The sequence below is a fragment of the Piliocolobus tephrosceles genome, chromosome 8, assembly GCF_002776525.5.
Source record: "Piliocolobus tephrosceles isolate RC106 chromosome 8, ASM277652v3, whole genome shotgun sequence".
Lineage (NCBI taxonomy): Eukaryota > Metazoa > Chordata > Mammalia > Primates > Cercopithecidae > Piliocolobus > Piliocolobus tephrosceles.
The window spans coordinates 125,716,821-125,860,999 of record NC_045441.1 but is presented as its reverse complement, the minus strand read 5'-3'; the positions used below and the strand labels follow the sequence as shown (position 1 = coordinate 125,860,999).

Genomic DNA, 144,179 nt, shown 5'->3' with positions numbered 1-144,179 from the left:
GATTGTTGCTGGTACATAGAAATGCTACCAAGTTTTATATGCTGATTTTGTATTCTGAAACCTTACTGAAGTCATTGATCAAATGTAAGGGTTTTTTTGAGGAGTAAAATTTTCTAAGTATAAGATCATATATTCACTAAACAGAGATAATTTGACTTTCTGTTTTCCAATTTGGATGTCTTTTATTTCTTTATCTTAATCTAGATAGGACTTTCAGTACTATGTTAAATATGAGCGGTGAAAGTAGGCATCCTTTTCTTGTTCCAATTAATACAGGGAATGCTGTCAACTTTTTCCTGTTCAGTATGATGTTGGCTGTGGGTTGTCATATATGGTTTTTATTATTTTGAGGTATATTTCTTCTATGCCTAATTTGTAAGGATTTTTTTTTCATGAAGTGATTCTGAATTTTATCTAACACTTTTTTTTTTTTTTGCATCTATTGAGGTGACTTTTTTTGTTTTTATCTTGTTTATATGGTGGATTATATTGGTTGATTTGCATATGTTGAACCATCCTTGCATCTCAGGAGTAAAACTCACTTGAATGTGGTGTATTAACTTTTTGACATGCTGTTGGATTTGGTTTGCTAGTATTTTTTTTTTCACCAGAATCACATAGTATTTATTTATTAATTTTTTTCCACATTAAATACTTCATTTTTATTATTACTATTATACTTTAAGTTCTAGGGTACATGTGCACAACATGCAGGTTTGTTACATATGTATACATGTGCTATGTTGGTGTGCTGCACCCATTAACTCATCATTTACATTAGGTATATCTCCTAATGCTGTCGCTCCCCCCTGCCCCCACCCCATGACAGGCCCCAGTGTGTGATGTTCCCCTTCCTGTGTTCAAGTGTTCTCATTGTTCAATTCCCACTTATGAGTGAGAACATGTGGTGTTTGGTTTTCTGTCCTTGTGATAGTTTACTGAGAATGATGGTTTCCAGCTTCATCCATGTCCCTACAAAGGACATCAACACATCCTTTTTTATGGCTGCACAGTATTCCATGGTATATATGTGTCACATTTTCTTAATCCAGTCTATCATTGATGGGCATTTGGGTTGGTTTCAAGTCTTCGCCATAGTTGAGCATTTTTGCATCTATGTTTATCAGGGATATTGGCCTGCAGTTTTAAAGTGAATGTAGTCCTACCACTAATTTCCCTTTTCTTTTTTACCTGAAGTATTTTGTTTGTTCTTTGTCCTTGCTAGCTGCAAAAGCTTATGATGAATGTTCAGGAGATCACTCATGAGATTTGCTATTTTGTTGTTGTTGTTTTGTACAATTGTTTAGAAAATTCTTTACATTCATCTTCTATTGATGACCAGGAATATTTTTGGGTAGTTTCATTTGTTCTTACTATTGTTCTGTATTGTTTGGGATGTATACAAAAAGGGCAGAATTAAGGACCTACCATTATATTTTCCCACATGGAAGTCCAAATCATAAAATTTAACAACATATATATTATGCTGTGCATTGCAAAGTACTATAAATTTGTAAGAGAAATGAGAGACTGAGAGAAAATGTTTGTAAGTTATAACAACAATACATATAGCACAGGCTTAGTAGCCACGCATTCAAATATTATTACAAATCAATAGAAAAAATGCTAACTACAAAATTAAATGTCAAATGATATGAAATGTATTTCACAAATGGAGAAAAACAAATAGCTGAAAAATATCAGAAAACCATTCAACTTCGTAATTGATCAGGGAAAAGTAAATTAAAATAATGAGATACCTGTGTTCAAACTCCCTACAAAATATCAATAATTTTGGTCATGTCTGTTGCTGACCTGTGTGGAGAAAAAGAGCCTTTATGGGTATAACTTTTACAGTTGACATTTGACATATCTATCAAAATCAAGTAGTGTGTACCTTTTTACCATTTAACCTAGGGATTCCATTTTTAGGAATATATCCTACAGAATTATCAACCCAAGTATTAAGAGGCATATGTTCAGAGATGTTTGCTGCAGTATTATCATTATTATTCCAAGACAAATAAATGGAGCAAATTTTAGTACATTTTTTATTTTTGTAAGTAAATGAAAATATGCATATGTCCATGCTATTGCTCATACATATACAGAGAATGCTCTAGAGTTTAAAATAACAAATTATCAGGAGTTTTTACTTCTTTAGTGACTGGGATTACATGTGTTAGGAGAGGGAAAGAAATGAGGATTTTCCATTTTTATTCTACAGATTTCTGACTGTATTTTTTATTTACACCTAGTAATGCTTACCACTGTGGTTTTATTAAGTTTTATATTGCTTTTACAATGACAAATTAAAGTTTTGGTTTATTATTTTTTTCTAATTATTTTTTCCCTTATTTTTGCTTATGACAACGCTTCAGGTTTTTTTCAAATACTCTCTCACTCCTTGCATATTTACAGAAGTACAAGTTTTAGTTGTTGGCATAGATGATCAGAAATAAAGGTTACTTGCAGCCTTTTGTGGTTATGCATCTAAGCGAATGGTTACAAACAGAAAGGAGGCATATAAATTTTATGTCTGAGTACATAGTAGTTGGACATCACACCTCTTCCCTCTTCTTCTTTTTCTTTCCCATTGGTTAGAATGTGGTAATAACCTTAGACCAAGCAAATAAGCGAAACACCCTAGTATGGTTGGAAAATGAGACAGAAAAAGAATGGGCTCCTGATCTTTAATAGCAGAGCCACCATACTTTCTCAAACATGCGTATATATGCATAAAACTGCATAGTTATTTACATAAATACACTTATAGTTACAAAATATAACAATTATATTAGGCAATACTGAAGGTAAAATGACTTAAGAAAGACTCCTCTGTTTTGATGTTTTCTCTGTACTTCATTGTAAGATTTGTTTCTTGATGTGTATTCTATGTTGATAAAGATTGTTTAGGATTTTAACCCAGATGTTTTAAATAATAAAGATATAAAGATGAATGTTTCAAGGACTTCTAGATGTCCTAATATCTCAAAAAAGATACATAATATCTTTTGTATATATGCATTGTACAAACTTGAAATGTAAATTTATTATTCTGTGGAGATACATTATTTTTAACTGTATTATTAAAGGTTGTCCTTTTTTTTTTTTTTTTTAGAAAGACAGCTTTCATTCTCAATTTTTCTGGTTTATTTTCACTAAATTATGGTCCTGTCACTTGCATGCTAATTTTTACGTGTGTTGAACGTTACATTTTGCTCTTACTTTCATGCTGCTTCAGATATCCAATTCACAGAAATGTACTAGTGTCTCAGAAATGGTTCAGTAAAACATAAAGTTAGCAATGAAAAGCACTGCATGAATTATATAACTCAGGAGAATATCTCAAATTATATGTGTTTTGATATTATATATCTTTTTTGAGAAATGTCTATTCAGATCTTTTGCCCATTATTAAAGCAGATTAAACTCGGATCAAGTTGCTACCATCTGGTGGGGGCCTTCTTGCTGTGTCATAACATGATAGAAGGGATAACATGGGTGAAAGAGACAAAAGCGAGGCTGATCGCCTCCTTTTATAAGGAACCCAGTCCTGTGATAATGTCATTATTCCATTCATGAGGGTAGTGCCCTCGTGACCCCAAAATTGGATGACATAGTCAATGAACCATAGTACTCTATCAATCAAAAGCATTCTAACCAACACTGATTAGATTTTAGGAACAAAAATATAAATAGGTACAAAATAATTGAGAAAAAAGTGTAGTAAAGTTAAGGAATTATAAAGTTATTTCTCTTGAGAGTCATTTTAGAAGGTTTAAAACATGTGAAGAGTGACTATCTTTAATTTTCCCATTCAGCCGGCTTATATTTTCTACTTAGTGTTCAGCAAAATGAAAGCCATTTACCAAACCTTGAGCTCCAAATATACACTAATCAATAGATAATTCTCTCTGACTGAGGCTACGGTAGAAATAATGCGAGGAATAAACTATTATATTTACCTTTATTCCATTCTTCACTTTATCTGCACTCTCTCCTGATATAATCATTCTAAGCACTTGGTGATATTTTTTGAAAAATAATCACATACAATTACATATAAATTTATTTTCTCAAAGTATTTCGCAACAAAAACTCATTTTTCTATTATGGCCAGCCTATAAACTCAAACCAGTGCAATAAGGAATTCAGATAAACAATGAAACTAATATTTATTATGCAGTTATATTGATATTCATGCTTGATGTTATACCATTTTTGAAACACAAATTTACCTATGCATTTTTATCCCTATTTTACAGGTGATGAAACTGAATTTCCAAGAAATTAAATGTTATTCAAGGTCACATAGTGAATTAGCTAGTAAGTGATTCATTCAGCATTTTTAAAGAAGCCTTTAAAAGATGAACCATCCACTTATTCTTCTATCAATAAGATGATGTAGAAGTATTTTAAAAAATCTTTGGTAGACCTTATTTGTCTCAAATGATCTAAAATTTGTATTAAAGTAATTACAATAAAAAAATTAAAGTTATATATATGCATTATACAAACTTGAAATGTAAATTTATTATTCTGTGGAGATACATTCTTTTTAATTATATTATTAACGGTTGTCCATTTTTTTTTAGAAATATAACTTTCATTCTCAAATTTTCTGGTTCATCTTCACTAAAATATGGTCCTGTCACTGGCATGCTAATTTTTACATGTGTTGAACTTTATATTTTGCCCTTACTTTCATGCTGCTTCAGATACCCAATTCACAAAAATGTATTAGTGTCTCCAAAATGGTTCAGTAAAGCATAAAGTTACTAATGAAAAGCACTGCATGAATTATATAACTCAGGAGAATATCTCAAATTATATCCAGTGTGAGAGTCTGTCATGAAAAATGTAAAATCTGTTAATGTAGTGATTAATATTCATAAATGTGTGAATATTTGCATAAGAACCTAAGATGAAGATTACAAATAAGATACATGATAGTAAATATCTGAACACTGGAACTATTAGACTTGGGAGCCATTTGAAGACTGGCATAAAACCAGTGAAGTCTATATAATTAAAAATTGAAAACATGAATGACCTAAAGATTTCTTTTCTTGAATTAAAAAAAATATATATTCCAGTGAAAAAAGATTAATTTTTAAAGCAAAGTTAGAGAATATCCTAAAACTACAGTTATATTATTCAATATTGCAGCTCTGAGAGTTACATCACAGTATGGCAAGGTATTTGCAAAATCAGGTAGAAAATTAAGGATTGATGTTTGATTTAAAGAGAAATCAGAATAAGTTAATGAAAAAATATGTAAAAATTTCCTTATTAAATGATGTTTGTTACCACATAGTGGTGATACATACAATATAGAATGCAATTCATATCAGATGATCATGCCAGCAGATATGTTGGTTTAAACCTATGCGGTCCTTGTGGTACAGAATTTGACCCTGTGCTTGGGACAGATGTGGTAACTATGTCAAGGAGAAAGTCTTGGTTAATATTTGATCTGTTACTAAAAACACAAACCCCTGGAAAAGAGATGTTTCATTTAGTTTACTAGTATTTTGTGTGCCGTAATTCATCTGGAAACAGGGGCTTTAATATCAGTAGCAATGTAGAATCAACAACATGAGTAGCAATGAAGGGCACTGCCATCTAAAGAGACGTTGGCTCTGGATACCAATCCACACCGAGCTTTATTCAGACTATTCTTGGTGGTTGAAATGAGATTTCTGAATCATGTTCCAGTAATGAAACAGTAACTATCTTAAATATACTCAAAGCATATTCTCTTGGTCTACATCTCTTCTGCCTGTTGAGTGAAAAAACAGGCAGTACAGACCTAATTTCCCATATGGATTCCTCCACAATTCAAAGGTAAAGATGCCACTCAAAATTAAGTAATGAAATATGAGATAAAACTATTTCTTAATACTTCTGATATTGAAAGTTTGAATATGCCTATGATTTTATGTATCTTATTTGCTCAAGTGATGTAGATTAGTGATATAATCAGCATGTTGCAGAGGCTAAATCTATCATTAAAGAACAAAATACTATTTTAATATTAGAGATACCCAGACTTTTTTTTCTTAATAGGAATGGATATGAAAATAAAGTCCATTTCAGGATAAATAACTAGATTGTTGAAAATTTTGGTTCCCCCCACCTTAAGCCTGTATTGCTTTTTCCATTCACTAAAGAAACAAACAGATGATAAATTATTGGGCTTATGTTAAAATCACACCCAATGATATTATAGAGCATGAGAAATCCTGTTGAGTGCTGAATCCACCCATAGAGTGGATTGGGAATTCATTTAATAGTTCCCTTTCAGCTGAACTAGTTAATTTAGCAGCTATTTATTGAAACATACCTATCTATTTGTCATCCAGGTGGGAGCCCTGAAGGGGGTTGAGTTCATTTGAATTCAATTCTCCAGAGCTGTCTGACAGAGCCGCCATATTTTGGCTGCCTTTCCCAGTGATCTCTAATTGTAACTTAAGACTTTTCACTTAATGGAAGTAAAGAATAAGAAATACAAAAAGAACCTGATTAATTACTCAAACTCTCTAACATGAAAAAGGATAAAATGCATTTATTTTTCTGTTTACTCTTAAGAAATAATTATAGCTATTAGAAATATATACTTGTATTTAATAATATTGTACTAAAACATACTTATAAATATACCTAAAACTGATGGTCAGTGTATACAAACACACACACACACATATATATATATCAGTGTGTGTGTGTCTGTGTATCCACAGACACACACACACATCCTGATGTCTGAAGAGACCAAGTGTTTGAATGCATGAATGTAGAGCATGAGTTCTTTGTATTGTACAATACGGCTCTCTCCCTCCTTCCTTTGTTCTCTTGACCCAGAGAATGTGTACAGTAGGGAAAGATTCCCTGTAGCTAAGTCATGCATTCACTTTGTAATTTCAGATCAACCAAATCAAAAGAGAAACTACTCTAGCTTCAGGGCTTTCCCATATAAATGGCCAATGTCTTCCCAAAAAGGACTTTAGAAGGATAAGTGAAAAGTACAAAAAGTACTCAAAGTATCATATGATAAAGAAATAATATAAATGGCAAAACTAGTCCAAATCCTCGTGCTAGAAGGGTGCTCATGTATCATCTATTGACTATTTTAGAGGCCCAGAGAGTTCAATCTCTTACTCTTCTGAAACACACAATCAGATAAAGGCAAATCAGAGACTGTAACTCAGTTCTTTGGTATTTCTCAAATTTCAGTGCTTATTCTACTTCACTCTGCACTGTTCTTTGTTTTGCTTTCATCTAGATTGCTTATCAAAGGTACAACAAATACTTTTCCGAAGATACTGTGTAAATCCACCTAATATAATACTAATCCCATTGTAAATTGTGTGAGACTAACCCTTACATTAAAAAACTCTATCTTGAATGTTTGTGTTATCAAGAAGTCGAAGGTGGTAGGAATAGCCATGTAATCTATTTGGATTACGAATTTGAGTTTTCATATATTAGTACAATCTGTATTTCAAGGGTTATTGAATCTGCTGAGGTTCCTTGTCCTCCTTGTACCACAGTCCCCTGAAAAGTTTCTGAGAGTCTCAAGGGAGCATTTCACATTTTTTAATAGACTCAGTGCTACTGCTGCTGTGTTCTGCTCACGAAGTGCCATAGCTTCCACTGTAGCCCATGACACCAGCGCCAAGTGTCTTGGAAATTAGATTCACCTGCAGAAGTATTGCATATCTTGATGCCCAGGATGCACTCATTATTAACTAAATCAGACTATCTAGGAGGTAAAAACCAGGCATGGTCACTTTATTAAAGATCTCAGGTGATTCAAAGGGCAGCATAGTTTAAAGCCAGCTGACCTATGTCTAGGAACTGCCAGCTATCCAAACTTTGTAGTAGCCTAAGGGGTAAATGGAGTAGAATTGTTTTACCTGCACTTCCTATTATAATCTGTTCTTGGGTGAACCTGTTAGGTTCCTCTTGGCTCTCAGCCTCACATATGCCTTTTTCATTTTACCCTCTATTCTGTCAAGGGCTGAAAGCTTCCAGACTATTTTCCTGGACCCTTTTGCTCACGGGGTTTGATTAAATTCTGCCAATGGGCAGCCTTAGCAGCTGACTAGAAGCCAGGAAGAGATAGGTTATTTTTTTCTACTCTGGCTCTGGCAGGATCTGTGATATCATCACTGATTTAAGCAGCCACTGAGGGACTGCAGGCTCCTGGATTCTCACTCAGTGCTTGCAGTGAAAGTTCCAGTTGCCGTGGTGTTTTAGCTCTTATGGTTTGGGGCACTGCCACTTTCCTCTCTTTCTTTTTAGCCTGAGCAGTTTTAGCAGCTTCTTGCATTTACCTGCATTTCTTTTCCCTATGGCTTCACCTTCTAACAATTTAGAAACATTTAACTATATTAAATCCCTCTGACATATTTAGAGTGCTTTTTGATTGGGTAATTAGATACCAATTGATAAAGCAGGGTGCTAAAGCTGTGCTTATTGAGTCTCTATGTCTCAATTATGAGTTATTAGAGAGACAGCTTTTCCTGGTTTTTATTTGCAGCCCTCTCTCTCTCTCTTCATTGTCCAGGGTACTCTACTCTTTATAGGGACAGAGCCCTATTGATAGAGTTACTCAGATCCTTCCTCTGACAGTGGATAGTTTCTCTGCATCAAGCTTGTCATGCCACTTTCCCTTTACACGAAACCTCAATTTTTTTTTCTCGAGAAAATCCTCAGGGCCTCTGCTTCAGATTCTGCGCTTCTGGTAATCTTACACGCTCAGTTTACTAACACATCTGAACCTCATTGTTGGATATAAAACACAGGCTGAAGTAGGGACACTTACTATATTGTTTTGTTTCTAAATTTCAATCTAATTTATTTAAGTTCCTGTGAAAGCATTCATTCACAAATTTTATTGTATAAGAGAATGACATTGAGAGCTCATTCAAATGCAGATTCCCTGGCCACCCTCTCCCACAGCCAGTCATTCAGTAAGTCTTGCACTGCTTAGGAACGTGTGCTTTTAACAAGCACGCAGGAGGATGCTGAAAGAAGGAGCCAAGTGATAACATATTAAGAATGACTGACCTAGTGCCTATTTTTACCTTATTTCCTTTCTAGACACTTTAAGTATTTCTTTGTCATTTTATACAAAAATCTAAACTGAAACTTCTGTTGCTTATCAAGTATCACATATTTTAGAAAAATCATTGTAGTAGCAAAAAGCAAGGCATACTGAGTTGAATTTGGAAGCAAAAACACCTGAAACGGTGAAGGTGGGGTATGTAAAGCCAGTGCAGCTCATACAATGTCTTCAGGTGAATTAGAAAGAAAAAAGCATTTTCCCTGGGCTATTGAATTTAAAAAAAGAAAAAGAAATAAAGAATGAAAGTACACTCTCATAGGCACGTGGCTTATGAAAGGGATATTCTCTTTGAAGGAAGAAAGAGGTATTCCTTCCCTCAGTAAGACATGATCCCACATGAAGACATATGCTTGACAAATGGAGTGAGTTTCTACTGCTGCTCACGGCCTCTGCCAGGCATCTTCATTCTTCACTGTCGTACCCTGGGAACATCGAGGAAGGAGTATAACGTCCTGAATCAGGATGGAGGAATTCAAGGGAAAGGGTTGTATGCACATGACTGACATGCTTTAAGGAGTAGAAAGGGTAGTTGTATTTATGGAAAAATGTGGAAGGAATAGTGAGTGTGTAACAAAGAGAAACAATGCCACAAAATGTCACTGTAGGAGCTCAGGGAGAAGTTGCCACAGTGTTGATTGTGCAAAGACGATCAATAGATTCAAACCATTATTGAACTAGTATATGATTCTATTAGATACCATAGTTGCTTCCATTTCTCTCTGGTCCAAGTTACAATCAGTATGAAAATCTCACAATAGAAACCTGGTAGGAGCATATTTTAATTGCAGAAAATGCACCTAAAAAGTAATTACTTCCTTTTCAGCTCTGGCTTTGAAAACACAAAAGTATGAATTAAATTCATTTAGCTTTTGTTAATTTGTAGAAATGTTTCTGGCTTTATAAAATACATTTTTCCTACCTCTTTTCACAATCTTAGAAATAAATGTGTCCCTCACCTAATATTCACTCACTTCAATATGTTCTGTGTATAGCCAGTTGGACTTGTTCATATTTTCCATTTTTCAATATGCTCATAAATTTAAATATGTCATTGAAATAAAAACATTTAAAATAGTTTTAATATGAAAAAATTATATTTCATGCCATGTTATCTTTCTTTCATTTTTGCTACCTTCTTAACTTAAGGATTAAGTGCCTTATTGAATAAAATTTGTTTGGGGCACTTTATAAAAATAAATAAAATAGTATGTATACCCTAGTAGATCATAAACTTTTACTTTTGAATTAGAAATGATTTTTCTTTCCCAGTGCAAAGGTGGAACATGCTCATCATCATCAAAATTCAGATACTTTAAGTTTTTTTTCTGCCATAAAGAAACTTGACTGGGACTCAGAAACAAAAGACTAAAACATTCCCTGATGCAAAGTAAATTAATTAGATATAAATGCTAGTAAATTTTTTTGTAATAAATAGAATTGAAAGCATAAGCACATAACACTGTTCTGTTTTTGTTTTTAGAGCATTTAACAGTTTACAAACACTTTAACAAAGTTTAACATACAGAGATAGGTGCTATACTCCTACTCCGATTGCTATGTTCTGAGCACGTATTTTCTGCTTCCTAAATTATTACTTATCTGTAATCAAGTGTGTTCTGACCCGCGATTCATAGAACACGGTTTGTTTGTTTGTTTGTTTGTTTGTTTTTGAGAAAGAGCACACTTTATCGGGAAGCAGACTGCTGCACAGTGACCAACAGACAAAGGCCACCCAATGGGCACTTACACACTAATTGTACTCCAAAAGACACATAATTTTTGCTGATAAAAATCAACGAGAACAGGGGTTCCTCTGGGCAACTCCCCCAACCTCATCCCTTTCAGGGTTCGACAAATCTCCCAACCATTTTCCTGATGGCAGCTGTGGTTCACTAGAGATGGAACCCCTCAGGGATTCCTTCTTGTTTCTTATAAAGAACATCTTCTTTAGATTTTTTGAAGTCTTCATTTTTCACTTTCATTCTATGTTCTCTTAAGGCCATCAGAGCAGCTTCTGTACAGATTGCCTTGATGTCAGCAGCAGAGAGGTCATCTCTAGCTATGATCAAGTCGTCCAGGGTTACATCATCGGCCAGCGTCATCCTGCTTGTGTGAATCTGAAAGATGCTCTTCTTAGTCTTTTCATCAGATAGGGGGAACTCAATCTTCCTGTCAATGCAGCCTGGTCTGGTAAGTGCTGGATCCAAAGTTTCTATATGGTTTGTGGCGATGATAACTTTCACATCTCCCCTAGAATCAAATCCATCTGACTGGTTCAACAGTTCCAATGTTGTTCGCTGAATTTCTCTCTCACCACCAGAATTTGAGTCATATCTTTTTGTCCCAATGGCATCAATTTCATCAATAAACATGATGGGTGGTGTGTGTTCTTCAGCAACTCGAAACAATTCCTATACGAGTTTGGGCCCATCACCTAGGTACTTCTGAGTGAGTTCAGAGCCAACCACTCTCAAGAAATTGACTGAGGTTTGGTTTACTACTGCTTTGGCTAACAAGGTTTCACCTGTGCCAGGTGGACCATAGTGAATTACCCCCTTAGGAGGCTTTATACCCATCTCTTTATAATAGTCAAGATCGGTGAGAGGAAGTTCCACAGATTCCTTAATTTCCTGAATTTGGTTGTCCAACCCCCCGATATGGGCATAGGTCTCCCGGGGGGCGTTTTCCACCTTCATCACTGTGACCAGGGGATCCGTGTTATCTATCAGCACCCCTATCATGGCTTGCACCTTGTGGTTGAGCAGGACCAAGCAGCCAGGTTCCAGCAGATCTTTGTCTACAAGTGAAAGAATGCCGACATAGTGTTCTGAGCCCACAGATGTAGACACAATGGCGTGATTTTCATCGATGATCTCTTCCAAGTTTCCTACTGACATCGGAGTCCCTCTCAGATCATCCACTTTTGATGTTTCCTCCTCTTGCTTTTCTTCTAATGGTTTCATTTGTTTCTGATTTCTAATGAACTCTTCCTCCATGAGAAGACAATCTTTAATTCTAACTTCCATAATTTTAACGAGCACTGAGTGTGAGGTGTCACCAGTGGCAATTTGCTGGCAGCATATGATCCCTTTGTTTTCTCCTTCTTTTTCCCCACTCTAGTTGGTACAGGAGGTTCGTATTTCTTTTTCTTGTCCTTGTCATCCTTCTTTCCACCTCCAGGACCATGACCACCACTCTGACTTTGAACCATCTTGCCTTGGCCACTTGAGCTTCTGCTGCTGGAAGTTCGTCCACCCAGAACATGTTATTATGATCTTACAGAACACAGTTTATCTTATAACTTACGTTTTTCTTCTCATAGAGTCTACTTCCAAATTCTTGAAACCTACGTTTGATTGTATGTTCAAAACAAAGTTAGTGCAGTCCATGGTCATCCTTCTTTTTTTTTTTTTTTTAGCTTCATTTACCACTTCTGTTAGGTTTCTAGGGTTGCTGTAATAACAGTGGCTTACAACAACAGAAATCTATTTTCTCACAGTTCCAGAGGCTGAAAATTCAAAAATCAAGGTATTTACAAGGCTACACTTCCACTTCCTCTGAAGCACCCATGGTGAAAATCTGATCCATGCTCTTTCCTGGCTTCTGGTGTCGCCAGCAATCCTTGACATTCCTCAGCTTGCAGCTACACCACTCCACTTTCACCTGGCAATATCCTCTCTAGGTGTGTCTGTATCTCCATATTTCTGTGTCTCCATTTCCCTATGCGTATATGGACACCAGTCATTGGATTTAGGGCCCAGCCTAATCCAGTATGACCTCATCTTAACTACAGGCATGGGGGTTAGGATTTCAACATATTTCTTTGCAGAACTCAGTTCAACAAATTATTTTTGTGATGTTTGCTACTGTCTATGTCTTCCCTCTAGAATATTTCTTGACTAATACCCCTGTCTTTTCAAATGTCCCTCTCTTGGTCTTCTCCCTAATGGGAAAAGATAATAGGATAGAAGTGGGGACAATGGTTCTCAACCAGTGGTGATTTTGTTCCACAGGAAATATTTGGCAATGACTGGAGAAATTTTTGGTTGTCACAACTTAAAGATGAAGGAGTTGCTGTTGGAATTCCCTGGGCAGGAACACTGCTAAACATCCTGCAGTGCACAGGACACTCCACCTCCTAAATTTTCCCAAGAAAGAATTATCTGGTCTCGAATGTCAATAGCACTGAGGTTGAAAAACCTTGATCCAGAAGTTTACAGCACTATCAGAACATATATTCTCTCAGGATGGCTATCTCACATCTTTATCAGAGTGCACATTACTAGCTGAGAGTGGTGATAAGGAGTTTGGAGGTATAGACCTGGGACTGGTTCTATACGAAACACCTCACCTCACAGCTTGGTCTTTCTATAGCATTGGTGGTCAAGCACAGCTGAAAAAACCATCTGGGGAACTTAGAAAAATGACAGAAACTCAGGCTCCACTCTGTTCTATTGAACCAAAATTGATGGTGGATTGCAGAAATCTATCCTTTTGATGTTTACAGTCTAAAGAGCAAGTTGGAGAGCAACGGAACACACAAACAAAACATTGTTAACTTTTCTAGGAAAGGAGGTAGCCTAGGGGGAAACCAGTGGAAAAGAACAATAGAAATGTAGTGTTTACATAACTAAAAAAAAAAAAAAAAAAAAAGTTAAGCAAACAAAAAACTTCTCTCTTCATTTTTTAAAATTGCAGATTAAGTTAGAAATAGACAAGTCTCCATTTTTAGAGAGATTCAAAGATTAGAGTAGCTGTGTGAAAAGTGGACATACCCCCAGGTACCCATCAGCTTAGCGTAATTCTCCACTAAGGCCACCTCGAGCATGGAACTCCTGGCACCACATTTACTAGAGTACTTCCCGAGTGCCCATGGCCTTGATCCAGGGTCCCTTGAGCCCAGAAATCTGCTTCCATTCATAGTGTAATTTGACTAACACCTCAAACCAAGACTACTAAAAACAGTGCCTGACAAAGATAATGCACTCAACATATACGTGTTAAATAGATAAATCAATCAATACTCTAAAATGCAAGAGAAATCTTAATCCTAATAGCCCACCTGACCACTGGAACACAGAATGTTCCAAGTTAGCAAAAGTGCTGTGTTTCCCTCAGTCCTGAGGGATCACTCTAGAATGAAGAGTAATCTGTCACAGAGAGCATTATTACTGACATGTTCAGCAAGCAAGATGAGTGGGATGTCATAAAGTGGAAATGTGTTTTGGTCTTCCACTGTCTTTATAAATGAATTAACGTATTCTTAGTTGCAATGCACAGTCTCTATTTGCTAATGAGAAAGGCTGGTCCTCTATTTTGTCAGATGACTGAACCTGGTCAACTCAGGGAGTACTGCTGGCTGGACTCTTCCTTTTCCTGTTTACTTTCCCTTTGCTGCAAATCAGGGCTTGTGGTCCATCTTGGATTGAGCCAAGCAAGGAGAGGATAAACTTTTCTTGATTAGGAGAACTATTAACTAACTAGTTCTGCTCAGCCTTCCTAATATTTAAACCTTCTTTTCCCAGGCACTTGTCTTGGTCCTTCAGATGCTCCCATTGCACCTCCACTGGGCCAATCCAGTTGGACTGTTCACGTCTCTCACATCAGGCAGCTGCCCCCAACCTAGACTCTTGTTTTCTCCTGAATCCATTCCACACAGAACTCTCCCTGTTGAAATTCCCACTACTACTCCAAACATGATAATGGACAAGGTTTCAAAGAACTCCAAGTAAGCTTGCCCCCGCCAGTCTGTATCTTGGGAAAATTCATGGGGGAAAACTTATCCGTTCTTTAAGATGCTGTCTTTGGGTCTTTGGTGATAGTGAAGGTTGTATTGACATTCCAGTTCTCTCTCTTTCTGTCTCTCTCCCTTCCTCCTCCTCCCACTCCTCCTACTCCTTCTCCTCCTCCTTCTCTGTCTCTCCCTCTCTCCCTCTCTCCCCCTCCCTCTCAATGCTTCATGCTACTAGCTATCATCTCAAGGCTGCCTGTCAATCAGCTTTGGCATGGAAAGAGGTACTCCCTCCTCATTCCTAGTAGGATGGACCTAAGGGCATAGACAGCAACTCTTCACAATCCACAGTTTAACTTAATCTGTTCTACCTTCCTTGTGAATTTGAGAGGCCTCTCACCATCCTAGGACACCTCCTGAGAAGTATCCACTCAGTAGTCTGGCATATAACTTTGAAATTCCACATCTTTTGAGTCCTGCTGACTAAACTGAAACTGAGAAACAAATAGCCCAATTGTATGAGCATTAACTCAGTAATTAAGAGTCTTCTTATTTTGACAATACATAGTGATTCAGTAATTGTTAAATGGCTATCGTCAGGTTATTTTTCCATTTTTATGTTTAATTTAGAGTAATAATTAAACAAAATGTGTATTGATTTTCAATCATAACTATGGAAGTTTTGCATGGCCAGGACACCATGACTTAAAGCCTACCCAGATTTATTATATAATCTCTTGGGTGAAATAGCCTCGAGAGTGCTCAAGTCTAAATCCATATCCATAAAACTAAAATAAACATTATTACCAAAATAACTAAAATAAATGGAACTCAAGTAGCCAATCCACTAATCCAAATAAGTTTATAAAATGAAGCATTGGCAGCATTCCATATAGCAGCCAGAAGTAAGGCAAACTGTATTAAGATTTACCTTACCTAATCCTCCAGTGTCTTCCAGCTGGACCTAGAATGAAATCCTAGGTCCTTAGCATAGCCTGCAAGGCTTAATGTGATTTGGCTCCTCCCTACATCCAGATCTTTTTTCCTGCTACTTTCTCCTTAAGCCACTTTATTCCAGATATACTAGCTTTTCATACACCTCTTTGGCTTGTTACTGTTAAGGCCTCTGCAGTTTCTGATGCTTCTACCACAGTGGTTCTCAACTGAAAGCAATTTCCCTCCTCCCTTATGAGATACTTATCAAGGCCTGGAGACAATTTGGTTGTAACAACTGGACTGGGGAATGGAGGTGCTATCAGCATCTACTGGGTATATACTAAGAATGCTGCTAAACATCCTGCAATCACAGTATAGCCCCTCCAACAAATTATCATCTGGCCTCAGGTGTCAATAGTGCTGAGCTGGAAAAACTCCTCTCTCTCTGCAGTAATCTGCCTGCTTATGTTCGTACGCCTGCAATTTCTCTTTCTAGTCTCAACTCAAGGCTTCAGCGAAATGTTCTTCCAACCACCCAGGCTGACATAGCCCAGATCCCACCCCACTCCTGCTTAGTCATCACTGTATTATTTTCCTTAAAGTTTATTGTTTTATTGTCTCGTAGTTTCTAGCTCTAGAAGGGGGTTCCTTGTTCTTCCTGTCCACTGACACATACCCAGCATCTGAGCAGAGCAGGGCACACAATGACATCTATTAGACAGGAGGTGGACTGGTGAATTCCAAAGGGAAGGGCACTTAAGAATGAGTTAATAAGTAACTGAGACCTTTTTAAGTTTTTTTTTTTTTTTTTTTTTTTTCCAGAAACACTTTTCTTAGCTAAAGAGGAGGGAGAAAGAGTTCAATAATTGATTTACAAAAGCAACAGGGAGTTTCAGATGCAATGGATTAGGAGATCAAGCTTTGCAATGGCATCACTGATGTTCTAAAGCTCAGGAAACTTGGAAGAACACTAGAGTACAACCCACACTAATAGTACAGTAAAAATAAAATGTTCACAAAATTGGCAACTCATGCCTCTCTGACATAACTGAGCACTATTGTGAACAAATCTTACTGAATGAGCAGCAAAAAGGGGAAAGCCCATTAGGTTCCTCGTGAAGATAGGAGGAAAACCACTTCAAGAACAATGCAGGAGCTGCGAAATTTACTTGCAGTTTACTTGGGCTTTAGTCAGTCCCTTTGCTGTAAAATAACATCAAATCAGTTGTTTATGAGTGTCAGCTTTCTAGATAAATTTCTTTCTGATTTGGTACATGAATAGTAAAGATGGCATCCTTATTCCTCACTGGTTTGATGGCTCAGTCTTCAACTTCTGTTGACTGTTCAACTCAGAGAAGCAAAGACATTATGTAATCAGAATGCTGCTGAAATTTTGTCAATTTTCTCATTTTTAACCACTATCCACTCAGGTCTAACTTTTAAGGAATCAAGATTTTTCCATTTTCCAAAACACTGGGTATGCAGGAGTGTGTGGTGGAGGTGGGGAGAAGATACAAGAGGGAGTCGAAAAACTAAATCTATATCTCATGAAAGATTCTGATTCACCCCAGTTTTATCTTTAGCCAAGGAGTAGAAGCTCTATGGGTTGATGTGGGGAGTCTTCTCAAAATTAAAGTCAGAATAATGTTTATGTCTTGTTCTGAGAAGCATCTCTACCATTCTGCTGGAAACTCTAACATTTATGCTCCTTAGGTACTCTGAAAATTTTCCCTATTTGGTGACATAGCAGTCAGTTATAAAATTAGTATAAACTGCAGACAATTTTGATGAACTTGGTAGAATTTGGCGATACGTTATTCACGTGTTTCCGTTTCAGAAGGTACAGAGATTTAGCAAAGAAGGCTGTGACTCACCAAGAGCCACAAGGAATCTTCGAGCTCGTGGTGAACTATTCCTGGGTATCCTATGATTTCCTCCAAGTAGAGAGAAGTGAGGTGAAGAGAAGAGGACAGGTGTTTTCTCCCTAGGGCAAGAGTTCCAGAAAGTAAAATAGAACAAGTTCAAAAGATTAGGCTCCTTCAGTTTTATCCAACCCAATTTTTTTTTCAAATATCATGTTACTTTACAAAATAAGGGAATTTATTTGGTGAAGATACCTGCAATTAAAGTTCATGTGAAGGAGTGAGGAGAAATTTGGGAAAAGAGGACTGCTTCAGAAGAGAACGATGAATGGTGGGAAAGCGGAGCAAACACAGGAAATTCTGCATTTTTTTTTTTTTTTACAATTAAGCAGTTAACAAATTGCAGCATCTGGATTTGTAGAAATAAAGAGCAACCAATGCAAGCCTTGCACCCGCTGTTTTCTCATAACAAGTCTATCAGTCATACTTAAGAGAGAAGCTTAGGTTCCATCTTCTTAAATCTGCTAGAATCCTGTGGCAGGTGCACAGGAACGGCAATGGTCAGAATGCTGCCATGTAAACTTGCAGTATGTGGCAAGCCCACAAATAAAAAACAATGCTGGAACGTTTTTGAACAGGAGAATCTGCACCTACCTAAACAAAGGCTTACTTATATACTTTTGTCTTTTGCTTTACTTTACATAGAAATATGTAATACCTTTGTATAATTATCCCCTGCCTGGAATAGAGGTGATGCAGAGATGAAGATACTCATCATTTGACAATCTTGATCTCTAAGAATCAAGTGAATTTTCTTTGAGGCTTAGATTTCCAGTTCTATGACAAAGGTTTTAGAGATGGCCATATTACTTTAGTGACTACCTCTTGACTTTCCACATCAAAAGTAGATAGTCTCATTTGACAGAAAGATGTGTGAGTAGATCATATTTCCCCCTTTGATGCTGTAAATAGGATATGAAGGTGATAAAAATACTGTTGATATGAAAAGATAAAGTAAGAATGCACAAAGAAGAAAACCAATGACCACCAAGGCTAGATTTTACATCAAGAAAAACAAGAGATCCAAATGTGACTTTTGTCTCTAAGGAGGGGCAACCACCCTCACATATTGAAAAATAACTATTGGGTTGTAAGAAATATGGTTAGAAAAAAAATTCAATAACCAAGTCTTGGGTTATGTGAAAATAGTAAAAAGCATGAATAATTCTTTGTGAAAACTCTATAAGCAATTCCGGAGCGCCTGTCAGAAGAAGAACAGATGAGGACATAAAATCAGCCTGGTGAGTCGGTCTCCTTGAATGCAGAAGAAATGTCTCCCCACACTGTGTTTATAGTGCTTGAGGGCACAGCAAATAAATGTGTTCTTTTCCTTTGATGTTCACATCTGTAGCTGTGGAATTCCACTCCAACCTTGGGACAGATGGCCAAGAAGCTATGCTAGGCATTAATAGGGATTCCTTTGAGAGCCTGGCATAACTTCCCGTAAGAATAGCTGTCAGTCTACATATATTTATAGCAGGTAGTCACCCATATTCACAATTTGGGAAGGACTCAAAACCCTCTCTTTTTTTTTTTTTTCTTATCACCATAGTGCTGAGAAGCTTGAAAATACCACTAGCCAATTCCTTCTGTACAAGCTTTCTGATGGTTCTTAATGTGTACGTTAATTATGCTAGTACCAAACTGGTCCCAGCACCTTGTTAGCTAGCTAGCTAGCTGGTAGCAGGGTGGGTTTCTTTTTTTCTTCCTATTTTTCTAATTCCATGTCACATAGCAAAAGGTAATGAGCACAGACAACTTCTGATGCAGAGTGAAAGAACAGTGAAGAGGTAGGGAAATACTCTGTTCCTCAGGTTCTGACAAGGATGGTAGAAACCCAAATCATTAAACTCAAACAACGTGTTTAGGGAAGATCAAAAGATATTAAGGATGATAATTCAAAATATTTGCTCTGAGTATGTTGTCAGGTAAGTTTTGAGATTCTATACTTCTCTGAGTCTTTCTTGTGCCTCAATGATTCTATCAAATTCATCTTTTATTTATAGACAGCAGCACTTAGATTGCTTAGTTCAATCTGAAGTGGTTTTCCTCTAGGGCAATTGCACAGCTGTCAATCTGGGATCTCTCTTCACCTTCGTCATGAAAAGCCCCTTCTTCTGTCTTCTGTGTTAAAGAAGAATCCTACTTCCTGATTTACACACCTCCCTCTATCCATTGCTTCCTGGGAAAGAACACTGAGGAAGTAAATTTTTTTTAATTTTGCAATTGACTCATATCTTGACATAAAATCTTAGGTAGGATGAATTTGTCTTTTAAATTTGAAAGCATTGTTTCATTTTAGTCTAGCTTTTAGTGCTGTGGAAACATTCATTCTTTTATTCTTGTTTTCTATGTCATGAAGTGTTTTGTTTTGTTTTTTCCTTTTGTGAAAACTTTGAAAATCTTCTCTTGATCTCTTGTTTTTAAAATTTTACAAAATGTGTGTTGGTATGAGTTTGTTTTTATGTTATGAACTTGGGCACTGTGTTTTTAATCAGGAAATTGCTTTCGATTTTCAGTACTTCTTTTGAATTAAATTTTCATGGATAATTTCTTACTGTCCATTTTCTCTGTTGTCTTCAACAGAAACTCCCTATATGTGAGTATTTAAAATTTGGGGCTGATTCCCTAACTTCTTTTTTTTACTTTTTGTTGTTTGTCTTTTAATTTTTGTTATCATACTACTTTCTGGTGTATTTCTGAGGCTTTATTTTCTGAAATTTTTATTAGCATTTTAATTTCTGTTATTATATTTTTAATTTTCAAGATTTTGAGGGTGATATGGAGGTTGTTTTATATTATTTTCTGAATATCCTGATGTGCAATTTCAAGTCTTTCTTATGGAAATAATATTTCATCACTGAAAAAATTTATATATCTCCATATATATTCACACACATGTATTTGTGGAATTTTCTCCCTACTCTTCATAAATTTTTCTTCCACTTCCATTTTTTCTGCTTTCTGTTTGATTTCTCTCTGTTTTCATGTTATAGATTTGGTTTAAATATCTGCTAATTATAAACTGTATGTCTGTATTTGATTGAAGTACCAGAACCCTATTTGAAAGCATTTCTCAATGCTTGGTTTTATTGCAGTATGATCTCTATTGACCATTTATTTGGGTAAGTCCCAATTACCAGATTTATTATTATTATTCTCTTAGGATTGTCAGTTTTCCCATAAAAAATTCATTTTTCTTTTTTAGCTGAGAGTAATAAGCCCAGCTACCAGAGTTTTCCTGAATCCAAATATGAAAGAAAGTAGTGAGGCGTATATCTTCTCAGGAGACTGTTATTTAAACTCTGTTTCCAATATGTTACCTGGCCTCACATGGTACTTAATGCACACAGATATGATTCCCTCTCATTCAGCTTTTAGTATTCTAATAGTTTAATAATGGAACTATTACCCAGTTGCACTTTTTATACAACTATTCAAGTAATTCTACTGTCTCAAGCTCTCAAGCTCTGTCCTGCACCCTCACTCCTCACTTTTAGATCAATTCAGGCCTTCTAATTCCTGAGGTTTTCTAAAGTTCTTTGCCACAAATCAGCATGGTGCAGGTTTTGAGTTATGCCTTTATGAATTCTTTCCCTCTATCTCCCTCTTCTTCCCTCCCTCCACGTCTCCTGTCAATCACATCATTGGTTTGTCTGTTGTTGGAATATTTGGCAGGGAACAATAACCTGCAGTCCTTTTCCTTGCCAGAGTTCTAAACCATGTCAAAAATAAGATAAAAGGAATAAGATATGTAGAAAACAGAATAAACATTTTGGAATGTTAATGCTGGTATTAAGAGTTTCTGTTATCTACAAGAAAGTGGACTTTGTAGTAGTGAACACTTGAATGAGAACATTTGTCCCACTCAGTAGTACTGGACTGGAGCAGACCTCCAGTCCTACGGCAGAGCTACTCCTAGAGATCCAAAACACAATGTACATTATCTGCAGTCTGCTGGCTCATTAGAAGAAAAGGAAAGTGCTGGCCACTCATGCCCTCTTTCTCCTTCCAATCAGATAGAGCGTTTCATCTTCCCTTGGACAGAGTAAATAACAGGTAGCAAATGGCCAAGAGAATTGTGCCAAAGTGTTTCTTTTCACATGGAGGTAATTATCAGGGGAAAAGAAGAAGCATTAGCACCCCCAATATTGCCCAGGTTTTGTTATCCTAATTCATTGGCTTGACTATTACAGTTATGGTCAGTTGAGATATGCTAACTCCTTTCTGGGAAATGATTAGCTGTCCCTCAGAATAATCCTTCTTGATGCCACTCTACATTTAACAACTGCTTGTCTGGCTTTCTTCTCGGATATGGGTCAGAAGAGTGCATTAATTAAATCATTTCCAAGGCCACTCTGTACTCAAGGCTGAAAAGTCACTCTTTATTCTGTTTCCATTCTCAAATTATGTTTAGCCACTTTTTCAGAGGTCCTCAATGAGCTCAAATGACATCATAACTGTGTTTTAATAATAAACTACATAAAGACACTGTAACAATAAAATTCCAGCAGCACAGAGATGCTTTAGACACAAATATAAATCTCCTGCCATCATCAGATTCTCCTGGGGAAAAACACCAACAAAACAGAGCCAACTATCAAATCTCCTTGTAAGTCAAAGCCAAAAGGTCAAAAGTTGTATAGATCCAAAATTAAATTATATTTCCCTTCTGTGTTACTAGTCCCAAGGAATTTAAGTCTACCTCCACTTCTTATTTCAGCTCTATTTCAAAGCTTAGTTGTATTTGTCTAGGTGTTTGAATGTAATGGATAAAAGCACAGAGTCTAAATCAGATTTCCTTCATTTGAATCCTATGGAGATTACTTAATAGTTGTGTGACCACGGAGAAGTTTTTTAACCTCTTTGTCTCTCAGATACCTAATCTTAAAATGGAAATATTATTAGCCATCTCAAAAAGATGATGTGAGTTTTACCTAAATTATGTTAACTCCTTAAAAGATTTCTTGGCAAATAATTAACTCTCAATAAGGAATTAATTTACTTTCTTCAGTGGCTTCAGTCTGAACCACCTTTCACAGAAATGGGTAGGACTCCTTTGAGTCCTTGGAAATTAAATTAATCAATACCAAGTTTCTGGGATCGCTCATTTTTAAAATCCAATTCATTAACAGGACATCCTAGAGTATGACCACTCTGACTGCACACCCACAAAATAATACAGCGTCCTCAGAGTGCAGAGCAGTTATCCCAGACAAAATTATGTTCCCAGAAGTCAGTGTTTGGAGATGTCAAAGATCATATTGCATTCTCAATGGTAACTGATTGAGAGAACATAAATAGAGAAAATCCTTATTTAGCCATGCCATCATTCAAGTAATTCAGAATCCATGACCTATGAATTTAAACTGCCCATCAAGATGTTAATTTGGGCATGTGCATTTTCAGTAAATAGTGGAGGGTGGAGGGGCTCCACACACACTGACCATCTTTTCTATGGAGCCGCATTTGTGCAACAGCAGCCCTGCTTACCAAATATTTTAAACTTGGTTATTTTCTTTATTTTTCCAGAATCTTCACAACGTCTTAGTTTTCTTTCTTACTTTGAATTCCATGTGTCTATGTGTCTAGAGCAAAAGAGAGAAAGAGACAGAGACAGAATGACACTGGCTAATTGTGGCCAGCTACTCTTTCCAAACATACGAAATATCTCCATCTTTCTAAGGGCAAAGTTGTGAGGGGTGGAGTGAGATTCTGCTAACAGATCGCCCTCCACACAGTAGAGAATACCTCAAGAATGGGGATGAATTCCACCATTTTTTTCTTTTATTTTCTTTCATAGAAGTTACATTTGGTTTTGTGGATTTTTAAAAAATTTTTTGCTTTGATTTTTCTCTCTCCAATTTGTCTTCTTATACTTACTAATGTTCTTCCTCCTAATTTCATTGGGTTAATTCTGTTTTTCTGTTTGTGACTTTTGGATTGGACAACTAGCTCATTATTTTTACCCTAGATATATTTTCTGCCCCTATAATTTGCCTTTCCTGGAATGTCATCTAAATGGAACCAAACATCATATTGCCTTTAAATCTATATTCTTCATTTAACCCAATGCATTTGAGATTCACCCATGCATGCATCAGCACTTGGTGTCTTTTTGTAACTGAGAAATATTTCATTATATGTAATTATCACAGTTATATATTTACCTGTTGATGGATATTTGGATTGCTTTTAAATTTGATTAATTATGAATAAAGTCATTATAAATATTTGCATACAAGATCAGAATTAAATGCATTTATAGAAGAGATTTAATGGAACATAACACAGCTACAAAAAAAAAAAAAAAAAAAAGAAAGAAAGAAATTATCCACTCACATTCACACATGCACCTGGTGGTAGAGCTTGTACAAAGCCCAATTTGGTATTAGGTAAAATGTGTAAGGTGTTTCAATGGACATGATCTCATCTCTCAGGATCTGCAGCAAAAGTGATCAATTCTTATGCAGTTTTCTGCCTTCCTCACCTCTCCTTATCCATTTTATAACCCCAGGCTACTCATTAATATAGATGTTAAGGGTCTAACTGTGTAATACTTATTATGGTATTAAACCAAAAAAAGCTTTTGCAAACATTTCTTGCTGGTTTTGCATTTTAAAGATTGCAAATCTAAATCTTGTTACAGTGCAGTAACAAATGTTCATTTATATACACTGCAATACCACATTCATCTGGAATATAGTAATTTGTAACTTATCATTTAGGATGAGTTGGGCAGAAACTTACTGGTATTATATTGTGAAAAAATACATCTCTGAGCAAATGAATGGTATTATACAAACTTTAGGAAATATGATTAACCACTTTAAGAGAAGAAATTACTTTCAATTAACATAACGCATCTGCTTTCAATAGCTGACATGTTCATTACAAATCTCATCTTTTCAATAAAGGAAGTCATGGATATTCACTAGGCAAACCTTTGTAAAAGTGGTTGAGACTTCATGGTAGCAGAATTTTATTTAATTAGAAATATAAAAAATTAGACAATACAAATTCAGAACTCACTCCACTATTTCAATGAATTGAAGAGAAATAGGCGGTTGGGCTAAGATTTTGACAAATTATATTGTGAATTCAGCCAGTCTTACAAAATGAAAAGAGCAAAAGTAGTAATAAATACTTTGTACATGTATTTAAAGAGGCAGGTTTCAAAAAAAAAAAAAAAAAAACAGATTAAATTAAACATAACCCTGTAAATGATAAAGGAAAGAACCTTGAGGTTCATCCAATTGCTTACTTCCCCTTCTCTTTCTCTTTTCTATGGAGGCAACTACTACTGTTGATTCTTCAAATCTCCTTTTGTATGCCAACTTCTTTAGGAAAACTTTCCTGACCCAAGGTCTCAATAAGATACTATTATTCTGTTCTTCCAAAATACTTGCATAGTCTCAATTATAGCCCTTGTCCCATGGCAATGCAATAGTTGGTTTACATGTCTAGACATTATAGCCCTAAACCTCATACTAAGGTCATTAGACCTTAATCTGCTTACAGATAGAAACCATACCTTTCCTGTCTACATTCTGAACCAAGTATATAATCTGGCACAGAGTAGGTACCTGATAACATTGTGGGGCATATAACCAGCTAGCATTTAAAGCCCTGGTCCCAGAAATAAACTTTAAATCTAGAAATATTTTATATATTGAACAAATATTTTATCAGCAGAATTTTTATTATTTGTACATTTTATTTTACATTGTGGTCCTTCAGAGAGCGACAGAGAGAGAGAACTAAAAAAGAACTTATACCCAAGAGTATTTTTTAAAAACTTATTGTCATTTCATTTCAATGTCTTTGATGTTTTCCTTAAACTTGGCTGAAAACTGTACAAACTTCAAACAATTAAGTAGTTCTAACCCATGGCGTCAGGAAAAGAAGATTATGTATGAATAAAAAGTAAGAGAAGAAAGTCAATTAAGAATAGATTAAATGAGATAGGGATATCAAGTATTCTTCAAGAAATTAAGAACAGTCAATATCAACGTATTTTTATTAAGTACCTATTATAAATTACATACTAGATTTGATCCCAAATGGAATTTGAAATGGTTCCTAAATCTAAAAGGTTAGAGACCTAGCTTGAAAATAAAAGAGGAAAAGAATTTCATTTACACTAACCTGCTACTAAAGCCTAGAAATGGAAGAAAGCTACAGGAAATCGACTTCTGTGCCCATTTAACTCCTAGCTTAATAGATGACTACTGATAGAAAGGTTATAGCTACTATTCTTGCTCTACCATTTAATAGGTATATAGTCTAAGTCAGGTCACTTAACCAACCTGACTTTCAGCAGCAATATCACTACGCAGAATGGTTGAAAAGTCTGAAAATTGAGAATTGTATAAAAATGCCTGGTACATGGTAGCCACAAATTTAACTTTTTATGTAGTACTGTTCTCTATCTTGTCTTCTGGATATTTCTAAACTTTAAAAAGTTATCAGAAACACCATTTTTAAGAATTTAAACATTCTTCTGTGTTCTCACATAATGAAAAATAGTTTTGATGTGTCCAACCTATATCAGTAATGTCACAAAACAACAGAAGGAAGTGGAGGGAGTTGCCTTTCACTCAGAAAACTTGGGTTGGAACAATTACTTCTCAAGGTCCAGCTCACCCCAGAGTATGTGACACTTGGTTTCATGGTGGTGGTAATAAATGGTTATGTTTCTTTTCGTTTCTATCATTTTAATACTATAATTGGTACATCTGTGACATACAGGACTCCTGCTGTCCTGAAAGCAATTACTGAAATAAAAATTGGGGCAATGTTTTTCCTAAATGTGTGATAGCTCTTCTCATTGCCTGCTTTGTTAAGCGAGCAGATAAGAAAAAGCAGGAGGGAGGAAGTTTCTTGTTCTAAACTCTACAGACAGGGAACTACACAACCCTAATCCTGCAGAGAGAATGCTCTTCTACCTGATGTGGAAGAGTGCCAAAGACCTATGGTTAAGTGAAGGAAGTGAGTCGAGATTCGAGTGGCTGCCCAACTTTAGGCTTTTCCTGAAGTCTACTTACATATATGTAAACATACACAAATGTACATAAACCCACAGGGATACCCTAACACACATGCTGATGAACTTACGGATACCCACATTTATTCAAAGACATGAATTGAGTAGCTAAAGATGTGAGTGTGTGAGTAAGAAACTTAGTAGGCAAGCAAGAGGGAGTAGAGGTGATACAAGTAGGTTGTAGACAGAAAAACAGAATGTGACCAAAGGACATCAGTGCGCCATATGTGTCAGTTCAGAATACAAGCACAACCAGGCCTAAGAGCCAGAGAGATCCCACCCCATTTGGTGAGTGAAGATTCTAAATTTATCTGTGCTATTTGGAGCCATCATATGCATTCACGTTCGGCCTTCCCCAGGTGCTGGCTATCTGATACCAATGGAGACATTTAATTTGAAAAGACTACATCTGGTGATTATTTTCTTTAAAAAAAATGAAGGAATCTTTCTTTTTCATGGAAGACAATTCTTCTGTGCCTAATACCAAATGCTTCATCTTTAAATGGTAGTGTCTTGAAAGCAATAATCACACTCATCTTCCAAGTGCTTCCCATGCCTCCTGTTACTCCTTAGGCTTAAGGGCCACTTGACACCTTGTACTCAATGCCTCTGCAGATCTTGTCACTGAGATTTTAATGCCCATTTGAAATAAATCAGGAGTTATTATCTGCCAGTGAAAAGTTCACTAGAACTCCATATATGGTATTTTACTGTCTCACCACTGGAGACAATTTCTCTAGTGAATTTTTTTACTGTTTCTGGAATTAAATGATTTGCCCAAATTAAAGAATATATGTTTAAAGGCAATCGATATACATATGTACGAAAGGCAGGTTTTTAAATTGTTCTCAATTTAAAAGAATATTTCTTTTTGCAAAAAAGAAGGCCTTTCCCATATAAACACATCCACCTCCTCAAACACACACACACTCATATACCCAGAGGAGGTGATATTTAATCTAGGCAACCCAGAATGTAAAGCTGTACTCTCCTCTGCAGAACATCATTCTGACAGCTCATATGTTGCTGGGGCTGTGGACTCCCTCCAAATCAGCATGCTTTCAGGGGTTTTCTTAAGGCAAATACAGTGGCCTGATAGCCCAGGGAGCTTTGCCAAGTGATCTGGTATCATGATAACTAATCATGCCTACGTGGAGAATTTTTCAACCAGACTGTAAGTGTTAAAAAGAGGCAGAGTAGCTGAAGCAGCATGCTGAATTGTCCTTATCTCTGAGGTTGAGTTTATGTATCCCCAAGGCTCTGGTTGGTCCTCTGAGTTGGCAGAGAGAAGGCCAGGGTAGATTATGTTTTCCAACTGCTTCCTGTTCTCCTAGACTCTGAAGGATTGTAGCAGTGATGTTTCCCCTGAATATACTTGATCCTTCCTGACACTGGCATCCACAGAATGCCTCGGGGAAAATAACATTTAATGAGTATGAATTTGTTAGGTGCTACTCACTTCACCTACAGCATATCATGGAGCTCTACAACTATTCTAATGAATTGGCAGTCTGATATTGACTTCACATGCAAGCAAACTGAGGCTTAAGAATGGCTAAATAATAGACAAATCCAGTTCTTGATATTAAGTGGCAAGACCAGGATTCAAACTTGGTCAAGATGACTGGGAGTCTTCTTGGGAGTTCATCATACCAGGCTTCGACTCTTAAATTCATGTCAAATGCAATGTGAGTGAAGCCAAGGACAGCAAACTGCAGTGCACTCCAGCCTGGTACCCATCTGAGGGCAAATCTGAGAAGAGCCCATTTCTTTGTAAACACAGGGCATTGGTTTCCCTGACAGATGGCTGCCTTTATGAATCTTCCTTCCAAGGGTGCAACTCCACTGACAGGGATGTGGATTTTCATCAGGCAGGAAAAGTCATGGCATAATCTGAGGAGGTGTCTGTGTTCTGGCAAATCTCCTTTCTCGCCAAGTATAGTTTCAGAGGCTGAAGATGAAGGTGGGAATGTTCTCTCATTTCTGTTCCCAGGAAGATCGAGGGCCAACTTCCTGGCTTGCAAGCAAGGCGGCTTTTCTCTACAACCCCACTCCTGCCTCCACAAACCCCAATGTGTCTGTTTAACACATATTTCTTTCTTCTAAGTGGTATAATTTAAGAAGAAAGCAAGGAGACAATTTCTGAAGTCAGAGAAGCACTTTCAGAATTAACACTACTTTAAATTTCCAATATTTTTTAAATAGTTCACCAAGAAACAACTGAGAAGCAACTGAGAAAAGGGCATTAGATGCTAGTTTTAATCATGTTTTCAGCATGGTGATACTGAAAATCTTCAGTGCTTTAGGTTTCACTCACTGGCATAGGAATGCTTGCTTAGTCCTGTGTCCAGAATTAGAGGTAAAATGTAGTCAAGGCTCCCACTTCCTTGAGCACAGTGGCCAATGGTTTGCCTCTGCAAATGATGATAAAATTGGGGACTAAGGACACATGCTTTTCCCAGGCATGTGGTTGAGTTTGAGGCAGACCACACATTTATTCACATGGAACCTCTGTATAATCAATAGCACAGGTGTCTAGGTAGCAGTACGAGGGCTATCAGGGCTGTGTTCTCTATACAGTTATCAACTCTTATACCACCTTTGAATTCTCCAATAATAACACCAGAAAAACTCTAATGAATAAAAACAGACAGAAAACACACTTCAAGAATGATATAAAAATGAATTAACATGCAGAATACCCACTTTTGTTCTTTAAATTGTCTCTTTTAAATTAAAGAATGAGTTGAAGATGCCAGAAGGGATCTTTAAGATAATCATTTCAACCATCACAAGAAGAGGAGGGGGTGTCAGCATATCCAAAACTGCTTCTCCTTATTATGAATTGCCCTCTATATTGTACTAAGGATCTAATGGCAAAATGCGTAGGAATATTTAAAGCACTATTGCCATGTAGGCATTATTAGTTTTTTCACCTTTATTAAGGTATGGTGGACAAATAAATACTGTATAAGGTGTACAACATGTTTTAATATACATATACATTATAAAATGGTTACCACTATCAATCTAATTAAAATATTCATCACCTCACATAATTTATCTTTATTTTTTGGAATTAGAACATTTAAGATCACTTCTCTCAGTAAATTTCAACTATACAATACAGTAGTATTAATTGGAGTCATCATGCTCTACATGAGATCTTGAGAACATGTTCATTCTATTTAACAATTTCATACTCTTTCACCAACATTTCCCCCCATTTCCCTCACCCCGTCTACCCTGACAAACGTCTATGAGTTCAACATTTTTAGATTCCACATATAAGTGAATTCATGAAGTATTTATTTTCTGTGCCTGTATATATGTGTGTGTGTGTGTGTGTGTGTGTGTGTTTGTGTATGATACATAAAATGCAGTATGTATGTCCATTTATCTGTTGCTGGATATTTTAGTTGATTATCGTGAATGATGCTGCAATTATAGTAGGAGTGTAGATATCCCTTCAAGATACTGATTTCATTTGTTTTCGATATATAACCATATATATACCTCAAAGTGGTATTGCTGGGTCTGGGCCACATGGCAATTCTTTTTATTATTTTTGAGGAACTCTCCTACATTTTTCCATTATGGTGTTACCAATTTACATCCCCATCAACATCCCCATCAACGGAAAAGAGTTCCCCTTTTCTCCAAATCCTTGCCAGTACTTACCTTTTGTCTTCGTGATAATGGCATTTTAACAGCTATGAGTTGATATTTCATTGTGGTTTTGATTTGCATTTCCTTGATGATTAGTGATGCTGAGCTTTTAAGAATATACGTGTTGGCCAGTTGTAAGTCTTCTTTTGAGAAATGTCTATTCAGGTCCTTTGTCCATTTTTTATTTAGCTATTTGTTTTCTTGCTACTGAGTTGTTTGAGTTCCTTATATATTTTGGATATTAAACCCTTATCTGATGTGCTGCTGGCACGTATTTTCTCCCATTCCATAGATGCTCTCTTTAGTTTGATTGCTTCATTTGCTGTGCAGATTTCTAGTTTGATTCAACCTCATTTGTCTATTTTTGCTTTTGTTGCCTGTGCTTTCAGAAACATATCCAAAATATCTTTTCCCTGATCAATTTCATGGAGCTTTTCTCCTATGTTTCCTTTTAGCTGTTTTACAGCTTTAGGTTTTATATTTAGATCTTTAATCCATTTTGAATTGTTTGTATATTTTATGAGACATGGGTGCATTAAGGCAGGCCTATGGCCTGCTTACACTGAGATTGGCCTGGTTCCTGCATCTGTAGGGTTGGGACTGGTTCTGAGTCCATGGAAGCTGGCCTGGAACCAGGGTCTACTGGGATGGGCATGTTGTATGGGTCCATGCAGGCAAGCCTGGTGTTTGGGACCGAGGGAGCAGGTCTAGAGTATGGGTCTACAGGGCCAATTTTTGTGCTGGGGTGGGCCTGGAGCTTGAGTCTGTCAGAGTGGGCTTGAAAGCCAGGCATGGTGGCTCATGCCTATAATCCCAGCACTTTGGGAGGCCAGGGTGGGCAGATCACCTGTGGTCGGGAGTTCAAGACCAGCCTGACCACCATGGAGAAACCCCATCTCTACTAAAAATACAAAAAATTAGGCAGGCGTGATGCTGCATGCCTATAATCCCAGCTGCTTGGGAGGCTGAGGTAGTAGAATTGCTTGAACCTGGGAGGCAGAGGTTGCAGTGAGCTGAGATCTCACCATTGCACTCCAGCCTGGGCAATAAGAATGAAACTCCATCTAAAAAAGAAAAAAAAAAAAAAAAAAAAAAGAATATGCTTGGAGCCTGGGTCCTCTGGGCCTTGGTCCATAAGGGCAGGCCTGGCACAAGGGTGGGCCTGGAGCCTGGGTCTGTAGGGGCAAGTATTATCTTTTTCCTTCTTCTTTTTGGAGGTAGGATCTTGCTCTGTCACCCAGCTGGATTTTGGTGGTGTTATCATAGCTCACTGCAGCCTCAACCTCCTGGGCTCAAATGATCCACCCACATCAGCTTCCCTAAGTGCTGGGATTAAAGTTGTGAACCACTGCACATGGACAAGTATTATCATTTTTAATGCCGTCTTCACTGATAGGGTTCTGGGCATAACTATGATTAAGTAAGATGTGTCAAAGTTCATTTGGCCTTCTTATTTCACCTCATAGCCAATACTTAAAAATTTACTCTCTAGAATTTTCAGAATATCACAGAAGCTTGAAGTAAATACTACAGACCAAATTAGAGAGTTATGTAAAGAAACTGAACACAGATTGTCACAGACATAAAGGGAACAATTTTATAGAGAAAGCAAGACAATAGCATCAAATTTGGAAGAGAGGTGAGGATTGCAATTGAGATGAAACTACTGGATTGATAAGAATAGTGCCAGATAATCTGAAGAGGAAGATGAATGCGGGAAGCTGAGTAGAGGGGTTAGGGGCTCAATAATAAAATATATTAGACTTAGTCTTAGGGATAAATCAATTAAACACTTTTAAATTATATTTGAGGAAATAGAGAGCAGAGTCAAATACACAAATCAGCAAGACAGGCAGTGGTAGAACTAGGACTGGAGCCATGTTTGTTTTAGCACATATTTGTTGTGCAGTCACTTGGAAGTGGGTAGCAATTCAAGGACAAAGATATGCAGCCGGGCGATAAAGGTTTCTGGGCTCAGAAGAGAAGGACAAAGAGTGGAAGCAGTTGACTCTGGATATCTGTTGTTCAGTAAGAAAGGACAGCAGGAATGAATAAACATAACTGAAGTAGCTAAGGATTGCTGAAGAGTTCTGTCTTTCTCTACTGATTTTTTTTTTTTTTTTTTTGATAAATTGTTTGAGATCTTTGTGATACTCACTTATTAGAAGTTTGGTGGGTTTTTTTTTTTTTTTTTCTGTTCCTAAACCAGCCTCTAATTCTTCAGACTTAACTGAAACTAAAAGCTTTCTTGAGATGACTACATGGTATAATTGAGTGAGGTGGCGCCATGGCACAGCTTTATGGGCAGCCACCCAGTGTTCTAGGGGATGAGATGAGAGACCTGAAAGTGAAGTATTTTTGTCTATGAAAAAATTAGATTATGGTCTGGCAAATCAGTGACTAAGTCCCATCTTTGAAAGGTAGTCAGACTCCCGACTGTGAAGAGAAATAACAATGATGCTGGTGCCTCTGGTTTGTAACTGTAGGATTATATAACAAGGTGCATTTGTGTGTCTAGTGTGGGATCTTTGCCCTCTTATGCACACTCATATGTGGGTAAGTGTCATAGGTAAATTATAAACAGTTTTTTATAACTCACTTGATGTTAAAAATATTATTAATGCTATTTACATAGGCAGCATGACTGCAATCAGCTTTAGAACTACTAAGATCACAGATAGAGCTGGATTTGAACCCACTACTTTATGTTTCAGTTTTCTTATCTACAGAATGAAGATAATTATAATAATGTTTACCTCATGGTGTTTTGGGGAAAATAATATATATAAAAAGCACGAGCACAGGATGGGTTGATAATAAGCAATTTTGTTGTTATTGGAACACACGTCTGTGTTTTCTACTGGTGGTAAGAACGGAATAGAAAAGGAGACGAGGATAACTACCACTTATTAAGTACCCACTGTGAGCCATATGAATTATTATAGATTGTCTCATTTAACCGTCTCGATGGTACGAGATAGGTATTATTATTCTTCTATAACAGATGGAGAAAGTGAGGTTCAGAATGCCGTATTTAACTTTCATAAAGTTACACAGCTTATAAGTGGCAGATACAAGATTGGAAACCAAATGTTTATCTATTTTGAATTAATTACGTGAATTATTCTTCTCATTTGGAAATCAGTTTACGGGAATAAAAGCAGAAAGGTCATATGTTTCTATATTGATTTAACAAGGTTTCACTAACCATCTACTTCAGTTGCCAGAAACATTACCAAAAAGTCCCGTCATCATAGCTTGATCTCTAGCCTGTAGGTCTTCACAGACTGAGGAAGAAATATTGTTATTTTTTGCTGCCACAGAGAGACTTCTCCTTCCTCTAAAGGAGGGAATTACTTAAACAAGCCCAAGCAAATGGAAACTGTCACCTGCACAGCCAAATCCGCCTGTCAGCCAGCCAGAGTCAGCCACTGATTGCACAGCTGACATCTGTATCTCATATTAATCACAGTGTCCCAACTTGGCCAGAGACACACAGACTCAGACAAGGAAGCAACAAATAATTCCAGCTCCTCTGTGGTTCTTTCAACTGTCTATCAGAAACGCATTAGCATGAGTATTACTAAACTGATATATTCGAGAAGAAAAAGACCACCAGCAGAAGAGCCAAGAACAATCTTCTAATAGATGTTAGATGCGGTCACCCTTCTTGTTTAAGGCTTTGTTCTTAAATTTTCATACATGTCTGTACTGAAAAGTTGTGTATGTGCTGTAGTTGTGAAATATTGTCTCTGATTTCCTCAACTCATATAAGCAATTCCTTCTTTGTTTTTTGGAGTACCTCAAGTGGGTATACCAAACTCTTGAATATGTTAATAGCATGGACAATCAAGTTGAAAATAGACTCCGCTTTGAACAAAAATGAGCTGGCTGGGCGTGATGGCTCACGCCTGTAATCCCAGCACTTTGGGAGGCTGAGGTGGGTGGATCACGAGGTCATCAGGAGATCGAGACCATCCTGGCTAACACATGGTGAAACCCCATCTCTACTAAAAATACAAAAAAAAAAAAAAAAAAAGAAAAAAAGAAAAAACTAGCCAGGTGTGGTGGCGGGCGCCTGTAGTTCCAGCTTCTCCAGAGGCTGAGGCAGGGGAATTGCTTGAACCCGGGAGGTGGAGCTTGCAGTGAGCTGAGATCGTGCCACTGCACTCCAGCCTGGGTGACAGAGTGAGACTCTGTCTCAAAACAACAACAACAACAAAAAGCCATTTCTTAGAGTTCTCCTCGTTTCATCGTTTCATTTTTGACACTCTTGATTCCTAGACAGGGCTTCTGTCCTGAGACATATGTTTACGTCCTATTCCTTTACATCATATTCCTGAATTTTTCTATTACATTCTAAGCATCCAGATCCTGTCTTTCTCCTCCAAGTGCTATCCTACCTGCTCTATTTAGATCTAAGGTTTTCAAGCATGAATGACAGAATCTAGTGAGGTATTAGTAAAAATATTTTTAATAGAATAAGAAGGTCATAAATTTTTATAAATATTATATATGTGTATATATCTGTGTCAATCTATATTGTATGTGTATGTCTACTTATCTATGTATTTATTTCTTGGGAGACAGAGATGGTACCATCCCTTGGAACGTGGGTCATACAGTCACCTTGCTACAGAAAGTGAAGCATCTTCAGGGAAGCTGACATGAACAACAAGCAAACATTGAGAGCAATATGCTCACTTACTTGCTCTCACTGTATTAAGACACTGAAGTTTCTGTATGTCTAAGTGGATTTACGTATCATATCATCTAGTGGACTTTAATTAGCCCTTGTAAAATCAGAAGAGTGCTAAAAAAGTTTCTGTAAGGAATCTGTGGTTTGACCATAATTTAATAATGCTAGAACAAATAAACAAGGAAATGGCTGAGCAGATACATCCCTGCAGCATCTCTGTCAACAACCGTAGAGGCAAAAATAATTACTGCCAGTAGTATCCAATCAGACAGATATTAGAAAAATTAATCATACCTTCTACCCCGTAAAGGAGATATTTTAATTATAGTTAATAGAGTAACTGATTTTCAATAGACACTTGTGCTATGCAGAGAACACTTTTTAATATGGATATACTGAAATGTGACCATAGGTATGTGATTTTGTTGAATTTATACTAATCAAATAAAGCTCTATTTGTATACTTTAATAACTTAGAAGCAAAACACGAAACAAACTTAAAAACATTATTTTGTGTCAAATGTAAAAATGTTGTATATATAGATTTGACTTATTTGTTTAAAATATCAAAGTTCAATTTATTTCTTCCAATTTACAGGAGAAGTTATTGACATCAGGGAAGATAGAGAACAATAAATAACTTCAGTGTCTTACATCCATATAAGAATACAGATATTCATAAAGTACAGTGAAGACATAGAAGAACTGATCAGTTCTGTCACAGGAGCATATGGGTGGAGGATTAAAATGAAATTTTCACATTCTTAAGTTGACTCTTTAAGGATGCATCAAGGAGATGGTGGAGAAACTATTTCAGAGACAAAAATACTTGGTGATCAGCCTTTGAAACACACTGATGCATTCAATAGGGTAACTGCAAGAGTGAAGTTGACAAAGATTCTCTCCTTGACCAAACTCTACTCACGCTCCCTGAATGTTTCAACTAGGCCTCAACTTTTAGACTCCTATGTTTTTGTCTGTATTGTCTAATTTTGGCAAAAATTCTGCTAAGCCAATTCAACCAGAGCACCCCACCCTTCATATCCGATCACCCTCAATACCTAATCAGGTTTCTCATCTTTTACCATCCCTCAGGTGATGTCTGATCACCTTGGCCTGCCTTCAGCAAGAGTCTTGTTAGATCAGTTTAGCCAGAATCTCTATTATGTTGTTGATGTTTTTGATGTTTTCTCTGAGTAATTTTTCATCCACTCAGCCCCACAATGCTCCTGGGCTATAAATCCCCACTTGCTCATTTGTATTCTAAATTGAGCCCAATTCTATACTCTTCTCCCCTGTTGCAACAATCTTGAAAAAAAAATTGTTTTTACCACTTTAATGACTTTCCAGTTCTGGTTTTCTTTCACAAACACTGCTGAAATGATGCTTGCTAGGTGTAGGCAATGGTTAGAGCTGAAGCTGGAGAATTAGATTGGTTAATCAGTTTCACTGTTCTAAGGAATATGGCCCTTCGGCTGGACGCAGTGGCTCATGCCTGTAATCCTAGCATTTTGGGAGGCCGAGGTGGGCAAATCATGAGGTCAGGAGTTCGAGACCAGCATGGCCAACGTGGTGAAACCCCATTTCTACTGAAAATACAAAATATTAGCTGGGCATAGTGGCAGGCGCCTGTAATCCCCACTACTTGCGAGGCTGAGGCAGGAGAATTGCTTGAACCCAGGAGGCAGAGGTTGAATTGAACGGAAATTATGCCACTGCACTCCAGCTTGGGTGACAGTGCGGGAATCTGTCTCAAAAAAAAAAAAAAAAAAAAGAAAGAAAAGAAAAAAGAATATAGCCCCTCAAGGTTTTAGGACACTGCCATGATTAGGTTTACACTATGGAAAGACCACCCCGGCATAAAAATAGATAATTGTATAGGAGTAGCCAGTTAGTTTGGAAGTAGAAAGCCCAGTGAGAAGATACTTGAAATATTACCAGATAACAGATACTGAACTGCTGAAAAGAACTTGAAGCAATGGTGACAGAGATAAGGGGTGAAATGGAAAATAGCAAACAAATAATTTTTGATGTAGCCCACACTTGGCTGGGCCAGAGGAGAAAAGTTATGCTATGGAAGTTATGCAGAAGAATCAGAGTTACTCAGTTTAGATGTCTACATTAAAGACGCAGGGGTCAAGGCATTTGGTTCTAGCTATATTATTCAAAGACACTCTCAGAGATCACAGCTCATCTAATCACTCCTCAGAATTACGTTTTCTGCTTTCCAAATATGAATGCTAAAATTCATCCCATGATTCCTGATAATATCATGATCATTAAAGATATAGAAACAATGGCACTAGGCAACACAGAATATTGCTAAAGCTTGCGTGCAGGGAAATCTGAAGATGTGTAAGCAATAGAACTGTTCTAAATACTTTTTGAATGATCATGTTTACGTAAAGACATTCCATGGTAAGCAGTGGAAGCACCATCTGGAATAACATTTCATCTTTGATAATAATGGCATGTGCCAGACTGTGAGTGACCAGGTGCTAATGTTGCATTGGTCCAATCTGTGCAGCATGAGCAGGCAACTCACTGTGACCCAGGATAAAAAAATATTATCAAAGGTTAGATTGTGTTGAAAGAATTCCATAACTTTTATGGAATGAAGATCACTTCTTACAAATGGGAAATACTCAATATGTACAGGATGGTAAAAAAAAAAAAAATTGAAAATCTAAGGTATAACAGAAGCAAGTAGAAGATGTAGATTATCTGTTCAGAAGAGCTACTACATCATTCTCAACTTAAGTTTTTCTAGTTGTGCCAAAATCCACATGCCTGGGTGAAATTCAACTTAGGTTTCCTGATAAATTATTTTCTATCAAATTATAACATTGTCAATTTGGAGAAGTGTGTTAAAAATTCTGATTTTCAGAGCAAGAGTTAGGAAAATGCCTGTGTTATGCTTAAGTCACTAGAAATTTTGAGTTGTATGTAATATTTTTCTATTTTCATGTGAATTAATTGTTTTCATCCTTATGAAGTCATGACTATATGTATGACATTCTTCAGCTGCATTCACATGATATATTTATACTCTACAAAGGGCTTTCCAAGATACATGTTCTAAAAAAAAAACTAATTTATTTTGTTATTTCTATCTTATAGGCCCAACTTTTTAAAACGGTTGTGCTATTTTGAATGAAAGATGTCTAAACTCTGGAAAAATCTTTAAGATAGCTTCTGAAGATTCTGGATAAAATGAACTTTAAGATGATTTTGATGGGTTGTTTGTTGCAATTTATGTCCACTCCACCAGGGGGCAAGAGACAATATAGGAAGGAAGAGATGCAGTTCTGGATTTTACAGGCTCACGGAGTAGACTGACGTTTGGAATGCCATATGGTGGGTGATCCAACACCATGTGCCTTAAGAGTGGAGAGTAAAAAAGGGCTAGCTGGGGAGGCAGTGTCTGGGAAGGCCTTTAGGAAAAGTGAACATGTGATATGGTCTTGAAAGATGAGGAGAACCTGTCAGTTAGAAAGAGAGGAGGAGAATTCCAGGTCAATGGAATACTTCATCCAAAACTAGAGATGAGATCTTGGATTCTAGCCTGAATCAGCCAAAGTGAAAGCTCAATTTGACTATTTATGGCCCTTGGTGAGGTAGCAAGGAAGGGAAAAGCCAGGTTATCACGTAAGGATGTGCAAGACAGGAAAGAAGAACTCCAGTTGGATTAGGACAGATTTTGTATGTCAGGCTGAACAACTGGAGACTGATTTCCTTGGCAAAGAGGAATAATTAAAAGTTTTAAGCTGAGAAGTAGTATAATCATAATGACCGTTCTGACCTCAACGAATAAAATAGAAGAGATACTAGTAATATGGAGCCTCATAAGAAGGTTAACCCATTCATTCCTGGGGTTGCAATTTTAAAAATTTTTGCATGAGTGTACATATGTAACAAACCTGCACGTTGTGCACATCTACCCTAGAACTTAAAGTATAATAATAACAAAAAATCAGACGTTGGCCATGACCTTGAGCAGCAGGATACAAATAACTTCCACATGCTTAGCATTCCAATAATGGAACACTAGGCATAAATTGGTTTTAATAACATAGCTGAGGGTACTTCATGAGTTCATATATTATTGTATCTTCATACTTGTGAGGTAGGTATCATTTACCCTTTTTGCAAATGGAGAGGATAATAGTGAGTTGATGTAAACTGTCTGTGACCACTAAGAAATTGAAGATCCCTCAAGGATCAGCCACTAGAACTTCCTGTTATTTATTTATTTTTTCCAACAACTCTGACTTCTTTATTTTTCTCTTAGCAGAAAGCAAAACCATGAGAAATAAAAGTATTTATTGGCAAATTTTTTCTTCAAAAATGCTAACAATTGTTATTTTAAAATATTTATTCTGGTATCTCATATACTTTATGCTTCCAATAATATACTTAAAAGTTCAACAAAGATTAACTTCTAACAGATTACAATTGTGCAAATGTATCTAACAATAAGACCTGTCACCTTCTCTGTTAATGTATAAGTAGCATTCCAAATTCAGACATTCACAGAAAAAATAAAAGCTATTTTCTTTTTACATAAAACTCCAAAGGAAATTATAAAATTGCCTCTACATTTCCAAGGAGACTATGCTCAATTTCATTTTGTTGAGGGAAGAGGGAGACACTTGATAGCAGACATGCAGGTAAAAACCTCAATCCTGTGGAAATTCTAAGGGTCCCTTGAAGCCTAGTCCTACAGGGTTTTACTTTTAAATCACCTGCATATTAATGCTCTAACTCTCATATCAAATAGAAATAGGCTTGAATATCACCTGTCTCCATACTAACTGGAACCCTGAAGAAGTCACATAGCATTACTTTTCTCCTTTTGTTCATCTCCACTGATGAACAAATGATATCATTTAGTTCATCAAAGGTCTGTTTTGAGGAGTAAATATTTTAATCCATATAAAAGACTTTGTCTAATGTCTAGTCCAAAGTGTATGTTCAATGCATTGCAACTGTTACTGTAATCACTCATTTAGAAATCACAGAATCAGAGCTAAAATGCACTTCAGCAATCATCTGAGCAACCACCTGATTTGGGTATTTTAAAAAATCTGAGGTCTAGACAGAAAGTGTTTGCCCAGGGTGACACAGCTAATCCATCACAGAGCCGGGACTGTAATCCAGATAATTTAGATTCTGGTCCGGTGTCGTTTCTGCTATTACACACCAACTTCACTGCTGCAAGATATTACAGCAGATGTGTGGCAGTTCTGTCTGGCATAACTGTGTGTAACTGAAACGCAAGCAATTTGGATGTGCCCAGGGGAATGAGTGAAATCAATGAGTGAGACTCTTACTCTGGCATAGATTGAAGAATGAAGTACATGTATAATGTGTACTGCTGTCTTTCACCTTTGTATTCTTTGGGATTTATGGATCTTCTTTCCACGTAGGAAGATGACTTCTTTGAAAGACAGGTAATGTGAGACACATGGCCTGAACTCCGGAGTGAATAGCAGCTGAAACAGCTGCTGGAGACCCTGTCCTGCCAGTGAGTACCCCCTTCATCTTCAGGCTGACAGAGAGCTGCTGGCTGCAACTGATCTGTCAGCTGCTTCACTCCTCCGGAATGAGCAAATAGTCTGTGCCCTGATCTAAGGTGAGAAAAAAACAACAGCATAATCACTAAAAACTCTGCCACTGATGCATATGAAAATAGCAGTTTATAACAACAAAAAAGAGGCATATATGTAGCTGGTCCATAATGAAAGATTAAGGTAAATGGAGCATAAAACATTTAGTTATTCAATAATTATTATATTAAACAATTTTATGGATAAGTGTCTGGCTCCTCTTTGGGAGAGAAAAAAAAAAATCTACCATCAGGATCTTCCTGCAGAAATATCAGCACTATTTCAGCACTAATAATTCTCAGTGGGGGAATGCTTAGCTTTTTCGACATTTACGATACTAAAAATAAAAAGTAATAATAATACTCTAAATCGAAGTGGTACTGCAACAATTCAGTTGATATTTTCTGCCCAAAGTCTTTACAATTGACAAGTCACCTCTGACACCACATTTTATTTTTATGTGTGAAGTGAGACTACTGACTTAATCTCTGAAGTCCCTTTCATTGTATAATATTGTAACTCTGAGCTTAATTCTTCTATATATCTGACAGAATTTCTCTATGATCATTGTGCTAGTGTATAATAGGTAGGGATCCCACTGATTCAGGAAGAGTATCTTAAAAAATATTTAACATTCTCAGGCAATTTTTCAGAACTGTTAAAAACTATTTAGCCTTCTGACACATGGAAAAAAACAATAGTTGTATCTAAGGATAAAAAGATGACAAGAAATAGAGTAATAACAAAAGGATAACTTTAGATTAAAATATTTCATAGCTTCTCGAACAATTCTGTATGCCATATTTTACGTAAATGTTACAAAATTCAAGGAAGTAGTTATTTTCTTTATTTTTATTTTTTAATCTGCAGAGTGGTAGTGGAACTTGCCAAGGACATACAGTTTTAGCCACAATTTAACAGTAGACTTTCTGGTTTCAAGTCCAAACCTCTAGCACCAGCCTATGGCTGTTTCTTGATGACAGGGCTGGTATTCCTCACTAAATTCATACTTTTCATGAAAAAATAATAATGTCAAGTTCTCTACATTAGGAACTGCTATGGTCTGAATGTTTGTTTCCCCCCAAAATCCATGTGTCAAAGTTATAATCTCCAAGATGATGGTATTAGAAAGTGGGGCCTTTGGTAGGTTATTTGGTCATTATGTCATTTTATAAGAGTTTAGTGCCTTGCTGCTTCTTCCATGTAAGGACACAGCAAAAAGACAGAGGTCTATGAACAAGGAAGTGGGCCTTCACCAGGCAGCAAATTGCCAGCACCTTTATTTTACACCTCGCAGCCTTCAGAACTGTAAGACATAAATTGCTATTGTTTGTAAGCCACCTGTCTATAATACTTTGTTATAGCAGCCTGAAAGGGACACAACTTTGACTCATTTAAAATACATAAGTGCAAACACAAATTAAATGTAAGCTTTGTATTGATATAAACATATGTAGCAAAAGAACACAAACAGGTCTGGAATTAAAAAATGAAAATTCTAGTGAGGATACTTTTGGAGATGGAGAGATGGAAATGAGATTGGGGTGGGAATCATCTGGGAGTTAAATTATATTTATATTTTTTAAAAGAATATATATTTTATAGATTTTTATATTTTTAAAAGATATATATTCTTAACACTATATATAGTGTTATCAAAATATATCATATGTGATATATCATATATCACATAGAATATATAATCTATAGTGTTAACAGAATATATTCTTTTAAAAAATACAAATTTATATATATGATATATAGATATACATGTATATATATATAATATATTAAGAATTAGCCAAGCTGGCAACTGGGTACCTAGTGTTTATTATATTATTCCATATATTTTTTCTATAGCTTTAATTTAAATTATTTTTTTAAGTAATACATGATAAGTGCCCACCTGTTTTCCTGCAACCTAGCATCAGTATCTATGCGTTCAGGAGGAGATACAGAAGTGCCAATCCCAACCACCTCCATGTAACAATATCTGGATCTTTTTGTGTGATTTTGTTAGGCTCTATAGTTTGTGAGTTCAGATGGCTTAAGAGCATAATGCTTAAGATTATTAGAAGATAAAATCACCAAGCGATCATAATCATGAAAGATTAAGGTAAATGGAGCATAAAACATTTAGTTATTCAATAATTTAGCTATTTTCTCACTAAGCAGTGCAATTGGAGTAGGATAAATTTCTCCCCCTGCAAGTAACTATTATTGGGCAGAGAATACATGAATATTTAATAAACTATTATTTATAATTGTCTATTTAACTTGCTTTTAATGAAGTGTTAAGCTTTTTTTCATGCACAATGTGAGAAAATTAGGGGATTTTCCTTTGCAGCTATTTAAAATTTAGATTAGGGGAACTTAGGATTTTTGAAGAAGAACAAAATTGGAAAAAAATTGCCCAATGAGAAATATCTTTAGCAAAAGGAGTCTTTCTGAGAATAGAGGAAGTATTTATCAGACTAAGATAAATCTTAAGCATTGACAACTAGATCTAGGTAAGTGTAAATTAATGTGATATGATACTGATTTTCAGTTATAAATAAGTATTTATAACATGGGAATGAAAAGATACTAGGCATATTTTAATATATTTTTTTTCTTTCTGCTATTGTTTCTGGTGCCTAGAGTGTTAACAAAGGCAGAGGCAATTTGCTTCAGTTTACAAGGTATTTGAATTTTGATTTGTAGTGTGTTCACTCCCCTTACTGCTAAGAAGATTTCTCAATGTAAATATCTGTTTTGTTCATTCTAATAATTTATGCCTATAACTCTTGCTTGTAATCATGATTCTTCTCACCACACCACACAGTGATATTGCTGTATTCTGTTAGTCTGTCCATTCACAGAATGTACAATTTTTACTGGCTGAAAATAATTTGAAAACTGATAATTGCAACTGGGACAGTTACCATTACTGCAAAGAAAGTTTGTTTGTTTGTTTGTTTGTTTTTTTCTATTCCTTTTGACAGTGGCAGCTTGACATTTAAATTTAACTAAAAATCTTAGGTACTACTAGCCTTTTAAAAAATAATTTTTTAAGAGTAATTTTAGGTTCACAGCAAAAATTAGGTAGAAGATACAGAGATTTCCCATATACCACCCAGTCCCCACACATGCATAGCTCCCCCCATTATCAATCCCATCCGAGTAGTACATTTGTTACAATTAATGAATCCACACCAACCCATCATTATTACCCAAAGTCAGTGGTTTACATTAAGATTCACTTAATGTTGCAATTTCACTTAGCTTTGTACATCCTATGAACTCAAATAAATTTATAATAGCATGTACCTACCATTATAGTGTCATGCAAAGTATTTTCACTGCCCTAAAAATCCTCTGTGGTGTGCTTACTCATCCCTTTCTCTCCCCTAACTTTTAGTAACCACTGAACTTTTTACTGTCTCTATAGTTTTGACTGTTTCAGAACATCATATGGTTGGAATTATACCATATGTAGCCTTTTCAGTTTGGCATCTTTCACTTAGTAGCATACATTTAAGCTCTCTTTGTATCTGTTTATGGCTTAATGGCTAATTTCTTTTTAGCAATGAATAATATTCAATTGTCTGGTTGTACCCATTTACCCACTGAAGGATATCTTGGTTGATTGCAAGTTTTGGCAGTTATGAATAAAGATTCTAGAAACATCCATGTGCAGGTTTTTCTGTGGGCCTAAGTTTTCAACTCCTTGGGTAAATACCGAGGAATACAATTGTTGCATTATGTGGCAAGAGTGACTTTAGTTTTGTGAGAAACTACCAAACTCTCTTCCACCATAGCTGTATTATTTTGTGTTTCCGCCAGCAATGAATGAGCATTCCTGTTGCTCCACATTCTTACCAACATTTAGTATTCTTGGTGTCCTGGATTTTGTATCAGCTCTTTGTCTTATTACATTTCCATCAAATTTTTTGTTATTCTATGACATACAGCCTTAGAATATTTTTCAAATCTATGCTTTTCAGCCTATTCAATATGAAATATGCCATATCTGCCAAACTAGCAATCCTTCCAGTTCTAAGAAAACATAACTCTGTAATTGTGTGAGAAGAAAGAAAACCAGCCCTTGGCCATCTCCTTGGTAACTCATGGTTGGGTGATACTCATAATCATGGATGTGATCACAGGAGCAACTGAGAAGATTCCTGAGAGAGGTTCCCTGTTGGCTCAACCCTAAGAAAGAAGAAAGCAACTGTAAAAAGGGCAAGAAATATAACTGGACCCTACTGACCTATTTTTCCTATGAAATGAAAGCCTAATATCCAAAAAAAAGAACATTAAAAACTGTCTTCCATAGGTCACCAGTGAAAAGCCATTGCATCTAAAACAAAAAATACAGAAAATGACATATTCTACTCCTTGTAAAGGGGAGAAAATAAACACTGGACCCAGAACAACAGCTTCAGTAGTAATAGAAGTACCTGTGCAGTTTTTAACCTGGGAGACTCAAAGACACACTATATGATTAAGATTGAGGCTTAAATAGAACATTAAATAACACGTTCCTGTATCTCCTATCATCAGCCTAGCAGTGATTGAGTAAAAGTAATTCTTTAATACTGCTAAAGGAGCTGAAACCTACACACACACACACGCACACACACACTCTCTCTTTTTAGGTATAGTATGAAGAAGAGACCTAAATCTGACCATGGAGATGAGACTGCGACAAACCCTTTAGCAAAGCAGATCTCCCAACTTCTCAATCCCCTGCTAAACACAAATTATCACTAGAAGAATTTCAAGACTATGGTAGGTTGAGGGTCGTCATAGTGACAACAGGCCTCAAGCCCAGAACACCCAGAACACCTCCCTACTGTCCCAGTAGGGGAAAACCATGCCAATTTGAAGAATAAAAAATATTTATGTCATTCCATACTACCCTACATAAGATGTCTGTCTTTTAACAAAAAATAATAAGGCATACCAAAAGGAAAGAAAAACAACACATTCCCAATAGATAAAAAAAACCAACAGAAGTAGATTTAGATATCATATTTGTCGAAGCTCTGATGGGGAATTTAAAATAACTATAATTAATATGTTAAATGTTCTAACGAAATAGGTAGACAGTATGCAAGTGTGGATGAATAATTTTAGCAGAGAAGTAAAAACCATGGAAATCATAAGATGGAAATTATGGAAATTAAAATCTTATGAGAGATGATGTGTGCCCTTGGCAGTCCCTACAGTAGACTAAACACAATGAAAAAATTAATGAAATTGAATATAGGCCAAAAATTACATAAAATGAAACACAAAGAAAAAAATATATGTATATACAAGAAAAAATAAAAAAAACCCACAAGAATCAAGAGCTTTGAAAGAGCAAATGGTTTATATATATGTTATCAAAATCCCAGAAGGAGGCCAGTGCTGGCCGTAATTCCAGCACTTTGGAAGACCAAGGCAGATGGAGCGTTTGATCCCAGGAGTTTGACACCAGCCGGGGCAACACAGCAAAACCCTATCTCTATAAAAAAATACAAAAATCAGCTGAATGTGATGACACACACCTGCAGTCCCAGCTACTCAGAAGGCTGAGGTAGGAGCAGTGCTTGAGCCCAGGAAGTGGAGGTTGAGGTCAGCCTAGACTGTACCACTGCACTTCAGCCTGGGTGACAGAGACTTATGGTATATCTATACATACATATATATACACACACATACACACACACACACACACAAAGGAAATGTATATACTTTAAGTTTATGTGAGTCTTACGTGTCAGGTGAGTCCTTGAAGACAACAGACTCTTGGTTAGTGAATTCTTATCCAGTCTGCCATTCTGTATCTTTTAAGGGGAGCATTTAGGCCATTTACTTCAGCATCAATATTGAGATGCGAGGTGCTGTTCTATTCATCGTGCTATTTGTTGCTTGAATACCTTGTTGTTGCTGCTGTTTTTATTGTGTTATTGTTTTATAGGTCCTGTCAAATTTATGCTTTAAAGAGATTCTATTTTGGTGTATTTTGAGAATTTCTTTCAACATTTAGAGCTCCCTTTAACTGTTCTTCTAGTGCTGGCTTGGTAGTGGCAAATTCTCTCAGAATTTGTTTTAAAAAGTCTGTATCTGTACTTCATTTATGAAGCTTAGTTTTGCTGGATACAAAATTATTGGCTGATAATTGTTTTGTTTAAGGAGGCTAAATATAGGACCCCAATCCCTTCTAACTTGTATAGTTTATGCAGAGAAATCTGCTGTTAATATGATACATTTTCCTATATAGTTTACCTGATGTTTTTGCCTCACAACTCTTTTTTTTTTTTTTTTTTTTTTTTTCGAGATAGAGTCCTGCTCTGTCGCCCAGGCTGGAGTGCAGTGGCTGGATCTCAGCTCACTGCAAGCTCCGCCTCCCCGGTTTACGCCATTCTCCTGTCTCAGCCTCCTGAGTAGCTGGGACTACAGGGGCCCACCACCTCGCCCGGCTAGTTTTTTGTATTTTTTTTAGTAGAGACGGGGTTTCACTGGGTTAGCCAGGATGGTCTCGATCTCCTGACCTCGTGATCCGCCCGTCTGGGCCTCCCAAAGTGCTGGGATTACAGGCTTTAGCCACCGCGCCCTGCCTGCCTCACAGCTCTTAAGATTCTTCCTTTTGTCTTGACTTTAGATACCCTGATGACTAAGTGCCTAGGTGATTATCTTTTTGTGATGAATTTCCCTGGTGTTCTTTGGGTTTCTTGTATTTGGATGTCTAGATCTCTAGCAATGTCAGGGAAGATTTCCTTGATTATTTGCTCAAATATATTTTTGAAACTTTTAGATTTCTCTTCTTCCTCGGGAATGCTAGTTATTCTTAAGTTTGGTCATTTAACATAATCCCAAACTTCCTGGAGGCTTTGTTCAGTTTTCTAAAAATTTTGTTTCTTTGTCTTTCTCAGATTGGGTTAATTTGAAAGCCTTGTCTTCAAGCTCTGAAGTTGTTTCTGGTACTTGTTCAATTTTATTGCTGAGACTTTCCAGTGAATTTTGCATTTCTCTAAGTATGTCCTTGATTTCCAGAGTTTTGATTATCTTTAATCTATGCTATCTATTTCACGAAGATTTTTCTATTCGTATTACATATACATATTTTTAAATTTCTTTAAGTTGGACTTCACCTTTCTCTGGTGCCTCCTTGATTAGCTTAATAATAGACTTAATTTTTTTTCTCTGGCAATTCAGAGATTTCGTCTTTGTTTGGATCCATTACTCGTGAGCTGCTGTAATCTTTTGGAGGTGTTAAAGAACATTGCTTTGTCATATTACCAGAATTGTTTTTCTTGTTCCTTCTCATTTGGGTAGACCATGTCAGAGGAAAGATCTGGAACTCAAGTGCTGCTCTTTAGATTCTTTTGTCCGAGGGGGTGATCCCTCTATGTGGTGCTCTACCCCTGCTCCTAGGGATGGAGCTTCCTGAGAGCCAGAATGCAGTAATGGTTATCGCTCTTTTGGGTCTAGCCATCCACCAGAACTACCAGGTTTTGGACTAATAATGGGAAATGTCTGCAATGAGTCCTGCGATGTGAACTGTCTTCAGGTTTTTTAGCTGTGGATACCAGCACCTGCTCCAGTAGAGGTAGAAGGGGAGTGAAGTGGACTCTGTGAGGGTCCTTGATTGTAGTTTTGTTTAGTGCCCTGATTTTCTCAAATTCTGGTTGTGCTAGCATTGAAGTTGTCATGTGGACAGACTCAGCACCTCTGGCTAGACAAGATGTTACAAGTGATGGAATTAGCTATTGTTTTCCCCTTTCTTGGAGCAGGGTTGTTCTTTTATGAGTTGCTGTCATGGTTTGAGTTGATTGGCCTGCAGCCAAGATGTGATGTTTTCAGGAGAGCATTAGCTGTGGTAGTATGGGGTCGACACAGCCTTGTCATAGATCGCCTGGATAAACATTCGAGTTTCTCAGGTGATGGGTGGGACCACAGAGCTCCTAAGAGTTTATGTCTTTTGTCTTTGGCTACCAGGGCAGGTAAAGAAAGATCATCTGGTTAGGCATGTCAGAGGTCATAGTGTCCTTGGGTGAGGATTGCTGCAGCCACTGTGGGGACTGGGGGTGTGGGTCTGAGGCCAATGGAGTCATGTTCCCAGGGGGGTTATGGCTGTCTCTGCTGTGTCATACAGATCACCAGTAAAGTAGGGGAAAGTCAGCAGTGAAAGGCCTCACCCAGCTCACAAAGCAGCCAGCAAGGCCAGTCACACTCCCACCATGTCCCACTAACAGCACTGAGTTTATATCCACACAGCTGGTAAGCAGGGCTGGGATCTTGCCCCAGGCTACAAGCCTCATCACTGAGAAAGTAAGCAGGGTTTTCAGATCCTGTCCCTCCCTGCTTGCTGTGGCTTCTGTGCATGTATCTGCACTTCCTATTTTCCACCCCCAACCCCCTGATTCTGCCCAGAAAAATTCATGCTCTGATGAAATTATTACAAAGTTCAGTTGGAAGTTTCCTTCTCCCTTTGGTCCTTCCCCAATTCCACTGGCAGCCCTCCCCAAGGACCCCTGTACAAGTAATGTCAGAAATGGCTTCCCTGGGTTTCCTGGGGACTGGGAGTGCCTACCAGGCCCTTTCAACTGTTTCTACTTTTATATTTCACTCAGCTGTCTAAATTCATTTCGGCTCTAGGCAAGGTTAAATCCTTCTGTGATCTGGATTTTCAGGTTCCTCACTGAGGATGTGTGTTTGGAGGCAGACTTTCCCTCTCTCACACTTTGGGCACTCACAGTTTTTTGGCTGTCTCATGGAGTTTGCAGCATGTTCCTGCAGCATTTCTTGTAGCAAAAGTTCACAATGTGAGTTTCCACATGCTGCTTTGTCCATTTGAGTGGGAGCTGCAAGTTAGTCCTGCCTCCTATCTAGCTTTTTATTCTGCCAGCCATTAATTCTTCAAATACTGTTTTTATCTTGTTATCTTTCTCTTTTCCTTCACACAGACACACATACAAAGGAAATGTGTGTGTGTGTATATATAGGAAGTGTATATATAAGGTATATATATATAAATGCATATGTATATATCTATATATATGGAAATGTATATATACTCAACTCAAGGACCTCAAATCAGCAAAACAAAAACAAACAGTCTCATCATAAAGTAGGCTAAGGACACAAATACACAATTCTCAAAAGAAGATATACAAATGGCTGACAAACATATGAAAAAATGGCCAACATCATTAATTATCAGGGAGTTGCAAATTAAAACCACAATGCACTACCACCTTACCACTTCAAGAATGGTCACAAATAAAAAATAAAATAATAACGTATGTAGGCATGGATGTGGTGAAAAGTGAACACTTTTACACTGCTAGTGGGAATGTCGACTAGTACAAACACTATGGAAAACACTATGGAGAGTTCTTACAGAACTCAAATTAGAGCTACCATTTGATCCAGCAATCCCACTACTGGGTATATACCCAGAGGAAAAGAAGTCATTATATGAAAAGACACTTGCCCACACATGTTTATAGCAGCACAATTTGCAGTCACAAAAACAAGCAACCAGCCCAAATGCCCATCAATCAACCAGCAGATAAAGAAAATGTGGAAGGAGACATATATATCTACCTGTAAATAAAATGTGGTTTTATATATATATAATACATATTTATATATATTTATATATTTATATCTATATTTTATATAGATATATAAAATCCATATTTATATATTTATATAAATACGGTTTTATATATGTGTATATATATATAACCATAAAGTAAATGTGAGATTGCTGGATCAAATGGTACCTCTAATTTTAGTTGTTTAAGCAATCTTCATAGTGTTTTCCATAGTGATTTGTACTTGTTCACATTCCCATCAGCTTTGTAAAAGTGTTTCCTTTTACCACATCCATGCCAATATATGTTATTTATATATATATATGGTTTCTCATATACGTTATTTATGTGTGTATATATGGTTTATGGTTATATACATACTTATAACTATATAAATATATATGTATACACACACACCATAAAATACTACTCAGCTATAAAAATAAAGGAAATAATGGCATTCGTAGCAACCTGGTTGGAGTTGGAGATCATTATTCTAAGTGAGGTAACTCAGGAATGAAAAACTAAACATCATCTATTATCATTTATAAATGGAAGCTATGGTATTGGGATGCAAAGGCAGGGAAATCATACAATGAACTTCGGGGACTCACAAGGAAAGGTGGGAGGGAGGTGAGGATTAAAAAGCTACACATTGGGTACAGTGTACACTGCTCGGGTGATGGTTGCACCAAAATCTCAGAAATCACCACTAAACAGCTTATCCATTTAACAAAACACCACCTATTCCCCAAAAACCAACAGAAACAAGAAAAAAAAAAAAAAAAAAACAGAGAGAGAGAGAGAGAGAGATACCTTAAGCATATCATATTTAAACAGCTGAAAATGAGAACATTTGAAAGACATCCAGAGAAAAAAGACACATCACAAACCTTGTTAGAAAGATAACAGCACACTTCTCATGGGATGGTATGCAAAAAGGCTAGACACTGGAATTATATAGTTAAAGTGAAAAAAGCAAGTGGAAAAGAAAGCCAGGTGGCAACCCTGAATTCTCTATCCAGTGAAAATAGCTTTCCAATTAAGGCGGCATATAAACCCTTTTAGTGAAGAAAAACTGAATTTATGAGCAAAAATTCTATACTATAGAACCGTTAAACAAAATTCTTCAGATGCAAACTTAGATCTGAACAAATAATTGAGTTAACTATAAATTGAATACATACAATAATGTTTTTCTATTTTAAAAAATTTATAAGATAACTGATTGCCTAAAGCAAGAATAGCAGTAATATTCTGTGTGTTCATTGTACACGTAAAAGTAAAATACTATATAGCAAAAGCACAAAGGATGAGAGGGAGCAATTAGGAGTATAATGTTGTAAGATCCTAATATTTCAAGGGAAGTGGTATATTATTTTACTAAAATGATAAAATACCTACACATGAGTTTTTAATGATATAAGTAAATGCAAATAAATAAATGATAGAATATTTTAAACTGAGGAGAAGGCACGGCTGTTTCTTACAGAAAATTCCAATCAATCAATATAGAAGAAATTAGGGAAATAAAAAATGACCATTAGACCATAACAATAACATTGTTGCTGGAAACAGAGTCTAATGATTTTTAAAATTAATACACAAAGGTTTAAGAAGAAATCAAATATTTGAATAGTCTTACAGTATATTTGATAATATACTCATCAACTTTAAAGGAAAAACGTAGTAAATTTGCAACACAAAAATTAGAATTCACTATCTTAATCACATTATCAAGGACCAGTGCTACCAAAAAATAAGATATTTTGTCCTCCTATACACCTAGTATAAATCATTATGAAAAGCATAACATTTTTATGCCAAAAAATGGACAGAAACAGAAAGATAAAATATTAAAATTACTTCAGTTGAAGAACAGTTTACTAAATGACTAACTAGTACTCCAAGAGTCAAGATCATGAAAGACAAAAGATAACTAAGGAATTGTCACAGATAAGAAGACTGCAAGGGAGCATGATAAGTAAATGCAATTTGGAATACTAGACTGAATCCTAGAACAGAAAAAGGGCATTAATGCAAAAACTGGTGAAATTCAAATTACATCTGTAGAGAAGTTAATAACATTATATAAATTTTAATTTATTAGTTTCATTACTTTACTTTACCAATACAAGCCATTAGCACTAAAGAAGCCAAGTGAAGAACATACTCAATCTCTGTACTATTATTGCAACTTCTCTTTAAATCTAAAATTATTTCAAAATAAAAAGTAAGAACATAACCATTTTCAATTACATAATTTTAAAATACCTGAAAATATGTTTTATAATCTATGTGTAAAACCTTATAATGAAAACAACAAAACTTTGTAAAGAGAAATAAAAACACTGTAGTTGGAGGCCATTATATTAAGCAAATGAGTGGAGAAATAGAAAACCAAATACACATCTTCTCACTTATAAGTGGAAGCTAAAAATTGGGAACACATAAGGATGGGAGCAATAGACATTGGGGACTACTAGAGGCAGGGACAGAAAATCAGGCAAGGGCTGAAAAACTACTAGTTGGGTATTATGCTCACTACCTTATTGATGGAATAATTAATACCCCACACTTCAGCATTGCACAATATAGCCATGTAACAAACCTGCACATGTACCCCTGAATCTAAAACAAAGGTTAAAATTATTTTTTAAAAAGCACTAATAAATTGATATATATCCCATGCAGATACATGTGAAGATTTAATGCTTCACATGGAAAATCTTCTCAAATTGATATGCAGAATAACGTAATCTCAAATAAAATTTGACAAACATTTTTGGAAAATATGATAAAATGGGAGACACATCATCAAGATGAGTGATTAGAGGTGCCCAATGTTTGTCTTATCCACAACAAACAACAAATAAATAACTACACTGTAACTTAAGTGTTTAAAAGTAAATACTGGAATTCTCTATGAAAGTAACAAAACCTCCCTGCAGCACTGGCTCCCTTTGGCGCTGAGGACTAGTATGTCCACCAGACCTCTGTCCCAAGCAAAATTGAACAATTGCCTCCATAAACACCCACAGTCTAGGCCAATGAGGCACTTGCAGATATGACTGATGTTAGTAATAGCCAAAAAAATTACACAGAGACTCATTATTGTGCCCACTCAGAACCAAAACCAAAGCACACTATGCAAACACTGGAGGACACATTTACAGGGAAAAATCTTTCCCTAGGAAAGCTAGTCCATAAAATTGGAAGAGGCAAGTGTTCCCACAGATGTGCAAATATTAACAAAAGGACACAAGAAATAAGAGAAAGCAAGGAAACATTACACCTCCAAAGGAACACAACCATTTTCCAGTAAAAGACCACAAAAAAAGGAAATTCACTGACTACTAAAATAATTCAAAATAATTATCTTAAGGAAATTCAGCAAGACACAAGAGACTACAGATAGACAATTTAAGAAATCAGGAAAATAATGTATAATCTAAGTGAGAAATTCAACAGAGATAGATATTAAAAAAAAACAGAAATCTCAGAGCAGAAGAATTCAAGGAATGAAATAAAAAATACAATCGAGAGCTTCAGCAATAGATTTGATCAAGCAAAATAAAGTTTCTGAACTAGAAGGAATAAAACAGGCAAAAATCCATACATACATGCAAACATACATACACAAGAAAAAAGACAACCCTACAGAACTTATAGGACACATTAAGTGAACAAATATTTGTATCATAGGATTTTAAGATGGAGAAGAGATGAGAAAGTCATAGAAAACCTATTGAATAAAATAACAGCTGAAAACTTTTGTAGTCTTGGAGAGGCATGGACATCTAGATTCAGGAAGTTCAAAAGTTACCAAATTAATTTAACCAAAAAAGGTCCTCTTCAAGGCACATCATAATCAAATTGTCAAAACTCAAAGACAAAGAGTGAATTCTAAAAGCAGCAAGAGGCCAGGCGCAGTGGCTCAAGCCTGTAATCCCAGCACTTTGGGAGGCCGAGATGGGCGGATCACGAGGTCAGGAGATCGAGACCATCCTGGCTAACATGGTGAAACCTTGTCTCTACTAAAAAATCCAAAATAAACAAATAAATAAAAGCAGCAAGAAAAAAGTATCAAGTCACATATAAGAGAAACTCCATTAGACTAACAGCATATTTCTCAGCAGAAACCTTACAAGCCAGGAGAGCTTGGGATGATATATTCAAAGTGCTGAAAGAAAGAAAGAAAGAAACAAACAAACAAAACAACTACTAGCCAAGAATACTATACCCAGCAAAGCTATCCTTCACAACTGAAGGACAAATAACGTCTTTCCCAGACAAGCAAACACTGGGGGAATTCATTACTAGTAGATTGACTTAGCAAGAAATGCTTAAGGAAGTTGCACATGTGGAAGTGAAAAGATGATAATTAGCATTATGAAAACACACAAAAGTGTAAAACTCACTGATAGAGCAGCTATACAATGAGAAATAGAAAGGAGTCAAAGCTTATCACTGTGGAAAACTGCTAAACCACATATAAAAATAATAGAGGAAGAAAGGAACAGAGGAAATACAAAGCAGCCAGAAAATGATTAGAAAATGACAGGAGTAATTCCTCACCTATTAATAATAACTTTGTAAATTGATTACTTTTCCAATTAAAAATGTAGACTGGCTGAATGTATAAGACAACCACACACAATTATATGCTTCCTACAAGAAAATCAATTCACCTATAAAAAACACACATAGGGCCAGGCATGGTGGTACATGTCTGTTCCTAGCACTTTACATTAAATAAAGGTAGACTGAAAGTAGAGGGATTGAAAAAGATAGTCCACACAAATGGAAACCAGAAATGTGCATGAGAGCAATACTTAGACAAAATAGACTATAATCCAAAAACTATAAAAAGAGACAAATAAGTACATTATATAATGTTAAAGGGATCAATTCAGCCAGAGGATATAAGAATTATAAATATGTATGCATCCACCACCCAAGCACTCAGATATATGAGGCAAATATTCTATATCTAAAGAGAGAAATAGATTACACTACAATAATAATTGAGAACTTCAACAGTTCACTCTTAGCATTGGACAGATTATCCAGATATAAGTCAACAAAGAAACATTGAATTTCAACTGCATTCTAGATGAAATGAATCCAAAGGACATCTCATGTTTATTGATTAGAATTAATACTTTTTAAATGACCACACCACCCTAAACAACTCGACCCATTTAATGAAATCACTATCCACATACCAGTAACATTCTTCACAGACATAGAAAAAAAATTCTAAAATTTTTGTGGAGCCATAAAAGATCCCATATAGACAAAGCTATTCTGAGAAAAAAATAACAAAGCTGCAGGCATTTATACTACCTGAGTTCAAAATATATTACAAACAAATTGTGCTGGCATAAAAACACACAGAACAACAGAACAGAGTAGAGAACCCAAAAATAAATCCACATGTTTACAGTCAACTGATTTTCAACAAAGGTGCCGAGAATATACATTGGTGAAAGGAAAACCTCTTCAATAAACAGTGCTGGAAAAACTGGATGTTCATATGCATAAGAATGAAACTACACCCCTATCTTTTGCCATTTAGAAACATTGACTCAAAATGGATTAAAAAATTAAATGTAAGATCCAAAACTATGAAACTACCAGTGGAAATAAACACGGAGAAAACACTTCAGGACACAGTTCTGAGCAAATTTTGTGGATAAGGTCTCAAGAGCATAGGCAAGCAAAGCAAAAATAGACAAACATTTGAACTCTACCAAACTAAAGAGCTCCTGTACGGCAAAGAAAGCAATCAACAGAATAAAGAGACAACCTAAAGAATGGGTAAAATATTCGCAAATTATTCATCTGCCAAGGGATTAATATTCATAATATATAAAACACTCAATTCAACAGAAAGTAAAGGAATAACCCTATGTAAAAATGGGCAAATTATCTGAACAGACATTCCTTTAGAAAGGCATACACATGGCCAAGTATATGAAAAAATGCTCAACATCAATAGTGATTGGGAAAATGCAAATCAAAACCAAAATGAGATAATATCTCATACCTATTAGAATAGCTATTATCAAAAGGACAAAAAAAAAAAAAAAATACATAGCCAATGCTGGTGAAGATGCAGAGAAAAGAAAACTCTTACACATTGTTGGGAATGTAAATTACTACAGCCCTTAAAGAAAACATCACAAAAGCTACTAAAAAAATTAAAATATTAGTACCATGTGACCTAGCTACTCCACTACTAGGTATATATCCAAAGGAAAGGAAATCAATATGCCAATAAGATATCCACACTTTTGTGTTTATTGCAGCACTATTCACAATAATCAAGATATGACACCAACTTAAGTGTCCTTCAACAGATAAGTAGATAAAGAAAATATGCTATATACACACAATGGAATAGTAGTTCACCAAAAATAAATAAATAAAATAAAATCCTGTCATTCGCAGCAACATAGATGAGCCTGGAAGACGTTATGTTATGAGAGGTGAGCCAGGCACAGAAAGATAAATACCACATGTTCTCACTCATCTCTGGAAGCTAAAAAAGTTGATTCCATAGTACATACAATAGTGGTTGTCGGAGGATGGGAAGGGTAGAGGGGTTAGGGAACCATTGCTTAATGAATACAAAATTACAGCTAGATAGGAGGAATATGTTCTAGTGTTCTATAGTGCTTAAGGGTAACTGAAGTTAATAATAATTTACCATAATATATTTTCAAATAGCTAGAAGAGAGGATTTCAAATGTTCCTAACACAAAGAAATGATAAATATTTAAAGTGGTGGATATGCTAATTACCCTGATTTAGTCATTATAGCTTGTATACATGTATCAAAACATCACATTTTACCCCATTAAAATTGATATGATAATTATATGAAAAGACAAAGCACTTTTAATAGGAAAATTTATAATGAAAAATAATGGTGGGACTAAAGGAGATTCTCTTCCTGTTTTCAGGATTTACTCTAAAGCAAAAGTAATTAAAACAATGTTGTGTTCATGTAAGCATGAAAATATATATCTGTTATATATGTATCATATAACATATTAAGTTATGTCATATACATTATGTATCATGTGACATAAAATTATATATCATATATTCATTACATATGTGTCACATAACATATAAAAAAGTATGTATAATGTTGGCAAGGAAATTGTATATATATGTGTGTGTATGACATATAGTCTGTAATAGATGCACATCTGTATGTTGAATTGACTTTCAACAAAGTTACCACGGTAATTCAACTGGGGAAAAGTTGTTTTATTCCTCAGCTTCATTAAGGTAAAATTGACAAATAAAAATTATATATATTTAAGGTGTAGAACATGATGTTTCATATATGTATACATTGTGAAAAAATTACCACAATCAAGTTAATTAATATATCCATTACCTCACATAGTTACCTGTTTCTTTTTGTTGTGTGGTGAGAATAATAAGATATATTACTCTCAATAAATTTCTATGATACATTACATTATTTTTAAACTATGGCTGCACTTCCCTGATGATTAGTGGTGTTGAACACCTTTTTATTTACCTATTGGGCAATTTAGAAAAATTTCTATTCAGGTCTTTTGCCCATTTTTAAATTGATTTATTTGGTTTTGTTGTTTGTTCTTTACTATTGAGTTGTATGAATTCCTTCTATATCTTGGACATTGATGACAAAGGGACATGAAGATGATTTTTGGGGAAAAGGGACTTATTTTTTAGTCTTTAGAGTGGTAATAGCTACATGACTGCTAACAATTACCAAAATTCATCAGGTAAGCACTGAAAATAGGTACATTTTATTACATGTAAACTATCCTTCAGGTAATCATCCTGACCAAAAAAACAGAAACAAAGATGAGCCACTTAAGAAAGGAGAATAGAAGTAGGAAACTCTGCCAATTGGTAGAGAAATAAAGAATGTTGGAGTGCATGTTTACTGTAATATTAACAGATAACATTTTATTGCTTACCATGAACTCTTCCGGATGCTACATATGTGTTGACTCAATTAATCTTTAGCAGAATCCTGTGAGAGAGACACTATTCTTAGCTCGTTTTCACAGATGCTGAAGCTGAAGTTTAGAACAATGAAGTAATTTGCCCAAAGTCATGTACTTAGTAAGTACCATTTTATCTGACAATATCTTTATTTCCTCTTTCTTCTTAACAGGTACTTTCACCAGATGTACAATCTAGCTAGTCACTTCTGTTTTCTCAACATTTTGACGACATTCTCACACTGTATTCTGGCTTCGTGAGTGAGGATTTATGTGTTTCTGGCCAGTGCTCAGAGATTTTATAAACCCACTGCCTTTTAAAAGTGAATTTATTTGCGGTGGAGGGGGCTTATAATTATAACACTTTGGGTCTTCAAACTTTAAAATATATAGAACAACTATTGCTTGTAAATGATCAGGAAAAATTTTTGCTTGCTTGCTTGGTTTTGTATTCTTTGTTTTTGACTTTTTAAATGTCATTTTTAAATCTACCCAGAGATATATAATGGGAATGGATGTAGTATTTAACTGAGGAACAGCATTCTTGGGCTTAGAATTGTACTCGTGGTTTCCTATTACTACATAAACGAAGGTTTGTAAAATATCCTGTGATCCATTAAAAGCTAAGATTTTCAACTGTGAGACAGTGGAAGATGACTCTGTACTGCCCTAACCTTTCTCTTCACGTACCAGCCTGGACTTTACTCTTGGACTCTAAAGATTGACCATCTTTTTTTACCAGGCCAGCAATGCATTTAAAAGTGTATTTTACAGCGTTTAATTAGGCATTTATGATGTTTTATGACATGACAAGAGCATTTTCAGGACATCTAATTAGCCATGTTGCTGGAAATTGAAATCTCCTTTTTTAGTGCATTTAAAAAATATTTTACAATAATCAGTAATGCTATTGTGCACCAAAATTAGTTTTGTGTTCTGTGCTCAAATACTTATATTAAAATGCTGGTAAATTGAAACAAGTACAATTAAATTTTAATGTGAGAAAATGGGCACAATATTTATTATAATAGAAGAATACCAAATTGTACCTAAAATCACTCAAATTTTAAAATATATGTATCTTTGTGAATAGGGAGACTAAGAGAAAATAAAAAAGAAAGCCTATGAGAATCTGAATACTAACATATTTATTATTAGATGATAGTATAGATTATTCTTAAACACTTTTATACTTCCAAAATTCTATGTAATGAATATGTATTAGATGAGAAAATTTTTAAGAATCCCTCTCAGAGGTAGCCACAGAACCTGTTATATATTAATAGAATATTTACAGATAATTTCAAATAAACTCTGCTTAAAAAAATTGCCTGCACCTTGGTTTGCAACATAGCAAAAAAGATAGAAAAAAAATATTTACTTTATTTTACTTCACTCTAGTAATACAATTGTCAACACTCACACATCTATATACGAGTATGTAGGTATGTAAGCAAAAAGAAGGAAGTAGAGGAAGCAGACAACATTATAATAATAATATAAATGATAAAGTATAGATTATGGGAGAGGGAAGAGAAGAAGCTGAGAGTGTGTGATGGCATTGGCAAAATCATGACTGTCATAAACTATATAGAGTAAAAATTAGAAAAATTTTTCTAATAGTTTTCTACATAATCTCTACCTTAAAGGAACAAAAAGTACTTTTAGGGAGAGGTTAGAAACTGACTTATTTAGCCCTCAGAAAAAGTCCTGGATGTAACTTTCCTTATGCATAAGTGTAGGAAGCTGTTTGAGTGAAGGCATGTATCTAATTTTGTGCCCGTTGGTAAGTATAGTCTGTATATGTATGAACTCTCAGGACAGTAAGCTTTATTAAAGAATGCTTAATATTCAGATCAGGCACAGCGGTTCACTTCTGTAATCCCAGCACTTCGGGAGACTGAGGCAGGTGGATCACTTGAGTTCAGGAATTTGAGACCTACCTGCGCAACATGGCAAAACCTTGTCTCTACAAAAAAATACAAAAAATCAGTTGGGCGTGGTGGTCTGTGCCTGTAGTCCTAGCTACTTGGGAGGCTGAGGTGGGAGGATCACTTGAGCTTGGGAGAATGAAGCTGCAGTGAGTTATAATCGTACCACTGCACTCCAGCCTGGGTGACAGAGTGAGAGAGACCCTGTCTCAAAACAAACAAACAAACCCAAAAGAATGCTAAATATTCATCAATCTGCCTATCTTATTTTTCTTCTTTTGTCTTGGAGAGTTTTCCTCTCGGCAATTGAAATATTTTACAGGAATCTGCCATTTTCCATGTATGACCTCATTTGACAAGGGTTGAGTTGATGATCTTTCGATCACAGTTTAAAATATTCCTTTTCAGGTGGTATTTCTTGTTTTATAGGAGTTATTTTAAATTACATTTATAATATTGATAACTTTAAAATTTTGAATGATTCGGAATATTTTACTAAGTTCTTTTATCCCAAGGAAATTATTGTATGCATACTTTTATGCAAATCGAAATAATAAATGTATTAACTCTGTCATGTAAAAAACCATGACTTCTTTTTCTCCGTATCTACTGAGAAAACACTGAGAGGAAATTTACTTAAATTTAGGCAAGAGAAAATTTGAAACAACCATATTTTGGCTAGAAACATTGTGAAAACCTATAATCAACTTTTGAAAAAGACTATGGAGACAAATGGATTTATTTGCTCAGTAATACCTATTACAGCACACTGTAGCTTTGGGAATTGGATAATCATTTAACTGAGAAATAACTGCTTACTCATACTGAAATTTTATTATATTTGAAAGGTTAAAAGTATGCAGACTTTCCAATAAAATTACGAGTTCATTATTCTGTAATCTTATTAATTATCAACACCTTCAAGAAAATAATATTGTTAGTTACATGTTTGGCCATTTCCAATGTATCATAGAAAAATATGCTTATCCAAATGTGGACATTGATGTTGCTAGTAATATTACTGCAGCAAATTTCCATGGTGATATTAACTTTGACTTTGTTTAGCACTGTAGAATATACTGAAAATACCTCTACAACCTGTTAGTTCCAGGTAGCTATAGTTAATGCCTTAAAGTGCCCACAGACAATAGCCATTTTGGACTAGAGAAATAGCCTGTCAAATTCATCAGAAAACAGACTGCCATTAGGCCTAACAGTTTGGGGCTAAAACCAAAATGATTGTGAAGTTATAATAGGAAGAGGAAATAAGTAAATAAGGACAACACAATTCAACAAGAATACTTACGAAGCTCACACATGAGTGGATGTGGAAAAGATCACAAAATCTAGACTAATACAATCAGAAGGGGATTGATGATGCTGCAGTATAGTAAGTAGATAAAAATCCTTAGTTATTAAACATTGGAGGAAATATTTTTGGAAGGTATTATGAAATCTAGAAGTTTATGTCTTCCTTTTATATACTCAGAGTCCTCTACAACCTCCTTTTAAATGCATACCTAGAGAGAAGTCACTCAGGCATCAAAAAGGAGATACTTGGAGCTTGCCTACTATATCTGGCTATGATAAAATAACTGACTCTGGCCTAGTTTGTTCTCTATGTCACCAGACAAAGCCAACATTACTTTTATCATGTAAATTTTCAACCACTCATCACAGCACTTTAATGGGGTTTCTGGCAACATTGATGACCACATTTTGATGACCAACTATAAAACTGTACAGACATATGAAGCAATTATTTGTAGACTTTGCTCAAGAGGTAGAAAAATATTATGATCTAAGAGAGAAGGAAAATGCCCCAGGCAAGTCCTACAATTGATCTAGCTTTCTGTCTTGGATAAAACTCTCCAACATCAGCAAAAGAAACACTAGAAACCAATAGACAAACTACTCCCAGAGCTCAGACAGATTTGAGTATAAGTTGTGTTTGTAAGAGAGGAGAATTAGTACTAATGGGGCTTTTATAGATTGCCTAAGAGAACATTGGGTTAGCAGTGAGACTAAGTGACCCTTAGAATAAAGGCTTCTTTTAGACCCATCATGGGGCGCGGTGGCTCAAGCCTGTAATCCCAGCACTTTGGGAGGCCGACACGGGCGGATCACGAGGTCAGGAGTTCGAGACCATCCTGGCTCACAAGGTGAAACCCCGTCTCTACTAAAAAATACAAAAAAAAAGCTAGCCGGGCGAGGTGGCTGGTGCCTGTAGTCCCAGCTACTTGGGAGGCTGAGGCAGGAGAATGGCGTAAACCCGGGAGGCAGAGCTTTCAGTGAGCTGAGATCTGGCCACTGCACTCCAGACCGGGCGACAGAGCGAGACTCCGTCTCAAAAATAAAAATAAAAAATAAAAAAAAACACTAGACCCATGATGATAAATCTTAAAAGCAAAATGAAAAGATGTACCTGATATAACATAAACTAATTGTGCACAAGATCAAATTCCAAAAACTCTGTAGAAATATTTAATTTTCAAAAATGTAAAACTTATAATATCCAACACCCAATCAAAAATTACCAGACATCCAAATAAGCTGGATAAAATTAACCATATCTAAAGAAAAATTAATCAACAGAAACAGACTAAATAACAAAAGACATAAGAAATTTAGAAGAGGAAGAACTATAAATATGTTACAGGATGTGAAGGAAAGCACAAATGAAATAAAAAGAAAAATGAAGACCAAAAAGCACAAATTGAACTTCTAGAAATAGACATATAAAAATGCATGGGATGAAATTAACTGCAGTTTATATACCACAGCAGAACAAGTCATTGCACATGAAAACATAGACTTAGAAATATCCGAGATGAAGCATACCAAAAATAACAAAGAAAGAAAAAAATACATCATAGCCCAAGTAATCCACGGGATAATATCAAACAGACCAACATATATGTAATCGGAGTACCATGATAAAAAGGATGAAGGTATTGAAATGTTTTTAAAATATAACTCTCAGGATTTTCCAAAATTGATGAAAATTTTTATCCCACAGATCCAAAAAGCTCAATAGACTCTAAGAAAATAAACTGCTTTTTTACACAAAAGAAGGCAAAACCTAACCAAATGTCTGAACCTAGTGACAGAGAAAAATCTTGAAATATCTAGAGAGAAAAGACATAAGCAGATAAAAATCACAGCAGAATTCTCAGAAATAATGAAGGCCAGAAGACAACAGAGCAGTATTCTCAGTTTACTAAAATGCAAATATTGTTAATCTAGAATTTTCTATCTCATTAAAATATCTATTCAAAGTTAAGGTGAAAAACAGATATTCCAACAAACAAAAGCTATGAGAATTAAAACTAGCAGGTTATTCCAAGAAATATTTTTAAAAAAATCCTTCAGCCAGAAAGGAAATGATAGAAACAAATTTGGATCTACATTAAAAATGACAGCAGCAGATGAACAACCAAAATGATAAATATGTGCATTAATTTAATATTTATAATTTTCTCATTATATAATCTCTTTAACAGATCACTACATATTAATGACACAGATGAATGTACATGGCATTTGTAACGAATAAAAACAATGTGTGTTACAACAATCGAAGAGAGGATGGGAGAAGTAAATTTATTATACAATGTGTAAATTTTTTACACTATATGGGAAGTGGTATAATATTTCAATGTAGACTGCAATAAGTTAAAAATTTATATTTTATACTCCAGAGCAAGTATTAGCAAACTACATCCCACAGCCAAATCTGGACTCTTGTGGCCCTAATTTGGTCATGCCTATTTGTTTATGTATTTACAGCTGCTTTTGTTCTACAAAGGCAAAATTTACTGGATGTAAAAGAAACAAGGTAGCCCACAAAGGTGAAAATACCTATCTTGTTACAGAAAATGTTTGTAAAGCAACCACTGAAAAAAAAAGAAAAAGAAAAAAAAAGAGGAACAATAGGAACAATATATGAATAATAAAGAAAAATGTAGTTATAAGAAATACCCAGTACTGTGCAAAAGAGGTCCCAAAAGCAGGGGGTTAGGTGAGTGAAGGAGAACAAAAAACAGATTGAACCAATAGAAAACAAATAGTAGATAATAATTTTAAATATGATTATATAAATAATTATATTAATACTCTAAGAACTCCAATTAAAAGTCAAGTTATCAGACTAAATAAAAATGCAAAAGAAAAAATTTGCTAGAGAAATAAAAACATATGACCACACAAAAACATATGCATAAATATTTTTAGCAAGAAGCTAAAAATGCTAAATGCCCATTAAATAATGAGTGTACAAGCAGATCGTAGTATTGCTATTCAATGGACTATTACTCAACAATTAAAAAAAAAAAAAAAAACAAAGAACTGACAAGTGCACTAACATATATAATCTTACCAATGTTATGCTAAGTGAAAGGAGCTGACAGCTGGGCACAGTGGCTCATACCTGTAATCTCAGCACTTTGGGAGGCTGAGGTGGGCGGATCATGAGGTCAGGAGTTCGAGACCAGCCTGGCCAACATAGTGAAACCCCATCTCTACTAAAAATACACAAAAAGATTAACTGGGCATGGTGGCGGGTGCCTGTAATCCCAGCTACTCAGGAAGTTGAGGCAGGAGAATCGCTTGAACCCAGGAGGCAGAGTTTGCAGTGAGCCGAGATCGTGCCATTGCACTTCAGCTTTGGCAACAGTGTGAGATTCTGTTTCAGAAGAAGGAGAAGGAGAAGGAGAAGAAGGAGAAGAAGCTGATAAGCTGATGCCAAAGATTACAAACTTTCATGCATGATTCAATTTATATAAATGCTAAAATCGGCTAAATTACACTGATGGAATAGAGAATAATGGTTTTGCTTGTAGTAGCGGGAGAAGTTGACTGTAAATGTTGAAAAGAGAATATTGTCGAGTAATGGAAATGTTCCATATGCTGGTTAAGGTGGTCATTGCAAAACTGCATATTTTTGACAAAATTTACAAAAATTTACAATTGAATTTTTTTTTTTTTTTTTTTTTTTTTTTTTTTTGAGACGGAGTCTCGCTCTGTCGCCCAGGCTGGAGTGCAGTGGCCGGATCTCAGCTCACTGCAAGCTCCGCCTCCCGGGTTTACGCCATTCTCCGGCCTCAGCCTCCTGAGTAGCTGGGACTACAGGGGCCCACCACCTCGCCCGGCTAGTTTTTTGTATTTTGTAGTAGAGACGGGGTTTCACTGTGTTAGCCAGGATGGTCTCGATCTCCTGACCTCGTGATCCGCCCGTCTCGGCCTCCCAAAGTGCTGGGATTACAGGCTTGAGCCACCACGCCCGGCCTACAATTGAATTTAATAGCTTTTGTTTGACGTAAAATATATTACTCAACATTGTATTTAGTAAAGAGTATTATTATTCTCCAAGAGTAATATTACTCAATAAGTACTAGTATATTCAATAAATATACAAGAATACTCAGTATTAGTATTCAATAAAGAGTATTGTTATTTTCAGTAAAACGTACTATTACAATTGATTTTATTATTGTAAGTCAATAAAGCTGACATATGTATATAGTGAGTGGGTAAGTTAATATTTTTAAAAGTCAAAACTTCTACATAGTATTAGAAGTCAGGGTGGTAGGTAGTGACAGGAAGTATAAGAGGGTATTCTGAGATGTTGGCAATATGTTGCTTTTTTTTTTTTTTATATACTTTAAGTTCTAGGGTACATGTGCACAATGTGCAGGTTTGTTACATATGTATACATGTGCCATGTGGGTGTGCTGCACCCATTAACTCTTCATTTACATTAGGTATATCTCCTAATGCTATCCCTCCCGGCTCCCTCCTCCCCATGATAGGACCCGGTGTGTGATGTTCCCCTTCCTGTGTCCAAGTGATCTCATTGTTCAATTCCCACCTATGAGTCAGAACATGCAGTATTTGGTTTTCTGTTCTTGCAATAGTTTGCTGAGAATGATGGTTTCCAGCTGCATCGATGTTCCTATAAAGGACACGAACTCATCCTTTTTAATGGCTGCATAGTATTCCGTGGTGTATATGTGCCACATTTTCTTAATCCAGTCTGTCACTGATGGACATTTTGGTTGATTTCAAGTCTTTGCTATTGTGAATAGTGCTGCAATAAACATACATGTGCATGTGTCTTTATAGCAGCATGACTTATAATCCTTTGGGTATATCCCCAGTAATGGGATGGCTGGGTCAAATGGTATTTCTAGTTCTAGATCCTTGAGGAATCGCCACACTGTTTTCTACAAAGGTTGAACCAGTTTACAATCCTACGAACAGTGTAAAGGTGTTCCTATTTCTCCACATCCTCTCCAGCACCTGTTGTTTCCTGATTTTTTAATGATTGCTATTCTAACTGGTGTGAGATGGTATCTCGTTGTGGTTTTGATTTGTATTTCTCTGATGGCTAGTGATGATGGGCATTTTTTCACTTGTCTGTTGGCTGTATGAATGCCTTCTTTTGAGAAATGTCTGTTCTATATCCTTTGCCCACTTTTTGATGGGGTTGTTTGTTTTTTTTTCTTGTAAATTTGATTGAGTTCTATATAGGTTCTGGATATTAGCCCTTTGTCAGATGAGTAGACTGCAAAAATTTTCTCCCATTCTGTAGGTTGCCTGTTCACTCTGATGGTAGTTTCTTTTGCTGTGCAGAAGCTCTTTAGTTTAATTAGATCCCATTTGTCAATTTTGGCTTTTGCTGCCATTGCTTTTGGTGTTTTAGACATGAAGTCCTTGCCCATGCCTATGTCCTGAATGGCATTACCTAGGTTTTCTTCTAGGGTTTTTATGGTTTTAGGTCTAACATTTAAGTCTCTGATCAATCTTGAATTAATTTTCATATAAAGAGTAAGGAAAGGATCCAGTTTCAGCTTTCTACATATGGCTCGCCAATTTTCCCAGCACCATTGATTAACTAGGGAATCCTTTCCCCATTTCTTGTTTCTGTCAGGTTTGTCAAGGTCAGATGGCTGGAGATGTGTGGTATTATTTCTGAGGACTCTGTTCTGTTCCATTGGTCTATATCTCTGTTTTGGTACCAGTACCATGCTGTTTTGGTTACTGTAGCCTTGTAGTATAGTTTGAAGTCAGGTAGCATGATGCCTCCAGCTTTGTTCTTTTGGCTTAGGATTGTCTTGGCAATGTGGGGTCTTTTTGGTTCCATATGAACTTTAAAGCAGCTTTTTCCAATTCTGTGAAGAAAGTCATTGGTAGCTTAATGGGGATGGCATTGAATCTATAAATTACCTTGGGCAGTATGGCCATTTTCACAATATTGATTCTTCCTATCTATGAGCATGGTATGTTCTTCCATTTGTTTGTGTCCTCTTTTATTTCACTGAGCAGTGGTTTGTAGTTCTCCTTGAAGAGGTCCTTTACATCCCTTGTAAGTTGGATTCCTAGCTATTTTATTCTCTTTGAAGCTATTGTGAACGGGAGTTCATTCATGATTTGGCTCTCTGTTTGTCTGGTACTGGTGTAGAAGAATGCTTGTGATTTTTGCACATTGATTTTGTATCCTGAGACTTTGCTGAAGTTGCTTATCAGCTTAAGGAGATTTTGGGCTGAGACGATGGGGTTTTCTAAATATACAATCCTGTCATCTGCAAACAGGGACGATTTGACTTCTTCTTTTCCTAACTGAATACCCTTGATTTCTTTCTCTTGCCTGATTGCCCTAGCCAGAACTTCCAACACTATGTTGAATAGGAGTGGTGAGAGAGGGCATCCCTGTCTTGTGCCAGTTTCTAAAGGGAATGCTTCCAGTTTTTGCCCATTTAGTATGATATTGGCTGTGGGCTTGTCATAAATAGCTCTTATTATTTTGAGACACGTTCCATCAATACCGAATTTATTGAGAGTTTTTAGCATGAAGGGCTGTTGAATTTTGTCAAAGGTCTTTTCTGCATCTATTGAGATAATCATGTGGTTTTTGTCTTTGGTTCTGTTTATATGCTGGATTACGTTTATTGATTTGCATATATTGAACCAACCTTGCATCACAGGGATGAAGCCCACTTGATCATGGTGGATAAGCTTTTTGATGTGCTGCTGGATTTGGTTTACCAGTATTTTATTGAGGATTTTTGCATCGATGTTCATCAAGGATATTGGTCTAAAATTCTCTTTTTTTGTTGTATCTCTGTCAGGCTTTGGTATCAGGATGATGTTGGCCTCATAAAATGAGTTAGGGAGGATTCCCTGTTTTTCTATTCCTTGTACCTCTGGTAGAATTCGGCTGTGAATCCGTCTGGTCCTGGACATTTTTTGGTTGGTAGGCTATTAATTATTGCCTCAATTTCAGAACCTGCTATCGGTCTATTCAGGGATTCAACTTCTTCCTGGTTTAGTCTTGGGAGAGTGTAAGTGTCCAGGAAATTATCCATTTCTTCTAGGTTTTCTAGTTTATTTACATAGAGGTGTTTATACTATTCTCTGATGGTAGTTTGTATTTCTGTGGGGCCGGTGGTGATATCCCCTTTATCATTTTTTATTGCGTCTATTTCATTCTTCTCTCTTTTCTTCTTTATTAGTCTTGCTAGCGGTCTATCAATTTTGTTGATCTTTTCAAAAAACCAACTCCTGGATTCATTGATTTTTTGGAGGGTTTTTTTGTGTCTCTATCTCCTTCAGTTCTGCTCTGATCTTAGTTATTTCTTGCCTTCTGCTAGCTTTTGGTTTCGTTTGCTCTTGCTTCTCTAGTTCTTTTAATTGTGATGTTAGGGTCTCAATTTTGGTCTTTCCTGCTTTCTCTTGTGGGCATTTAGTGCTATAAATTTCCCTCTACACACTGCTTTAAATGTGTCCCAGAGATTCTGGTATGTTGTATCTTTGTTCTCATTGGTTTCAAAGAACACTGCTGAATGACTGCTGGGTACATAACGAAATATGCTGTTTCTTGATTTGAGCACCAATTACATGGATGTTTGGAGTGTGAAAATGTCTGTATATTTTTCTAAGTGTATATTATACATCAGTAAATTTCCAAGCCGAATAGAAGCATCAGCAAGAGAAAACTAGAACATTGGAGTTTCTTAATGGGCATAAGTTGTCTGAATATCTGTCACAATCTTTAGTCTTTGAAGGGGGGGGGGGGGGCGGCAGTTGAGAGAGAATGATAAACATTTATCTATATGAATTTGCTATTAGCCATTCTAAAGTTTCTCTAATAATCTTGGTAAAGGTAAGTTTGTACCAGATGAACCATAACAGATAGTTTCATTCATGATTCTGGCTACTCCAGTAACAACAGTTAACAACAGTATTTCCTGCTGAAGGAATGTGTAATCATCTCAGACATGCTTCAATAATTTGAAGCAGTAAGTGAACATAGCATTAAATAGCATGGTACCACATGTTACAATACCTTTCTCATACACTAAGTACAATATTTCTGATTAAATGAAGACAAAAATTATGTTTCGTGTACTTAACGGCTAGTATTCCTTTTTATCAGGGGGAAAGCAAGCATTGGGTCCTGCTCCTGGAATTAAATGTTTCTATTTTGCTTTATTTACACAGTAACCTTCTATATATGATACCTGATAATAGTTTTCCTACCACAAATATCATTGTAAATTTTCCTTTTGAAATTTTAAAAATAGTTGGGAACTTCAAAGATAAATATGAAATAATAATGATATAGTAGCATTGTTTGCATTACGTATGTCACTTAAAGCTGTGAATAAGGAGAAATCAACAAAAGGAAAGGAATTGGGACAGAAAGGTTTTGATCAATAATCCTTTCTAGCATATAGAATGAGCACTGTAATAATAGTGCTTCAGGTTTGGGGAAGATGGGGCAACAAAAATTTCTTCTGTTCTATATTTTAACTGGCAATAAAATAGATACATAGATAAATAGATGAATCACATGACATGCTCTCATAACCTTTCATAAAATCTAACTTTTCATGCTCCAAAATAGGCCTTGTCATTACATTTGTGCTGTAAAAAGCGTTCATATTTCTCCAGGAAAAAAAAAAAAAAAAAAAACTACTGTAGGTCAAAGTCTATTATTTCCTGAATACTGCAGGCACCACAGAGTTGACTGACCCTTAGAAATGAGACTAAATCTTTTGCGATCAGATGGGCCTTAACGAATCCCCTGTCACACGGGAAGGAGTGAAGAATCTAATATTCCCAACTGTAACTCCCTGACTTTGAGGCTACAGAAACCTACTTTAATCAATAAAGGAAGTATATTTTTCCTTGAAGATACCAGCTCTATAACAATACAGTGCTGAGGGTGACAGTGTTTTCTGCTTGGTCATGTTCTGAATGTAGCACCACTGGGAGGATAACCATTTAACTCTTTTGCTATTTATTTAAGCAATAAATCAAGAGATGAGCACACTGACTTCCTGAAAACTTTAAATTGACCTCCTAGTGGCTCCATAAGCAAAAGAAATAGAATGAACAATAATCAGAAGACTGAGTCATCTGTAGAGAAAGCTTTCAAATACAGTGTATTGGCCTTATTTTCCACCTTAGAGCTATGTGGTCTGATGAAAAACAGACAGGTTAATTTACCAATAGAAGCTGTCTAAAATTTTTCTTCACGGTTGTGATTTTTACTACTTACATGCAAGAGGAAGACATCTAAATCGTATATTTATATGTTTAAGATAACATCCCTACTTGGGCATTAAAATCAGCAGATTAATATATCATGCTTTTGCTTGCATTTCTATTCTCAAATGTAATGGCTCAGCTAAGTGCCTTCTGTTTTTATTAATGTTTTCACAATATAAAAGTGATGACTGGGTCTGTCTTGAATGGTATGCAAATTTTATGAAATCCAAACATATTTGAGAAATGTAAACACACTTGTATTGACTGAGGACTATAACTGAGGATTGAGCTCTGGTTTGAAATTTTTTACAAAGTACTTTATAGTTTCAAAATCCGTTCATGTGCAACATTTCATTTAATCATCACAACCCTGTGAGGTAGATATTGTTATAATTCCCGATAAATGGAGAACCTGTAACATAGAGAGGCAGTTATTTTGCATAGTTTTAACACAGGGTAGAGCTACCTGTATGCCTCAGATCTGTTTATTTGGAAGACATTTTATGAATACCTATTTTGTGCCAGATACAATGTTGTGTGATAGAAGAGAAAGAAAACTAATGCACAGTGCCAGTATCAAGGAGACACAGTACAGTGAAGAGAGAAACTAATTTCTCAAAGTACAATATTGTTGTCAGCCAGAAAGTAAGTCTAGAATGTTATGAAAATATATAAAATACAGGCAGCTGATGCAGTTTAGCAGTGTGTGTTAGGAAGGACTACTAAAAGTTAATTAAATTCTAATGACCAATGAGGCTTAATTAAGTAAAGAATTGCACGGGGCATTCCAGGCAGTAACATCAGTATTTCATAAGAAACAGATTTCTACATGATCATGGGACGAAGAATTCACCATTGGTGCAGGATAGCTGGACTACAGGGTCCACCAGTACAATGATAACAAATCAAACTGCAGATGTGAGCAGCCAAATTATGAGAGATCTTTATATATTACAATGAGGAGGTTAGATAGCAGCCTGAAGGCAAGGGAAAACCATGGAGACCTTTTACTAGGAAAATATCATTATTATTATTATATTTGTTTCTACGGAAAAAAAAAAAAAAAAACTCTGGCAGCATTTGTGAAAATAGTTTAGCAAAGGGACAGGCCTGGAGGTGTGTAGATTAGGTAAGAAAGTGAAACAATTCAAGGTCTCAATTAAAGGCAGTGGATACACTGAGAAGGGGGATGAAGATATTAAGGTGAATACAAAACAATAGGACAACTGGTTTTCAGATTTGGCCAAGTAAGTGGATACTAAGCATGTAATGTTGACGGAGTTTAACTTCAAATGCATGTTCAGTGGGATGGACATTCAAGTGGATTTGAATACACGAATCTGGAAGCCCAGACTAAAATTACATTTTGGATCCATCAGTATTTACATAACCAAGGAGCGAGGATTAAATTAATCAGAGTGTTAAAACACAAACAGAAAATAACTGAAGGCAATACTCTGGGCAAGCACATGCAAAGGAACCTGAGGGAGAGGGAAATCTGTGAAAAAGGCAAAACAAGCAAGGAAACAAATCTGAACGGTTTCAAGTAGGGTGGAGTGGTCAAAGGGATCAGGCATTGCAGTAAAATTAAGTTACTCTACATAAAGGACACAGTGGAGACTCTGGTGAGAGCCCTTCCAGTGAGGAGGTATGGATGATAATGCCATGGCCAACCAGATGGATTTCTGTGTGAACCACAGGTGACAAAGTGAAGACTGCAAATGCAATCAACTCCTTCTGGAAACTTGGGTGTGAAGGAATGAATGGATTTGTCTACTATATAAAGGAAACATAGAGCTAAAACCTGGACTCAAGCAGTCTAACTCCAAATTCATATGTTCCACTTTTTCTTTATTTTTTTTTAATGATGATTTGTAAAGTATTAAGATAGTTCTCTTCTAAGCCGATTAGTTTAGCTGGTTAGAATTTGCAGCTAATGAGGTGAAAGTTCTTTCTATGATAGCTCATACTCTTGACCCTGGGTGATGGCCTTACAAATGTGTATCTTTTGACTGAACAGAGGAAATGAGGAACTGTGGGTGGCTCAGAAACCTCATTATCATCCTGTGCAAACTATAGGTCACCCATCAGTAGTATCCTTTTTGCATAACAGGATGGGGTTCTTAATGATAGTAGAAAGGGTATTAAGTCTTCAGAGATTCTAAATGCAAAGACAAAAATTATGCTATATTCCTATGTTCCTAACCAGACTTGAATAATAGCAACCTCCTCCATGCCCCAATTTTCATAATGGTAGGGCTAGTCTTAGGTAACAGTGTAAAGTATTTAATGTTACTCTCTTCTTATTCCATTGCCCTTCAGTTACCCAAATTCCACATGCTATTCTGGCCATACTTATCCTAAAAATCTCCTTCAGATATTACATATTGATTTAATCTGTCCTTTATACCAGGCATAAAAGTACTTTGATCAGCACCATTCCTGCCTTGAAGGCACCTGCAATTTCATAACAGAGAGGGGAAATGTGATATACTCTGCTTGACATACCTTTCTCTCTCTTGGCTGTCTTGAAACTCCCACACATCCTTACACTTTGTGTTTGGACATTACTTCTTCCTGAGGCCTTTAATAATATGCACAATAGTGGGACCCACCCCTTCTTCTGCTCTCCTCTACCACCCTTGACATATCTCCTCCAGTGGAGCCCCAGTCATACCCTATGAGTAAGGCTAGTTAATTGTCCACCCACTCTTCTAAGCCATGATTTCCTTGGGACAGGTATTTTGACTTGATGTTTCTTCTTCAGAGCCTAACCTTATGCAATGCAATTCCTGACACATAATTACTGAAAGCTTTTCATAAATATAAGTAACTTTAATAAAATAAAAAATGTGCCACAAGAAAATATGAAGTGCTTTAAGAGGTCAGAGAGGAGAGTATGAGGTAACATTTGTGCTGGGTTTAAAAAAAATCATTAAAATGTGTATGTGCAGAAATGGAGTAAGAGAGGTATTCAAATGTAGAGAGAGCTCATAGGAGCTCTCAGGCATGATGTGAGAAGAAAAGCCAAGGTTATTAGTCACCTCTGGCTGCCAAAACAAAATACCATACCATAGATTGGGTGGCTTAAACAACAGACATTTATTTTCTCTTGGTTCTGGAGGCTTAAAGTCTGAGATCAGGATACCAGCATGATCAGGTTATGGTGAGGGATCTTTTCCTGGCTTGCAGATAGCTGCCTTATGGCTATATCCTCAGGTGGCAGAGAGGAAGGGCAAGCTATCTAGGGTCTCTTTTTTAACTGTTATTTTACATTTAGGAGTACAAGTACAAGTTTGTTACATAGGTAAACTTGTGACATGGGGGTTTGTTGTACAGATTATTTCATCACCCATATATTAAGCCTAGTGCCCATTAGTTGTTTTTCCTGATCCTCTTTCTCCTCCCAGCCTATATACTCCAGTAGGCCCCAGTATGTATTGTTCCCCTCTCTGGATCCATGTGTTCTCATCATTTAGCTCTCATGTATAAGTGAGAACAAAAAGATACTAATCCCATTATAAGGGGCTCATCCTCATGACCTCATATAAGCCTATTTATCTGGAAAAATTCCTATCTTCAAATACCATAAAATTAGGGCTCAGGGCTTCAACATATAAATTTTGGGGAACACAATTAAGTCCATGGCAGTCAATAAATAAGACTGGGAGGAGAAGTTAGAATCTAACTCTGGGGAATTTTGTATATAAATCAAGGATTTTGCTCATCCATGACCATTGTCACATTCAGGATCTCATCCCTACAGCTGTGAGAATAGGAAAGTCTTCACGTTATTGTAAGAGAATTATAAAATTAACACAAGGCCAGGCTTTGATCCTAGTAGAAAATCATTTTTTAATTGAGCATTTTAGGAACTCATAATTCAACATATGAGACTTTGGTTCAGAGATGACCCACTTATGGATGAGGATTTTAAGTCAGGAAATAATGACTTTTCCATTGGTGAGACTAGTATATGACTTCAGGAGAGGTTAGCATCATGGTCCAAAGGCTGTGTACTGGTCATCAGTGGGTGGAAATCCTCCAATTCAAAAATTCACGGGCAAGTGGTATTGACAGAATCTCACTGGCAAGAACACCAGTCATCTTTAAGACTATTCACAGACAACAATTATAACATTGACTCCAAATGTACAGGGCATGTCTGATGCCTGAAACCTTTTCAAGAGTTTCTGTTTTGAGTCCCGTTTGAACTTAAGTGACTTGTCTGGTCACTTGACTATCATAAAACCCTTAAACCTGGAATATGCTGCCTCCAATAGCTATAGAAACCAAGCAGGTATTTAACCACTTTTGTTTTAGGTGGTGGTTCCAAGGCCCATAGTTCACCAAAATAAGCTGGAGAAAGTCACTTCGGGCTGTTGCCCATACAGCGTTAAGAAGGCTTTGGATTTTTATCCTCATATTACTCCATCTTTAGCTGACTGCCTTTAGATGACATGCAAAGCAATGCAAGCTATTTCCTTAGTGGAGCTACTCTAAAAATACCATGAATATTCATCTGAAATTCTTTCAAGATACTGCCAGGAGGAAAAAATATGGAAAGTGTAAATGAAACAAAAATGTCAGAACATTGATAAATGTTAATATTAAAAATGTGCATGTTGATACTATAGGATGTATATATGATGGCTTAATATACAATCTTTCTATTTTGTGTATAGTTAAAATTTTTAAACCAAGAATGTTTTTAATGACATGTTTGGATTCCAATGGGTGATTCATATTATGCTAGGTTTTCCTAACCACTGAAGATATCCCACTAGCGGAGGATTCAGGACAGTGCTTTTGCACTGGATGCCTTAGTAGGGAATGGCAAACTTATCTTAAGCCTCTTTGTGAAGGATTATGGGGGTTGGGGGAAAGCTGATGCAAAGCTGCGTACCAGTGCCAGTAACAGATGCACCTGTTAAATCACCTTTATGATATATGTCAGTATAGGACAGAGGGCACTTCTCTGTTTAGCTTTGACAATCCAAAGTGAAGTGCAAATTACTAGTTACTTTTTAAAAATGTTTCAGTCAGATAAAGTTGTTAAATTGGGAAATCACATTGCATAATATGTCTGCCTGCATTAAATCTTTTACATGGAGACTAATTCATTTGTCTACTCCTGGAAAGCAGGCTTGTTTCTATTGCATGACTGTAGCAAGTTTTAGGGGTACATTCATTTCTTAGCAATGCCTCTGGTCAAATGTAAAAGGAGCCATCAGGGGAGTGATAATGATTTCTTTCAACCACCATGTCCTCTCACTGGAGCTGAATTTAAGGAACTCAGAAAGTCCAAAATGATTATACAGTCTAACAAAAGAACAGCAAGTGAGTCCAGATAAAAAAGCCAGCAAAGTAGAAGCTCCAATATACAGTAAGGCCTTATATGAGTCTCCTTTCACTCTTTCCTACAACCCTTCAGTGGGGAATGCGTAGTAGAGTATGGCATAAGAACCCGGCCCTAGCTCTTCTCAAATTTCTTGCTGAGCTTCTCCCCATCTCTCTCTAAATCTGTTCTGCATCTCTGCAGAGGTTAGTGTTCCCATATACCTTCCTGATTTGTAAGCAGCTGCCACAGAATAAGTGTCTGGTTGTAAGTATTGACCCTGCATGCAAGTGCCATTCTTGGATTTTTGCTCAGACAGGTCTCTTTTCCCTGGCTACTAGCATCCTTTTATTGTTTGTGATATGGTTTGGCTGTGTCCCCACCAAAATCTCATCTTGAGTTGTACTCCCATAATTCCCACATGCTGTGGGAGGGACCTTGTGGGAGATAATTTAATCACAGGGGTGGTTTCTCCCATACTGTTCTTATGGTAGTGACTAAGTCTCACGAGATCTCATGGTTTTATCAGGCGTTTCCACTTTTGTGACTTCCTCATTCTCTTTTTGCCTGCTGCCATCCATGTAAAATGGGACTTGCTCCTCCTTGCCTTTTACCATGATTATGAAACTTCCCCAGACACGTGGAACTGTAAGTCCAAGTTAAACCTCCTTGCCCAGTCTCGGGTATGTCTTTATCAGCAGTGTGATAACAGACTAATACAATTTGTTTGTTTGGTTTTACCCTGAGGCTAATCTACTGTTTTGGAATTTCCAAATGATCCTTTTTATTTCTGGGTTTCAGTGGTCTGGGAAATCCATAAATATAATAACTCATGAACACAACTACTGAGGTGTAAGGGCATTTTAGAATAACAAGTGACCTAGTCGCTGTAAGTCTGTTGTTCTTCACAGGCAATATAGTTACCTATTCACCAGCCTTCTTGGTACTGCAATCATCCAATCATTTCTGGGGAGATATTTCACCACCAGCATAGAGCATTAGAACTCTCTTGTCTATTCCTTAAAACCATAGCCCCATAAAGTGTTGTATGCCCATTGTGGTCAGCAATGGCTGTACTAGGGTACAGGAATACACACTACCAGCAAGACACTCAGTAAAATTGATTAGGCAGATAAACAAATGAATATATGTAATCCTAATCCTCCATCTCTCACTATCCTACAGGGAGAAGTGCTTCAATCAAGCACAGCTGGACTCACGTGGAAGGTACTCTTCTATACAACTCTCCATATTTATAAGGTAGCTGGTAGGGGACTGGCGTCCCTAGTTGACTCTGTAGCAGTGAGAACTACCTGGCTGGGAATAAGACCTTCTTATTCACTGGATTAATTTGCATGATAATGATCTTGGTATCAGCAAAGGGCCTTGGGTGCCCATAAACTAACTCAGTCCCACTGAAAGAGTTTACCAGCTTCCAGAATGGGAGTGAGAAAGCCCAATAGGACCATAAGAGAAAAAATATTTGTCTATCTTCACTATGTTTTTGCCATCTTGTTTTTTTCTGCCTGTTGACTCATTATATCCGTGTTTCTTAGAGGATTTTTTCACACCCCTTGTATAAGAGTAACATTGGAGGCTTGTTAAAAATTTCAGTGTCTGGGACCCGTCTGAATCCTACTAAATCTGAGCATGAGAAGCATGAGAAGATAGAGCCCAGAAGTCTGCTATTTTAACAGGATTTTCAAGTGATACTTAGGAACACTGAAGTTTAAGAACTACTATTCTAGACCAGTGTTTCTCAAATCTACCTAGTTACTTTGGATCCTTGTTAAAAAGACAGATTCTCAGATCTCATTTTAGATCTAATGAATCAGATACTCCAGGGAAGTTTTCAACAATCAGGGACTATTTATAACTCATCTTAACATTCCTAATTCTAGGCCAGTGCTCAACAACAGTAAATATTTTTTAAAAATTAACTGAATTGCAGCCGGAAGTACAGTCACCCTTTCTTATAAACACAGGTTCCACATCCTTGGATTAACCCAATTGTGGATTAAAATACAATATTCCAAGTACATTAAATCTGCTGCAAAACAATGTTTCAATCAATGATGGACCGTGTATACTATGGTGTGGTCTCATAAGAGTATAATGAAGCTGAAAAATTCCTATCACCTAATGATTTGTACTCTCCCTGATGTTATAGCACAATATATTACTCACGTTTGTGATGATGCTGGTGTACACAAACCTACTGTGAGCTGCCAGTCATATAAAAGTTTAGCACATACAATTGCATATAGTACATAATATTTGGTAATAACGTAAACATAACATAAACAACTATGTTACTGGTTTATGTATTTACTACACTTTTTAACTTCATTTTAGAGTATACCAATTATATGCTAACTGTAAAACAGCCTCAGGCATGTCCTTTGGGAGATATTCCAGAAGGCATTGTTATTACAGGAGATGACAGCTCCAGGCATGTTTTTGCCCCTGAAAACCCTCCAGTGGGACAAGATGTGGAGGCGGAAGACAGTGATATTGGTGATTCTGACCCTGTGTAGGCCTAGGCTAATGAGTTTGTGTCTTAATTTTTAACAAAAAAAAAAGTTTGAAAAGTAAAAAGAAAAATCTAAAAATAAAAAAAGCTTAGAGAATAGAGATATAAAAGAAGAAAACATTTTTGTATAGCTATACAATGTGTGTTTTAAGCTATTATTATAAGAGTCAAAAAGTTAAAATCTTAAAAGTTTATAAAGTTAAAATGTTATTTAAGAAAAGGTTAATTTACTGTTGAAGAAAAAATATTTTCAAATAAATGTAGTGTAGCCTAGGTGCACAGTGTTTACAAAGTTTATAGTAGAGTACAATAATGTTATAGGCCTTCGCCTTCACTCACTGACTCACCCAGAGCAACTTAGAGTCCTGCAAGCTCCATTCATGGTAAGTGCCCTGCACAGCTATATTATTTTTTTATCTTTTCTACATCATTTTTACTCTACCTTTCCTATCTTTAGATATATTTAGATATGTTACTATTGCTACAGTGTTGCCTACACTAACATGCTGTACAGGTTTGCGGCATAGGAGCAATAGGCTCTATCATCTAACCTAGGTACATAGTAGGCTATACCATCTGGGTTTGTGTGAGTGCACTCTATGATGTTCACACCACAACACAATTTCTCAGAATGTATCACAATCATTAAGTGACATATAACTGTACTGCAGAGAAATCACAGAACGGAGTGCATGCTACTATCTTTGGATAACAGGGAGTTTCCTGACCACTGAGAGTCCATTGGAATAACAAACTAAGGTAGAGTCAAATCACTCTAATCAAATCATTGACTCTAGTTTGAACGAGTGAGGATAATCGGTATAGTTTATTCTATCAGTAGGTGTAGTAACAAGAGGAAGGAGATGGGAGAATAACTTGCACAGTAACAAACTAAATGATTCAATTATGATGAGTGCACTCATGGGTGAAAGAGAAAAAAATCAATGAATAAAAAAAATGGAGACATAAATTAAATGGAGTTGGGAGAGAGGACTAGATTAAGGCAAACAAACATTTCTTTAAGACTAAAATAATGTCCAAAAATAATATTCATTGTTTATTATTACAAGACCTTAGCCATCATTTTCTTTGTGGATGGAATCCTGAGCATGGGCCTTTTGGTGAACCCTATCAGGCCAAGACCTTCACTTACAAAATTGAAGTGAGCCTTCATGATCTTTATTTCTATAGATCAATAGTCTCAGGTGACATTTGCAATCCTACTAATATACAATATTAGGAAAGATGAATCCAAGTTTCTCTCTAAATTCTAGAGCATCCCTTGCCTTTGGGCTTCACATCTCTAGGTTTTTATAGGAGAATAGTCAGGATGGGAGAAATAAAACCTTCCAAGTACAAGATGCTGCCAGGATTGCTTTTGCCATAATGTTTTCAAAGAGCAGTTCATCAACATTTTCCAGTGGAAAGGGCACTTAAAGTTAAAACCTGAAGCATTGGTAGGTACTAGTCAGTGAAGAAAAGGAAGATCATTCCATAAAGTGGATGGGAAGTGCAATTGCCTAGAGGCAATAAGGAATACATTGCTTTTGAATGACTCAGAGAGGTTCAGGATGACAGTAATAAATCATGAGTAGTGGTGCAGGATGAGGCAAGAATAGAGGAAGAACCAGACATTGCAAAATCATATAGGTCCTAATAGGGAATTTTGTACTTTATCTTAGGGCTGTGAGAAAACACTGAAGGATTTTTAAAAGGATCCCGAAGGCCTATACATGTTTTTAGAGAAACATCACTTGGTTTGCTATATAAAAAACTGACAGAAGACGAGTATGGCTAGAGTCAGGGAGCCCTCTTAAAAGTTGTTGGGGGGGAGGTGGTCATGATGACCTCAGTTTCTTTAGTGAAACTAAGATAAGAAATGTCAATAAATTAGAGGGGAAGATTTGTTAAGGAGGAGGAACTATCCTGTTTCTAAGTATCTACCTTTCCTAAAAGGATGAAGAAAATTGATATGGCTTGGCTTTGTGTCCCCAATCAAATTTCATTGTGAATTACAGTTCCCATAATCCCCACATGTCATGGGAGTGACCAGGTGGAGATAACTGAACTATGAGGGCATTTTCCCCCATCTTTTTCTTGTGATAGTGAATTAGTATTCATGAGATCTGATTGTTTTAAAAGGGGCTTTCCCCTTCACTTGACTCTCATTTCTTCTCCTTCCTGCTTTCATGTGAAGAAGGACATGTTTGCAGTTTCCTCTGTAGTCTCAGGCATTTTACACTTAATGGTCAAAGAAATGAGAGACTTCACTTAAGCTACTATTCTTCAAATTCTTCAGACTATTGTCTTCTGAGAAACACTCCATGGAGGATAGGAAGAAGATAAATATTAGGTTGCTGCTCAGCTATTATTTAAATAATGAGCATCAGGCAGGATGGACTGGTTTATATTGTCAAGATGAACAAACCCAAAATGCGGGAAGCTTAACATATTAAAAATTTATTTCTTATTCCTGGTCTGTGTTCAATGTGGGCTGATGGGGGTTGCCACTCATCACAATTGCTTAGGGAAGTAACATAGTAAAGTTTCATACTAGCATATGCTTCCCAGTTCTCAGATCACTACAGAAGTAAGAGGGGACATGATGAATTCCCTGCCTTTAAAGGATCTATCTGGAAATGATACATATCACGTCTCTTCATATTTCATTGTCCAAAGAAAGACTTAACTTCAAAGTATGACATGGAAGTCATGAGACTGGAGAGTGAAAAGCTATATATTTGGGGTGAATGCCACTAATAACTACACGTGGTATCTTGTTTCTCATTGGCTACTGCTTCTTCTGTGCATGCTCACATGACTGAGAAACTTGGAGCAGAAAAAAAAGAGTAGGTTTCAGTGAATAGAATCCCACCACACTCCTGTAAATATTTGAGTGATATAATCAAATGTAGTTGATGATTGCTTAGAGGTCAGAAGGAGGGAGAATAAGCAATCCAGGAAAATAGTTTCTGTTTTGGAGAATCTAGCAAGCAGTGGTGCCATCTTAAATATGTTAGTCTTTCTAAATTCTGTATCCTGTGATATACTACACTTCCAAATATTGTCATATACCATTGTAAATCCTAGAATGGGGGAAATATGTATGACTTTTGGAATTGTGAGACATAATACTTGATAATATATAAAATAAGCTTGATAAAATACTTGATAATACATAAAATACTTGATAATACCAAAAGCAAAACAAATATCTTTGAAATATTTCATAACTTTTTTTTAAACAGATATAAGAAAATGACCAGTACCTTTTCATGGAAAGATCTACCATGGCCATGTGAGATCACACTATTCCTCCTATCTTACCAACACAGTCTGTCCCAGCATTGCCCACCTCATTTTAGACAATTTTTCCTTTGGAGACTTTCATAGAGATAGAAAACCCAAGATGAAGAGAAGGTTTAGAGGAGGAAATAAGTTCCAGTTTTGCACAGCTCAATGTAGTTGCCTGTGAAGCATCTGGGCAGAAATAAAAATAGGCAATGGGACATGTTGGTCCAAATCTCAGGGGAGTGATCTGGGTTTGAGATACAAATTTGAGCATCACCAAGATATAGATAGTAATTGAACTATGGAAGTTAATATTCTTACTTCTTCCTCCACAGCTAGACTTCTGAGGGCTTCCATTTCTCCTGGGGCCTCTTAATAGACTCAAAAAATTCTTTCTTAAAGGAACAACTTCAGTTTTATATTCCAAGTCATAAAACAAGATTCTTTCTGTTTCTTAGGCATGAATGAGCAGTCAGAGACTGAAATGCTGTTATTTTGAGGTGACAGTGAAGCCCTAGGTGAAATCAGATGGCAAGAGAAAGTATTATCTAACTTCTCAATCAAGAAAAGTTCCAGGATAAATTTTTACTTGAACAATATTTTTTAAGTATGTAAGTAATATTGAGGATAAATATGAATGAAATTCAAATTTGGCTCATTTAATAAGACCACTGTTTAAGAATCATTAATACACAGACACTAATAAGGATATTTATAACCCTCAAATATTTGACTCCATAGGTCATGGAAGCAGTGTAATCCTCACCACCCCTAGAAGTCTCCATTGAAATACTCACAATTTGCTTGTTTTCAGGTCCTACCTACATATGTAGGCTTCTTTGGGCAACAGCAGCACTTGTGGGCTCTGTGTGTGTGTGTGAGAGAGAGAGAGAGAGAGAGAGATACTAGACCTCCCACCTTTAATATTTCACTAATAAATATTCTATAAATCAGTGAAATAAGTTCTTGAAGAAAGAGGAGTAAAACTTAGAGATGAAGCAATTGTAATGCCTTGAACTTCATCAACTTGTAATCATGTCTACTATTTGGGAGAGGAGAGAGAAATAATCTCCGTTTGACTATTCTTTCTGCAACCTGTCTTCTCTAATAATATTATCTTACCAATTTATATTCCTCTCTCTTAAATATTTAAAAGCCTTCTAATTTTTTATCCAGTGTGTACCTAGGCAGTTTCAGCGTGTTTAATTAAAGGATTTGCCTTTACCTAGAGTTTATAATAGGTTTATTAAGCACTTCAGAAAAATCTAGCAAAAACAAGTTATTATAAAACACTAAATGGAGTTTCAAATTTAAACTACATCTTCGGTGTTTCATGGATTTACTGTGAGAATGCAGTTCCCGGGATTAACTGTGGTCTTACCTTGCCACTTAAAAGTAGCTGAATGACAAAAAGAGATTTGTGACTATATGAAAATTTAGAGAAAGATTATGGAAACTGTAAAAATGTGTAGAGATTTTTAAAATCCAAATACTACACATTCCCCTCTGCCAAAAAAAAAAAACAAACAAACAAACAAACTATAAAATTACAGGGAAGTAGACTAACATAAGGAAAGACATAAATTATTGAAAGGCAGAGTTTGTATACTTTAATCAATGATTTTTTCATAATATTACTCAGCATAAAATTTATCTTAATTAGAAACAAAATATTTTTCTATTATAAAAGAATATCAGCATCTAAGATAAACTTTCCTTTCAATAATTGAAAATGCTTATTAAAAAATCCTGTTTATTAATTTTTCCTGTTTTTCTGTTACTAATACTTTTAGAGTATAATCCTTAATTGACTAAGAATACACTCAAGTGTATAGTCATCATACACAAATGTTTCTGTCTTGACCACAGGTGTCACAAGGGAATTTGCTTGGTTGAGTTTAGAAATACGATATACTGGTGGATGTTGTTATTTTGTCTCTATCATAAACCAATAGAGAAAGGAAGGAAGTCTTTTGGCCTGTCTTTGCACTTTCTAAGTTTTTACTGGCTACTGATAATGACACATTCTCTTGTACATGCTGGTCATCTGGCTAAAAGATCCTGTCTAAAACTTGTAATTTTTTCCATGATCCCCATGAATCTTTCATACTTTTCTGGGATCTACATTTTCTTCCTTAAAACATAAAACAAAACAAAAAAGCAAAACCAAACAATACTTCAGGCATATTTACATCTTTCGAGTAATTTTTAAGTGGGCCATGATGTTTCCTGGCAAAAATTTCTCTCAGGTTTTATGTGTCTGACAAAGCATCTTTTTTTTTTTTTTAGGATATTTTCACTTCCTGTAGCATTTTCAATTGACAGGATTTTTTGTTGTTGTTGTTTATTTAATCCTTTTGAAGATGTTGTTCCATTGTCTAATGGTTTGGATTTCTGATGGGAAATTTGTGGCAATTCTTTGTCTCTCTTTTTCTCTGGCAGTGTTTAATACTTCTTTATCATTTATTTTCAGGAATTTTATTACTGTTTATCATAGTACAATTTTGCATCTATTCTGTTGGAGTTTCTTCCACGTTCTTGGAACTCTGTGTTTAGAGTTTCCATCATATTTGGGAAAGTCCTAGTCATTAATTCTTCAAATAATTTTCCTTCGTCTTCCCAATTCCAACTTCTTTGTTGGCTGCTATTTTCCCATTGATAATCGAGTCTCTGTTCAGCATTTTTTCCACTTTATTTTCACTCTCACAGCTTCATTCTGGTAGTTTCTATTGCTATGTTTTTGGATTTACTGATGTTTTCTCATGCAGAATTCTTTACATTAAATGCTATATTTTTGATCCCCAGAAGTAGTGCGTGCTTCTTTTTACATCTTCTATTTATCTTTGTATGTTCATGTCTTCTCAAGTTTTAATCACATTTATTTTAAGTTCCTTTCTGCTAATTGCTTATTTCTGTCCATTCTGAGTCTATTTTCATTGACTGAATTTTCTTCTGGCTATGGGTCACATTTTCCTGTTCATTTATGTGTCTGATGATTTTTTTTCATGTGATGTTTGACTTTGTAGATGCTCTCTGACTGCGTAACTGGATTTTATTTATTTATTTTTTTAAATAGTGTATGAAATTTCGTTTTGCCTGGCAATTATTTTACTTGCAAATTAACTGGGTATTTTTAAGATTTGTTTGATAAGGTCTCTAGGAGCTTTTATTACAGGGTTATTTTAGCCATACTCTAAGATTTTACTCTTCTGGGATTTTTATTGAATGTCCTGGTATTCAAAGGGGACTTTCTACTCTGGATAAACTTAAATGTATCCCAGTCTTATGTAAGCTTCAGAAATCGACAATCTTTAAGTTTCTCTTTTTTATTTTATTTTATTTTTTGCCTAGATTCATGAACTTTCACCCTATATAAAGACAACTTATTATTCAGCCACAGACTCAAGGGGACCCCGCGCAGATTTTCAGAACTAATTTTCTGTATAGCTGTCTGTTTTGCAGTAATGAGCTTTGGAAAGTCCCACTGACTTATTTTTCTGAAATCAGATCTTTGATATCTCTTTTTTTCTCCTTTCTTAAGGACCATAGACCTGTGTTGCTAGTTATCCAATATCTTAAAATAGTAAAAATTTGTAGTTGTATATGGTAGAAAGCAAGACGAGTACTGCTTTTTCTATTGTGACCTCAGTGTCACCAATATCTTCCTATTTCATGCAACATCAACTTATGTGCTAACCAGAGCTTGCACAATGTAGTATTTATTTTTAAAATGTTTTATATTATTTATAAATTTTTCAGCCAACCTATTGGCCCTTATTATGTACAATTTTATGTTCAAGATATTTTTTGTTCTTACTCGAAGGTATCAATGGACAATTTTCAAACAACAAACAAGACCTATAGTCTGCCCTCAAATGGGTCACAATTAACTTATTTGTTTGTGTATTGACTAGATATAGTTGTCAAGCCATGCCACCAAGAAAACAAACACAAGTTTGAAGGTTTAAGGAAATGACAACTGTATCAACAGGAGACCTACAGATATTTTAAAATACTTTCAATAAGTTGCAACCTCATTTTCTAAGGTAAAAGTGTTGAATATGAATAATTAATAAATTGTTAGAATTGATAAAACTTTGCATTTTCTCAGCAAAAGCAACTTTATGTAAGATTGTTAAATTTCCAGAACACCATGGGCTGGTCCGAATGAGTTGAGATTTAGTAGCCTTATTATATGTCCTCTGAAAAAGAGCCTCTTTCTGCTTTGAAATGAGGAACTGATTCTTCATTTTTTAATTTTAGTAGAGCCTACAGGGTTGGAGAGGAAACAGAAATGAAATAAAAGCTGGTAATAACCCACATTAAAGAGATCTTCCTCTCTAATGCTGTTTTGCACAACCCTCTTTAATGACTGTGAAATGTCAGAAAAACATCACAAGTTCCCACAATAATTGACACAAATTAAGTCCATGTACACAGCCGTCGAAGGAGTATTGTAGCAGTCCTAACTTCCACTAATAGAAGTGTAGGTGTCTGAAAACCAAGACCTTTCTATCTTGGTTCCTTCCTCTAGTCATTTACTTAGTGTTCATCTTTTCCTAAAGGAGTCTTTCTTGCTACCTATCCTATTTCTTTTACTGTGAATTCTAATATAATTTCCATATTGTGGATGTCCTGGGTTTATATTCAGTAATACCAAGTGCTATAAAGAAAAATAAAGGGAAAATATTAACAAAACCATTTCCTAAATTATCTAGATTCCTTTCTTTCTGAAACTCTTGCTAAGGATCATGAACTTATTTTAGTTTTTGTTGCATTTAGATATAGCAAAATGAAACAAAAACTGAGTTGAATATATAATTATATTCAATATCTATTGATATTGATAGAAATATATATTGTTCTTTTGACTCAAACAATTAATGCAAACCTGTATCTTGAAGCATTAAAGAAGATACTGTCTTCCTTTTTTTCTTTTCTTTTCCTTTTTTCTTTTTTTTTTTATTTTTGAGATGGAGTTTTCCTTTTTTGCCCAGGCTGTAGTGCAGTTGTGTGATCTCGGCTTACTGCGACCTCCGCCTCCTGGGTTCAAGCGATTCTCCTTCCTCAGCCTCCCAAGTAGCTGGGATTACAGGCGCCCGCTCCCATGCCTTGCTAATTTTTGTATTTTTAGTAGAGACAGCATTTTGCCATGTTGGCTGGGCTGGTCTCAAACTCCTGACCTCAGGTGATCCACCTGCCTCGACCTCCCAAAGTGCTGGGATTAAAGGTGTGATAATGTGGAAACAAATGAAGTGCTGGGCAAACTATCTCTCTCTCTTTTTTTTTTTATTATACTTTAAGTTCTAGGGTACATGTGCACAACGTGCAGGTTTGTTACATATGTATACTTGTGCCATGTTGGTGTGCTGCACCCATCAACTTGTCAGCACCCATCAACTCGTCATTTACATCAGGAATAACTCCCAATGCAATCCCTCGCCCTTCCCTCTCCCCATGATAGGCCCTAGTGTGTCATGTTCCCCTTCCCGAGTCCAAGTGATCTCATTGTTCAGTTCCCACCTATGAGTGAGAACATGCGGTGTTTGGTTTTCTGTTCTTGTGATAGTTTGCTGAGAATGATGATTTCCAGCTGCATCCATGTCCCTACAAAGGACACAAACTCATTCTTTTTTATGGCTGCATAGTATTCCATTGTGTATATGTTCACATTTTCTTAATCCAGTCTGTCACTGATGGACATTTGGGTTGATTCCAAGTCTTTGTTATTCTGAATAGTGCCGCAATGAACATACGCGTGCATGTGTCTTTATAGCAGCATGATTTATAAATCATGGGCAAACTATCTCTTAACTTTTGTGTTGACATTTTTGGGAAACTCCAGAAATACATGATCTTTTTTTTCCTATCCACAATTCTACTTTCTATTCTCCAATCTATGATATTTATCTTGTTTTAAATAACATACTTACAGTGTAATAGAAGCCTTGTAAGTCTAAATATTAATACTATGAAATACTGTTTAGATGATGAATGTAGGACTGAAGAGACAAGAGAAAACTAGGGGGCACTAAATAAAGGGAAGCAGAGAGAGAAAACTAAAGACATTTCTAGGTCAAAATATAGAGTATCTCTGGAAATCAGTGTAAGAGAAACTTCAAAAGAAGAGAATATGCATTTTTTCCAAATATTCAGTTTTGTGAAAGTCACCATCAAAGACTTAAGATATAATATTTGATATGCTTTCAAAAATGATCAGTTTTTGAAATTACTGAGTTTCTCATGTCCATGAATATCACCCAATGTTTTAGTAATGACTCCATTGGTTTAAACAACTGTCATGACAGACAGATTATAGGTACTACAGTTTATCATTACTTTATATCACTTGTTCAGCAGTCATATTGGTCAATCATCAGATTAGTAATATAAACAATACAAGCGTCTGATAAACAGAATGTCACCAGATATGCAGCATTTTGGGCAAATGTAAGGAGAAACGCTGAGAAATATTATCTTACTTTGACAAAGCAAAAGGAAAGACAATGTAGGGGAAAATTACAGCTGAATATGGTTTCTGCTTCCATGAAATGAGCTACTAGATATAAAAGAAGTCACCATATCGAACCTGTCTTGAAAGGCCTTATGAAAACAGCAACGAGAACAAAATAAAAATTACAAACAGTAACAAGAATAAAACATACATCTAATCAATATCTAGCAATATATATCACGGCTGAGGGCCACATTTTAGCTGTTGTCTCTTATTGGCTTGCTTTCAAGAACTCATCATTTTTGAATGCATTTGACCTTTGATCATCCAGATTCATTCTCTGTCATTTCCAGCCTTGCTTTTTAGCAGGGCTCTCTTTGCTGGGCTGACATCTGGTAGGAATTGACCACAGAGTGGCATTGGAAGATCACAGAGTAGGAGGGGACAGCAAATAAGCAAAGTTCTCTTTGCTTCATTCCTGGTGAAGCAGGGCAGTAGCTGTCAACTTCCCTGTCCACAGAGGAGTCCAGCTACTTGGGATTTCATGGTCTCCTGGAATGTTGATCTCTAACTGATCCCTTTATCCTTAGAAGCAATAATAGCTTCCAACTACTGCTGGCTTCAGAATTTTCCCTGGTTACCTAATGCAATTCTGTAAGCAGTCCCTTCATTAAAGTCTCTTAATTTGAACCATCTGGAGGAAGTTATGTTTCCTACCAAGAACCTGATTTATAGAACAGGTATTTGTTATATCCACTAGCAAGGCTTCCATTTATGTTTTCCATTGTGAGCAATATATAAATATAATTATGTGTGTATTTATATAAACACAAACACATAGTTGTAGCTCTCCTGAAGGAATACAGACATTCACTAAACCTGAGAAATTAAGACACTCAGGTTGATGTGAAACATTGGTATCAAAATCTGCACATAGTTCCTAAAGATGCTGAGTTACTATTTCTGGAATGGAGGTTGAAACGGCCAACCAGGGTCTTGTTCTATTTCTAGTGCTCAACTAGCCAGAGTGATCTTAAGAGTTCCACAAAGTGATAGCAGACTGAGTTTTGTTGTGTGAGGGTTTATTAAGAACTTTTTAGTTGTGAATCTGTTAGACTCTTGAATTCTCCTTTGATATAGTTTGGATATCTGTCTCCTCCAAAATCTCATGTTGAAATGTGATTCCCCAGTGTTAGAGGTGGCACCTATTGGGAGGTATTTGGGTGATGGGTGTAGATTCCTCATGAAGGGATTGGTGCCATCCTGGCAGTAATGAGTGAGTTCTCACTGTATTAGTTACCACAGGATCTGATTGTTAAAAAGACCATGGCATCTCCTCCTCTCTGTCTTGCTCCGTCTCTCACCATGTGACACACTGCCTCCCCTTGCCTTCCTTTGTAAGTGAAAGCTTTCTGAAGCCCTCACCAGAAGTGCAGCAGATGCTGGTGTCATGCTTCTTGCACAGCCTGTGGAGCCATGAGTCAAACAAACCTCTTTCCTTTAGAATATTGTCCAGTCTTAGGTATTGCTTTATAGCCATGCAAATGGACTAATACATCCTTATGCTGCTTTCGTTATGACATTAAGCCTATATTTAAACACCATATGTGATAAGAGTAAACTACTTGTTTCTAAAGCTATTACTATTTTGAACAGTTTTGGCTCTTGGAAACTTTTTCCTCATGTTCACATAAATATGTTTTCATGTAACTTGCCCCACTGGTCCTAGTTCTTTCAGTGACCTCTAGATGTCTATTCCCAATACCAAATGATCATCTTTCAGATATCCAACTATACTTATTCTAATCTTATTAATTTTTTTCAACTTTTTCCAACAGCTTTACAATTTTTTCTATAGCTATATAATTAGACAGCACTTAAAAATAATGTATTTCTATTTCCTCCTCTCTTCTCTGTCTCTCTGAGAAAATTCCCCTTATCAGCAGAATTAACTTTATAGTTTCCCAACTTATGTCAAACCACCTTGACCTCTGATATGCTTTCAAAACCTGCCTGTATATCTGTATAAGCTCCTCATTCACCTCACATATTAGAGCAATTAGTCTGCAAACTCACCATGGCTAGAAATGAAATCTTGCTTAATTTGCCATGAATGTACCTACTCTTGACTATGATTACCCTTTTTCATCCAGACAGGATTATATTCAGGTTCATATAGAAATGAGGAGGAAGTGTTTGGTCTTGTACATTTTTATTTCATCCTAGCATTATAGGGAATACTTTTTCCAATTAATAATATTGTTTCTCTCCCACGTACAACTCCCAGTTTCAGAGGTGGGATTCCCACTCTTCAGATATCAGGTTCTGATCCTGTTCTGATGTATGGTTAATTTAACAGACTTTGTGACTTCTTTCCATATTATTGCTAAACACTCTAATAATACCTGCATCAATTACTTTGTTCTAGTATACAAAACCTGAAATAAAACAGGTCTTTATCATAGGAAATATCATTCAAAGATTCATATGCTTCCTACATGCTAGGGCCTCTGTTAAATTTGGGAATATGGGGAAATGGGAACTTTCTGCTTGGTCTGGCTATTAGACTTTTCCCTTAAGTCCCTGGGCTTTGACTGTGAGACACTTAGTCCTATTCCAGTAGAAATATTTTTAATATTAAGACAAAATATCCCTGTAGCTCCCATAATGTCTCTCTCACTATAAGCAAAAAAAAAAAAAAAAAAAAAAAAAAAAGAAGAAGAAGAAGAAGAAGAAATGGAGATGAAATAGATGTGGGAATACACAGAGTACCAGTCATAGGGACCATAGCATTGAGTGTATGTTTCAAGTTGTGTTTTTACAGCTACAGCCATCATTTATTTGTTTGTCTGTTTATTTTTCTGACATTTTTTATAGTCCTATGTAGCAGTACGGTGGCCTCTCACCTACTCCTAGCTTTACTGAATATATATGTTAAAACATGAGAGCTCACAGTGGCTACAACTGAAATCAGACATCCTAATATCTTAGAGCACTGGCCTGGAAGCCAGAATATAGGGCTTCTCACTCTAGCTCTGCCTATAAGAAGCATATGAAACTGAATGATTTCCATCATGTTCCAGCTCCTCCATTTCTCTTCTGTAAGTGAGACACTGGAATTTGAGCATCTCAGGACTCTTTATAGCTCTAATTTTCTGATATATCATTTTGCTTGAAAAGCTGGTGTAGGAAATAGAAGGTGCCAGCTTTGCAAAGGGAGTTGAATGCTGGCACAGGAATTCAGGACTGCATGTGGGAATATGTGATTATAGTACAATCATGATTCATCAAAAGAATAAATTCCCTTGTTGGTTACACATACACACTCCCCACCCCTTCCCACTCACAGCGTTTACTTCCTGGTTCAGGAATAGTCTAAAAGTAGGGGGAGAATGTGGGTGGTGGGAAGAGGGGAGAGAAGGGGGCGGGATGCGTTCTCTATTTGGAAGAGATTTTTTCTCATGCTCATTTATACCACCTACAGTGCTTTGATTCTTCTTTGCTGAACGTTTGATTATCCTAACCAGACAGAAAGTAATAAGTCAAAATAGTTATTGTCACTTCTTTTCAAGCATAATAAGCTCAGTTAAAACATGTTTATATATACACAAATGATGGCTTAATTCTCTGAATAAAACTAAAAGAAATCAAAATTAAGAGGCTCAGGCCTGCCAAGGAGAGAGAGGAAAATTCCATAATAAGACAACTCAGAACACATTTTCATGCCAGTGAGACTAAAATGACCAATATTAACCCTTTAAAGCAATTTTCCACGTTTTGTTCTCTGATACAGTGAGTTCACTCTCATAGTAATCAAATAGCTTAAGAACAGAACTTATAAGTTGGTTTTATTAACAAAATATTTAGCTCAGGGACTCCCTAGGCGAAGGTAGTTAGTTCTGGCTATTGACATCACATCAGGAAAACCACTGGACTTGAAGTTGTTGAATAATTGTGGGAAGCTCATGACAATAAGACACTGGGATTTAGCTGAGCTTTCTGTGGACTTCAAAATTAAATGCACTTTCCGGTGAGAACAAGTCAGCATAGACTCATTTCTCCCTGCTCATTCTTATTAAGTACAACTAAAAATTCTGGAAATAATGCAAGAGGCAATCAAAAGAGAACACTGAAAAAGAAATGGGAAGAGGAAGGCAAACTGATTAAAGACCCAAGGACTAAAGGAATGACATAGTATCAAAGCTTCATAGGACCTCCCATCCAAAGAAAAGTGACCCAGGCCCAGCATCTCTAGACACTCCAGCTGCCCAAGCTGGCAGCAGAAGGTGGCTATTATGGAATGAGTGTTTGTATTCCCCCAAATTCATATATTGGGTCCCTAATCTCCAGTGTGATGGTATTTGGAAGTAGGTGATTAGGGTTAAATGAAGTCACAGGGCAGAACCTTCATGATGGAAACAGTTCTAAGAGGAGAAAGACAGATTGGACACTCTCTTCTCTCCCTCTCTTTCTCTCCCTCTCTCCCCTTACCTCTCTTCCCTCTTCTCTCCTCTCTCTCTCTCTCTTTCTCTCCTTCTCTCCCCTTGCACCTCTTCTCTCTTCTCTCCTCTCACCTTTCTTCTCTCTCCTCTCTCTTCTCTCTCTCTCATTTGCATGCCCCTTGGAAAGGCCATTTGAAAACACAGTGAGAGGGCAACCACATGTGAGCCAGGAAAAGAGCGCTGAGCAGAACCTGACCATGGTACTGGCATCCTGATTACAGACTTCCAGAATCTAGAGCTGGAAGAAAATAAATGTTGGTTGTTTAAACTACACAGTCTATTGTATTTGTTATAGCAGCTGAAACTGACTAAAACATTGGCCCAGTAGGTCAGTCTTCCTCCAAATTAAACAGGGCCTCTGCTGACAACAACAGGAAAACCTAGTGGTCCAACAAGAGAGAATTATCAGGTGTTCCAATAATAAAAATTGGCTAGAGACACACTTTCCTTCTCTGCTGCCTCTGAGACTCCCTGCTCCCACTGAGAGACATCAGGAGCCAGTGGCACCAGTAGGAGGTATCATTCATTTTGCTCTTCATCAAATACTTACTTAGCATTTATTTTGTGGCAGACATTGTTCTAGGTGCTGTGATATGTCCACGAACAACAAAATATCTATCAATAGTTACACTTGATCTTATTATTCAATTGAGAACGTTTAAAAGGCAACAGAATGGGAACAACATAAAGCTTATCATGGCTAAACACAAGTATTCATACATAAATTAAAGTTTAGGTACTCATTTTGAATTTAGTATTTTTCCAAGAAACTGGTAGAAACCTGAAGCTGAGATTACTCACGTAATTTTCTCCATTCCTTCCACTTTTTCACTCAGGCTTTGCAGATTTTCTTCCTTCAGTCCCATGGTGCTGCAAACCTGGCAAGAAGTGCAGAGTTAGCATTTCTCATTATCAGAATTCTTGCTCTCTGTATCAACAGTTAGTCACACTTAGATTTGAAATGCGGTTTTCTACATGACTGCGGGGAAGACTGTTTCTCCCCAATATAGAATGCCGGCTGCCTGCTTTAATAAAAAAAAAAAAGGCATCTGTTCATGCAATGTGGCACTCTGCTCTGTGATTATTCTCTAGGATCTGCCCAACACTGTGGCAGTGACAATAGCTTAACAGCCCCAACCTGCTGGAATAAAAAGTAATTTCCTAACTGAAAACAAGCTTAAAAGATATTCTGCATGGAACAAAATTATGAAATCTCTGTGTTATGTTGTTAAACGGCCCAGTGACTGCACTTTTTGCGGATTAATTATTTAAATATTTAAGACTAACTAGCTAATATATTATCAGTCAAAATAAGACAGCATTCTCTCTTCTTTTTTCATGTTTGCTTCAAGTATAAAATACTGTTAATTCAACTTTCCAGTAATGGGATGTTGTTTACCTAAGTTTAAAACAATTTATTTTAAAAAATTGTTTTATGTTTTAAATGAAGTGTCTTTTAGAATAGTTTTAGATTTACAAAATAGTTATAAATATAATATGAAGAAATCTTGCATATGCCTTATGTAATTCCCTTATTGTTAGTATCTTACCTTATTTTGTTATATTTGTCAGAACTAAGAAATTGATATTGGTGTGTTATTATTAACTAAATTCCAGCCTATTTATGTTTCATCAGTTTTACCATTAGTTAATACCCTTTTTCTGTTCCAGGATCTAATCCAGGGTACCACATTAATTTTAGTTTTCATGTTTCTCCATTTTCCCATGGCCTATGATACTTTTATTAGTCTTCACTTGTTTTTCATGATCTTGGCAGTCTTGAGGAGTATTGGCCAGGTATCTTACAGAATGTCCCCTAATCTGAGTGTATTTAATGGTTTTCTTATTAACAGATTAAGGTTATGGGTTTTTGGGTCCTCTTGAATATCCGGAAAGCCTTCCCAAGAAGGATGGGTACAAACAAGCCCAGACTGCAAAGACTACAATAAACATCTAACTTTTCAATACACAAATACAGACAAGCATCAAAACAATCCATGAAAACATGAACCCACCAAATGAAGGAAATAAAGAACCAGGAGTCAATCCAGGAGAAACAGAGATATGTGATCTTTCAGACAGACAAGTCAAAGTAGCTGTATTGAGGAAACGCAAAGAAATTCAGGACAACACAGAGAAGGAAATCAGAATTCTATCAGATAAATTCTACAAACAGATTGAAGTAATTTGAAAGAGTCAAGTAAATATTCTGGAACTGAAAAATGTAATTGGCATACTGAAGAATGCATCAGTGTCTTCAACAGCAGGATTGATCAAGCAGAATTAGAGAGTTGGAAGTCAGGCTATTTGAAAATACACAGTCAAAGGAGATGAAAGAATAAATAATAAAAAGCAACAAAGCATGCCAACAGGCTCTACAAAATAGCCTCCAAATGGCAAATCTAAGAGTTATTGTTCCTTAAAGAGGAGGTAGGGACAGAGACAGAGGAAGAAAATTTATTCAAAGGGATAATAACAGAGAACTTCCCAAAGCTAGAGAAAGATATCAATATCCAAATACAAGAAGGTTGTAGAATACCAAGCAGAACTGATCCAAAAAAGACTACCTCAAGGCATTTAATAATCAAATCCCCCAAGATCAAGGATTAAAAAATGACTTTTCAGTGGAAATCTTACAGGCCAGGAGGGAGGACAGGACATATGTAAAGTGCTTAAGGAAAAAAACAAAATAAAACAAACAAAAAACACCGTTCACTCTAGAATATTACATCCAGTGAAAATATCCTTTAAACATCAAAGAGAAATAAAAACTTTCCCAGAGAAACAAAAGCTGTGGGATTTCATCATTACCAGACCTGTCCTACAAGAAATGATAAAGGGAGAATTTAATCAGAAAGAAAAGGGCCTTAGGGGAAATAAATAATCACGGAAGGTGCAAAACTCATTAGTCATAGTAAGTACACAGAAAAAACACACAATATTATAACACTGTAACTGTGGCATGTGAACTACTCTTATCCTGGGTAGGAAAAAATAAACAATATACTGATCAAATATAATAACTGCAACAACTTTTCAAAACATGGACAGTACAATAAGATATAGACACAACAAAAAGTTAAAAAGCAGTGAAACAAAGTTGAAGTATAGAATTTTTATTTGTTTTCTTTTTGCTTGTTTGTTTATGCAGAGTGTTAAGTTGTTATCAGCTTAAAATAAAAGGTTATAAGATAGTATTTGCAAGCCTCATGGTAATCTCAAACTGAAAAATATACAATGGAAAATCAAAAATCAAAAACAAGAAACTAAATCATATCACCAGAGAAAATCACCTTCAATAAAAGAAGACAGGAAGGAAAGAAAGAAGGAAGAGAAGATCACAGAACAACCAGAAAACATATAACAAAATGGCAGAATTAAGTTCTTACTTATCAATAACAACATTGAATGTAAACTCAAATTGATTGGATTAAACTTGCCAGTCAAAAGACATACAGGGGCCAAATGTTTAAAAGAGCAAGATGCATTAATCTGTTGTCTACAAGAAACACTTTTTTTCTTCTAAAGACACACATAGACTGAAAATAAAGGTTTGGAGAAAGATAATCCATGTCAAAAAAGAGTAGGAGTAGCTCAACTTATATCAGACAAAATAGACTTCAAGACAAAAGCTTGTGAAAAGACAAAGAAAGTCACTATATAATAATAAAGAGGTCAATTGAACAAGAAGATATAACTATTTTAAATGTATATCCACCCAGCACTGGAGCACCCAGATGTACAAGCAAATATAAGAGTTAGAGAAAGAGATTCCAATGCGATCATAGCTGAAGACTTCAACACCTCACTTTCAGCATTGGATAGATCTTCCAGACAGAAAATCAATAAAGAAGCATCGGACTTAATCTGAACTATAGACCAAATGGATCTAATAAATATTTACAGAACATTTCATCACATGGATGCAGAATGCACATTCTTTTCCTCAGCACAGAGATCATTCTCAAGGATAGACCGTATGTTAGGTCACAAAACAAGTTCTGAAACATTCAAAAAATTGAAATAATATCAAGCTTCTTCTCTGACACAATGGAATAAAACTACAAATCAATAACAAGATGAATTTTAGAAATTATACAAATACATGGAAATTAAACAGTATTCTCCCGAATGACCAGAAAGTCAATGAAGAAATGAAGAAGGAAATTGAAAAATTCCTTGAAACATAATGGAAACACAATATATCAAAAACTTAGCAAAAGCAGTACTAAGAGGGAAGCTTATAACTATAAGTGCCTACATCAGAAAAGAAGAAAAACTTCAAATAACCTAATGATGCATCTTAAAGAACTAGAAAAGCAGGAGCAAACCAAACCCAAAGTTAATAGGAAAAAAATAATAAAGATCAGGGCAGAAAAAAATGAAAGTGAAGTTAAAAAATACAAAAGATCAAGGAAGCAAAAATTTTTTTTTTCTTTTTCTTCCAAGGCTGGACAAAATGGACAAACCTTTAGCCTGGCTAATTAAGAATAAAGTGGAGAAAATCCAAATCAATAAAAGCAAAGATAAAAAGGAAACATTACAACTGATAACTGCAGAAATTCTTAGATAACTAAGGTCCTTATTGGCTACTCTGAACAACTATATGGCAACAAATTGAAAAATCTAGAAGAAATGGACAAATTCCTAGACACACACAACCTATGAAAATGGAACCATGAAAAAATCAAAACCTGAACAGACCAATGAAAAGTAACATTGTTAAACCCATAATAAAGAGTCTCCCAGTCAAAGAAAGTCCGAGACCTGATGGCTTTACTACTGAATTCTATCAAATGTTTAAAGAAGAATGAATATCAATGCTACTCAAACTATTTCAAAAGGAGGAGGTAACACTTCCAAACTTATTCTATGAGGCAGTAGTACCCTGTACCAAAACCAGACTAAGACAAATCACCAAAGAAAAACTAGTGACCAATATCTATGATGAATATTGATGCAAAAATCCTCAACAAAATACCAGTAAATCAAATTCAACAACACATTGAAAATATTATTTGTCATGACCAAGTAGGGTCTACCCTTGGGATGCAAGGATGGTTCAACGTAAGCAAATCAATCGATGTGCTACATCATATCGACAGAATGAAGAACTAAAACCATATGATCATTTCCATTGATGGTAAAAAAGTGTTTGATAAAAGTCAACATTCTTGTGTGATTAAAACTCTCAAAAAACTGGGTATAGAAAGAACACAAGGAATTTCATGTTCTCATGCTTGCTAATACAATATACCTTCTGTATCCCATGTTTTATGGAGTTATTTCAAGTTTCAAGTCTTTTGCAGCAACATGGGTTAAATTGGAGGCCATTATCTTAAGTGAAACAAGTCAGTCACAGAAAGACTATTCTCACTTATAAGTGGGAGCTAAATATTGCATAGATGTATGCACGGATATAAAATGGTTGAAATTTGGAAGGTTTGCAGGGATAGGGAGCTGATGATGAGAAATTCTTTAATAAGTACAATATACGTTAGTTGAGTAATGGATATCCTAAAAACCCTGACTTCACCAAGATACTATCTAGTCACATAACAAAATTACACTTGTAACCCATGCAGATATACAAATAAAAACTTTTAAATCAAATGTTATTGTTTAAGAAAAACATTTCATACGGCTATAGTTGCCATAGATAGTGATCCCTCTGATGGATCTGGACAAAGTAAATTGAAAACCTCCTGAAAAGAGTTCAGTATTTCACTTGCCATTAAGAACATTCATTATTCATGGGAAGAGGTCAAAATATCAACATTAACAGGAGTTTGGAAGAAGTTATTCCAACTGTCATGATGATTTTGAGAGTATAAGACTTCAGTGGAAAGAGTAACTGCAGATGCGGTGGAAATAGCAAGAGAACTAGAACTAGAAGTGAATTTTGAAAATGTGACTAAATTGCTGCAATCTCATGGTCAAATATGAATGGATGAGGAGTTGCTTATGGATGATGAAAGAATATGGTTTCCTTAGATAGAAACCATTCCTGGTAAAGGTGTTGTGAACATTGTTGAAATAATTTTTAAAAGATTTAAAATATTATAAACATAGTTAATAAAGGCAGTAGCCGGTTTTAAGAGGATTGACTCCAAATTTGAAAAAAAGTTCTGTTATGGGTAAAATGCTACTAAATAGCATTGCATGCTACAGATAATTATTTTGTGAAAGGAAGACTACATTGATGTGGTAATCTTCATTATTTTACTTTTTAAAATGTTCACAACTACCCCACCCTTTATGAGCCTGATCCATCAGCAGCCATCAACATCAAGGTAAGACCCTCCACCAGAAAAAAAAGATAACAACTCACTGAAAGCTTACATCATGCTCAGTATTTTTATCGATAAAGTATTTTTAAGTTAATGTATGTTAAATTGATGTAATGGATGGTCTTTCAGTAGAAAGAACACTTCTTCATCAGCACTTGTTGTTTCACTTTGCAATTTTATGTTATAGAAACAGCTTCTTACCTTAGCCTCATAAACCAACTTCTGTTAGTTAACTTTTCTCCTACTGCTTGCTCATGTTCATAGAATTGAAGAGAGTTAGTGGGTCTGGAATTGGTTCCTTCTGGTGGGTTCTTGGTCTTGCTGACTTCAAGAATGAAGCTGCGGACCTTTGTAGTGAATATTACAGCTCTTAAAGATGGCTTATCCAGAGTTTGTTCCTTTAGATGTGTCCAGAGTTTCTTTCTTCCAGTGGGTTCATGGTCTCCTTGACTTCAAGAATGAAGCTGCAGACCTTCGCAGCGAGTGTTACAGCTCTTAAAGGTGGTGCGGACCCAAAGACTGAGCAGCAGCAAGATTTAATGTGAAGAGCAAAAGAAGAAAAGCTTCCACAGCATGGAAGGGGACCCAAGAGGGTTGCTGCTGCTGGCTGGGGTGGCCAACTTTTATTCCTTTATTTGTCCCTTCCCACATCTTGCTCATTGGTCTATTTTACAGAGCACTGATTGATGCATTTTATAGAGGGCTGATTGGTCCATTTTACAGAGTACTGATTGGTGTATTTACAATCCTTTAGCTAGACACAGAGTGCTGATTTGGTGCATTTTTACAGAGTGCTGATTGGTGCATTTACCATCCTTTAGGTAGACACAGAGTGCTGATTTGGTGCGGTTTTACAGATGCTGATTGGTGAATTTACAATCCTTTTGCCAGATACAGAGAGCTCATTGATGCATTTACAATCCTTCAGCTAGACACAGAGCACTGATTGGTGTGTTTACAATCCTCTGGCTAGACAGAAAAGTTCTCCAAGTCCCCATTTGACCCAGGAAGTCCAGCTGGCTTCACCTCTCATTAGGACCTTGCTCTGGATTTACTTTGTCTTAAGGGGATGTTGTGGTTGGTTTGATCATCTATTTAGACTATTAAAGCTTTCTCCACATAAGCAATAAAGCTGTTTCATTTTCTCATCATTTGTGTGTTCACTGGGGTAGCACTTTTAATTTTCTCCAAGAACACTTACTTTGGATTCACAACTTGGCTAGCTTTTTGGTATTAGAGCCTAACTTTTGGCTCATCTCGGCTTTTGTCATGCCCTCCTCACTAAGCATAATCATATTACCTTTTGATCTAAAGTGGGAGATATGTGACTCTGTTTAGGGTTATTATTTGGCCTAATTTTAATACTGTTGTGTCTCAGGGAATAGGGACACCTGAGGAGAGGGAGAGAGATGGTGGAACAGATTGTTAATGGAGCAGACAGAATACACAAAACATTTATTGGTTAAGTTCACTATCTTGCATGGGCACAGTTTGTGGTACCTCAAAACAATTACAATAATAATATCAAAAATCACTGACTAGAAAGCATCATAAGAGATATAATAATATTAACATTCATAAAAGTTTAAAATACTATGAGAATTTCCAAAATGTGACACACAGACCCTAAGTGAGCCAATGCTCTTGGAAGAATGCATCAAATGAATTTCTTAATGTGGGATTTCCACAAACCTTCAATTTATAAAAAATGCAATATCTGCAAAGTGCAATAAAGCAAGCCACAATAAAACAAGTTTAAAAAAGTACTTGGAATATATTTGACTAAGGAAAGGAAAGATCTCTATACTGAAAACTATAAAACATTGATGTAAGGAATTGAATAAGACAGAAATGAATGAAAAGATATACAGTCTTCATGTATTTGAAGAATAGATATTGCTAAAATGTTCATACTACCCAAAGTGATCTGGATGTTCAAGTTAATCCCTACCAAAATATCATGACACAGAAATAGAAAACATATCCCTAAAATTTATATGGAACCACAAAAGACCCTGAAAAGGGAAAGAAATCCCGAGCACAAAGAACAAAGCTGAAGGCATTACACCAGCTGACTTCCAAATCTATTACAAAGCAAAAGTAACCCATATAGCATGGTACCAGCATAAAAACAGACACATAGACCAATGAATAGAATAGAGTGCCCAGAAAAATACCTACTCATTTATGGCCAACTGATTTTTGACAAAGGTGCTGAGAACTCACAATGGAAAAAGAGGTCTCTTTAATAAGTGGTGCTGGGAAAACTACAAAAAGAATCTTTCTCACCACATAAAAAAATTAACTCAAAGTGGATTAAACACCCGAAACTATGAATCTACTAGAAGAAAATCCAGGAGAAATTTTTCCATGACATGGGTATGGCAGGGATTTTTGAAAGAGAAGACCTCAAAAACACAAGCAACAAAAGCAAAAATAAACAATTGGGATTATATCAAACTAAAAAGCTTCTGTACAGCAAAGAAAGAAAATCAAAATAGTGAGGAGACAGCCTATAGAATGGAAGAGCACATGTGCAAAGTATGCATCTGATAAGAGTTAATATTCAAAATACATAGAGAACTCAAATAACTCAAAAGGAAAAATAAATAAATAACCTAATTTAAAAATGAACAGAAGACCTAAATAGATATTTCTCAAAAGAAGACATACAAAATGGCCAATGGGTATATGAAAAAAAAAAAAAAAAAAAAAAAAAAAAAAACAAACAAAAAAAAACAGATCAACAGCACTAATTACTAGGGAAATGCAAGTCAAAATCACAATAATTTATCACTTCACTACAGTTAGAATTGCTATTACCAAATAGACAAAAGATAACAGGTGCTGGCAAGGATGTGGAGAAAGGGGAATCCTTGCACTCTATTGGTGGGAATGTAAATTAGTCATTAAGAAAAACAGTATGGAAACATTCCTCAAACAATGGAAAACAGAACTACCATATGTTTTAGCAATTCCACTACTGGGTATTTATTTACAGAAATTAAACCAGTATGCAGAAAACATATCTGTATTCCCATGTTTATTCCAGCACTATTCACAATAGCCAAGGTTATGGAATCAACCTGTGTACATGAATGAATTAATAAAGAAAAGATGGTATGTATACACAACTGAATATTAGCGAGCCATAAAATTGAAAAAAATCCTGTTATTCATGACAACATGGATGAACCTGGAGGACATTTTGTTAAGTGAAAAAAGCCAGACACAGAAAGACAAATACCGCATGATCTCACTTACATGTGGAATCTAATAAAATTGATCACATAGATGTAGAGAATAGAACAGGAGTTAGCAGTAACTGATTTACCAGTGGTTATGGAATACGTAAAATTATCCCAAATTTTGCAAACAAGGAAAATTAAGGCATAGAGAGAGATATTAAAAGTCTAGCTCGAATTTACACAGTCAAATGCTGGAGCTTTGATTTAAATTTTGGCACTCTGGCATCATCCTATATGAGGCCTTTAATCACTAGTCTATACTGCTTAAACTGTTATGCAATACTGCCTAATAACATTTTTCTGTTTATGTGCTATGAGTATCTGTATGATATCTCCAGTTATATATCAAGCATCTAGAAAGTGGGAATCATATTTTTGGTCAGCAATCTTTTCATATTTCCATAGCTAAAAATAAACGGAAATGATGTTCAGGTATTTTCAGTTAATATGGCAGGCTGTGATGACATGACAGAACCATTCTAATCTCTCTTCTACAAACACTTAGAAATTCTGGATAAAATGTATTCAAAATTACTACTCAGGTTGAAAACTTTGAGTAAGAAAGTGTCAATTACTTATAAAGGGGAAGAGAATGTATCAGAAGAGAGCCAGCTTAGATCCAAACATTCAGGAAAGGATCAAAATCACATAAGCCTTAATAGCTAGGAATAAGGCTTCAAACGCCTTCTAGAAATAAAAACATTTGGTCCAGAAGCATAGCTGAACCTGATCAATCATCACAATGCAGATTTCACAAAGGACACTTTGTCCTACAATTGGAAATTAGATAGTTCTACCAGTTGAGGAAATGTTTCAATGGATTGGGGTCATAGTTTGAAAGAGAGTCACCAACAAAGTATAAATCTTCAAAGGATTGATGGAGGAAGCTGACTCCAGACTAATGTAAATAAAATTAAATCACATTTAGAAATAGCCCAATGAGCATGAAATAGAACATGAAATAAAATAGTGAAAGTAAACAGAAGGAAAGGATGGTTGACCTTCAAAGGAATTACTAATTCGACTGATGACAGCATTCTATTCATAATAACAGATCCTAGAAAACAGTAAAATTTTTACCTTCACCTTCTGACAGGAAAAAACTTTCACCCTAAAATTCTATACCCAGCTAAAATATGATTCAATAATTAGGGTAAAATAAAGATAATTTTCAACATGGAGAAACTGAGAGTTTAGTAACTCTCAAACTCTTGTGCTAAAGGAACATTCCTAAATGATATACTTGAGACTCTAATTCAAACAAAAGAAGAGAATTTGATAGCAAAGATGAGGGGAAAAACAAATATGTTTGATTCAATGACTTTGAGACTATGTACACAGAAATTCATAAAATTTATAGTATTGTTTTGTGATTTTTTAATTTATATAAATGTCCCTCATTGCACTATTGGTAACTTTTAAGGTATATTTTGATTTCCCCATTTTTAGGTGATCTATTTGTCGAATAAACTAAATCATTCATTCTATAGTGTCCACATTATTGGTTTGGCAGGTTGTATATGGGTTGTGTTTTTAACATGTTCCTCTATCATTTTTAAAACTGGAGGACTGATTAAATTCATATTCAATGACGACCATATCCTATGGATTTTGTGTGTGTGTGTGTGTGTTTCTTATTGCACTACATCAGGAAACATGAAATGTCTGATTATTTCACTTAGTAATGCTAAGATTAAGTGGTAGGTTTGAGTGATGTCAGCCTAATGCGTTTACTACAAAGTCGTCATCAGTATTTTACCTGTTAGTTTCAGAACCTAATGGTTTCCTAGAGTCATTATTTTATCAGAATTTTAAAAATTGGTAACTTTCTAACCATACGGTTCCCTTTTTTTAAAACTCCGAAATGTTTTTGTGAGGAAAGAGAAGTTTTTCTCATCAACTATTTGGTTATTTTGCAGTGCAGTCTGTATCGGAAAAGCAGGTACATTCTTTGCCTCTTCCCTTTATTTATCATGTTTCAAAAATGAGTGGATATTGCTCCAAAGATAAGCAATACATTTGTGGTTTTGTTTTTATTATATTAATGGACTTACAACAATTCATATTTTTAAGCTGTTTTAATTAATAGTCATTACTCTGTCATGCTCAAACTGTCACATTTTTGAACTGCTACTGGAGGTCTCTTCAGGTAGAATTTTTTTTGTCCTTGTGAGACAACTGAGATAGCTTTTTTCTTTTTGCTTTGCTTTTCTTTCTTTTTTTCTTTTTTCTTTTTTTTTTTTTTTTCAGACGGAGTCTTGTTTTGTTGCTCAGGCTGGAGTGCAGTGGCGTGATCTCAGCTCACTGCAAACTCAGCCTCCCAGTTTCAAGTGATTCTCTTGCCACAGCCTCCTGAGTAGCTGGGATTACAGGCACCCGCCACCACACCCGTCTATTTTTTGTATTTTTAGTAGAGACAGAGTTTTACCATGTTGGCCAGGCTGGTCTGGCCTGGCCAGGAGTTGGCGGGCAACTCCCGACTTGCCCTCCTTGGTCTCCCAACTATTGGGATTACAGGTGTGAAGCACTTCACCTGGCTGAGATAGAGCTTTTTAAATTTGCTTTTCTATTTCTTTATATGACAAAATGCAGTCATGTGCCAATAATGACATTTTAGTCAACTGTGAACTGCATATGATAGTGGTTGCATAAGATTACAAGATAATTTTACTGTACTTTTTCTATGTTTAGCTATGTTTACATACACATATATTTACCATTGCATTACAATTGCCTACATTATTCAGTACAGTAACATTCTGTGCAGTTTGGTAGCCTAGGAGCAATAGGTTACACCATAAGCTTAGGTGTGTAGCAGGCTATACCATCTAGGTTTATGTATGTACATGGTGTGATATTCCCACATGATGAAATTGCCTAACAATGCTTTTCTCAGAATGCATCCCCAACATTAAGTGATACATGACTGTATCCCAAGTTCAGCTTGCATATTTATCACCCTAAACTAGAATCAGTGTTTTCTTCAAAGAGTCCTGATTCATCTTAGTAAGAGATCATGTTTATAGACTGTAGTCTGGTTGTAGGAATGCTCATTTTTACTGGAATACTGTTGGCTCTAAGTTTTCTCAATGTACAGAACAGAAAATATACGTTTTTAGAGTGAAATAAAGAACGATATATTTTATACTCAAATTTAAACAATAGGTTCATATTTGAATTATTGATTATCTTAAACAAAAATGGTTCTCAAGACATTAAAATAATTGCTTATTTGTTTTATCTACCGCAAAATAATAATACCAATATCATTATTTAGAAGAAATACTGAGATAAGCCAAATATTTCTTTGTGGTTATATTTTTTCCCCTAAGAGATATAGCATCAGGGATATAGGGTCAAAATAGTTATTTTGGAATAAATTGAAATAATTATCTAATAAGTTTATATTATCAATTTCTTACAGTTAGGTTTATTTTACTTTTTATTTTATTGTTAAAATTTATAAACATTGTTCTTAGAGAGCCGTATTAGACTAAAATTGTAGACTGTTGTTAAATTAAATCTTCTACAAGCTTTGATTGTCACTAGTCTTCTATGTATTTGTTATTCACATGCACACCCCACATAATTATGGGTATAATATTTTCTGAACCAAAAATTGGGACTAGGAGTCTGACTATATGATCAACTATTTTAAATGAGCATTGCCTTCCAAAATTAAGAATATGTCATTATTGAACCTTAATTCTCTTGTATTTTCTACCAGGTTATTTTCTAGCAGATGATGTCAAAGTTTTCCAGACTCAAGGACTAAAAGTTTTCAGGGGCATCATAAACCATATGATCACAATCCTAAGGTAAGATTGGTGGTTTAGTCTTTACATCTCAGAAGAACTTAAGGCTCTTAATAGATTCATTTCAGCCATGTTTTTGTTTTCTCAGACATTTGGGTATTTGAAATACTGGGGTAGGAACAAGTATATATATCATTTTAACATTGTCAAATGCAATGAGCTCCAAATAGATTTTGAAAATATGCTTTCCTACAAAAAGGACCATGCTGTGCTCTCTTTTCCTTCCTTGAATACTTTTTTCTTTTCAATTCCTCCACTTTGAGAAACTTTTTTTTTTAATCCCAGAGTTTCACATATTCTAGTAAGTAGTCAAAAGCAGAGGTTTTCAAACAATTTTCAGGCAAAGCTGTAGAGTTCCATGAGCTTCTTAGTGTTCCAGTCCCATCACAAGACTCTGAGTCGGCAGGAATCTGGACTCCAGCCCATTTTAGCCAAAATATATTTTGGATAGATTTTACATAAAATTTGATTTTTGGAGCCTTTATCTGAAAAAATGTGCCCTCTGCTTAAAAAGTATTCCAAATCCTCCAGTGTACTCCAAATCCACCCAGAGTATATAAAAACTTATATACTCTGCTATTTCTCTACTTACAAACTGACATGAACACATCAAATATAGCTCTAGAGGAAGCAGAATGAAATTTGCACACTTTTCTCAGTGAAAAAGTCACACAGTACAAATCAGTTGCATTTTGAGTTCAGAACTCCCTGCCTACCACAAAGACTCATATATATCTTAAATCCAACGGCAACCCAAAATTTGAATCCCATTCAGTTGTTCCTAAAATACAGCTTCATTATTGTTATCATCAGGCTTTTCTCCCCCAAGACAAATAAGATGTACTGGAGAAGAAAAGAAAAATTTTGCACATGGGCATGAAGTGCTATGGGAAATGCCCTGAAGTACTCAATTGGTTCTTTTCAAAAAGTTTTTTTTTTTTTTTAATGGAAAAGATTGCCCAATCATTCATAGTAAAAAAACTAGAATCTCCATCTTTGAATTTATTTCCTAATTGTGTTTAGTTCTTTAAATAGAAAAATAACATACACTATGTGAGAAACATAATAAAGAAATATTAAACAGAAAAGCTTTGTAAATTTCAAACAAATGCCTCCAGGGGACACTTCAGGTATTTCATATTTACCAAAAAATAAAAAAAGTTATGTCATTATGGTCTATCTTAAGACAATGTTATTTAAAGAGCTTCAGGAAATTTGTGCCAAATATAAAAATACACACATCATACATGATCTTCTATTACGTGTATTCAAATTCATCTAAGGCTCAATCACGTTCACATGATTTACATCATTTAGACTTTATTTAGTTTAATAACATCTTAATTTAAAAGTCAAATATTAAGAAAGAACACTTACAGTTTGTTAACTAAACTGAAAAGGGAGGATTTTGATTAGGAGATAATACTCTATAACTGGAGTGGCAATTTTGGCACATGAAATACAATGTCAGAATTTTCAAAATTTTCATCTTCTGTTTCATGGTTTTCTAAAGTATATTTGAATTTCCCAGGCCAATTTATTTTTGTTTTTTATTTGATTTTGTGTGTGTGTATATGTGTGGTTGAAGAAGTAAAGTGAAAATAAACATTGAGCTCTCTGAACAAGTTAAGATCTGAGTGGCGTCAATAAGAGGGAATACAGGAAGAGGGGTACCATAGCAGAGTTGGGAGTGAGACTCCGAGCTTCTGGCTATCTTCAGTTTTATTTCATTGGCCATTCTTCCTGGACACCAACATAAATGTATCAGGTTACAAATGGCCCACTGAAAGCATGCCATATTGAACTGGGCTGGACTTTCCCTTTCCTGTTTCTGTGTCCTGCTTAAAGTTCCTTACTTTTCAGTATTTGTGCTTCATTATGGATCAGGAGATCCTTATGAAAACTCATTGTTCACTGCAATAGCTACTTCATCTCAATTTCTCTAGCAAGGTCCATCACCCCATTCACTAGGTGTTTATACGTGGTCTGGATTGCTACTTAAAAACTGTTTTAGTTTAAGATAGTTGTTAAGAGTAAAAACTCTGGAATTAGGTGACCCTGGGTTCAAAGTCAGCTTCTGCCATTTATTAGCACTCTATGAGCTTGGACAAATTATTTGAACTCCCTGCTGTTGAGTTACCTCATGTGTAAAACTGAAATAGCAGTTCTGTTAAGATTTTGTGCCCTGTAGGGCAATTAAGATGGCATTCTGACATTTGACCAAAGCCACATGTCCCAATTTTGCCTTACCATAGTCACCTCTGCCCAAGAAGTCCTTGAAGCTAGCACAGAGCAAGTGGGGTTTTCTAAGCTCAAACTCTAGTGCAGAAGTGTATAAAACAGGCTGGAAAACTTTGCTGTTTTCTCTTTTCCCTTTTGACCTCAAATCAAAGTAGGTAAGCCTGTTCCATTTATATGTTCCAAAGTCTGAATTTTATTTCAATTCAGCATTTCGATGGTGAGATGATTTGGCTGCGTCCTCACCTAAATCTCATCTTGAATTGTAGCTCCCATAATCCCCACATGTTGTGGGAGGGACCCAGTGGGACGTAACTGAATTGTGGGAGTGGTTTTCTTTTTCCCAATGCTATTTTGGTGATAGTGAATAAGTCTCATGAGATCTGATTGTTTTTTAAAGGGCAGTTCCTCTGTGCATGCTCTCTTGCCTGCCACCATGAAGATGTGCCTTTGCTCCTCCTTTGCCTTCTGCCATGATTGTGAGGCCTCCCCAGCCACATGTAATTGTGAGTCAAATAAACTTCTTTTTCTTTATGAATTACCCAGTCTGGGGTATTTCTTCATAGCAGTATGAAAACAGACTAATACAAATTATGAAAAAATAAATAAATATAAAATGATACCTCTTAGTGACAAAGGAAAAGGAGTGAGTGATAGGGCCCATTATCCCAAAGCTTACAGTGCAGCCACCTCATGCCACTGTTCAAAGTCTGCTTACCGAAAGAGAGCGAGCGAAGAACATTTCTAGCTATTACTATTTCTTTTTTTTTTTTTTTCATTATACTTGCTAGAGCTATTACTATTTCTATGTTTTGTGCAAATTATTATACTTTAGGACTAAGGTCCAGTATGAAACCTGAAGTTTGAGGGATCCAGATATGGATACCACCTTTTTGAGGTGAGGCAACTTGATCTTGATCTCAACTCATTTTTAGCAAATGACTGAAGAGAAGATTGGGAAAAGGTCCAAGAGGAACATTGCATACTTCTCCTGGGAAACAAACAAATATGTTCATCACTGGTTCATTACCAAGACTAAATAAAATAAAGTATAGATAGCACAGAGAATAGTGCTGCAAATACACTAGGCTATTATAAGAAGGAGACAGCAGAAGTGTTTGTTGAATTCACTATATCATTTTGTTGAATTGTCTACCCTGCTTGCTTTCCTTTGTCTTCCCTGTAGGAGGCTGGATTTTAGGCTACATCATGACTTTGCAAGAGATCACTGCATTTTAACCCCTTTAGAAGAATTTCCCTTTGAGTTTTGTGCAATCAGGACATCAAGATAAGACAACCTGTACCATTGCTTTGAAAAGCTCCAGACCATTCTAATTGCCTGGCAGGAGAGAGGGACTGTGCACTCTTAGTGCTAGAGGGATTAAGCACTAAGAGGAGCTGTTACAAAAAGGGTTATGTGTATCTTATCTCTGCTGGTTCTTTGAAAATCAAAAAGTCTAACAATGCACCCTAGGGAAACAGCTGTGCTTGTGCTTTACAGGCAGATGAGCTTAATACTTGCCATAGCTGTGATTTCAAACACACTGCCTTTTTGGAAATGAGATTGTATTTCAAAGAACAGCCTGTTCTCTATCTCTTTTCTTCCAAAGAATAGCAAGAAAAAGATTCTGTCTTTGAAAGGAAATTTTGATGTTTATTGTCACTTAACATGTTTGGAAATGTAGGACTAACTCCACTGATACTAATCATTTTCCTCCTAAGTACTGAGCCTGCAGTACTGGAAGCTACCAACTAAAATCTGAATTTCTCCACAGCACGGGTTTTTCCTAGACATAAGCCGCTGGAAATGTGAGGAATAATAAACAATTTCCTTCCAGATGCTTTTCTCTTTAAAACACAACTTCTTGTTAAGTTGATATCTTACATATTTATCAGATACTTGTAATGACCTTTAAGAAAGCTTAAGATGTAATTTAAAGCAAGAGCAGGAAAAGCATAAAATTTAAGAATAAACTGATATCTTTGACAGTAAATTCTCTTATCACTTATAAATAATCTCTTAACTGAACTTTTGTTTCTTTTCTATTTCTGGAAACCATATATGCCTGGCCACAGTTAGTCACTGGTTTTTGTGTTTTAAAAGTCCCATCACTCTTATTTCAGCTTCTTGTCTTAAAAGAAATTCACTAATGTCGGGGCTTCTGACTGGTTTTCATGATCACTTAATTAACCTCCCCTGTTATGTAAGAGGAATTACTCTTATTTCACTCTTTGTATTCCTTATTTCTAGATTTTTCTAAGGCAGAAAATATATGCTATATATTTTCTTGATATATATACAGTCTGTATTTAATTATATGATTATTTATAACCCATAAGAAAGAAGTTAACTTAGCAACCAAATTGGTTTTTAATTCAACAAAGTACCTCTATCCTTTAACTAAAATTTCATTACCACTTCTTGGCCAGGGCCTACAATTGAACACTCTGTTCAAACTAACCTATTCTTAAGGAAGCAATTATGTGTATCTAAATATTTTCAATACCTTTGTATAAAACATCTTGAAAGTATACCTGGCCACTTGTGATTGTCAAAGAGAAACACTGAGCATGTTGAAGATAAAGGAAATGGCTTTTGAGAACAGAAACCGAGAAGATAGAGATTTGGTGTTCTATGTTTGCCATACCTATGCAATATTTGTTTAAATTCCCTTTTGATCAGAGCCTATAAGTGCATCACTATTTTTCTATCAGGCTCTATTTTTTTCTTTTTAGCTTATGAAAATGTGTAAAGATCAGCTGCGCTCTGAGGAGACATCCCAAGGAACAGTATTGCCGCAGACTATCTAAAAACAGAAAAAAATCATGTAACATCAATGTCTTTAATAGGATTCCTAAAAATTTAATAAATAAACTTCAAAAATCTTTGAACAAGATTACAACTGAATTGCTTAAGATAGCTCAGGTACTTAATGTAATTTTTGTGTATCTTATTTTATCATCTGTTGTCAGTCGTCTTCTATCCACACTTAAAAGGTGACTTAGATGAGCATTAGTCTGTTAGTCTGTGAGCTGAGCAAATGGCTATGAAGATCTGAACCCCTTAGACAAGTTACTCATAATGGTATCCTGTGTCTTAAAATACAGCAAAAGTATTTTCTTCAAATTGGGATACAAAGTATTTAAATTGCTAGCACTAAAAGAAATAAATAATTTTTATAGAAGAATCCAAAATGATGTCTTGTTTAAAATATTACATAACCATTGGTGAAATGCATTAGCTATTCAAACGTCCATGTTTGGGGGTAATAAAAAAGGAAAATTGGATGAGTAAAGGAAAGAGAAAGTTGTGGTGGGAGGTTATACAGAGAGAGAGAAAGTGAGAACTGTTTTCCCACTATTCCCTATGATGTTTCTGTGTCCCTGAAAGCAGCTATATTTAGCTTACAACATTTGAAACAAAGAGAAAACATCCTATTTGGTTATAATCAGATAATGTTTTATTTAAGATTTGATTATAACCAGATGAGTGGTTATATACTCTAAAGAAAAATAAGTCTGGTTTCAATCCTGAGAGGCTATTTAATCTTTCACACCTAAATTTATTTTGTGTAAAATCAGGATGATAATTTGTAATTCATAGTCTGCTATAAGATTAAATGAAATGTCATATTAAAAGTGCTTAACATAGATACAAGTACTGGTAGTTATTTTATTTATATATTATAATTAAGTGCCTACTATAAGACAAGCCTGAAGTCTTAATGGCCTTGTAAATATGAATAAGCAAACTAGAAGAGTTACATAAAAATAAAACAATATACATGTACTAGAATAATTGACTATATGCATATCAACATAGATACAGATGATTATACAATGAGGCAAAGTGAGAATAGAAAGAGTTGCATTCTGGAATGGCAGCGTGAAGATCTTCATGGACCATCTCTGCAATGAAACAACATAACTGGTGAAGAATTCTTTAAAAAATAACAGTTTATAATCTCCAGAAATTGTCCTAACAACATACAACAATTAAAGACACATATATTCAAAAAACAACTTCTCAATATTGATAAAGGAGCAAGAGTCAGTGACATTTGAACCATGACCTTTTATCTTCCTTCTCTAAGATTAACATTATGAAAGTAGTTGATTAATGGGTACAAATATACATTTAGATAAAAGAAATAAGACCTGGTGTTTGATAGATCAGTAGGGTGACTATAGTAAACATTAATTGATTGTATATTTTAAAATAGCTAGATGGAATAATTAGAATGTTCTTAGCATAAAGAAAAGATAGGCCGGGCGCGGTGGCTCAAGCCTGTAATCCCAGCACTTTGGGAGGCCGAGACGGGCGGATCACGAGGTCAGGAGATCGAGACCATCCTGGCTAACACGGTGAAACCCCGTCTCTACTAAAAATACAAAAATCTAGCTGGGCGAGATGGCGGGCGCCTGTAGTCCCAGCTATTTGGGAGGCTGAGGCAGGAGAATGGCATAAACCCGGGAGGCGGAGCTTGCAGTGAGCTGAGGTCCCGCCACTGCACTCCAGCCTGGGCGACAGAGCGAGACTCTGTCTCAAAAAAAAAAAAAAAAAAAGAAAAGAAAAGATAAATATTTAAGGTGATAGATATTTCAGTTACTCTGATGTGATTACATGAATGTGTCAGATTATCACATGTACCTCCAAAATATTACATCTAATATGTAACAAGAAAAAATAAAGTAAAAGGAAAGTTGTACTTTGGTTAAGTACAGCTAAGAACACAGGGCTCCCTCTTCCTCTAGATACAAAACAAAGATGGCCTTATCTTCTTGGGAAGGGAATACACCAGCATTTTCTTTCTTTTCTCAGCTCCGTGTTGCAGAAACTATACTCCAGGAGAGAGTTTCTGAGAATTTTGAGCCTCAGTTCTTCAACTCGCCTCTCATTCATAGAGTGGAGGCCCTACTTCCTGAGCAGAAGGTTGAGGATAATAGGCTCTAGACGAAACCTGCACAAGTTCAGTCATAAGGAGGAGATGCCATGCTGGAAAAGAGAAGCCAAGAGGACCAGAGGCTAGCAGCCCAGCTCAATGCCCTGATCTTGAAGAAGAGGTCTCTGAGAGACACAGGCCACTCTCCCTGCCTCTAGCTGTAGAACAGGGGTAAAAATGTTTAGCCCGGAAGGAAAAGACAGTAAGAACAGAGAACAGTGCAGCTCTCCCCAAGAGAGATATGTAACAGAATGATATGAACAGATACTTCTCAAAAGAAGACATTTACACAGCCAACAAACATATGAAAGAAAGTCCAACAGCACTTATTATCAGAGAAATGCAAATCAAAACCACAATGAGATAGCATCTCATGCCAATATGAATGACAATTATTAAAAAATCAGGAAACAATAGATGCTCGCGAGGCTGTGGAGAAATAGGAACACTTTTACGCTGTTGATGGGAATTTAAATTAGTTCAACCATTGTGGAAGACAGTATGGCAATTCCTCAAGGATCTAGAACCAGAAATACCATTTGACCCAGCAATCCCATTACTATCATTTTACTATAAAGACATATGCACTTGTATGTTTATTGGAACACTGTTTACAATAGCAAAGACATGGAACCAACCCAAATGCCCATCAATGATAGACTGGATAAAGAAAATGTTGTACTTATACACCATGGAATGCTATGCAGCTATAAAAATGAATATCATGTCCTTTGCAGTGACATGGATGAAGCTGGAAGCCATCGTCTTCAGCAAACTAATACAGGAACAGAAAACCAAACACCACATGTTCTCACTCATAAGTGGGAGCTGAACACTGAGAACACATGGACATAGAGAGGGGAACAACATACACCAAGGCCTCTTGGGGAATGGGGGTGAGGGGAGAGAACTTAGAGAACGGGTCAATAGGTGCAGCAAACCATCATGGCACATATAGACCTATGTAACGAACCTGCACATTTGGAACATGTATCCCATTTTTTTTAAAGAAGAAATAAAGTGAAGAACACAAAATTTGCAAAATGTAATAAGAGAGTAAACAAATTTTTAATAGTGAAAAATCTGGAATGAAGATGGGACCTCTATGAACAATCGTATGTTGACAAATTAGATAACTTTGAAAAAATAGACTTCTAGAAAGACACAACTGACAAAAGTAACTCAAGAAGAAATAGACAATCTGAATAGATTTACATCAAGTAAAGATATTAAATTGAGAATTCAAAACATTCTGATGAACTCTATAGGAATCATAAATCTATGATTAAAAGAAGAGTTAATAGTCACAAAGTCTTCTGATAAATGAAGTAGGGGAACACTTCCCAATTCATACAATGAGACCAGTATTACCCTAACCCTAAATATGAAAAAATATATTTCAAGAAGAAAACTACACACAAATATCTATTATAAATATGGACACAAAATTCCTCAACCTAATACTAGCAAAGTATATCCTACAGCATACCAAAAAAAAAAAAAAAAAAAAAAAAAAATACACCACAATCAAGTAGGATTCATCTGAGGAATGAAAGGTAGGTTCAACTTCTAATAACCAATCAGTGTAATGCCCTATATCAATAGAAGAAAGACAAAGCATATTATCATCTCAACACATAAAAAAACAATTAACAAGGTTTGGCAATTTTAGTGTTTAAAATAACCCAACAATTGGAACTTCCTTGACCTAACAGTATTTCCAAAATAGCCACAGATAATATGATACTTAATGGTGAAATGCTTTCCATTTAAGATTCAGAACAAGACAACGATGTCTGCTCTTCTCATTCGTATTCCACATTGTGCTGGAGGTTCTAGTCAGGGCAATTAGGGGAGATAGTAAAATAAAAGGTATTCGGAATGCAAAAAAAAAAAAAAAAAAAAAAAGGTAAAGCTGTCTCTCTGTAGTTGACATGATCTTGTACATAAGAAATTCTTCTGAATACCCTAAAAACCTATTAGAACAAAATAATTACTTCAGCAATGTTGTAGGATGCAGATCAATATAGAAAAATCTATCATAATTCTATATATTCATACTAATGATAAATACTCTAAAAATAAAGTTAAGAGAATATTCCATTTATAATAGTATCAAATAGATTAAAATACTTAGGAATAAAGTTAACAAAAGATGGGTGAAATTTATACTTAAAAACTATAAAACATGCTGAAAGAAATTAAAGAATTAAAGCAATCAAAGAAATTAAAATGAATAGAAAAACCCCCATGTTCATGGATTGAAATAATATCATGAAAAGGATAATATTTTCTAAAAGGATGAATGGCTTTGACACAATGTCTAAAATCACAACTGGCTTTCCTTGTAGAAATTAACAAGCTTATTTTAAGTTTATATGGAAATAAAAAGGACCTAGAATAGCCAAAATCATCTCAAAAATCAAAACTAAGTTGGAGAACTTACATATTTTACATCAAAATATACTTCAAACACAAAGCTATAGTAAATAAGACAGTATGATTTGCATAAGGATAGGCATATACGTCAATGAAAAAGAATCAATGAAATAAATTGTGAATTTAGATATAAACTCTTACATTATGGTCAACTGATTTTTGACAAAGGTTTCAAGAAAGGGAAATACAGAAAAAACAGTCTTTTGAGCAAATGGTTTTAAAACTGAATATCTACATTTAAAAAGACTGAGATTGAACTCTTCTTTCACTTCATCTACAAAAATAACTCAAAATGAATCACGGAACAAAATAAAAGAGTAAAAATTATAAAACTCAAGAGAAAGTACAAAAATAATTTTATTTTATTTGATTTTAAGTTTGGGGATACAAGTGCAGGTTTGTAACATAGATAATATACAAATTATTTCATCACTCAGGTATTAAGCCTAGTACCCATTAGTTATTTTTTTTCTGACCTCTCCCTCCTTCCACCCTCTACCCTCTGAAAGGCCCAAGTGTGTGTTGTTCCCCCTGTGTGTCCATGTGTTGTCATCACTTAGCTCCCATCTATAAGTGAGGATATGTGGTATTTGCTTTTCTGTTCCTGTATTATTTTGCTAAGGATAATGGCCTTCAGCTTCATCCATGTCCCTGCAAAGGACATGATCACATATACACTCTTGGTGGAATTGTAAATTAGTTCAGCCATTGTGGAAGACAATGTGGTGATTACTGAAAGACCTAAAGACAGAAATATCATTCTAACCAGGAATTCCATTTCTGGGTATATACCCAAATAAATACAAGTCATTCTATTATAAAGACACATGCATGCATATGTTCATTGAAGCACTATTGACAATAGCAAAGATATAGAATCAACCTAAATGCCCATTAATGATAGACTGGGTAAAGAAAGTGTGGTACATATAAACCATGGAATACCATTCAGCCATAAAAAGGAACAAGATCATGTCTTTTGCAGGGACATGGATGGAGTTGAAAGCCATTATCCTCAGCAAACTAACACAGAAACAGAAAACCAAGCACTCCATGATCTCACTTATGACTGGGATCTAAATGATGAGAACACACAGAGGGAAACAACACACACTGGGGCCTTTCAGAGAGTGGTGGCAGGGAGGAGGGAGAAGATCAGGAAAAATAACTAATGGGTACTAGGCTTAATACCTGGGTGATGAAATAATCAGTATAACGAACACCCATGAAACACGTTCACCTATGCAAAATACCTGCACTTGTACCTCTGAACTTAAAATAAAAGTTAAAACAACAAAAAGAAAAATGTAAGATCTTAAAATCACAGTGCTTTAAAGTCTCTCCAGGAATTATCTTGACAACTTCTTTATCTTTATGTTGGTATTTTACCTCCTATGTCATTGCCATAGATAAAAATCCTGTTATTTGTTCTGATGACTAACCACCGTATGAATGAGATGTTCAGGTGCAAATCATCATTCCATTTTCAAGAGCAAAGAATAAGATTGGTATTAGGGTTATCTAGAGAAGCAGAGGCAGAGATTGAGACAGAGAGAGAGGTTACAGGAATTGGCCCATGTGCTTATGGAGGCTAAGTCTCATGATCTGCTGTCTGCAAGCTTGAGAAACAGGAAAGCTGGTGATATAATTCAATCTGAGTCCAAAGATCTGAGAACCAGGAGTACAGATGTCCAAGAGCGGGAGAAAAATGGATGCACCAGCTCAGAGATTGCAAATTCACCCTTCCTCCACCTTTTAGATTCACGTGGGCCTTCAATGGATTGGGTGATGCCCACGGCATTGGTGAGGACCATATTCATTATTCAGTCTACAGATTCAAATCCTAATCTCTTTAGAAATGCCCTCACAGATACACTCAGATATAATGTTTTACCAGCTATCTGGGCATACCTTAGCTCAATCAAGTTGGCACATAAAATTACCTGTCACAATGGCTATCTCCATTCTTTTAATATTCTTTCATGTATGTTAATTTTTTAAAATTTTTTATTTCTACAGGTTTGGGGGGAACAGGTGGGATTTGGTTACATGAGTGAGTTCTTTAGTGGCGATTTGTGGGATTTTGGTGAATGTTTTTATCACAACCTCTACGACATCTGTTTACTACAATAAATAACCCTCACTTCCTTTTACTTGTCATTCAAAAAGACAAAATGGAACAAACAAACAAAAATTGGTACAAATCTGTCCTCACATGTATAAAATTAAATTAGGTAACCACTTCATGCAATGTAATATTAAAAATAAGAGCTAGAATTTACTGTTCTAAGAAATTTATATATTCTGTATCATTTAATAGTCATAGCAATATTTTAGGGAAGTCTATTATCTCCATTTTACAATGAAGGAAACTTGGGGGCACTGGGCTGTTATTTGCTCCAAGTCACAATTAAGCACATGTAAAATATTTTAAAATATTTAAAAGTAGAACATGTAGATCAAGAAAGAGAATTGAAAACACAAAATTATTGAAAAAGAAATCAAATAGCTGATATCATTCCTGCTGATTATTTTAGGTATAAATACATTTTCAAATACACACAAAAGTAGAGACCAGCCCAATTAATCCTCATTAATTTTTAATTCACCATCTACCTCGATTCATTTATACCATCTTTGATCCACATCCCTTTGAATACTTTAAAGCAAATTCCAGGCTTGATGATATCCCATAATTTTTCCATAAATATTTGTTGTGTATCTCTCAAGGATGGAGTCCCTTTTAACATAATGACAATACTTTTATAATACCTAAAATGAAGAGCATTCTTTTAATATCATTAAATGTAAAATTAGTTTTCATGTTTTCACATTAAGCTTTTTATGATAGCTTGTTTGAATTGAAATTCAAATAAGGTTAATACATTGCAATTGGCTAATATATCTCTTAATCTATAGGCTTCCCTTCTATCATCTTTTTTTGAAATTTATTTGTTCAAGAAACCACTCCCAGTGGATATGGAGCTTTATCCACAATCTATATTTTTTGGATTACATCACAGTGGCGTATTTCATTAGACCCCTCTGCACCCTGTTCTTTTTGTACTCTTTGTAGTTAATTCCAAAACCTTGATAGCCTCAGAGTTTGAAGCTTTAGCAAGAATACTTCATAGGAAGCATGAATTTTTTTTTTTTTAAGAAATGTTGGTCTTTCTGAAGAATTGAGAATGCAAAGAGAAAGAAAGTCTACTGTCCATATCAATTCAGTTAAGATTAAACATAAAAATGAATAGAGCAAAATATTTCGTCTGCAATTTAATATCCAAGACAAACTCTAGACTGTGGAGGAGCAGACTTAAAAAAAAAACAATAATAAAAGTTTGTCTCTGGAGCTTAGTCAGCATTCACTGGATCAATCAACATGGATAAATCACTTTCCAAGCCTTTAATTTGAAATCTTTCAAACTGACTCAAAAGTTACAAACAGGTAGCCTTGGCTCTTTGTTCTTTCATGGTTTGTTTTTCAGCATTCACTACGAGAGTTAAGACCAGGTTCATCTGTCACACATTTCTCGGTGACGCTGTTTAATTTTCATAAAAGAGAGCATGAAATTGACTTTGAAAAGTGGTGAAGGGAATTGGCAATAGGAGCAATTCCAAGCTTTCCTGAGGAAAAAATAAATAAAAAGACTAGAGAAAGGATTTGTTGACAGTGTCACGAAACAGTTTTTTTTTTTTAGTTTTGAAAAATAATAGAATAAAAGAAGCTTATTGCCATTTACTCTAAATCCAATTGTGTAGAATGGATTGTGAGAGGGAAAATCATTAGTCATAAATATTGTACTTTCCCATCTTCATGCCATGCAAATATGCAGAAATAGCACAGATATTTCTCTTACTAATAGATGTGATAGAAATAGTATAGTCTTTTAGGCCATCGAGCCCTGATTTAAGTCAGATCTATCACTTTACCAGCCTCATAATTTTGGCATGTCTCTTACCCTAAAAGTGCTTTCCTAAAAGCAAAGTATAAAAATAAAACATATTGCTTTTTAGACAGGACATCATTATTGCTATTCTTATCAGAATCTGTGAGGGCATGGCCTAAATATATATCTAGTGATTTTCATAGGTGATTCCGATGCATATCCAGATATGATAAATACTGCTTCATAGCACTACTTTATCCTTTTAAAAATATGCATGCCTTAGATAACTAAACACAGCTTATATAACTTCATTGACCATTAATTTTTCATTTCTTTGTGAGTTATCTAGTTATGTACTTTTATTCATTTTTCTACTTGGTTGTTTTATATATCTCATTGATTTCTCACTGCTCATTAAGTATATTAACCCATGGCATATAATTTGAGAAATTTTTCCATTTTTATGCTTTTTCCAATATATTGTGCTGAAGCCTTTTGAAATAATATTCATAAATATTTAGTAATAAATATTTATGCAATGGTTTGTTCTTACTTGTATGAAAAGAATCCCTCCAAACCCTAAGATCACATTAATATTTATATGTAGTATATATATGCTGTATTTGTCCATTTTCATACTGCTGTGAAGAAATACCCAAGACTGGGTAATTTATTTTAAAAAACAGGTTTAATGGACTCACAGTTAGACATGGTTGGTGAGGTCTCACAATCATGGTGAAAGGCAAAGGAGGAACAAAGGCACATCTTACACGATGGCAGGCAAGAGAGCATGTGCAGGGGAACTGCCCTTTATAAAACTATCATATCTCATGAAAATCATTCACTGTCATGAGAACAGCACAGAAAAACCTACACCCATTGCCCAATTATGTCCCACTGGGTTCCTCCCACAACACATATGGATTATGGGAGCTACAATTCAAGATGAGACTTTGGTAGGGACACAGCCAAACTATATCATTCCACCCCAGACCCTCCCAAATCTTGTGTCCTCACATTTCAAAATAAAATCATGTCCTTCCAACAGTTCCCCAAAATCTTATCTCATTTCAGCATTAACTCAAAAGTCCACAGCTCTTCTGAGACAAGGCAAGTCCCTTCTGCCTATGAGCCTGTAAAATCAAAAGCAAGTAAATTACTTCCTAAATACAATAGGGGTACAGGCATTGGGTAAATACACCCATTCCAAATAAAATAAACTGGCCAAAACCAAGGAGCTACAGATCCCATGCAAGTCTGAAATCTAGTAGGGCAGTCAAATCTTAAAGCTCCAAAATGTTTTCCTTTGACTTCCTGTCTCACATCCAGGTTACACTGATGCAACAGGTGAGTTTCCATAGTCCTGGGCAGCTCTGTCCGTGTCGCTTTGCGGGGTACAACCCCTCTCCTGGCTACTTTCCTTCATGGGCTGGTGTTGAGTGTCTGAGGCTTTTCCAGGCATACAGGGCAAGCTGTCAATGGACCTACCATTCTGGGGTCTGGGAGACAGTGGCCCTCTTTTCACAGCTCCACTAGGCAGTGCCCTAGTAGGGACTCTGTATGGGGACTCCCATCCCATATTTCCCTTCCACACTGCTCTAGCAAAGGTTCTCCATGAGGGCCCCACCCCTGGAGCAAACTTTGGCCTGGATATCCAGGTGTTTCCATACATCCTCTGAAATCTAGGTGGAGGTTCCCAAACTTCAATTCTTGACTTCTGTGTACCCTCAGGCTCAACACCACATGTAAGCTGCCAAGGCTTGGGGCTTGCACCCTCTGAAGCAATGGCCTGAGCTGTACGTTGGCCCATTTTTGCCATGGCTGGGACACAGGGCACCAAATCTCAAGACTGCACAAAGCAGCAAGGTCCTGAACCTGGTCTGTGAAATTATGTTTTTCTCCCAGGCCTCCTGGCTTGTGATGGAAGGGGCTGCCATGAAGACCTCTGACCTGGCCTGAAGACATTTTCCCCATTGTTTTGGTGATTAACACTTGGTTCCTCATTACTTAAGTAAGTTTCTACAGCAGACTTGAATTTCTCCTAAGAAAATAGGTTTTTCTTTTCTATTGCTTTATCAGGATGCAAATTTTCCAAGCATTTCTGCTCTGCTTCCCTTTAAAACACAAGTTCCAATTCTTTGTGAATGAATAAAACTGATGATTTTAAGAGTACCCAAGTCATCTCTTGAATGCTTTGCTGCTTAAAAATTTCTTCCACCAGATACCCTAAATCATCTTTCTCAAGTTCAAAGTTCCACAGATCTTTAAGGCAGGGGCAGAATGCTGCCAGTCTCTTGGTTAAAGCATAGCAAGAATCACCTTTTCTTTGTTCCCAATAAATTCCTCATCTCCATCTGAGACCACTCAGCTTGAACTTTTTGGTCTCTAGGAAGCTCCAAACTTTGCCATATCTCTCTGTCTTCTTCTGAGTCCTCCAAACTGTTTCAACCTCTGTCACCCAGTTCCAAAGTCACTTCCACATTTTTGGGTATCTTAGTAGCATTATCCTACTCTACTGGTACGAATTTACTGTATTAGCCCATTTTCATACTGCTATGAAGAAATACCGGATATTGGTTAATTTATAAAGAAAAAAAGGTTTAATAGACTCACAGTTCCACATGGCTGGGAAGCCTTCACAATCATGGCAGAAGGAGAAAGAGGAACAAAGCCACGTCTTAAATGGTGGCAGGCAAGGGAGCATGTGTAGGGGAACTGCCCTTTATAAAATCATCAGATATTGTGAGACTTATTTACCATCATAAGAACAGCATGGAAAACCCACCCCCATGGTCCAGTTACCACTGGGTCTCTCCCAGGACACGTGAGGATTATGGGAGCTACAATTCAAGATGAGACTTGGGTGGGGACATAGCCAAACCATATCATATGCAATATATAATATAAATTATAATATATATATACAGATCTTGCTTTGCATTGTAGTGCAGCACATAAAATGACTGTTTTAGCTGAAACAGAGAAAATGATAATCTATGGAGAAAATTAAAAGAGATACTGTTGAAATTTTTTGACAAAATACTACAAACTCCCTTATTTTTGTCATGAATGTGTAGGAGAATTTACAAATAGTAAAACTAATATTTTCTAAGCACACTGAAATTTAAATATTAGGGGCTTTAAGATTTGAAATATTTCATATTTTTGCTAAAAGCAAATGTATGAAGAGTACCTTGAAGAATGCTTTCCTTCACATATGACATAGGACACAGAGTGAACCTCTTTCCTACAACTTGCTGAATTGTCATTTTCTTTCTAAGTTTGGATCAGCTTCCACCATTTTATCCTTTGCACATTCAATGTTGTAAGATATCTCCAAGAGTCCCTTTAATGTAAAAGTTTTCCCAATGTCAGTTTCTCTGGGGTATTTACATCCTCTTTCATTCCAACCACTTTCCAAGTTTACATCCAGCATTATCACTTTCTATTTCTAGGCTATTCTTCTTGGCTAATTCCCTCTTTTGACTATTCATTTTTGTAAAATGTCACGTGAGTTCATCACTGGCTGTATAAACTGACAGATGTACAGGGAACAGTCACCCATAAACTTTGAAATAAATGACGTACTTGGTCACTGATTATTTATCTAGTGATTTGCTGAATTGGGGATGAAAAGCCAGCAGCAAAGTCTATACTTTATGCAATTACTCACAGTTAATATACTGTGGTAACTGACATTTAAACTGGTTGTTCAGGGACCAATACTTTTTAACAAAACTGTGATAACAAAAATTCATGAAAAAAATCATGAATGTCAGACCACGTAAAGTGAGGACTGTTTGTCTATAATATAACAGCCAGTATTTTATTCCTTTTATTTTGGGTTATCATATATTATATGTAACTTTATTAACTAGACCAAAAGTTTAAAAAATTCATTTGCCTTCGGAGACCAGGTTGATAGCTTAAGAGCATAAAGAACAAATTATACAACAGATAGCTCATATAAAATGAAGAGTACAGTTTACATAACAACAAAAAATTAAATCCAAAAATATTTTTTTGCAAATTTTGTTGCTAAACACACTTTTAATTCTCCTACTGATTGTAAATTCTACTTATTCCACTACTTACTCTAAATAATCCATATTTTTGTTATATTTATGAGGATAAAAATAATCAATATTTTTACAAGGTTGCACCTGCAAAAAAAGTCCTTGATAAAAATTATGCATTTACTGGCTCATGCCTGTAATCCCAGAACTTTGGGAGGCTGAGGCCAGTGGATCATGAGGTCAGGAGTTCGAGACAAGCCTGGTCAACATAGCAAAACCCCATCTCTACAAAAAATAAAACAATTAGCCGAGCTTGGTGGTATACACCTGTAATCCCAGCTTCTCAGGAGGCTGAGGCAAGAGAATCACCTGAACCCAGGAGGCACAGGTTGCAGTGAGCTGAGATCACTCCATTGCACTCCAGCCCAGGAAACAGTGCAAGATTCTGTTTAAAAAGAAAAAAAATTATACATTTATATAATTTGAGTCATAGGAACCTAAATACTTATTAAAATTTAATTATAATTTTAAAAATATGTTTATTTTTCTATGCATAATTTCTGATTACTGTTGATATGCAAGAACTGTTTTTTTGTTTTTGTTTTTGTTTTTACTTTTCTACTGCTATTTAACTCTCTTGCAGTGCAAATAAATTTCAGTCTATGTAAGTTAATGGTGAGTTTTCCAGGCAGAAATTATATGAATATACATATTGAATGATATTAAATGTTATTTTCCTCTGACATACATTGATCTAATATTTTGTCTAATTTCATTTGGCACAATTTACAATCTTTTCTTATTCATAACTATCCCAGGAATGCCTTTAATGTTTTTGCCTTAGATAGGATGTCAGTATCTCGTATCTTAAAATAATCCATAAGTTATTATTAGCGCATTTTATCCATTGATCTTGGGGTATTTGGTAAATATAAGTATGCTGGGGTAAACAAATGAATCTCCTAATATTAAACTATCCTTGCATTCTTGGAATAAATCTTACCTGTACATATCATATTTTTATTGTGCAGAGCATTTGATTTGTCTCATTTTAGCTGCATGTTAGCATCTGTCTTCCAAAGTGGTGGTTATGCAGATATTGGCAGCTATAATTTTGGAATAATATTACTAAAATGATGGTACATAATAAAATAGATAAGAGTCTGATGTTCTTTATCGTATCCCTGGCAGCATTTAATAGTAAGAAAAGTATGTATTCCCTGATAATATTAAATAATTATTTAGCAAATATCCTTGAATCTTTTTAAGTTATCATTATACAGAATATTTTAAATTCATACCACCTCCCCCGTTCTTTTCAAATACCTCTATCTCATCAGATCTCTGTTTCATGTGATAGCTATGTATTTTATCTTGGGTTTCCATATTTGCTAAGAGTTTTGTAACTTTAAAAATTTCATCTGAATAATCTATTTTAACACCTGAATCCCAGTTTTATATATTTTACTTCTTTTTTATTTATCATAGTAATCAAAATTGTCCTAGTAACCCTATCAAAGGACCAATGTTTACAATTCATTGCCAATTTTAGTGTTTTCGCTTTTCTTATTTATTTTTTATTCTGTTACTATAAAATTATGTGGCACATTTTAGAAAAATATTTGAAAAATATACATCTAATAAAAGGTGTATACTTTGAATAGACAAATTATACCATCTCATAAATAAGAAGACAATCCAATAACAACAACAAAAAGGGCAAAGTTTAGACAGACACTTTTCTAAAAGAAGATGTGAAAGTAATAGATAAGTACATGGAAAGATACTTAACATCATTAATCACCAGGAAAATACAAACTAAAACTACAATAAGATGCCACTATATACCTAATAGAATAGCCTAACTTCAAAAGTTTGACAATGCCAAGGGTTGGAGAAGATGCAGGTGGTGAATCAACTGAAATTCTAACACATTGCTAGTGGGAATGCAAAATGGTACAAATGCTCTGGGAAACTATTTGACGGTTTCTTAAAAAACTGAACATACACTCGTCATGTAACCTAGAAATCCTACTCCTGATTATTGACTTAAGAGAAATAAATATATATATATATCCATAAAAAGATTCACAGTAATGTTCACAGCAGCTTTATTCATAATAACTAAGAACATAAATACTCCAATTTTTCACTAATAAATGGATAAATTGTAATAATGGCACATGCATACAAGCGAATACTACTGAGCAATAAAAAGAATAAGTATTCACACATGGATCAATCTCTGAAGCATTATGTTAAATGAAAACACTACACCATTTTTTATGATTCTATTTACCTGAAACTTCAAAAAACACAATTCTAATTGATGGTAATAGACTATAAATCAGTGGATAGAGGTGATGATACAAGGGGATTGATCACAAAGTGGCAAGAACCCATTTTTTTTGGTGTATGGAAATATTCTATATCAAAATTGTGGTGGTGGCTGCATAAATGCAAATTTTTATCAAAACTTATTCAATTGTACATTTAAAACAAATGAATTATCTGTGGGTAAATTATACCTGGATAATGATTTTTACAGGTTAGGCTTTTAAAAGACAAATTTTGTAAAAAGATAGTTCATAAATATAACAAATAGAAAAAAATTTAGTAGAAAAAATGACATTTTTAAAGAGAAGACAGTGATACATACAGGAAACAGCTGTTATTATTAAAAATAAAAATTTATTAAAGAAAATAAAATAAAAAGAAGAAATGCCTAGCAACACTACAGATTTAAAATTTTTTGAAAGGGATAGTTGCCAATACACTTAAAATCTTACCTAAAATTTGTTTCAAAATCTAAAATTATTAAAATTTATAGAAGGAGAAATAAATACAACCATTATAACTATTTATAAAATTATGCTGTTACCAGTGAAAGAAATTGTCATTCAACGCACTCAAACTTGCCAAAAACCCTAGCCCTAAGCATTTGACAAACAAGCCTTTTTCAGCTTTTAATAGAAAAACAATTTCTATAAATTAATACTATTTTATGGACTAGAATAGGTGCAATAGCTTATCAATAATGTTATAAGTTTATTGTAAACCTCATAACAAATCTTGAAAATCATGGTAGCAGAAGAGGTCATTAGACATCACTTTTCTTATTAATGTAGATGTAAATTCCTAATCAATTTGTTTGTGAGATACATCCTTATTATTATGTGTAGCTAGATCTTTTTATTTCTATGACTTTGTGGTATATTTTTGTGGAAATACAATCCAATATAATTATCAATTCTTTTGTTGATGGAAACTTGGGTAGTTTTCAACCATAGAGTATTACAAATATTACTGCTATAAACAATTATGCACATAACTTGCCATGAACACTTCTACATATTTCTGATAGGTATACACATAGAAGTGGAACTACAGGTCACAGGATGTACACAGAGTTAGCTTCAGTAGGTACTTCCAGTTATCAGAGTGGTTGTACCATCTTCAGAATATAAGAGTTTCACTGTTCCATATTCTCATTAATTATGTTATTGTTAGTCATTTCTACTTTAGCTAATCTTGAAGGCATGTAGATGCATCAAATTGTGGTTTTAATTTAAACGTCCTGTATATAGGATATGTATATTTTTTGAGACTCTCACTCTGTTGCACAGGCTGGAATGTAGTGGCAAAATCACGGCTCACTACAGTTTCAACATCCAGGGCCTAAGCATAGGACATGTGTTATGTGTTTATTGTTACTCAGATATCCTCATTTGTGAAGTGTCCATTCAGGTGTTTTTTTTTCCCCCCCAATTGTTTTTATGTCTTTTTCTTATATATTTGTAGGAGTTTTTTTTTTTCCCAGAAAAACTTTATTAAGATGTAATTTATGTATAATAAATTCCATACATTTTAAGGGTAGTAATCAATGAATTTCAACAAATGTAGTTCTTCCTCAATCTGTGTATGTTATTGGTTTAGTATGAGTATTACAAGTATCTCCTGCCACCCTGAGGCTTTCTTTTACACACTTTGCAGTATATTTTAATGAACAGAAGATTTAATTTTAATATAACTCAATTTATCAAAATATTTTCCAGAAAATTTTACTAAAAGTAATTTTCTGACTGCATTCATTAAAAAAAAAAAGTTAATTAATCAGAAAAAATTATTTTCCTTAGGATTAGTGCCTATTATGTTCTCTTTAAGAAAATTTTCTACTCAAAGGTCATGAAGACAATCTCCTGATTCCTTCTGAAAGTTTTTAATTTTACCTTTCATATTTAAATTAGAATTCCACAAACAATTTATCTGTATGTATGAAACAAGGTAGAGATAAGTCCTCATTTTTTGTATGGTGATGAAGTTGATTGAGTGAAAATATTAGAAAAAATATTTCTCCACTGAAATTGAGTGTTATCTTTGTCAAAAATTAGATCACTTAATATGTGTGAGTATGGTTTGGGATCTATCATATATTCTATTAGCCTATAATTCTATCACTGTGCTAATATTACTGTTCCAGTTGTCTAATAACTGTGAATAAACCACCTCAATATTTAACAGCTTAAAACAACAATTTTTTTTTTCTCAGAATTACCTGGCTTGACCTGACTCAAATGATTATCACCTAGAATTTTGCCAAAGATATGAGGGTAGCTGGAATTGAAGTTATCTGAAGGTTTGATGAGGCTGACGTTAGGGATAACTTCTTCACTCGCATATCTGGCACTTGAGCTGGAATGTTTAGAATTCATTGGGTCTAGGTAAATACCTCTCTCTCTCTTCCCATTGGTCTCTATACGTGGCTAACCATGGGCTTCATCATGACTGTCAGTATTAAGATAGTGTAATTTTTTATGTGGTGGCTTCACATTTTCTATAGAATAAGTGATCTGGAGTAAATATGTTTAACATGTCCAGAGGAGAAGAGAAAGTCTTCCTAAGATCTAGCTTCATGTATCTAATGCCATTTCTGCCATATTCCTTTGGTTAAGCAATTCATTAAGGGTAGCCCTTAGATCCAAAGGAAATTGAGGAATGGATTTTATTTCTCAATGGGGAATGAAATGTGTATATAGAAAATGAAAGCATAATGGTGGCCATCTCTGAGACAAACTATGATAGTATCAACTATGGTCCCAACTATGTATGTCTTTCTGCTGTTCAGAATCTGTAAAAACCCTTAAAAATCTCATATCATTATAGAATCTCAAATGCCAAGATCTCATCATCTAAATGAAGTCCAGGCACCATATGAGATCCTCACATAAAGTACTTTGGATACAACTCTTCAAGAACAATTCCTCTCAATCCAAAAGCCAGAAAAAACTAAAGAAAAACCTCCCCTGTCATACAACATTTAGTAGTGAAACAGGCTTAGGATTGTTTCAAAGAAAATCTCATTTCTTTGAAAAGACATGGGACAAAACAATACGATAAGCATTGGTCTGTAGCAGTGTTGAAATTAAGGCATATATATCACTAGTTCCTTGATGAAAAAGCATTTATACTCCCTGGGAATAAATTTCTGTAACTTTTGGCACTGTGCCCTATATTCTGAATTCTGTCCTCTGAGTCATTCTAACTTTTCCACAAGAGATGGCTCATATTTGCAGCTGGTGGCCTTCTTGGTCTTTCTGCCTTTAAAGTTCTTAGAAGATTTCATCTAGTTGAAAGTGTCTACCAGGTATGTCTGCAAAATTATTGGAAGTGATCTGATCCAGCAGAGAATGGCTAAGTAATAAATTTATTAATATTAGTATTATAATATTATCTATCTTGATAAATGCACCATGTGCACATAAAAAGAATGTGTGCTCCGCTGTTGTTCATTGGATTGTTCTGTAAATGTCAATTACAGTAAGTGGACTGATAGTTTTGTTCTGGTCATTCATGTGTTTATCAATGTTCTATCTACTTGTTCTATCAATTACTGAGATAGGAAGTTAGAGTCTAAAACTGTAGTAGTAAATCTGCCTATTTCTATTTTATGTTTTTCTATATCTATTTTGTATTTTTCTTTGTATATTTTTCTTCATGTATTTTGAGGCCCTGTTGTTGATAAAGATATATGAGTGCTATGTCTCTTTGGAAAAGTGACCACTTCATTTTGTATAGTGTCCATCTTTATCAAAACTTGATAATATTCCTGCTCTTAAAACTACTACTATTCTCACTCATAGGTGGGAACTGAACAATGAGATCACTTGGACTTGGGAAGGGGAACATCACACACCGGGGCCTATCACGGGGAGGGGGGAGGGGGGAAGGATTGCATTGGGAGTTATACCTGATGTAAATGACGAGTTGATGGGTGCTGATGAGTTGATGGGTGCAGCACACCAACATGGCACAAGTATACATATGTAACAAACCTGCACGTTATGTACATGTACCCTAGAACTTAAAGTATAAAAAAAAAAAAAAAAAAAAAACTACTGCTTTGAAATTAGGATAGCTACTATAGTTCTATTTTGATTGGTGTTTGTATGGTATATCTTTCTCAACGTTTTTCTCTTTAACACAAATATTTGTTTATATTTAAAGTGTATTTTTTGTAGACAGCACATAGATGCATCTTACATTTTTGTCAAATTTGATGAATTCTGTCTTTTAACTTGTATGTTTAGATCATTCTCAATCACTATTTCTTGAAGTATTTCTTCTTCCTATTCTTGGTTCCCTTTTGGTATTCCAATTACTTATATTTCAATAACTCAATTACATATTAGATGGTTAAGTATTATCACAGATACAGACATTTCATTCCCTGTCAAACTCTGTTTCTCAAACTCTCTCTCCCTCTCCCTCCCTTCCTCTTTCTCTCTCTCTCTCCCGCTGTCTCTCTCTCTCTCTCTCTCTCTCTCTCACTGTCTCTCTCAAACATACACACACATTTCAGTTTGGGTAATTTCTATTGACTTATCCTCAAGTTCAGTGATTTTTTTTTTCCCTCAGATCTGTCAAGTCTCCTCATGAGCCTGTTTCAAGCATTCTTTACTTCTCTTACGTTGATTTTGAAATCTAGTACAGATACTCCTTGATTTACAATGGGGTTACATACTGAAAAAGCCATCATAAGTTGAAAATATCATGTTGTAAGACATCTAATACTCCGATAAACCCATCATAAAGTCAAAAAGTTATAAATTGAATCATCATATGTCCAGATTTTCCTCAACATACTGTGGGGCTATGTCCTAATAAACCCAGTATACAGTCAAAAATCTTAAGTCAAACCCTTGTAAGTTGGAGACTGTCTGTATTTTTATTTGGTTCTTTTTAAAAATTTCCAATTTCTCTGTTTAAATTACCTGTATGACTTTCCATGTTGTCTACCTTTTTGATTAGAGACTTTAATATATTAATCGTAATTATTTTAAAGTCTCTGTTTGATAGTATGACACTTCCAACGTCTATGACATATATACATCTTGTTTGGGTGATTGTTTTGTCTTTTCTGTGTTTCATTGCCTTTTTGGTATGTTTTCAAATTTTTTGTTAAAAGTCTGGTATGTTATATACAACAGCAGACACTAAAGTAAATAATCTTGGAGTAATTAATTTTGGAGATAAACATCCTTCTACTAGATCTGTAATGTGGGAGTTTTATTAATTCAAAAATTGAAAAATTATTGTGGCTATGGTTAGCCTCAGTTCACCATAAGCTTCAAATTTCTCAAGTGATATCTTGTGCTTAGTGTGTGGACTAATTAGCCAAAGGATGTTTTTTCCTCAATGTCTGCTCCCGGCTTGGCAATGAGCCTCTTCTCTTGGCTTTTAATCTTCCCTTTGAGTTAGTGCCCAGAGATAATCTGTCCTTTTCAGCTCTATCAGATGTTTAGACTGTTATTTTTACTCAATACTGGTTAGTGTGATGGTGCTGATTGGGTAGGGAAGTAGAAGAAATTTTTTTCTGTAGTTTTCATTAAGCTCAAGTCTTAGGCAGGCATCTGTGTACTTGGTTCTCAGAGGCTTGTTATTCACAAGTGTTTCTGCCTGCCCTTGACTTCTGTCCAACGTGTATTCCTGATCTTCCACCAGGCATAGAACTGATTTTGTGGATTTCTTTTTCTTTCCTTTTTTCTGTTGCTTTTCCCTGTCTAGAGTTGGTTTCCATCAGTTCTCTCTGGCCACAGTTTTTGTTTTCCTTCCATTTCAGATTAAGCCTTTATTCTTTGAGGGAGATAAAGAAGGTGAATTTGGTTGAATTCTTGTAGTGGCTGCTGTTATCCCCCAGCTAGCCCCACTGGATGAGTTACCTCAATATTCCCCCCTGGTCTTCTCTGTGAATAACTGATGTGGTTCCCAAAAGAAAAGTCTGAAAAAGCATGTGAAGCCCCCTATGTCTGTGTCTCCCAGGGCCTCCTCACTTTCCCGCTTGCCTGGTACCAGTTGTTCCTTTGCATGTTTAGTGCTTCCTTCAGGAGCTCTTGTAAGGCAGGTTTGGTGGTGACAAAATCTCTCAGCATTTTCTTGTCTGTAAAGGATTTTATTTCTCCTTCGCTTATGAAGCTTAGTTTGGCTGGGTATGAAATTCTGAGTTGAAAATTCTTTTAAGAATGTTGGCCAGGCACGGTGGCTCAAGCCTGTAATCCCAGCACTTTGGGAGGCCAAGACGGGTGGATCACGAGGTCAGGAGATTGAGACCATCCTGGCTAACACCGTGAAACCCTGTCTCTACTAAAAAATACAAAACACTAGCTGGGCGAGGTGGCGGGCGCCTGTAGTCCCAGCTACTCGGGAGGCTGAGGCAGGAGAATGGCATAAACCCGGGAGGCGGAGCTTGCAGTGAGCTGAGATCCGGCCACTGCACTCCAGCCTGGGTGATAGAGCGAGACTCGGGCGCACAAAAAAAAAAAAAAAAAAAAAAAAAAGAATGTTGAGTATTAGCCACCACTCTCTTCTGACTTGTAGGGTTTCTGCTGAGAGATCCACGTTAGTCTGATGGGCTTCCCTTTGTGGGTAACCCAACCTTTCTCTCTGGCTGCCCTTAACATATTTTCCTTCATTTCAACCTTGGTTAATCTGATGACTATGTGCCTTGGGGTTGCTCTTCTCAAGGAGTATCTTTGTGGTGTTCTCTGTATTTCCCAAATTTGAATGTTGGCCTGTCTTACTAGGCTGGGGAAGTTCTCCTGGATAATATCCTGAAGAGTATTTTCCATTCTCCCCATCACATTCAGGTACAATAATCAAAACATATGTGGAGAAATAGGAACACTTTTACACTGTTGGTGGGAGTGTAAATTGGTTTAACCATTGTGGAAGACAGTGTGGTGATTCCTCAAGGATCTAGAACTAGAAATATCATTTGACCCAGCAATCCCATTACTGGATATATATGCAAAGGATTATAAACCATTGTAAACACACATGCACACTTATGTTTATTGCAGTACTGTTCACAATAACAAAGACTTGGAACCAACCCAAATGCCATTAATGATAGACTGGATAAAGAAAATGTGGCACATATATACTACAGAATACTATGCAGTCATAAAAAAGGATGAGTTCTTATCCTTTGCAGGAGCATGGATGAAACTGGAAACCATCATTCTCAGCAAACTAACACAGGAGCAGAAAACCAAACACCGCATATTCTCACTCATGAGTAGGAACTGAACAATGAGAACACAGGGACACAGAGAGGGGCCATCACACACAGGGGCCTATCGGCGGTTGGAGGCTAGGAGAGGGACAGCATTAGGAGAAACACCTAATGTACATGACGGGTTGATGGGTGCAGCAAACCACCATGGCATGTGTATACCTATGTAACAAATCTGCACATTCCGCACATGTACCCCAGAACTTAAAGTATAATGAAATAAAATAAAGAAAGCATTTGAAATATGCATTGAAACAGATGTATATATATAAAGCAATATTAGAGACCTGTATTTTTCTCATGTAGATACCTGTATAGATACCTATATAGTAGTAAGAATCTTAAGAACTGGGAGGTTAAATGCAGTTTATTAATTTTTTAAAATTAATTTGTAGAATTTCATTTATCTTTCAAGACTAATTTCTAAGAGATAGAATACCAAGGAAGAGATGATATTGACTAGTCCCTTTACAGCCATTCTCCAAATGTCCAGAGTCCATATTTTCCTTTTCTGATGTCTTGGTTTAACTTGGAAGCCTCCATGTTCTCTCACTATCCTTTGTCTACACTTAACCAAAACCACTGATCCTTATTTCTAATATCTCTACAAGAGTCCCACAGGTGACCTCCATTATCTCCACCCAAACTTGTGTCTTCTTGTGCCAGTCCTTCTGACTGGAGCACATTCCTTCCCATATCTGACAATTGACTTCTTTGTCTTCATCCATCATGTCACATTCCTTATACTTAATATTTTTTTTAAATCATTTTTCCATTATGATATTTCCTTCCTTTCAAACATTAGTAATTTGTTCATACCTTCTACTTCATTCTCCTTCGTTTGGTAATGCATTTCCTATTTCTTGTCCTTGATGAATCCTGATACTAAGTTACATACTATGGAAAAGCTGCCCATGTGGATAGCCCCATCCTTCCGGTTTTATCACCTCAGGCCCTAATGAAACTCCCTGTTCAATGCTCAGTGAGGATCCCTGTCATCCTTTTAGGCCTCCACTATTTGACATTGAGAAAAAACTTAAACAAAATGAACTCAATGCTGGACTAGGGTTTGTCATGATGCTACATTATACCAAGAGTTAAAATAATCAATTGTTTTAAATTTTATAAAATGGCAGAATTGACAACTTTGACATTTTATGGAAAATATTTATACATAGAAATAAATACATGTAAAAGTTTAAATTTTGAAGTCCAGATCATACAATCTTCTCACTTTGATTTGAGAACATTTCATTTGCTACATTTCACCACAGCCCATTTACATGATATTGTCAGCATAGAATGGAATATTAAAAAAATGTATAAGGTAATACTGGAAGCATTTCCTTCTGAGTTTATATTTAATAATATTTTAAGTATAAAGGAAAAGTCAGTTTTAACTACTTTCCCTCACACTCACACATCCGAAACTGTATTTTCAACTAGGGTTCAAGCTATAACTCCAAGCTGACGTTGAAGCCTTTGGTGCATTGCAATACTTTTTCCATCCAATTTGCAGAAACATTCATGCCTCAGGCCCTTGGCCTGCAAAAGCTAATTAAAGATGATGTGACAGGAAGTTCGAGCTTTTGCTGAGAATATAACAAATAATGCAATCAAAGCAAAAATTGGAAAAGAATAAATATATACTGTCTTTCCCTATACTGTCTCCATATAATATCCAATTTTCTTATTTTCTTGTATTTTGCTTTAGTTTATTATCAATAAATTTGATTTTTATTATGTGTTTTTTAAATATTTATTTTTGCCAGTTGCAATCAACTGCAAAAATATAAAAATACTAAAGTGGCAATGTGACACAATAATTAGCATTGGCTTTTGAGTAAGAAACACAAATGTCAGGAAATGGTCTGAGTTCCACTAGATCTGTGACCTAGGGAAAATTGGGTAAACAATCCTACACTCAGGTTCTGTGTCTGTATCGTGGAAAATATAGTAACACCTACATAATAACATCAGTGTCTCCATTTGTGCTGCATATTTTCCACTTGCTTGGCTCCCTTTTCCTCACTGGAACAACTTTCAGTCTTCTCAGTTCTGTTCTATACACCAGGAGGGTTGATCCCCAAGTGCTTGATTATGTAGGATCCTTGACTTTATTTAATGGGTTTGAATTAATGAGAGAAACCAGCAAGAAATCTGAAAATGGAAAGAGATAATTCTGGGTACTTTTTCCTCTCCGTCTTTAATACAGCATTGTGGTCGTGGCAGGGGGAGTGTCCCTTGACTTCTCAGGTTCCTGTCGGTGGCTCTTCCCTCAGTAGCTCCAGGTCTTCCTACATCTCAGTAACATGCATGACTTCCCTCCTTGCCCCCTTAGGTTTAAGGGTAGTAATGACTTTCTACTAATGCTAAACTCTGGATACCTGAATATTGCTCATCCATTCCCTAACTCTGCAAACAGTGTTGAAAATGGTATCTTCATCCAAAAATAGCACTATTAAAAGCAACGTCCAGTTAATTCTGTTATTTGGGGGTTTGATAGAAATGGACTTCATAATTTTATGAATAATAAGCATATTTCCTTTCAACTTTCATCTAACTTTACTTTCATTTGGGTTTTTGTATCTCTCAGGTTATTTACATTCTTTCTATATGAATCTTTTCTATTTCAGTTATTTTTTCTCTTGAGGTGCAGTGAATTAGAAATGCACATAGACCTTTAGGTACAGAAACATCATGGACTTGAAAGCGAAAGGTTAAACTTTTAAAATAATTTCCCATACCTTACTTAATATGAATATTTAATTATTCTTCTTGGGCCTAGAAAATACGTTGAGAAACATTGTTTAGGGGACAGTCTATGATCACACATGCACACATGCTGACACGTGCTCTGGGTCATAGTTTAGAAAAATAGTCCCACTGACTTTTACTAATCATTAGCAATATTTTCCAGTCTTCTTCACATTCCTATTATAAGTCACAGGGCATGCTCTTCTAGTAGCCGTAGGTACCCTTGGCTCCTATGAAACTATCCAAGGTTTCATCCAGCTCCCCTGGCTCTACAGACAGAGGCAGAAGGAATTATTTCTTTGATGTCTTAAGAACTGTGAACTTTGCCCTCCTCCTATACTCTTATGACTAAAAATAAAAGCAGTAAAAAAGAATTCTAACTGTGTTTGAACTGCAAGCTTTCAGAGCAGCGTTGCTGTTTTAGCAGATGCCACTGCCTTATATTAATTGTGACAGAAGTTGCATGTCCTGAGCCAAAGGAGAAAATAAATGTTTATTATCAGATTGCAGAGCTAAAAGCCAAAGGCAGGGGTTGAGAGACAAATGGACAGAAAACCACAGATGAAGGAAGTGCCATGGAGACCAGCTTACTAAATCTGTGCACATCCACACCTGTATAAATCAAAGTAATTCCATCAGGCAGATTCCAGATATGTTCCTATTGGATGCCAGAATTTTATCTGAGGAAATAAACAGAAACTAGCATAATCTTTATCACAGTGACTAATTTTCCAAAGTATATCCTAGTTCCTCAATACTTCCTGGTTTAAAGTTCTAAGCTCCCTCTGAAGAGACTGGAATTACTCTGGAAATACTAATATGATAAATTAAGGAATCTCTGAACCACTGAACACATTTATCAAATGGGGTGTACTTTGAAAAATTGGTATGATGCTTCCATGGTTTTGGATCTTAATGGAACAGCCTGAGAAGGGGTCTACTATAGTCCTAAATTAACAACTACGTTAAATCCAGAGTGTTTCTAGCATTATGCCCAATACAAGCACAGTGTTGAAACTTCCCCAGTGGAATCAACAGAAGTGCTCTAGGGAGTGTCTAAACCAACCAGGCTTCCACGATTCGTCTAGCTTTGGACAACTTTTGGGAAACATAATACTCCCAGAAACTTTGAGCCAACTCAATCTTTGGGTTGCACATGGGAAGACCTAAAGGTTTAACATATACCCAAATATTTGTCACACATAGAACTTGAACAATAATTTTTCAAAATTTACCAAAACATGAACAAACCGATACCCATTCAATGAGTATATGAATTAGGAAAATCATATACCTAATCCAAACAAATACACTTATAAAAATGAGAGTAGTGGTTTTAATACTGTGCTAAGACAGCAGTTATAAGCCATGCCCAAACTGGGCAAACCAGGGTGTACAATCTTTCAAACAAAATTCGACATGGCTAGACTGTTTGGTATGGAGGAAGAAGTCATGGAGTTGAGACTAAAAGTCAGTCAGTGACAAATTATTCTGGAGGATTTTGAATTTCAGCCAAAGATACTTTGACTTTCTTTATAGATACGAGGAAATCATCTATAAATCTATCAATTGGAGAGATTAGATGCCATATCAATATGTTTATTTTTATAAATCTAAAAATCAAGGGCAAATATATTCTTTATCATTCATTTTACAAAGTGTCTTGCTCCTATCAGACTAAGTCTTCTAAGTGTTTTATGTTCCAACCATTTATTTACCACTTGCTCTACACAAGGTATGGTATTTGGATGGGGAGATACACAAATGATGTAGGCCCTGACCTGTAAGGAAAACATAATGATTTACATACACTAGCTAGATTTACCATGGAGCAGAATAAAGTTAGATGGGATAGTACAAGCAGTGCTTCTGTTTCCTATTGCAATACAGTATGCTGTGACCAAGGGCTCAATAAATTGTTTAGTTTATAAATTATGGAAATATTCATTTTCATAAACACAGGTATTCCCAATAAGATGGATATTAGAATGAAATGCCTTTATTGGACCAATTATTTGCAACCCAGGGCACTTAGTAAAAGATAGCATATAGAGAGTTGATTGAGAAATTATATTAGCACAGTCAATTTTGCCAAAATGCATTTGCTTTTTGGTTTTTATTATCCTGCAAAACCTAGCCTGCAGGATCAACTCTTTCCACACGCACAGGATTAATCCATTTTCTAATGCATAGTAATTTAATGTGGGGGAGTTCCTTATACAAGCAATTTTCTGAGAAATTTAATAGGCTGCAAAGAAGGTAGAGTTGATTATTATTAAGCAGTGTAAACAAGCCATGAGATTGTTGTACGTTTAGGAACAATCAGATAAATATACATCTCATCTCAAATCATACCTATCACTGTCTAATGAAACAGCACACACGGATTTTTCTCTAGACTATGATACTTAGCTTCTGTAATTCTTTGTAAATACTGCTCTAACCCCTTGATTTAAAATCTGAGCATCTGAATCTTAAGAGTTTAGTCATGTTGCTAGTTACTGAGAAACAAAATAATAAAAATGAGGGAAAAGTCATTATTGTTATACATTAAACATAATGGGTGTATTCCAAATACAACCAAGTTATTTTCATAAATTTGAGGATATAAAAGCTTGAGAGAGTATATGGCTATATCCTAGATATATTTCAAAGCAGACCTTAGTCTTGTCCTTCCAAAATACAGATATTAATCAAATGTTTTCTGATGCTTATAAAACATTGAATTTGGTGTCATCTTCAATTCAAATTATCATAAATAGGAACTGAATAAACCAGAAATTTAAAGTTCTTAATTGGACATTGGACATCCTTTAAGCCTCACAAATCTATTCATGATGGATTTCATGCAGTAAGGGATAATAGGGAAGCCTAAGAAGATTAACGCAGTGATAAAGTTTATACTACTAAAGGCTATTTTAGGACTTAGAAGAATTTGTGTTTTTTTTTAATGTAGTGATATGTGAGGTTTTGAAAAGACAAGCAAATTCTTTAGAAGATTAATACATTTAACATACTATTATTACAATATATGGACTTTCTCTTCCATTAATTCCATAGGAAGTAATACAAACCAAGAAACTGAAGCTAGAGAGACATTCACCAGCAAGTTAATGAGTGATAAAAAATGAGACTAACTCATGGGTCTCTTGAATCTTGATTTAAGATTCCTTCAAATAGGGGTGTGCGTGTGTGTAAGAGACAGCGAGAGAAAGAAAGATGGGGAAAAAGAGAACAAGAGAAAGAGAAAGACTTCAAATTAAATATTAAATGCTACTATATCACTTATGAACTATAACTTTATTTTCATTCTTATAGCTAATCAGCTTCATTTTGGTTGTTTTTAGTTGTCAAGGAAAAGCACCTGAAACTATTATAAGAGCATTACTCTTCAAAATGAAATCCAATAATAGTTTCCATTTTACTTAACTCTACTGGCTATAATCAAGGCAGTATTTACCACTTAAAATAATATTCAATGTAGAGAATATATATAAATTAAAATATTACATACTTATTACAATACAATTATCCCTTGTATTGATGCACAAACAGATGCACCATTGTTCTCCATTCTAATATAGGAAAAGTGAGTCCCAAACAAAATACCTTCGAAAAGTTTAAGCACATAGTTGATGAAGTATTTATTGTTACTTCTTTTTATCAAACTGAGGGAAATGAGTTAGTAGTCTTATATGGTAAATGTCAAAACTTCTAGAAACACTTCTCACACACTAGCAACAAGAGGCAACTCAAAATAAACTGTCTAAACAGTATATTAATTAATTCTGTAGCAGACTGATCAATGTTCTCAGTGGAATTCTTTCCCATAACTTATCAGACAAGTGGGAGTTACCCAATAGCTATGATTTTAGTACATTCTGCATCAGCTGAATCTGCCTTAGTGAACTTGGTCTGAATTCCCCATCTCCTTCAAGGGAGGGCAAATTCCTGCCCCGGATGACTTTTTACCATTCCCAGTGAAGACAAGGGCCAATTCCGTATAACGTTTATAAAACTGTATAAACATAGCTTATTAATCCTTTGGGTTGAAACGTAGTATATAAATGTAAGATATTAAAGTGCTTAATCAAAAGCACCTTTTTTATGTCCTCCGTCAAGCTGAATAAACAAAAATGAAAAAGGACATAATATATAACTGCTGGCATATCCATCAAAAATAGCCACAGCTACTCCATTTTTGGTCAATTATTTTTGTACAACCTTAAGTTCCAAAGATTTCAAAATCCTTGTTGAAATGTAACTCCACATTTTCACCTACCTCTTCCATCACTGCTTAAATAACTAAGTGTTGGCATAAACAAAACTGCATATCCTTGCTTTATAAGGTTGATACCAAAACCTTCAGCTGATAAGAGAATTGTTTTATAGTATAAATATCCACTCTGGATATCAAGCCATTAAAGGTAATAGTTAAATTTTAAAAGAACTCAAAGTCAGGGAGATATTACTCAAATGAAATTAATTTCCATTTTCCTCAGGACTAGTTGAAGTATGGTCATGTTCTTCATTTTTACTGTAGACTCTATGGTCCAACTGAAGTGGATTTGGAGACAACCTGAGACCATCAGTGAGGGCTCCTATCCCTTTTTAGCAAGTAACTTACTTGTTTCTTACTTAATTTCTGATTTCATTTCAAAAATCTCCTGGCACTCCGTAAGTATGGGATAAGGCATATTTTAGTGTGGGAAATAGGGGACCTATTCCAATATATTGTTGAGGGGTACAGGAGTGGGGTTAGCATGAATTGAAGTTATTGGCAATATACGACTAAGAACAAATAGGTTCCTGACATCATCATGGTCATCATTATCAGAGTCTAAACTTATTAACTATTCAATATGTGCTATTCACTGTGCTAAGCACTTTGTATCCACTCTTTAATTATCCTAATAACATTACAAGGGAGATATTAATTTTTTATTTTTATTTATTTATTTTTTGAGATAGAGTTTCACTCTTGCTTCCCAGGCTAGAGTACAGTGGCACAACCTTGGCTCACTGCAACCTCTGCCTTCTGGTTTCAAGCAATTCTCCTGCCTCAGCCTCCCAAGTAGCTGGGATTACAGGTGCCTGTCACCACGCTCAACTAATTGTTGTATTTTTAGTAGAGACAAGGTTTCACCATGTTGGTCAGGCTGGTCTCGAACTGCTGAACTTGTGATCCACCCACCTCAGTCTCCCAAAGTGCTGGAATTACAGGTGTGAGCCACTGTACCCATAGATATTAATACTATAGATATTAATACTATAGATTCCATTTCAGAGACTAAGTAACTGAGATTACACTCTTAAAGATGGAAGTTTTATAAGGGCATGGAGCTAATCTGGGGTTGACTTCTAGAACAATTGCTCTGGAAGACCTATCAATATCCACACTCAGGCCAAAGGCAATGGTAAGAAACATATGAACAGCTTTTGGGCTTAATTTCTAAGGTCAGTGGTAAAATTAGTATTTCTACGTGATGTGGTATAAGGTAAGGAATCTTTTTGGGATGGGGAGGGGCTTCAGCTAAAAGATTTGTCTTTCACTGTGCAAAGTATATAACATAAGAAAGAGAAAATGTCATTTGCCCACCTGTAAGAAGTGTGGGTGTGGAGTAGGAGGAAAAACATTGATAGATATTGGAAAGAAGGAGGAAGAGTTTCAATGGCCAGCCATTGGTAGCCAAATGTCTAAAGCACTACCACAACTGTAGGCAAAAGGTCTGAACTTTCAATCATAGCTTGACTGTGAGTGCACTAGGCTGATCTTACAGTAGAATCACCCAACAGGTATCCCAGGAAGACCCTTATCCTAATATTAGCACTAATATTTGTGCTGTTCTCTAATTTTCTTAGGTTCCTTCCATTATTCCACTCTTTATGTCCTGTGGAAATTTGGAGATCAAATCAAAAAATCCTACTTTCATATGAAAGCAAACTGAGATTCAGAATGAGTCCCAGCTTGACACTTGACAACTGTGTTGAATTTAAGGAGAACTCTGTCATATATGGTTTAAAAACATGGTCTTCGAGGCTGAACTGGTTTTAGTCATTTTTCCAGAAGTAGAATAATGTACATAGTGTGGAAGAGCAGAGGGAAGTTGCTTCAAAGTTCCATTCGTGAAAGATTTCGTTGATGTCATACAAAAATATTGTTATATTCTCAAACCATCAAATTAATAATAGCACACAAGCAACTGTTACATAATTTAGAACAAGAAAAATTTCCATCAGAGGGTAACAAAGAGCTATGTGAGATTCTATGGGGAAGAATTAAAATGAAAAACAGGAATTCCCCTGAAAGATATGGCAGCAGAGAAGAACGTCAAAATCTTATGCCACTTTTTTGTTAGACCGTTATTGAAGGAGGTTTGAAGATAGATTAAACAACAAAAGCATACAATGTTGGGCTAGAATTTAAACATATCTAGGATATCAGACGTTAGAAACACCACCATGGGGGAAAAAAAAAGGCATTGGGTTAGAAAAGTTGTAGACCATGGAATATCTGTGAAGGAAACATGACTTGTCAGACAAACACAGAAGTAGCATAAGATAGTCCTTGATTTAAAGTTAATAGGTACACAGGGCATAGAGTTCCTCATACATTGATCTGTAAGCCTCCTCTGTGTAAGGAAGGACTAATTGTCTGCTATTCTCACTAAAACTCTTTAAGGTTATGGGTTTATTTTCATCATTATAGTCTTAGCACAAAAATAGAGCTGGGTGTAGAACTATCACTCAATAAATATTGGATGAATGGATGAGTAAAAGAAGTGTTATGCACATGAATGGTGAAAAGGCTACAGGAATTAGGAATCACTGGGAATTAAGGTGAAATAGGGAATTATGGATTCATGTTTACTCTGAGTTTAAGACTTGCTCTTCTCTAGCCCTAGACTTGGTGCTATTGAACCTCCAAAGTCTACACCTATCTTCCATGTTGGAGCAAATTGCAGTGTCTCTAGGACTGGGAATAACAAAAGAAAATGAATTTGGCATGCAGCTTTGGGCATGATGCATAAAAATATCTCACATCCTTCATATAATGGCCTTAACTCTCCAGTATCTTTCCTGATCATTTCACTGGAGAGCTCCAGAGACAAATTACAGGTTAAAGGAGGTTGCTGGAGAGTGTAATTCAAGTGCAGATATGAAGAGTTTGCCCAAAATGTATTGTAGACTTAAAAGAATAAATAAGTGAAGGGGCAGGTGTTAATAACAGTAAGAGAGAACAGAACTTAATGGCTCTATATTCTTTATCTTCATGGTCAGGAAGAGTAAATATTTGTCAGAAAGTATGTGCATGAAATAATTAAGGCAGAGGACAACTGTTTGTCTAAGGTGGTAGCATTGCACATTATATATACTAATACTGTTCTTAGCTTAAAAAGCTTTTTAATCAATATTTATGGTAGATGCTTGTTTTCATCATTTCCAGGTATCAATAAACAGGGATCACTTGGATTACATACTCTTGAAGATTTACAATTTTGTCTATTTATGGACACTTGGTATTTTTGAGGTCTCTGACAAAGCCATCTCTCTCACACACTTTTTAAATTTAGGCCAGATTTAATTTAAGCTCTACTGCTTTACACCTCAGGCATTTATTATCTTTTTGTCATGTAAAATGCTAACTTGGAAAAGTAGTTAGGCAATTTTTTTTTCTGTATTCCAATGGTCTATTATCACAAATATTTATATGTAAAAATATAACAATTATTTTTAAAAGATGAATGGAACTATAATTTGAAAGTAAGAAAACAAGAGCATGATTTGGATGACGTGATTAGCAGTACCACAGCAACAAATATATTTCTAGAACACTGTATATAATGTAGCCTTTCTGACCCAGTCATCAGCAGGGAATTCTATTTTGAGTTGGTTTCCTAAGAGGAAAATGAGTCATTCTGAAACATTTACCTTTATTCGCCCTACCCTTTATATCCAATGGCATTATTTAGAAATAGGTAGCCACAGTTGGAAATTAAAGGGGTTTGTGGTTATGGAAAAGTTCCT

At 35.6% G+C, this 144,179-nt stretch overlaps 1 pseudogene; it reads right to left on the bottom strand.

Moving 5' to 3' along the window:
- Positions 1 to 11,028: 11,028 nt before the first annotated feature.
- On the bottom strand, positions 11,029 to 12,347 carry LOC111524752 (annotated as a pseudogene).
- Positions 12,348 to 144,179: the final 131,832 nt, after the last annotated feature.